Here is a 144,179-nt window from a genome sequence, read left to right as displayed (position 1 = left end):
GAAAAAGATGCAGCATTGAAAGAGAATTACAGACCAATATCCCTGATGAACATAGATGCAAAAATACGCAATAAAATTCTGGCCAATAGAATGCAACATCACATTAGAAAGATCATCCACCCAGACCAAGTGGGATTTATCCCCCGTATGCAGGGATGGTTCAATGTTTGCAAAACAATCAACGTAATACACTACATTAACAGACTGCAGAAGAAAAACCATATGATTCTCTCAATAGATGCAGAGAAAGCATTTGATAAAATACAACACCCTTTCATGATGAAAACTCTAAGCAAACTGGGTATGGAAGGAACATTCCTTAATACAATCAAAGCAATATATGAAAAACCCACGGCCAACATCCTATTGAATGGGGAAAAGTTGGAAGCATTTCCGCTGAGATCTGGTACCAGACAGGGATGCCCACTCTCACCACTGCTATTCAATATAGCTCTGGAAGTTTTGGCCAGAGCCATTAGGCAAGAAAAAGAAATTAAAAGGGATACAAATCGGGAAGGACGAACTCAAACTATCCCTCTTTGCAGATGATATGATTCTTTATTTAGGGGACCCAAAGAACTCTACTAAGAGACTACTGGAACTCATCGAAGAGTTTGGCAAAGTAGCAGGATATAAAATCAATCCACAAAAATCAACAGCCTTTGTATACACAGGCAATGCCACGGCCGAGGAAGAACTTCTAAGATCAATCCCATTCACAATAGCTACAAAAACAATCAAATACCTTGGAATAAACTTAACCAAGGACGTTAAAGATCTCTACGATGAAAACTACAAAACCTTAAAGAAAGAAATAGAAGAGGATACCAAAAAATGGAGAAATCTTCCATGCTCATGGACTGGAAGAATCAATATCATCAAAATGTCTATTCTCCCAAAAGCAATTTATACATTCAATGCAATACCAATCAAGATACAGAAGACCTTCTTCTCAGATCTGGAAAAAATGATGCTGAAATTCATATGGAGACACAGGAGACCTTGAATAGCCAAAGCAATCTTGTACAACAAAAACAAAGCCGGAGGCATCACAATACCAGATATCAGGACATACTACAGGGCAGTTGTTATCAAAACAGCATGGTACTGGTACAGAAACAGATGGATAGACCAATGGAACAGAATAGAAACACCAGAAATCAATCCAAACATCTACAGCCAACTTATATTTGATCAAAGATCCAAAACTAATCCCTGGAATAAGGACAGTCTATTCAATAAATGGTGCTGGGAAAATTGGATTTCCACGTGCAGAAGCTTGAAGCAAGACCCATACCTTTCACCTTAAACAAAAATTCACTCAACGTGGATTAAAGACTTAAATCTACGACCCGAAACCATCAAATTATTAGAGAGAATTGGACAAACCCTGCAAGATATAGGTACAGGCAAAGACTTCTTGGAAAAGACCCCAGAAGCACAGGCAGTCAAAACCAAAATTAACATTTGGGATTGCATCAGATTGAGAAGTTTCTGTACTTCAAAAGAAACAGTCAGGAAAGTGAAGAGGCAACCGACAGACTGGGAAAAAATATTTGCAAACTATACTACAGATAAAGGGTTGATAACCAGAATCTACAAAGAAATCAAGAAACTCCACAACAACAGAACAAACAACCCACTTAAGTGATGGGCCAAGGACCTAAATAGACATTTTTCAAAAGAGGAAATCCAAATGGCCAACAGACACATGAAAAAATGTTCAGGATCACTAGCAATCAGGGAAATGCAAATCAAAACCACAATGAGGTTTCACCTCATCCAACAACAGATGCTGGAGAGGATGTGGGGAAAAAGGGACACTAACCCACTGTTGGTGGGAATGCAAACTGGTTAAGCCACTATGGAAGTCAGTCTGGAGATTCCTCAGAAACCTGAACATAACCCTACCATACAACCCAGCCATCCCACTCCTTGGAACTTACCCAAAGGAAATTAATTTGGCTAATAAAAAAGCCATCTGCACATTAATGTTTATTGCAGCTCAATTCACAATAGCTAAGACCTGGAACCAACCCAAATGCCCATCAAGAGTAGACTGGATAAAGAAATTATGGGACATGTACTCCATAGAATACTATACAGCAGTAAGGAACAATGAAACCCAGTCATTTGGAACAAAATAGAGGAATCTGGAAAACATCATGCTGAGTGAATTAAGCCAGTCCCAAAGAGACAAATATCATTTGTTTTCCCTGATCGGTGACAACTGAGCGCCAAAGGGGAAACCTGATGAAGTGAAATGGACACTATAAGAAACAATGACCTGATCAGCTCTTGTCCTGACTTTAGATGTACAATGTAATACTTTATCCTTTTTAGTATTTGTTGTTGTTGTTGTTGTTGTTGTTGTTCTAGTACTAGTAGTTGAACTCTATAATTAACACACAATTATTCTTAGGTGTTTAAATTTTAACTGAAAAGTGATCCCTGTTAAATTTCAGAGTGGAAAAAGAGAGGGAGGAGATGTACAATTTGGGACATGCACAATCAGACTTGCCCCAAATGATGGAGTTAGAAATGTGCCAGGGGATTCCAATACAATCCCATCAAGGTGGCATGTACCAATGCCATCGCACTAGTCCAAGTGATCAATTTCAGTTCACATTCGATGGCTCGGATAGGTCTCAGAATTAAAGGGATCACACAAACAAGACAAGTGTCTGCTAATACTAACTGATAGAATCAAAAAGGGAGAGAAAGATCCAACATGGGAAGTGGGATACACAGCAGACTCATAGAATGGCAGATGTCCTAAACAACACTCTGGCCTCAGAATCAGCCCTTAAGGCATTCGGATCTGGCTGAAGAGCCCATGAGAGTATTTTAGGCATGGAAAGCCAAGATACCATGGAAAAGAAAAAAAGAAGAAGACCTAAATGAAAGATCTCTGTTAGTGAGATCCCAGTGGAAAGAACGGGGCCATCAAAGAAGGAGGTACCCTTCTCCGAAGGGAGGAGAGAACCTCCACTTTGACTATGACCCTATCGGAATAACATCGAAGTCGGTGAACTCTAAATGCTTCCATAGCCCTGGCAACTCATGACTAGAGCCTAGGGAGATTACTGACGCCATGAACAGGAGTGTCAAAATGTTAAGTCAGCAACAGAAGTCACTGTGTACTTACATCCCATGTGGGATCTGTCCTTAATGTGTTGTCTAATGTGCAGTGATGCTATAACTAGTACTGAAACAGTATATTTACACTTTGTGTTTCTGCGTGGGTACAAACTGATGAGATCTTTACTAATTATATACTGAATCGATCTTCTGTATATAAAGAGAATTGGAAATGAAAAAAAAAAACCTGGTGTTAAATTGGAAATGGCATAGAAAATTAATTAATTTTTAAAAAATATTATGTAGGGTCTCTGCCTTTAATGTGCTGTACACTCTTATTTAATGCTATAACTAGTACTCCAACAGTATTTTTTTTTTCACTTTGTGTTGCTATATGGGCAAACTGTTGAAATCGTTACCTAATATATACTAAACTGATCTTTTGTATATAAAGAGAATTGAAAATGAATCATGATGTGATTGGAAGGGGAGAGGGAGCGGGAAAGGGGAGGGTTGTGGGTGGGAGGGAAGTTTTGGGAGGGGGAAGCCATTGTAACCCATAAGCTGTACTTTGGAAATTTATATTCATTAAATAAAAGTTTAATTAAAAAAAAACTAGAAATAGATTTGTCATGTGATCCAGCATTCTTACTACCAGGTGTATATCCAAAAGACTTGAACACAATGAATCAAAGAGATACCTACACCACCATGTTAATAGCAGCACTGTTCACAATAGCCAAAATTTGGAATCAACCAAGGTGTCCATCATCAGATGATGTGATATATATATATATATATATATATATATGTATACATATATATATGTGTGTGTGATATATATATGTATATATATACAGAAAATATTATTTAGCTATAAAAAAGAATGAAATTCTACTGTTCGCAGCAAAATGGATGCAGCTAGAGATCTTTTTTTTTTTTTTTGTCAGGCAGAGTGGACAGTGAGAGACAGAGACAGAGAGAAAGGTCTTCCTTTTGCCATTGGTTCACCCTCCAATGGCCGCCGCTGATCCGATGGCAGGAGCCAGGTGTTTATCCTGGTCTCCCATGGGGTGCAGGGCCCAAGGGCTTGGGCCATCCTCCTCTGCACTCCCTGGCCACAGCAGAGAGCTGGCCTGGAAGAGGGGCAACCGGGATAGGATCGGTGCCCCGACCGGGACTAGAACCCGGTGTGCCGGCGCCACTAGATGGAGGATTAGCCTATTGAGCCGCGGCGCCGGCCTAGAGATCATCTTGTTGAGTGAATTAAGCCAGGCCTAGAAAGACAAATACTGCATGTTCTCCCTTATATGTGGGAGCTAAAATTTAAAAAACAAGCAAAAAAAAAAAAAAAAGAAAAGAAAAGAAATGTCTGTGTGTATCAATACTGCTGCAAATGCAGTTTTGTAAAGTTTTGTTTTATACCTTTATCAAGCCAATGGGTATACTACTATAGTTTTAGTGATCTGTGATTCTTTAAAATTTACTGTATATGGGTGAAATGGTTATTTTTTCCACTCAATTATTGTTTATAGTCATTGTCTATATACCATTAAAGGGTCCTTTTGCTTTTTACTTGCTAAACTTCTTACTTGGCAAAATATTAAACCTTTTTTGGTAATGTAAATTTAAAATATGTTATCTTAAAAACTAAAAAAAAAGAAAGGGAGAAGGAAAGAGAGGGAGAAGGAGGGAGGGAGGAATATCATTATGTTCTTAGAATTATATCTATAAATCACAATGAATCTGTTAAAAACTAATTAAAATAAAACTGTACATGAAAAAGGAAAAAAATTTAAAAAGAAAGAAAATATTAGAATCTGCTTTCTTGAGAAATTCACATGCTATTTACAAAGATAAACACATCCATTTCCAAATATGGTACAATGTGGCAGATGCTGTGACAAACGGGTATGGGCAGTGTTTTAAAACTCAGAAGAGGTAGATGGAACTTACAGTTATTTTTTGGAAGCTGGAATATCACTAGGTCTTACATAAGTAATTGTATGATCTCAATGACTTTGCATTTTCAAATATATCCTCTAAATCAATATGTTTTGGGAATTTCTACATTGTGTCTCAGTTCCTTGGGAATATGCTGGTGGGTAGAATTGGGTTTCAAATCTAGGCCAATTCCATAGCTTCCAGATGGCTAATACACTCCCACGTCCAGGAGAATGTGCAAGTGCTGGGATCATATGATGTGATGTACATGCCACAATAAGTAGTATTTCTGGCATGCTCAATTACAGCTTTTCCTGCTGATTATAGCTTTTTTGGTGGTAATGATGACTAGTTGCTTATGTTTTACATGAAATACATGGGTTCAGTTGCTGTTTTTTTTAAATGTGTAAGGAGGGTTTAAAACTCATATAAATACAAATTAAATATGTCTTAAAATATGGATAAGTTATCTACTTAATGACTTAATTCCATACATTTCAATAAATTATATAGTTCTGAAGCAGAAGACAATCAAATCTCCCAGTCATTATTAATTATTATTTCATAATTAAGACATATGCTATTTTAAGTAGCATTTCATAATATCAATCAAAGATAAATTACCTCCCTTCATATATTTAAATACCAATAAATTGAAAATAATTAAAATATTGTCGTGATGAAATTATTAGTTCCATGAATGACATAATTTACGTGCTCAGTAGACAGTACCTGTTTTCTGAAAAGGAAGATATACCCGTGAACTGAACAGCCTTGGATGCCTGCACTACGTCAAATGAACAGCTCTTATGCCAAGCTCTAGCAATTTTTCAACGTTGCAAAGAATGAGGTGGATCATCATGTTCTTCAGCCACTGGCTCCTTGACTATGGACCCTCCAAGAGGCTGACTTTGGAGGTTGAGTTAAGAGTGGATACTGCCTTTATAGTCTATACTGGAAAGGGAAAGAAATCACAAGGGGAGATGCATCTGGTTCAGCAGGAAAGATGTTGCTTGGGATGACCATATCCCACATCAAAGCATCTGGGTTTAAACACTGGCTCCACTCCCCATTCCAGTTTTCTGCTAAGACATACCCCACAAGGCAGCAGGTGATGGCTCAAGTAGTTGAGTCTCTGCCTCCCATATGGAAAATGTGGATGGAGTTCTTGGCTCTGGCCCAGCCCTGGCTATTGCAGTGTGGATTTCATTCTAAGGGCTCTGTAATTTCACTTTGCTTGCTCATCCAAGACAGAACCACTAACCCTTCATTATCTGCCCATGAATAGCCAGCTGTTGGTAGACTAAGACATTGGTACCACTGCTCCCAGCCTTTAACCTTTGGGCATTTCTCTGTCTTAACTCTGGTAAAGATCAGGAAGAAGCAGTTGAAGCAGCCATCATGAAAAGAATGTCTCTTGGTAGAAATTGCAATATTAAAAATCCTTTCTGTGCTCTGTGTTCTTTGTTGTTATGGATTCCTGGGCAGGGTTTGATTCTAAACATAGGTTTTTCTTATTTCTTAATCTTTTGGGAATTAATGCTAGCAGAGAGTATTTCTTTAAACACTTCTTTTAAAGATTTATTTTTAAAAATTTATTTTTAAGTCAAGGTGACAGAGAGAGAGATTGATCTTACGTTTGCTCATTCACTCTCCAAATGGTTTCAAGAGCCAGGGCTGCCCAGGCCAAAGCCAGCAGCCAGGAACTCCATCCAGATCTCCTATATGGGTGAAAGAGCCCTTAAAAACACTTGGGCCATCTCCCACTGCTTTCTAGGCACATTATCAGTGAGCTGGATTGGAAGTGGAGCATCCAGAACTCGAACCAGGGTCCACATGGGATATTGGCATTACATGCAGTGGCTTAACCCACTTTTGCACAACACCAGCCCCAGAAGTTGTAGTTTAGAACAGCAGATAGGATGGCAGGATCCCATATTCGCGTTCCTAGGTTTGAATTCTGGCTCCATTCCCTTTTCTCGTTTCCTGTTAATGTGCACCCAGGAAGGCAACAGTGATTACTGAAGAAGTAGGTTCCTACCACCCATGTGGGAGCTGAGTTCTTGGCTCTCTGTTTCAGCTTAGCCCAGTTTCAATTCTTCCAGGCATTTAAGGAAATAACTATTGTATAGGAGATTGCTCTCTGTCTTTCTTTCTCTGACTCTCCAATGGATAAAAGTAAGCTTTAAAATGTGATTTTGTCATATGGATTTATTTGTTATAAATTTATTTATTAATTTAGAAGGCAGAGAGAGAGAGAGAGATCTTCCATTTCCTGGTTCACTCCCCAGATGCCTGCAACAGTCAAGTTGGATTAGGCCAAAGCCAGGAGCTATGAACTCCATGTGGCTCTCCGACATGGGTGCCCAGGACCCAAGTTTTGGGGCCATCACCTGCTACCTTTCTAGGCACAGTAGCAAAAAAGTTGTATTGAAAGTAGAGCAGCTAGAACTCAACCCAACAGGAATGCCAGCATTGCAAGCAGTGGTTTAATCCACTGTGCTTTGACACTGGTTCCTTCATATGGTTTTAAATAGTATTATGGATGCTGTTTTCACAAGAGAGCCACAACAAAGGGGAAAAAAGCTTTTTTTTTTTTTTTTTTTTTTTTTTACAGGCAGAGTGGATAGTGAGAGAGAGAGACAGAGAGAAAGGTCTTCCTTTTTGCCGTTGGTTCACCCTCCAATGGCCGCTGTGGCTGGTGCATCGCGCTGATCCGAATCCAGGAGCCAGGTGCTTCTCCTGGTCTCCCATGGGGTGCAGGGCCCAAGCACTTAGAGCCATCCTCCACTGCACTTCCGGGCCATAGCAGAGAGCTGGCCTGGAAGAGGGGCAACCAGGATAGAATCCGGCGCTGGCCTGGAAGAGGGGCAACCGGGATAGAATCCGGCGCCGCAACTGGGACTAGAACCCGGTGTGCTGGTGCCGCAAGGCGGAGGATTAGCCTGTTAAGCCACAGCGCTGGCCCAATCTGTTTCTTTTCTATAGTGTTTGAGGTCAGAACAAGCTTCAGACATCCCCAGGCTCATATTTATCATGGATGAAGACTGTAATTTTGAAATTCATGGGAAAATGCCATGTTTGATAAATCTTTATTGGTGGCAGGTTTGGTCCAGTAGTTGGGGCTGTCAGGAATATTTTTTTAAAGATTTATTTATTTATTTGAAAGTCAGAGTTACACCGAGAGAGGAGGAGAGGCAGAGAGAGAGAGAAAGAGGTCTTCCATCCACTGGTTTACTCCCCAGATGGCAGCAATGGCCAGAACTGTGCCAGTCTGAAGCCAGGTGCCAGGAGCTTCTTCCAGGTCTCCCATGTGGGTGCAGGGGCCCAAGGACTTGGGCCATCTTCTACTGCTTTCTAGGCCATAGCAGAGAGCTGGATTGGAAAAGGAACAGCCAGGTTTAGAATTGGTGCCCATATGGGATGCCAGCGCTTCAGGCTAGGGCATTAACCCACTGCGCCACAGCGTCAGCCCCGGAATATTATTTAAGATTGTGCAGTGAGACATCCTTTAGCATTGCAGGAATTACAAGAGGAGAAAAGTGTGGATTGCAATAGGCAAGATCACTTTTCTTGTTCTTTCCTTCTTCTCTTGCTCACTTTTTATTTCTTCAGTGACTGAGCACATTGGACTGTCTTGAGAAAGAAAGTAACACAAAAGTCTTGCTCCAAGTTTACTAGGAGGCAAGAAAAAGGAAGAAGAAAAGAAAAGAAGAAGAAACAAAGAAATAGAAAGATGAAAAATGCTAAAACTTATTTTAAAAAAACAAAACAGGTATGAAATTAAGAGGCTGGGATATATTATTCCAGTTTATTAGTATTGTAAGAACCCATAATGATTCTGATTATTTTCAGTTATGAACAGAGCCCTGCAGGCTGACATTGCAAAGAGAGAATATTACCAGCCATCATAGTACCTTTATTTTCTGCCTGTTGCCTTTTCAGCTGTTTCAGAGCTGCCTGGCCTCCTGTACATCTCATGCAGTCATTTTCAGGCATCTCCAGATGGAGTGTGCCTGCATGAATGCCACTGTTTGCCACTCTTTGGCACATATCAGTTTTATATCCACCCTCTCCAGTCCACTGCATCTGCTGCTTCCCTGCTCTCACCGTCGAGGCCCTTGGTAAGCCTCTTGGTGAGAACTTTGTTCTTTGTGCCAGAAGAGTGTTCTCTTATGCTAGTGCTGTCCCTACTGCCACCTGAGTCTCTCCACCACTATCAGCATCCATTAGATCCTATTCCTCTGGGGTATCCTTAGGGTATGAAGACAGACCCTGCATGTGCTGGAGCCCTCAAGCTACTGAAGACCACTTGGTTCAGGGAAGAATAATGTGGTTTGTCAAAAGAGAGCTCTGTGGCAATTTCAAGACCTTGTGTTCATGGTTGCCTCTCACTGTGTCACTTGATTTGAATTGGATGCCTAGAAAGAAACTATGGACATATGCTGAGCTCAAGGCTCTGAATCAGACTCCCCTTCCAATGCACAAGCCTTTCTTATTGCTTCACATTTGACCAGATGCCCTCTTCCCTTAGGATGATGTATTCTCTAGGGTTGTCCTTGGCGTAATGCAACTAGATTCAGACCCGACCACACCACCAGTCTTCAGACGCAGATAGCTCTGTGGATGACTCCTGGCTGAAACCAAGGCCCTTTCACAGAACCAAAATTAGTATAAAATGCATTAACATCACAAATGGCTCCTTTGCTTTGCATAGAGGCTCCCTGCTTGAGGACAAGAATTTTGAAATAACCCAATCAGACAAAAATAGAAAAGAATTAAAAACAATGAAGAAAGTTTACAAGAAATATGGGATGCTATTAAATAATCAAATACTAGTATTATAGGTATTTCTCAAGGAGAAGAAAACAAAAAAAGACATCGAGACCCTGCTAAGTGAAATAATAGCTGAAAATTTCCCAGGTCTTGAAATAGATATGGACATCCAGAAATAAGAAGCTCTAAGAACCCCAAGCCTACTAAACCAACAAAGATTTTCTCCAAGGCATATTGTCAAAATTTAAAGACAAGGGCCAGCACTGTGGCATAGTGGGCTAAGCCGCCATCTGCAGTTCCAGCATCCCATATGGGTGCTGGTTTGAGTCTCAGCTGCTCCACTTCTGATTCAGCTCCCTGCTAATGTGCCTGAGAAAGAAGCAGAGGATGGCCCAGGGGCTTGGGTCCTGCGCCCATGTGGGAGACCTAGATGAAGCCCCTGGGTCCTGGACACAGTCTGGTCAAGCCCTGGCTATTATAGCCATTTTGGGAGTGAACCAGCAGATGAAGGATCGATCTCTGAGATCCAGAAGAAGCTCTTGGGTTCTGGTTTTGGATCGGCTCAGCTCCAGCTGTTGCAATCATTTGGAGAGTGAATCAGTGGATGGAAGACCTCTCTCTCTTTCTCTGCCTCTGTATCTCTGTACCTCTGCCTTTCAAATAAATAAATAAATCTTTAGCAAAAAAGAAGGAAAACACATGACACCACAAAAATTCACTAACAGAGCGAGTAGAATTATCACCCATTCAACAAAATGACAGGTCTCAGTTCTTATCTGTCAATACTAACCATGAATGTAAATGGATTAAATTCACCAACCAAAAGACTTATGTTGTCTGAATGAATAAAAAACCAAATCCCCTCTATAATCTAGCTAAAAGAAACTCGCTTCACAAAGATACACACAAACTGAAAGTGAGGAGTTGGAAAAAGATACACCAGGCAAATAGAAACCAAAAGCAAGCAGGCATAGCCGTACTGATATCAGATAAAACAGACTAACAAGTGCTGGAGAGGATGTGGAGAAAAGGGAACACTTATACTTTGCTGATGGGAATGTAAATTAGTGCAGCCACCATCAAAAACAGTGTGAAGATTTCTTTAAAAACTAGAAGCAAATTTGCCATGTGATCCAGCAATCCCACTACTGGGTATATACCCAAAAGACTTGAATACAATATATTAGAGAGATACCTGCACCACCATGTTTATAACAGCACTATTCACAGTAACCAAAATTTGAAATCAACCAAGGTGTCCAGCATCATATGAATCGATAAATAAAATGTGGTATATGTACACAATGGAATAATATTCAGCTATAAGAAAGAATGAAATCCTATTATTTGCAGAAAAATGGATGCAACTGGAGGACATTATGTGAGACATATGCCAAGCCCAGAAAGAAAAATACTGCATGTTCTCCCTTATATGTGATTGCTAAAAATTAAAAAATATAAAAATAAAAGAGAGATAAATATCTGTGTTTATCAGTATTGCTGAAAACATAGTTTTGTAAAACTGTGCTTTATACTTTTTTCAAATTAATGGTTAAGAATATTATAGCTATGGCACAGGGAAGGCAGTGGAGGATGGCCCAAGTCCTTGGGCCCTGCACCCCATGGGAGACCAGGAGAAGCACCTGGCTCCTGCCTTCGGATCAGTGCGGTGCGCGGCCACAGCAGCCATTGGAGGGTGAACCAATGGCAAAAGGAAGACCTTTCTCTCTGTCTCTCTCTCTCACTGTCCACTCTGCCTGTCAAAAAATATAAGAAAGAAAATAAATATTTTTTTAAAAAAGAATATTATAGTACTATAGTTCTATTATTATTATTATTATTATTATTATTGACAGGCAGAGTGGACAGTGAGTGAGTGAGAGAGAGAAAGGTCTTCCTTTGCCGTTGGTTCACCCTCCAATGGCCACCGTGGCCAGCGCACTGCGGCCGGCTCATCACGCTGATCCGAAGCCAGGAGCCAGGTGTTTCTCCTGGTCTCCCATGGGGTGCAGGGCCCAAGCACTTGGGCCATCCTCCACTGCACTCCCAGGCCATAGCAGAGAGCTGGCCTGGAAGAAAAGCAACCGGGACAGAATCTGGTGCCCCGACCAGGACTAGAACCTGGTGTGCCAGCGCCACAGGTGGAGGATTAGCCTATTGAGCCACGGCGCCAGCCATAGTACTATAGTTTTAATTACCTGTGATTACCTTAAAACTTACTCTATATGGGTGAAATGGTCATTTTCCATTCGATTGTTGTTTATAGCTTTTGTCTATATTCCTACTACTCTAGAGTCTTTTTGCTTATTAAACTTCTTATTTAGTGAAGTTCTAAGCCTTTTTACTGTAATGTAAATTTAAAATGTTATCTCAAAAACTAAAAAAAGAAAGAAAGGGAGATGTAAGGAGAGTGAGGGAGAGAGGAGGAGGGTGGAAGGGAATATCATTATGTTAGAATTATAAAACAAACCACATCAAATCTGTTAATAACTAATTTAAAATTTTTTAAAAAGTAAAAATAATGATCTCTTCTGGGGCACTTGAAATAAGATTGATTTACTCATTTAACTTTGTGCATAGCATTTGAGAGTTGACCTGTTGGCAACTTAAGGACATGCTTACACTCTTTATCAAACCAAGAAGCAGTCATCCCTGTGGATAATGGGAGGGTTAAATTTTCAAATGCAAATGGGGGAGGATTATATTTTCACTGCCCTTGCAGATCAAGCAGATTTAACCGCCGCTTGGCAGGGGGGTTAATGCCAACGCTCCTGGCTCCTCCATGGTGCACAGTAATAGGCCTTGTAGTGTGGGATTATTTTACCTCAAATATCGATTTTTTTGGGAAACTGTGACTCAGTAACTATGATTCAGTAAATTAAAACTTCTTGAATTTAGTGACACAGTATAACACAAAATGTTTTAAATCAGATGTAGGGGGCCCACGTTTGGTGCAGTCATTAAGATGAGACTTAGACATCACGTCTCATATTACAGTGCCTGGTTGGGGTCCCAGATCCATTTCTGATCAAGCTTTCTCCCTATGAACACCCTGAAAAGTCGTCAGATGATGGCTCAGGTATTTGGGTTCCAGGAAACCAAAGTGGGAGACCCAGACTGAGTTCATGGCTCTTAGCTTCAGCCTGAGTGGGCCTCAGATTTTACATGCCTTTGGGGAGTGAACCAACAGATGGAAGTTCGCTCACCGCCTGCCTTTGTCTGACTCTCTCCCCTTCTCTGTCACTCTGAGCTTCAAATATAATAAAAATAAGCCAAAATTTAAAAAGGATAAACAGTCTTTGCAATAAAATATTGACAGATGACATCAGAGCATACAGAGAAAACTAAACATAGATGGCTGAGAGCCTCCAACTTCGTACCAAGCAATACACAAGCCACCAGGAAATGGGTGGCTGACATTCAGCTTGCCTGCAGCTAGGTTTCAATGGGCTATACAGTGCTTCACAATATTTTAATTTGCTGATAACTTTTAAGATAAAAAATTCCAATTAAACGCCAGATCTCCAGCTTAAAAATAAGAAGACTAAATGCCTGTAATAAGCTGAAGTTCTAGGAATCAGCCCATTTTAATAAGTGTGCCCTGATCAGTTCACTGTCCCAGCCAATCTACCACTTATTACTAACATTCCTGGCCGTAGGGCATTTGTTTTTTAGTTCTCAAAGCTTTCTCATCATAGACTTGAAATTAGAGATGAAAAAGTTAATGTAGAAACTGGATGAAATAAAATAATCTTAGTATACCTATTTTTATCTTTCCATTTTTCTTTCATGCAAATGAACAAAAACAATTTGTAATTTAAAGTACATTAAGAAAGTTTAGGGGGGGTGTTAATGTTGTGGCACAGCAGATTAAGCTGCTTTCTGTGTCACTGGCATCCCACATGAACACTGCATTGAGTCCCAGCTGCTCCACTTCCAATCCAACTCCCTGTTAATGTGCCTGGGAAAGAGGCAACAGATGATGCAAGTACGTGGGTGCCTACCATCTGGATGGAATCCCTGGCTCCTGACTTCAGCCGAGGCCCAGCCCCAGCTGTTGTGGCCATTTGGGGAGTGAACCAATGGATTAAAGATCTCTTACTCTCTCTGTCTCTTCCTCTTTCTCTGTAACTCTGCCTTTCAAATAAATAAGGAAGTCTTTTTTTTAAAAAAGTTATTCTCAAATGTCTTATGAATCAGATGTCACTTTTTTTATTATTCGCAAGAAAAAGTGTAAGAAATTCATGGATCCAGAACTCATCTATTTCTTCAAAATATAACTTAAATTTAATGATAATTTTATTATGGAACTTCCTACAGATGGAAGACTTAAAATACAATTAAAAATAGTAATGCATCATTTGTTTCATTGTGTTAGAAATGAATATCCTAAGTGCTGAAATTGTTCTAAAATCTCTTCTTCCATATTCGTTGACATACTGTTGAGACAGTCTGAATGTTATTAAAGTAAAACTCAGACACAGCATAGGTATGCATTATTTCCTGTAAATGGCTTTATTAGCAAACCAATATCGATTTGTCAATTGAAAAATTTAATGCTAATAAGCATTAATCTAATGAGCACTTAGATGTAGTGACTGTGATTCCTTTTATTAAAACGTAATTTTAGGGGCTGGCACTGTGGCGCAGTGGGTTAAAGTCTCAGCCTGCAGCACCAGCATCCCATAAGAATGCTGGTTTGAGTTCTGGCTAATCCACTTCTGATCCAGTTCCCTGCTAATGCACCTGGAAAGGCAGTAGAAGATGGCTCAAGTGTTTGGGCCCCTGCATCCACATGGGAGACCTGGAAGAAGCTCCTGGTTCCTGGTTTACTAAATGACTAAAAAAGTAATTTTAGTGCTGGAAGCAAGATGGCAGCTAAGTAAGAGGCTCCAGTGACTACCTCCCGATTGCCAAACCAATTTAAATAGCTATTTATGCACCCAGTCACAGAGCTATGAGCCAATTTAGAGACCACATTGCCTCATTTTAGTTTATAAGGAAAGTCATATTGAAGAAAATCCATGATAAATTTCCACCAGCTCTAGTTAGCACAGTTTGGAGAGAGACAACTCTTGCTTGGGAGAAGGAAAGGGATTTGAATCCCAGTGCCAGGCCCACTGTGATAAAATTCAGAGTTGGACAGAGATCCATGGCTCTACATCCAGGCAGAGACCTGCTGACTATTTATTTATTTTATCTTCCATTCCTCCAAGTGACTGCAACAGCCAGAGCTGAGCTTCCTCTGGGTCTCCCACATGGATGCAGGGGCACAAGGACTCGGGCCATCTTCTACTGCTTTCCCAGGCCATAGCAGAGAGCTGGATCATAAGTGGAGCAGCCAGGACCCGAATCAGCACCCATATGGGATGCCAATGCCACAGGCTGGGGCTTTAACACGCTGTGCCAGAGTGCCAGCCCCCTGCTGACTATTTAAATGGATCCTCTTATAGAAAAGCTGCCTCTACTACCCTGCCCCAATTGCAGGCAGAAAGGAGAGCTAGACTTTAGCCATGGGGAGTAGAGCAGAGATAGAGTCAGGACCTTGCTTTGAAGCTCAGAGTCTGGCCTGCTGCCAAAAGATCCAGGATATAATAAAAACCAAAGGTCTCTGCTCCAGGCTAGGATAGTGCTCAGAGACATAGCATCTAGAGCTGTACTCCAGCAGAACTGACTGCTTGCAGCATGTGTCATAGCAGGCCTGGGGGCTCTGGTGTGTAGCCTCAAGAATTTATGAGACTTGGTAACTGTGGGACACAGGTATTAGTCTGGAGACAGTCTGGGAAACCAGGGGCTGCCTTAATTACCCTCCTCTAGTTAGATAGCAAGGACCCACATGACTGTATCTAGGGACCCAGTGCTGGACTGGTAAAGTCCAACACTAAGGAGATACTAACAGTCTCTGTCCCTAATCAAGTGCCTGTTATCAAAGTCTGAAATTGCCCCAACAACAGGCAGGAACCTGAACCTTGGTGAGACAAAACTTAATTTGGTTTGTATCACCATCAGCCTTGTACATGCCCAAGTTTAGGCCGGCACTAATGGTTGTTAGACCATCCTGGTGCTTTTTTTTGACAGCTTAAAGGCTGTATCTATCACATTTCTACCTTGGGTAGAACCTTGGGTAGACAGCAAGAAACCACAGTGCCAAGCTAGTAAAACCCAACATTGAGCAGATCCTAATGGTCCCTGTCCCCAGGCCAGTGCCTGTATAAAGAGCCTCTGCACCTGCTTCAGTACCAAGTAGAGTACTATGGCCCAAGCTTATTGATTGTAAACCCCAGCCAGCATCACTAGTGGTTGGTAGGAGAACATTGAGCCATTGAGCCATGAGTACACTTCAACAGCATATAGAGGGTGGATTCTGTCCTACCCTTAGGCTGCCTGGTCTCAGTGGACTATGGGCTCCAGGCATAATCTAGCATTGTGGCATTGGTGGGAAATAGACTGGGAGACTGAGTCCACTCCAGTTCCATAAAGGCTTACAAAGATGGACTATTCCTTTGAAGGCGCATTCCCCACTTTATTCTGACACACTAACTATGGATTTGGGACAAATTTGAGCTAGAAGAGTATTATAGGACTGAAACTAAAAGGCACTCATGGAGCAAACCTTGACTTAGGGTGCTATCTAGTGGTGAAGTCACAGAAGTGCCCATAGACTCAGAAAACAGTTTAGAATTTCCAGAAGGGCTATCACAAAGAAACATGATGATGTAATATCCCAACAAACATCAAGAACTTACAGGGAACCATGACTTCAACTAAAGATGAAAATAAGATGCTAGAAACCAACCATCTAAGAATTGAAAATTTCAAATGATCAGATGAAGATTTCAAAATAGCTGTTTAAATGAAACCCAACAAACTTCAATACAGAGAAATTACTTAATATTCTAACAAAGAGAATTGGAACCTTGATGGAAATAATTAAAACCAACAGAAACCTTTTATCTGAAAAATACTCTAAGCAAAATTAAGAATGTGATAAAGGGAATCCATAGCAAAATAGATCAAACAGAAGAAATAATCAGTGAGCTCAAGGTCAGCGCATTTGAAAATACACAGGTAGTGCTTAAAAAAGAAAAAAAGGATCAAGAGTAATGAATAAATATTATAGAAAATTTGGGACAATATGTAAAGGGCAAACATTATAGAAAGACACAATCATCTAGGTACAGGAAGATCTGGCTCACCAATCAGATCTGATCCAATCACATCAACCCCAAGGCATATTATAATCATACTCTAAAAGTTTTTTAAATGCTTACTTGCTTGTTTTCACTTTTTTGAAAAAGGAGAGAGAGAGAATCTATCAACTAGTTCATTCCCTCAGATGACTGCAAGAGCTGGCGCTTGGCAAGGCCAAAGCCAGAGGACCAGAACTCAACCCAGCTGTCCCACATGGATGGCAGAGATCCATGTACTGGAGCTGTTACCTGCTGCCTCACAGAGTGCACATTACCTGGTAGCTGAAATCAGAAGCGGAGCCACTCAACTCAAACTCAAGTACTCTTACAGGAGATGTGGGCATCTCAAGCAGCAGCTTAACTGCTGCACCAAATACCCATCCAAAGCGTAAAGATAAAAAAGAAGATTCTCAAAGCTGCAATTGAAAAGAAGAAAATAACATATAGGGGGTCCTTATTTTCCTGATTGCAGATTTCTCCGCAGAAACCTTACAAGCCAGGAGGAACTAGAATGACATGTTCATACTACTAAAGGAAAATATTGGCAGCCAAGAATACCACACCTAGAAAAACTATCCTTCAGATAGAAGGGAGAAGTAAAAAAATTCTCAAACAAAAGTTGAGACAGTATATCAATTTGTTATAATTTATCTTGAAAGAACTGTCTTACAAGAAATGCTAAAGGGAGTTCCTCAAACTGATAGAGATGCAACTAAGAAGAAAATATTATAAGGTAGAAGACACACTGGAAATTAAAAATGCTCTAATATTCTAAATGTGGCATTTAAACAATTCATTGGTGCAAAAATACAAATATAACAACTACATTAGAATATTAAAAACAGGCAAAAGAGGAGATAAAATAAAATATAAAAAATTCAAAATGTTGGGAGAAATAGAATGTAAGTATAGAGTTCTTTATTGGTATTTTTTAAAGATTTATTTATTTATTTGAGAGGTACTGTTGCAGACAGAGGTGGAGGGGGAGAGAAAGAGAGTGAGAGAGAGAGAACTTCTGTCCAAATGGCTGTAGGGCTGGAGCTGAGGTGATCTGAAGCCAGGAGACAGGAGCTTCTTCAGGGTCTCCCACACCAGCACAGGGGCCCAAGCAGTTGTGCCACTTCCCATTGCTTTTCCAGTTCATAAGCAGAGAGCTAGATTGTAAGAGGAGCAGCTGGGACACGAACCAGTGCCCATATGGGATGCTGGCACCCTAGATGGAGCCTTAGCCTACTATACCATAGTGCTGCCACCTATTAGTATTACTTATATCTTTTTTTAAAAAAATTTTTATTTTTAATTTTTATTTTTTTTGACAGGCAGAGTGGACAGTGAGAGAGAGAGAGAGAGAGAGAGAGAGAAAGGTCTTCCTTTTGCCATTGGTTCACCCTCCAATGGCCACCGCAGCCGGCGCACTGCGGCCGGCGCACCACGCTGATCCGAAGGCAGGAGCCAGGTGCTTCTCCTGGTCTCCCATGGGGTGCAGGGCCCAAGCACTTGGGCCATCCTCCACTGCACTCCCAGGCCACAGCAGAGAGCTGGCCTGGAAGAGGGGCAACCGGGACAGAATCCGGTGTGCCGGTGCTGCAAGGTGGAGGATTAGCCTATTGAGCCACAGCGCCGGCCTACTTATATCTTTATGATAAGTATTCAGTTGTTATTATTCCAAAATATCTTATAGTAATTAGAAGAATTTTTTGGAAGACTCTTAGTTAACAAAAGAAAAATATAATAGACTTACCAAGATACTAAGCAAGAAATCAAATGACACTATTAGGAAAAAATCACTTAACCATAAATGAGGATTAGAAAAAAAATGAAAGAATGGAAGCAAGGAAGGAAAGAAGATAAAAGGAAGGAAGGCAGGAAAAAAATGGAAGGAAGGAAGGAAAGAAGGAAGGAAGAAAGAAAGGAAAGAAGAGAGAGAAAAAGAGACAAGTAACAATAATATTAAAAAACAAGTATCAAAATGGTAATAGTAAGATTTTACCTATCAATAATTGCCTTATATTTAAATGGATTAAATGCCTGAATTAGAAGACATAGCGTGACAAAATGAATTTTAAAAAGGACGACTCTTTTATATACTGCTTACAAGAATCTCACCTCACCTCTAATAACACACATAGATTGAAAGTAAAACAATGCGATTGGATATTTTATACAGAAGATCAGTTTAGCACATATCAAGCAAAGATTTCAACAGTTTGCCCCCACATAGCAACACAAAGTGAAAAAATACTGTTGGAGTACTAGTTATAGCATTCAATAACAGTGTACAGCACATTAAAGACAGAGATCCTACATGATATTTTAAAAAAATTGATTAATTTTCTATGCAATTTCCAATTTAAAACCAGTTTTTTTTTCATTTTCAATTATCTTTATATTCAGAAGATCGATTCAGTATATACTAAGTAAAGATTTCATCAGTTTGCACCCACACAGAAACACAAAGTGTAAAAATACTGTTTTAGTACTAGTTATAGCATCACTTCACATTGGACAACACATTAAGGACAGATCCCACATGAGACATAAGTACACAGTGACTCCTGTTGTTGATTTAACAATTTGACACTCTTGTTTATGGCGTCAGTAATCTCCCTAGGCTCTAATCATGAGTTGCCAAGGCTATGGAAGCCTTTAGGGTTCACCAACTTTGATCTTATACTGACAGGGTCATAGTCAAAGTGGAAGTTCTCTCCTCCCTTCAGAGAAAGGTACCTCCTTCTTTGATGGCCCCGTTCTTTCCACTGGGATCTCACTCGCAGAGATCTTTCATTTAGGTTTTTTTTTTTTTTGCCAGAGTGTCTTGGCTTTCCATGCCTAAAATACTCTCATGGGCTCTTCAGCCAGATCCAAACACCTTAAGGGCTGATTCTGAGGCCAGAGTGATAAAGCAAATATTAATAGATAAAAAAGAAGTGACAGATTCTAATATAACAAAATGCAGACTTTGATATCTCACTTTCAGAAATGGACAGATCATCCTGATGCAATAGCAACAAACAATAGCATTAATTTATACTCTAGATCAATTGGAACTAAGAGACATCTACAGAATATTTTATCAAATACTTGGAGGAATTACATTCTTGTCAACAGCACATGGAGTATTCTGTGGGATATATTATGTGGTGGATCACAAGCCAAGTATCAACAGATTTAGCAATATATAAATTATATCAAGTATGTTTTCGGACCACAGTGCTATAAACCTATAAATAAATAAGAAAAAAAAGCTTTGAACTGATAAAGGATTAATAACAAAGAGATAAAGACTCCACAACAACAGAACAAACAACCCACTTAAGAGATGGGCCAAGGACCTCAATAGACATTTTTCAAAGGAGGAAATCCCAACGACCAACAGACACATGAAAAAATGTTCAGGATCGCTATCCATCAGAGAAATGCAAATCAAAACCACAATGAGGTTTCACCTCACTCCGGTTAGAATGGCTCACATTCAGAAATCTACCAACAACAGATGCTGGAGATAATGTGGGGGAAAAAGGGACACTAACTCACTGTTGGTGGGAATGCAAACTGGTTAAGCCACTATGGAAGTCAGTTTGGAGATTGCTCAGAAGACTGAATATAACCCTACCATACAACCCAGCCATCCCACTTCTTGGAATTTACCCAAAGGAAATTAAATTGGCAAATAAAAGCACTGTCTGCACCTCAATGTTTATTGCAGCTCAATTCACAATAGCTAAGACCTGGAACCAACCTAAATGCCCATCAACAGTAGACTGGATAAAGAAATTATGGGATATGTACTCTATAGAATACTGTACAGCAGTAAAAAAAAATGAAATCCGGTCATTTGCAACAAAATGGGGGAATCTGGAAAACATCATGCTGAGTGAAATAAGCCAGTCCCAAAGAGACAAATAGCATATGTTCTCCCTGATTTGTGACAACTACCTGAGCACCTAAAAGGAAACCTGTAGAAGTGAAATGGACACTATGAGAAACAGTGACTTGATCAGCCCTTGTCCTGACTTTCGAGGAAAAACTATTTTATTCCATTTAGTATTTTTTTTGTTCTGCTTGATACCATTGGTTGAACTCTTTAATTAACACACAATTATTCTTAGGCATTTAAACTTAACTGAAAAGTGATTCCTGTTAAATATAAGAGTGGGAATAAGAGAGGGAGGAGATGTACAGTTCAGCACATGCTCACTCAGACTTACCCCTAATGGTAGGCCTAAAAACGTGCCAGGGGATTCCAATTCAATCTCATCAAGGTGGCATGTACCAATGCTATCTTACTAGTCAAAGTGATCAATTTCAGTTCACAATTGATCATAAAGATAGGATTAAGTGTCAGAGGGATCACATAAACAAGACTAGTGTCTGCTAGTAATAACTGATAGAATTAAAAAGGAGAGAACGATCCAACACGGGAAGTGGGATACAGGGCAGACTCATAGAATGGAAGATATCCTAAACAGCACTCTGGCTTCAGAATCAGCCCTTAAGACATTTGGATCTGGCTAAAAAGCCCATGAGAGTTTCTTAGGCATGGAAAGCCTAAGAAAAATGACCTAAATGAAAGACCTCTGTGAGTGAGATCCCAGCAGAAAGAACAGGCCCTCAAAGAAGGAGGTACCTTTCTCTGAAGGGAGGAGAGAACTTCCACTGGGACTATGGCCTTGTCTAAATAAAATCAGAGTTTGTGACCTCAAGAAGCTTCCTTAGCCTTGGCACTCATATCAAGAGCCTCGGGTGATTACTGACATCATAAATAAGAGTGTCAATTGTTAAATCAACAACAGGAGTCACTGTGCACCTACTCCCCATGTAGGATCTCTGTTCTTAATGTGTTGTACTATAGAAATGCTTCCAACTTTTCTCCATTCAATAGGTTGCTGGCCATGGATTTTTCATAAATTGCTTTGATTGTATTGAGGAATGTTCCTTCTATACCCAAATTTGTAAAGAAAAACTGCTACTCCCAGATGAGAGGGAAATGATCAGCAAACAAATGATGAGTTGATGGCCATATTACATAGAGGGAGTCATTGGGGTTCCTAGGCCATGGCTTGAGAAAAACAGAATTGTCTCAGATATGAAGTTGGCAAGAGAAGGTGGTATCTGTGTAAAGCTGGGAGGACAATGTTGTAATTTTGTTCTTAATATTGTACCTGATGGATCCATTACTAGAGCGTTACAAAGTCTCAAAGCACTGTCTAAAGAATTAGCTCAAAATTCAGGAACTTATGATTCCTTTACAGAATGGTTGGAGGACTGGATTGGAAAAATGAGAGGGAAATTCAGCTTCAGTTCTAACCTCTGCCATCACTGTGGTGGGGAGGGTCCTAACTGCCATAGCATGTTGTATTATCCCTTGTGTAAAAGGACTTGCCAAAAGCCTAATAAAAGTGGCAATTAATAAACAAATGCCACTAATGAATTAACAGAAAAATGTAATATTACAAACAGATGAAGGAGTCTTTTTTTTCCCCAGAGAAGCCTTTTATTTAATGAGTACAAATTTCATAAGTACAACTTTAGGAATATAGTGATTCTTCCCACCATACCCACCCTGCCACCCACACACACCCCACCACTTCCTCCCTGTTTCATTCCCATCCCATTCGCCATTAAGATTCATTTTCAATTAACTTTATATACAGAAGACCAACTCTATACTAAGTAAAGATTTCACAATTTGTGTGCATGCACACACACACAAACTGAGAACAAGTTTTACAGTTAATTCTCATAATACAACTCATTGAGGACAAATGTCCTGCATGTAAGGTAAGTGCACAGTGACTCCCATTGTTAACTTAACAATTAACACTCTTATTATGATGTCCATGATCACCCAGGGCTCTTGACATGAGCTGCCAACGTTATGGAAGCTTTTTGTTGTTGTTATTGTTGAATAAATGAATGACATGTAGAATGTGCATCCTTATGATTTTTTATAGAAAGCTTTAATATAAATTTCATAAATACAACTTTTAGATTATAGTGGTTCTTCCCCCCATACCTGCCCTCCCACCTCCAGACCATCCCACCTCCTACTCCCTCTCCCATCCCATTAGTCATTAAGATTCATTCCTAATTATCTTTAGATATAGACTGTCAACTCTATACTAAGTAAAGATTTCAATAGTTTGCACCCACACAGACACACAAAGTATAAAGTACTGTTTGAAGACTAGTTTTACTGTTAATTCTCATAGTAGAACACATTAAGGACAGAGGTCCCACATGGGGAGCAAGTGTACAGTGATTCCTGTTGTTGAGTTAACAATTGACACTCTTATTTATGATGTCAGTGATCACCCAAGGCTCTTTATATGAGCTGCCAAGGCTATGGAAGCCTCTTGAGTTCACAAACTCTGATCTTATTTAGACAAGGCCATAGTCACAGTAGAAGTTCTCTCCTCCCTTCAGAGAAAGGTACCTCCTTCTTTGATGGCCTGTTCTTCCCACTGTGATCTCACTCACAGAGATCTTTCATTTAATTCATTTTTTGCCACAGTGTCTTGGATTTCCATGCCTGAAATGCTACAGAAGTTTTTGAATCTACAATCTCTGATAGTAATTAGACAAGGCCATAAGCAGAGTGGAAGTTCTCTCCTCCCTTCAGAGAAAAGTACATCCTTCTTTGATGGCCACTTCTTTCCACTGGGGTCTCACTTAAAGAGATCCTTCATGTAGGACATTATTTGCCACAGTGTCTTGGATTTCCATGCCTGAAATGCTACAGAAGTTTTTGAATCTACAATCTCTGATAGTAATTAGACAAGGCCATAAGCAGAGTGGAAGTTCTCTCCTCCCTTCAGAGAAAAGTACATCCTTCTTTGATGGCCACTTCTTTCCACTGGGGTCTCACTTAAAGAGATCCTTCATGTAGGACATTATTTGCCACAGTGCCTTGGTTTTCCATGTCTGAAATGTTCTCATGGGATTTTCAGCCATTACAAAATGACTTAAAGGATTGTTATTGAGGTCAGAGTGAAATTTAAAGTGATTGTCATTTTATGAGTTGGCTGTGTGGACTGCTTCCCATGTTGGAGCATTCTTTCCTTTTTAATTCCATTTATTAGTGCCAGACACTTGATCTTATTTATATGAGCCATTAAAAAAATTTTTTTTGACAGAGTTAGACAGTGAGAGACAGAGATAAAGGTCTTCCTCCCATTGGTTACTCCCCAAATGGCCACTACAGCAGGAGCTATGCCGATCCAAAGCCAGGAGCCAGGTGCTTCCTCCTGGTCTCCCACATGGGTGCAGGGCCCAAGCACTTGAGCCATCCTCCACTGCCTTCCCAGGCCACAGCAGAGAGCTGGACTGGAAGAGTAGCAGCCGGGACTAGAACTCAGTGCCCATATGGGATGCCAGCACCACAGGTGGAGGATCAGTCAAGGGAGCCACGGCGCCGGCCCTTATATGAGCCCTTTTTAAAAAAATGATTTATTTATTTGACTTGAAAGTCAGAGTTGCACATAGGTGAGGCAGAGAGAGAGAAGGAGAGGGAGAGGGAGAGGGAGAGGGAGAGAGGGGTCTTCCATCCAATGGTTCACTTCCCAATTGGCCGCAATGGCCACAGCTGTGCCGATATGAAGCCAGGAGTCAGGAGCCTCCTCCAGGTCTCCTATGCAGGTGCAGGGGCCCAAGGACTTGGGCCATCTTCTACTGCTTTCCCAGGCCATAGAGAATGAGATATTTAAACTGAACTAATAGGTAATGAGTTGGGATATAAGCTAATATGTGCTGGACAGGAAATGCAGCAGCTGGGTCTTGAACTGGCGCCCATATGGGATGCTGGCACTTCAGACCAGGGCATTAACCTGCTGTGCCACAGAACTGGCCTCCTATATGAGCCTTTTAACACTTAATCCTATCTATATGATCATTTTAACATGTAATATGATCACTTAAACACATAATATAATCACTTTAATACTTAAGATGGCATTTTTACCACCCAGCTTTATGGGATTTGGGGTTCCACGACAAGTTTTTAAACTGTACCTTTAGAAATAATTCTGTAGAAATGTATGCAGAACTGTACAGCTTTACAGTTACAAACTTCCTCCTCCCTCTTATTTCCACTTTTCTTTTTTACTGAGATCAATTTCAACTGACTTTATATACATATGATTAAGTCTAAGTTAAGTAAAGAGTTCAACAAATAGTACAAAAAGAAAAAACCTGTTCTTCAACAGTCAAGACAAGGGCTATTCAAATAATTGCTTCTCAAAGTACGAATTTCACTACTACAGATTTTCTTTTAGGTGCTTTATTAGTTATCACATATCAGGGAGAACATATGGTATTTGTCCCTTTGGGACTGGCTTATTTCACTAAATATGATGTTTTTGATTCTTTCATTTTGTTGCAAATGACCTGATTCCATTTTTTTTACCACTGTGCAGTGTTCCATAGTGTACATATGCAATAATTTTTTAATCCAGTCTTTGGTTGATGACATTTTGGTTGATTCCATGTCTTAGCTATTGTGAATAGAGCTGCAATAAACATGAAGGTGTAGCTAACTCTTTTTATTTGTTGATTTTATTTCCTGTGGGTAAATTCCCAGGAGTGGGATGGCTGGGTCATACAGTAGATCTATATTCAGATTTTTGAGATATCTCCATACTGTTTTCCATAGTGATTTTAGAGTTCACATTCCCACCAACAGTGAATTAGGGTACCTTTTCCCCCCCACATGCTCACCAGCTTTTGTTGTTTGTTGATTTCTATATGAGAGCCATTCTAACTGGGGTGAAGTGAAACCTCATTGTGGTTTTGATTGGCATTTCCATGATGGCTAGTGATCCTGAACACATTTCATGTGTCAGTTGGCCATTTGGATTTCTTCTTTTGAAAAATGTCTGTTTAAGTGTTTGCTCATTTCTTAACTTGGTTGCTTTGTTGATGTGGAGTTTCTTGGTCTCTTTATATATTCTGATTGTTAATCCTTCATCAGTTGCATAGTTTGCAAATAATTTCTCCCATTCTGTCAGTTGCCTCTTCACTTTCCTGTTTCTTTTGCCATACAGAAACTTCTCAGTTTGATGTCATACCATTTGTTAATTTTGGCTTTGATTGTCTGTGCCTCTGGGTCTTTTCCAAGAGCTCTTTGCCTGGGAAAATGTTTTGCAGGGTTTCCCCAATGTTATCTAATAATTTGATGGTATCAGGTAATAGATTTAGATCTTTAATACATTTTGAGTGGACTTTTGTGTGAGATGTAAGTTAGGGGTTTTGCTTCATACTTCCACATGTGCAAATCAAGTTTTCCCATCACCATTTGTTGAAGAGACTGTCCTTGCTTCAGATTGGTTTTGGCTCCTTGGTCAGATATAAGCTGGTTGTAGATGCTTGGATTGATTTCTGGTGTTTCTATTCTGTTCCATTGATCTATCCATCTGTTTTTGTACAGTACTATGTGGTTTTGATTATAACTGCCTTGTAGTAATTCTTGAAGTCTGGTATAGTGATGTCTCTGGCTTTGTTTTTGTTGTATATGATTGCTTTAGCTATTTGGGATCTGCTGTGTTTCCATATGAATTTCAACATCATTTTTTCTGTTTCTGAGAAGATTGTCTTTGTCATTTTGACCGGTATCACATTGAATCTGTAAATTGTTTTTGGAAAAATGGACAATTAGATTACAATTAGATTATAATAATTCTTCCAATCCACAAACATGGAAGATTTTCCCATGTTTTTTTCTTTTTCTTTAATGTTTTGTAATTCTCATGGTAGAGATCTTTGACATCCTTAAATTTATTACAGTGTATTTGATTTTTTTTGTAGCTATTTTGAATGAGAGTGATCATAGAATTCTTTATCATCTGTGGCACTGTGTATACAAAAGCTGTTGATTTATGTGTATTGATTTTATATCCTGCTCCTTTACCAAACCCTTCTATGAGTTCTCTTCATGGAGTCTTTTGGATCCCCTATATACAGAATCATGTAATCTGCAAATAGGGACAGTTTGACTTCCTCTTTCCAATTTGTGTGCTTTTGATTTCTTTTTCTTGCCTAATGGCTGTAGATAAAATTTCCAGGACTATACTGAATAGCAATGTTGAGAGTGGGCATCCTTCGGTGCTATGGTGCAGTGGGTAAAGCTACCGCCTATAGTTCTGATATCCAATATTGGCACTGGTTCAAGTCCCAGCTGCTCCACTTTTGATTCAGCTCCCTGTTAGGGCCTGGGAAAGCAATGGAGGATGGCCCAAATCCTTGGGCCTATGCACCCATGTGGGAGACCTGGAAGAAGCTCCTGACTCCTGCTTTCAGATCAGCGCAGCTCCAATGTTGTGGCTATCTGGGGAGTGAACCAGCCCCCACCCCACCCCGCCGCCTTTGTCTCTCTGTAACTCTGCTTTTCAAATAAATAAATAAATCCTAAAAAAGAGAGTAGGTTTCCTTGGATGGTTCCAGATCTCAGTGGGAACACTTCCAACATTTCCCCATTCAATAGGACACTGGCTCTGGGTTTGTCATAAATTGCCTTGATTTTTTTGAGGAATGGTCCTTCTATACTCAATTTGCTTAGACTTTTCATCATGAAAGTGTGTTGTATTTTATCAAACACTTTCTCTGCATCTGTTCAGGTAATCATATGGTTTTGTTCTTCAGTTTGTTAATGTTATCACATTGATTGATCTGCAAATAGTGAGCAAACCCTGCATATCAGGGGTAGTTTCCACTTGGTCTGGTGAATTATCTTCCCAATGTGTTGTTGGATTTGATTGGCTAGAGTTTTGTTGAGGATTTTTGTGTCTATGTTCATCAGGGAAACTGGTCTATAGTTCTCTTTCTCTATTGTATCTTTTTCCGGTTTAGGAATTAAGGTGATGCTGGCTTCATAGAAAGAATTTGGGAGGATTCCCTCCATTTCAATTGTTTTGAATAACTTGTGAAGAATTAGAGTTAGTTCTTTTTAAAATATCTGGTAGAATTTAGCAGTGAAGCCATCTAGTCCTGGGCCTTTCTTTTAGGAGGGTCTTTATCTGAATCAATTTCTAACTCGGTAGTGGGTCTGTTAAGGTTTTCTGTCTTCATGGCTCAATTTAGGTAGGTTGCATGTGTCCAGGAATCAATCCATTTCTTGTAGGTTTCCCAGTTTGTTAGCATACAGTCCTTTGTAGTAATTTCTGAAAATTCTTTTTATGTCTGTGGCATCCATTGTTACATTTCCCTTTTCATCTCTAATTTAATTGATTTAAGTCTTCTCTCTCCTTTTTTTTTTTTGGTTGGTTGAGGCATTGGTGTGTCAATTTGGTTTATTGTTTCAAAAAACCAGCTCTTCATTTTTCTGATCTGTATTATTTGATTCAATATTGTTGATTTATTTCTATTTTTTAAAAGACTTATTTATTTGAAAGTTGGAGTTACACAGAAAAAAGATAGGCAGAGAGAGAGAGAGAGAGAGAGAGAGAGAGAGAGAGAGAGAAGAGATCTTCCATTTGCTGGTTCACTCCCCAATTGGCCGCAACGGCCGGAACTGCACTGATCTGAAGCCAGGAGCCAGGAGCTTCTTCTGGGTCTCCCACATGGGTTTAGGGGCCCAAGGACTTGGGCCATCTTGTACTGCTTTCCCTGGCCACGGCAGAGAGCTGGATAGGAAGAGGAGCAGCTGAGACTTGAACCAGTGCCCAAATGGGATGCTGGCACTGCAAGCTGCGGCTTTAACCTGCTGCACGCCAGCCCAATTTTAATTATTTCTTTTCTCCTACTATTTTTGGGAATTGTTTACTGCTGTTTTGTTAGATCATTGAAATGCACTGATAATTCATTTATTTGATGCCTTTCCAATTTCTTGATGTAGGCACCAATTTGTATAAACTTTTCTTTTAACCCAGCTTTTTCTGTATCCCATACGTTTTGATATGTTGTATTGTCATCTTCATTTGTTTCCAGAAATTTTTTGAATTCTCTTTTGATTTTTCCAATGGCCCACTGTTCATTCAGGAGCTTGTTGTTTAGTCTATATGTTTGCATATGTTCTATTGATTCCTGAGTTGCTGATTTCCAGCTTCATTGCATTGTGATCTGAGGAGATGCATGCTATGATTTTGATCTTTTTGAATATCCTGAGACTTGCTTTATGGCGTAGCATGTGGTCAATCCTAGAAAAAGTTCCATGCACTGCTGAGAAGGATGTATATTTTGCAAACTGCTAGATGAAAATTCTGTAGGTGACTGTTAGGTCCATTTGGTCTATAGTATTGATTAACTCTGCTATTTCCTTGTTGATTTTCTATCTGGTTGATCTGTCCACTGCTGAAAGTGGAGTATTGAAATCCCCCATTACTATTGTATTTGAGTGTATGTCTCCCTTTATATCCTTTAACATTTCTTTTAAATAGCCAGGTGCTCTGTAATTATGTGTACATATGTTTATAATAGTTACATCTTTCTGTTGAATTGATCCCTTAATCATTACATAGTGCCATTCTTTGTCTCTTTTAACAGTTTTTGTGTTAAAGTCTATTTTGTCTGATATTAGAATGACTACATCATCTTTTTTTTTTTCATTTCATTTAGCATGGAATAACTTCTTCCATCCTTTCACTTTCAGTCTGCATGCATCATTGTTGATGAGATGTGTTTCTTGTAGTCAGTAAATAGGTGGGTTTTGTTTTTGAATCTATTCAGCAGTCTGTCTTTTAACCGGAGAGTTGAGGCCATTTACTTTCAAGGTGACTATTGATATAATGACTTTGCCCTGCCATCTTTCCATTATTATCCCTATTTTTTTACTTTGGATTTTCAATATACTTTTTTTTTTTTTGACAGGCAGAGTGGATAGTGAGAGAGAGACAGAGAGAAAGGTCTTCCTTTTTGCCGTTGGTTCACCCTCCAATGGCCGCTGCAGCCGGCTCATAACGCTGATCTGAAGCCAGGAGCCAGGCGCTTCTCCTGGTCTCCCATGCTGGTGCAGAGCCCAAGGACTTGGGCCATCCTCCACTGCCTTCCCGGGCCATAGCAGAGAGCTGGCCTGGAAGAGGGGCAACCGGGATAGAATCCGGTGTCCCAACTGGGACTAGAACACAGTGTGCCGGCGCTGCAAGGCGGAGGATTAGCCTGTTAAGCCATGGTGCCGGCCTCCAATATACTTTTACTAGATTTTCTTCCTTTATCTTCTCCTTCTCCCTTCTCCCTCCTCCTCCTTTTTCCTTTTTTTTTTTTTACTTATTTGACAGGTAGAGTTAGACAGTGAGAGAGACAGAGAGAAAGGTCTTCCTTCCATTGGTTCACCCCCCAAATGGCCACTATGGCTGGTGCTGTGCTGATCCAAAGCCAGGAGCCAGGTGCTTCCTCCTGGTCTCCCATGTGGGTGCAGGCACCCAATCACCTGGGCCATCCTCCACTGCCCTCCTGGGCCACAGCAGAGAGCTGGACTGGAAGAGGAGCAGCCGGGACTGGAACTCGGTGCTCATATGGGATGCTGGTGCTGAAGGTGGAGGATTAGCCAAGTAAGCCATGGTGCTGGCCACTTTATCTTCTTTTATAGTGATGACCATGTTTCTGTGTTTCTGTTTGCACCATATCTTTTAACCAAAAAGGCAGTAAAGCAGAAACAGAAGGGCGCCGGTGCTGTGGTGTAGCAGGTAAAGCCACCACCTGCAGTGCTGGCATCCCATATGGGTTCTGGTTCAAGTCCTGGCTGCTCCATTTCTGATCCAGCTCTCTGTTATGACCTGGAAAAGCAGTGGAGGATGGCCCAAGTGCTTAGGCTTCTGCACCCATGTGGGAGACCTGGAAGAAGCTCCTTGCTCCTGGCTTTGAATCGGCACAGTTCTGGCCATTGCGGCCAATTGGGGAGTGAAATAATGGATAGAAGACCTCTCTCTCTCTCTCTGCTTCTCCTCTCTCTTTGTGTAACTCTGAGTTTCACATAAATAAATATTTAAAAAATTAAAACAAGTTGGTTCAAAAAAAGATCTCAGTTTCATGGGAAATTTTCTTTCATGTCATGTTTGGATTTCACTAGTTCGTGCATTTGTTTCTGATTACTTCTAAGTAATCATATGATCAATTTTTTGAATCCGTTTCTGGAATTTCTTCAATCTCATTATCTTTACAATCTAGCATTGAAGTGTTGTGTTCTTTTGGGGGGCACCATGTTGTCTTCCTTATTCTTGTTTCTTTAATTGTTGCATTTGTTATTCAGCATTTGTGGGGATATTCATTGGTTTCTTAATTTCTTCACTGTGGTGGCTTTATATTTGGACTATGTGTGGATTAGTGGAGTAACTGCTTCAGGGATTACCTAGAAAAATATGGTGTGGCCAAGCAGCTCTGTTTAGTCCTCAAGGGTGAAGGGCATATTTGAGGTGACCCACCCAGGTTTGCATGATAATTTTTTTTTTAAATCAGAGGGGAGGTTTGCTCTTGTCTGTTGGTGCAGACTTAGCTGAACTCCTCTCCTCTAAGGAGACCAGTGCCTGGTGCTAGCCCCCAGTGGGTATATTATTCATCCACTCTGCCAAAAGAATCACACAAAGGATCTGGGCTATCCTTGGTGTCAGCTCAAATTCTCCAGCGATGTTCCTCATCAGGTAACCAGGGAGCCCTGAGCGTGTAAAGCCACCCATAGTGACTGCCCAAAGTCCCAGCCACACCCTGAGTCCTCCCACGCAGCCTCAGTATTTTCACAATCCCAGCACCCAGCCCCCTGTTAGTTCTCCCCACCAGACTCAAGAGTTTCTGCTTGGCTGGTTGCTGGGCACGGACACAAGCTGGCACAGCTCTTAAATATATCCAAAATGGCACCTGCTCTGTAGCAACTTGTTATAGGATGCTGTTGGAGGGAGGTTGGGGAGAGGAATGTGCTCCTACCCCCTTTTTTTCTTCTCTGTCAGGTACACTATCCACAAAGGGCTCCAAGCTGGGTTCCCTCTAGGCTCTTCCTGCAGCTTTTTCCTGACAGTGGCATTCAATGCTGCAGTCTGGTCTCACCTAACTCTCCAATGCTGGTGCGAAGGCTCTCAGTTGCTGGGGTCCTGTGTTGTGGGTGTTCATGCCTTCCACAGAGCTCCACTGTGTCCCTATAATTTGGTTAGAGTTCCCTCTGCTGTTTTCTCCCTAACTCTTCCCTGAGACTGCACTCTTTCCACTTTTTTAAAACTATCTTCTCCTATACTAGAGCAGTAATCTCCTTCCCTGCTCCACCATGTTAATCCAATCCTAAAGGAGTTCTTAAACCTGTGTAATGTCAGAGTATAAAATTAAAATAAAACCAGATAATATAAAGAATAAAGAGGGAATTGTGAGAAATGACCGAGTATTTTCATATAAGATTTTTCTTAGCCTTAATGCAACCATGATACTAAGGCCTCAGTAGTCCATAGGATAGAGTTGGAAAAAAAACAAAAACAAAAACAAAACAACAACAACAAAAAACCAAAGTAGGTCAATTGTTGACCATGCACTATTTGTTTTCTTTGTAATACAATGTGTTTTCACATCTTGGCTCCTAGAATTGTGTTAGTTTTGCTGATGCCAAAATGTTAACTCCCTTTCCCCTGTCTCAGCTCTGCCTAGCAACACACACCAAATACCCCTCCCTTATCCACCTTAGGTGCTGTTTAAGAGTTGAGATTGTACCTCCTGAGTTTCTCAACCAATGAGAAACTAGGGAAAGGGACCTCTGCATGGTAGGGATAAAAGAAGCTGAATTTCTGAGGGCATTGACTGCTTCCACCTCCGAGTCACAACTCTTGAGACTGGGTATCAACAAATGCCTCACTTTCTGCTTCCTTCATGCTTCTGAGTGCATCCTTTGGTGGGTAGGTGGTCTCAGGTGGGCTTATTTTCCACAAATATACCACTTTCAATAGTGAAGAAAACTAAGCAAAAGATTTACAAGGATATGGATTTGAACAACCCTATAAAACAATTTGACTTACACACACACACACACACACCATCCAACCAAACATGTTCTATCAAACTGTACCTGTAACACTGTGCAGAAAAGACCATTTGCTAGGTCATAAAATAGCTTAAATAAATCTACTAGTATTAAAATAATACAAAGTATATTCTCTGAATACATGGGTTATATCTAAAACCAGTAACAGGAAGATACTTAGAAAGTTTATGGGCTGGTGCTGTGGTGTAAGCAGGTAAAGCTGCTGCCTGCAGCACAGGCATCTGATATGGGCACTGGTGCACATTCTGGCTGCTCCCAATCCAGCTCTCTGCTATGGCATGAGAAAGCAGAAGATGGCCCAAGTCCTTGGGCTCCTGCTCCCACATGGGAGACCTGGCTCCTGGCTTTGAATTAGCCCAGCCCCGGCCATTGCAGCCATTTGTGAACTATTGGTTGGAAGACCTCTCTCTCTGGCTCTGGCTATCTGTGACTCTGCCTTTCAAATAAATAAATCTTTTTTAAAAATTCACAAATATGTGAAAAATAAGTGGCATATTCCCAAATAGTTAGGAGGTCATAGAAGAAATAAGTGAGAAATTGAGAAAAAGAGTTGAGAAGACTAATTAAAATACAATATAGAAAAACTCAAGGGAAATGAAGGACACAGTGGAATTTAAAGCTGGAAATTCTATATAATTTAAAAAGAAGAAAAGACCTAATAACAGTAAGCTTAAATTTTTAAGAAACTACAAAATGGCAAAACCAAACCCAAAACACACATTAAGACATAAAGATTGGAATGGAGAAAAAGAAATTCCAGTGCAGTGCCCCATGCCCAGTAGTAACAGACCTCAGGGTGAGATAATCCTGGGTCATGATGAGTATTCCTGTAGCTTATAATTCTTTTATTTAGTTATTTATTCAAATTTTATTTAAGCTAATAAATTAAGTTGGCTAATAGTTCCCTGGCTTGGTAAATAAAACTCAGTAAATGTCAGTAAGTGACCAACTTGCCCATCAAGACCCTACACTCTATACCCAATCACACCCTAAGGTTCTCTCCTGGACCCCATGTTACCCTACTTGCTCCTGATCATCTCTGCACACTTCTATGCTTCTGGAAAAGCAATGCTACAACCTGTTGTGTAGGAAAACCCTTCACTGAATCAAAGGAAAGCCAGCACAGTCTTCACCACCCACTTACTCTTTTTCACTTGCCTCCTACTACGACTGCTTAGTAGTCTGTGTCAGGAATTATGCAGGACGTAAATTATGCTCCACTTGCAAGCAGTGAACCTGTTTGAATCTTATGAGTGCTAGTAGGATTATACAAGACCCAGACTAGAGGCAAAGGACTGTGCTACTCAACACTCACCTCCAACACTTGTATGGAGACCATAGGGGCAGGCACATAAGGTGTACAAAATAGAAGTTGCATAAGTGGTAGGCAGAAGATAGGGCAAGGAACCCAGACCCCCAGCCCAGCAATATGAGCAATTGCACACATCAAAGTGAGCCCTACTCAGCCTATTGGTGGTCCCTGCACCAATTGGGTTGCTCAGGTTTTGAAACTGCACTGCTGCAGGAAACAGGACCATGTTTCCAAACTGTACAGAATGGTAAAGCCTGGGCAAAGTCCTTCCCACAATCCAAGCTGTCTGCATAGTGGTTTCATCCCAGGCACTCCTTTCATCTTCATTGCCTTACTTATGAGATTTGCAGACCCATCAACTCGATCCAAGATAGCAAGATGTGCAGTGATCTACCCTGTCACCATGTCTCTAGGCACACACAAATGCACACTTCCTCCTTCCCACTCAAGGCCTGTGGCTTTTTGACTGCACACAGGGAAAGAAAGGGGTTGCCACAGATGCCAAAAGGTTCTCCTGCTGGAAAGGGTTTGAATTCAGACTGCCCCAGTTCTGCAGGCTGAATGGGCCCTGCAGCTATTCTCATGGGTCTTGGAGACCCTGGGTCCTTATGAGCAGTTATATGTTCTTGCAGCTCACAATTCAACTTACTGTGTACTATGGGACGTTCACTGTGCTAATAGTTCCTTGTCTTGGAAAATAAAAATCAGTGGGAGTCAATACTGGGAGCACTGTGCTATGAATGCTACTGTTAACTAGGAGGTCTCTGTGTGCATTTATTATTTTACTTTCACTCTATTTGCTTATCCCTATTTTCAACACTTCAATCTCTGGACTCGAGTGGTGTCTCTCCTCCCACCATTTATCTACTATTATACTATAACTGAACAATACTTTGTTTAAGCTAAGGCTGAGTTGTGAGGTGACCAACATTTACATCACCTGAACAGATTGAAACTTTTATAACTATAGATTTTTTTCTTTCTTTTTGCCTTGAAGTCATCTCTGCTAGGAATAGTTATGAGTATTAGTTTTTCCATAAAATACACAAAATTTATTTTTCTTATAATCTGTATTTATCTTAATATTTGAGGTGAATGTCTCATGATTAGCATTTGAGAAATTCCCAGAGGGCATGACCAAGGCTAAAGGGGCTATGCCTAGTAGGTAGCAGTGAAGGTGACAGGGTTCACCTATGGACCCAGCTCAGGATGGGAGGTAGGAAAAGTATAGCTACAACTGCAGTATACAAACTGCATTTGTTCATCTAGGTATAGTCATGCCAACATGGTGAAGGGTATATCCTAAGTGTGTATTTGCTGAGAACTAAGTTGAGAGCAAATACAATGAGAATTTACAAAGGATTTCATCTGTGTGGAATGTAAATTCACACAGATTTTCAAAAATACTAAAGATCAACATGAGAGGTGATCATGAAACAAGATTATATTAAAAAGTATACAAAGCTTCTATAGTATTTGATGTATTTATCTACAAATATCTGCAAATAGTTCAGCAAAATAAGAAGTAAATTCAGTAATGTCAAGACTCATTTACAAACACGGGAAACCCAACATAAAAGACTGTAAGCAAAACAAAAAATAAATAAAAGAAAAAATGAACACTGACATAATATCAATCATGGGAAGAGTACACAGGCTTTATGCTACCAGGATACTCACAACCTCTCTCACAACCTATAAAGACTTTTGATGGTTTGGGCAGCTTCAGGCCCAAAGACAGATATGTCTGCGATTCCCATAAGCACAGAAATCAAGAGAGACTCACTTCTTACCCTATGCAAAGTACTCGTTGTATAGGGCTGGCTGTACAGTACTATGGACGATATGGGTCATGTAATTGTCCCATGATCACAGTCACAGAGCTGGTCTGAACTACAGCCAAACAAAAAGCAATTTCAAATAATAATTTCATAAACAATTAAGTGGGTATTTTAAATAAGTGATTCTAACAGACTGAATATTTATTCTCAAAATTTACAGGTAAAATAACAGCTCAGTTACATGATCCTACCTACAATACAGGGAGGCTCAAAATAAGGGCTTTAAGTCCAAGAGAAAAGAAGAGAGTTTAAACAACAAATAGCCAGTCTTTGGCATTCAGGGTTATTCCCTTGTGTGAGTTCTCTCTTTACTACAAAAGTGTGAATTCTGGTAAGTTTTTCTGCATAATTATACTTATAGGGTATCTCATTTGTGTGATTTCACTGACAGTCATTCAGGTTTTCCCCATTCGTTGCATTCAGAGGGTGTCCCTTATGTGTGACTTTGCTCATCTTTGCCAAGGTTTGACTTAGCAAAAACTTTTATTCACATTTATTGGGTTTTTCCTGTGTGAGTTCTATGAGGTAGGACTTACTGCAGTTGAGTTTTCTTGTATTATTTACATTCAAATGGTTTCTCAACTGTGTGAGTTCTTTGATGTGTTCGAAGGTGTGACTTCTGCCCAAAGGTTCTTCCACATTCAGTACATTCATAAGGTTTCTCACCTGTGTGAGTCCTCAAATGTGTCCTGAGGTGTGATTTCTGCCCAAAGGTTTTTCCACACTCATTGCATTCGTAAGGTTTTTCTCCTGTGTGAGTTCTCTGATGTGTGTTAAGGAATGACTTTCGACAAAAGGTTTTCCCACATTCATGACATTCATAGGGTTTTTCTCCTGTGTGAGTTCTTTGATGAATAGTGAGGCCTGACTTATGAGAGAAAGTTTTCCTACACTCAATACACTTATATGGTTTTTCCCCTGTGTGAGTTCTCTGATGCATTCTGAGGCTGGACTTCCGGGAAAAGGTTTTCCGACATTCACTACATTCAAAAGGTTTTTCCCCTGTGTGAATTCTCTGATGCTTGATGAGGTGTGACTTCTGGCAAAATATTTTTCCACATTCTTTACATTCATAAGGCTTTTCCCCTGTGTGAATTCTCTGATGTATCATGAGATCTGACTTCTGGTAAAAGGTTTTTCCACACTCATTACATTCATAAGGTTTTTCCCTTTTGTGAGTTCTCTGATGCATGCTGAGCACTGACTTATGGTAGAAGGTTTTGCCACACTGATTACATACATAGGGCTTTTCCCCTGTGTGAATTCTCTGGTGCATGCTGAGTTTTGACTTCCGGCAGAACGTTTTCCCACATTCACAACATTCATATGGTTTTTCACCTGTATGAGTTCTTAGATGTATGGTGAGAACTGACTTTTGGCAAAAGGTTTTCCTACATTCACTACATTCATAGGGCTTTTCCCCTGTGTGAGTTCTCTGATGTACAGTGAGGACTGACTTTTGGGCAAAAGTTTTCCCACACTCGTTACATTCAAATGGTTTTTCCCCTGTGTGGGTTCTCTGGTGCACACTGAGGTGTGACTTCTGGCCAAATGTTTTCCCACAGTCATTACATTCAAAGGGTTTTTCCCCTGTGTGAATTCTCTGATGTACACTAAGTACTGACTTCTGGCTAAAGATTTTCCCGCATTCATTACATTTAAAGGGTTTTTCTCTTGTATGAGTTCTTTGATGTTTGCTGAGGTGAGACCTCCGGCAGGTTTTCCCAAATTCATTACATTCACAGAGTTTTTCCCCTTTGTGAATTATCTGAAGCATGCCAGGATGAGACTTCTGGAAAAAGGTTTTTCCACATTTATTGCACCCATGGGGCTTTCCCCCTGTGTGAATTCTGTGATGGATACCAAGTTTGGCTTTACAGCTGAAAGATTTCTCATACAGGTTACATGCATAAAGCTTTTTCCCTGTGTGTGTCCTCTCACTTACTGTAAGATCTGACTTACTAATGAACAACTCCTCATATTCAGCACATTCAGAGGTTTTCTCTTCTGTGTAGGTTTGTTGTTTAATGAGGGCAGACTTCTTATAGACAGTTTTCTTTCCTGTATTAGTTGTCTCTCCAGTGACAGCTGATTTTCCATAGGCATTTCTATCTTCATTACACTTAGAGAGGGTCACTCCCATATGAGCCCTCTTACGTGTAAAGGATATTGTATCTCTGTTGAAGACTTTCCCTTCTCTACTATGTTCAAAAGTCTGCTGCAAGGTTTGAATTTTCTGATGCTGACTATGATGCTCAGGATATCCGTGCAATTTGCCAGTTACACTATAGGCATTGGGTTTCTCTCCAGCATGCATCTCATCAGGCTCACTAGGGTGAAAGGCATTCTTAAACAGATGAAATGCTTCAGGCCTCAATCCTGAATAACTGCCACTCTTTGTGTTCACTTTTGGAATGTTATTTGAGCTTAAATTTAATGCTTTTCCTAATTCAATTCTCTCCTCAGTTGATGTGTTGTTGTTTGTAGTTGCAGCTTGTGATAAATATCCGTCTTGACTTTCCTGGCTGGCCTTGATCAGGTCATCCATTTTCTGGACAGCTGAAATGAGGAAAAAGTAATCTAAACATGACTTCTAGAATGCTACCAAAGGTAAAGAAGCTTATTCCCATCCTAGTGGCATAATATTTAAAATATCGCTAAAAGTTATTCATTAAAATTATACATTTTTCCTACTTAATATAATAAATTACATTATCAGATTTTCCCAATGATAAATCATAATGCTTTTTTTATTACTTAAAGTTTTTCCATTTGAAGTGTCAGAGAAAGTTAGAGACTGAAAGAGAAATAGATCTTCCATCAGCTGTTTATCCCCAAATGGTTACAGTAGCAGGGTCTGGTCCAGGTCACAGTCAGAAGCCCAGAACTTCCTCTGAGTCTCCCACATGGTAGGCAAGGGGCCAGGCCCAAGTACTTGGGGTATCTTTCAGTGCCCTCCTAAGTGCATTAGTATGGGAGCTAGAGCAGAAGCAGAGCAGGCATTGCCAGTAGCAACTTAATCTGCTGCATGACAAGCTGTCCCATTTGAAAAAAAAAAACGTGAGGAGATACTTAATCAAAAATAGTCATCTACTGGCTAGCTATAATTATTAACCTGAGTGCTTTTCAGCTGCCATTTATCTTCTCCATTTTCTCTACTCTTCTTACAGTAATTATGTGTGTTTTGTGCTTCTCCTTTGGTAAATTTTCAGTACTGAATATGCAGTATTCTTGGATCAGCAACCTGAAGGTGCAGGAAAGAGTCATTTGTCTGTTTAGATCATTTTTCTGTTCTCTGCTTAGGAACAGGATGTGCACCTATGTTTTTCTACATTTTGTTCTCAGAAGAATGGTATAGGCATCTTTGTGGTTTTACAAATGTACAATCTCATAATCTTTCATACTAGGTGAAGGCAACTCACTCCATGTTTCTGAAAAAAAAAAAAAAAAAAAGAAAAAAACTGGTATTTTCTGCTTTCAGAATGTAACAGGCATAGGAAAGCTCCATTTACCATCTTGTAGTATATTCCCATCTCATACTGCTCTAAAAAATAGGTTCTGCAGCTCAGAACCTATTTTCACAAAAATCTGAGTCACCCATATGTATCTTATCTCTTGGTTGTTTTAGAATAATTTTGAACAAACAAAGGGAGAGTGGTAACTTCAAACTTTATTCCCAATTAAATCTAGATCCTTCAAGATAAAACCATTGACTCATTTGACCTTGCAACTCAGAATCTCCTGTTCTATTTGTAAGTCTAGGACCACATAGTTCCAGGTTTTTACATCAGTCCTCTTCAGTTTCATGGTTTCTGATGTCATGCAACACAAGACTTGCTAATACACCACTCTCAATTTCCGACCAATTTCCTAGGTAATCTCCTCAATAAGTAAAACAGGTTTAAGCTGACTTGCAAATCAATTTTTCTAATAGTGATATACAATATCTATTCTAGATTTTACATACACCTGTATTTTATATGAAAAATCTGGAAATCTGTCATTTCAGAATTGAACTAACTCAAAATAAATAAATAATACCTTTCTAAAATTGCCTTCCAGGGCAGACATTTAGCCTAGAAGTTAAGCTGCCAGTTAGGATGTCTTTATTACAATCTGGAGTACTTGGTTCAATCCCTGGCTCCAGTCCTTGATTCTGAGTTTCTGCAAAGGTAGCTATGATAATTCAAGTAGATGGTTTCTTGTAACCATGTGGGAGACATGAATTGCCTTTAGGCTAACCCTCTAAACAACTGTAGCCATCTGGGGAATAAATTTGTGGATGGGAACTCTTTCTCTCTGACTCTCAAACAAAAAAAATGAAATTAAGTAAATTCCTTCCTAAAAAAAATGCATCTCATTTTTTTTGTCATCATAGCAAAACATTCCTTGTGGCTAATATCTCACTAACATTTATATTTGTTTTCCTATTTTCTTTTTAAAAGAAGGTGTATTTGTTTCATTACTGCTATTGCACTTATACCTACAAAGATTATGAGCTGCCAATTTCCAGGCACTGAAAGAAGAAATATGTGAATAAATTCCTAAAGAAATGCAGTATATAAATGGAGAAAAGCACAACTAAGAATTTATAGGACACAGTTAAAAAGAATACCTAAGAGCCAGATGGAGGTGGGACTTCATTAAGTCTAAAAAAATCAATATGAAAAAATAAGGCAGATGTACTCATACAAGCCTTCCTTGGAAACTTACTAATGTATGTATGAGGCATGAGAGCAGCTGTCCTCAGAATTGAGAAATAGGTAAAAGATGGTAGAAATAATTCAATACAAACAATGTGCTAAGCTTTCCTTGCCCCACTATGCATTGACTGACCTGGGAGGCTTGGACTTAGGGGTCCTTCCACTATCCATGGCTCTGCTCCTCGCTCCAACTTGAAAATCACCTCAGGTTTGGTAATGCAGTATCCTGTTAATGGGAAATAATGTAGCATTTTGCCAAACTGTGACATCAGGTTTTCTGAAGAGTGACAACTTGGTTTAGGAGCTGTACAATGAAAGGGTCAATATGATCTTTTTATTAGTGTGGATGCATTCCTCATGGACTGGAATCTTACCCCTAAATAGCATTAAACCTTAAGAAGTGTTTGATTATTTGTCAAAATAGAAGAAATTGTCCACTTTGGCATTACTGGGGAGTTTCACTTACCCAAGGACAGCAGGTTGCTGTATATCTCCAGCATCACATCCCTGTACAGGGTCCTCTGAGCATTGTCCAGGTTCTGCCACTCCTCCCAGCTGAAGTCCACAGCCACATCCTCAAATGACACCAGCACCTGTAACAGCACATTTCTGCTCAACATATCAGTTCTAAGTCAGAAAACAAGAAGACCAAGAGTTCATTCTTCTGGGTCTGTCTTATATAAGATTCAAGTTACTTTGTATTACACCTACAAAAAAAGAATCTACTAAAAATTATTTCAAATAGGATGATTTAATAAATAGATGATGAAAATCACATAAAACCATCATACACAGGAGAACAGTCATGAAGTAACAAGACAACAAAAAGGAAACCTGTAGAAGTGAAACTGACACTACAAGAAGCAATGACTTGATCAGCCCTTGTCCTGACTGTTGAGGAACAGCTTAGTTATTTTATTCTTTTTAGTATTTTCTTTTTCTATTTAATACCATTGGTTGAACTCTTTACTTAACACAGAATTATTCTTAGGTGTTTAAATCCAACTGAAAGTTGATCCCTATTAAAATAAGAGTGGGAATAAGAGAGGGAGGAGATGTACAGTTTGGCACACTCTCTCTCAGACTTACCCCTAAGGGTAAAGCTAAAAATTTGCTATGGGACTCAAAAAATCCCATTAAGTTGGCAGTTACCAATGCCACCTTATAGTTTAAGTTCATAACTTATCATAAAGATAGGATTAAGTGTCAAAGGATCACATAAACAAGACCAGTGTGTGCTAATAATAATTGATAGAATTAAAAAGGAGAGAATGATCCAACATGGGAGGCGGGATACACAGCAGACTCATAGAATGACAAATGCCCTAAACAGCACTCTTGCCTCAGAATAAGCCCTTAAGGGATTTGGATCTGGCTAAAAAGTCCATGAGAGTTTCACAGGCAATGGAAAGCCAAGACACTGTGACAAAATATGACCTACATGAAAGATCTCTGTGAGTGAGATCTCGGTGGAAAGAAGGGGCCATTAAGGGAGGAGGTAACTTTCTCTGAAGGGAGGAGAGAACTTCTCCTTTGATTATGGCCTTGTCTAAATAAGGTCAGAGTTTGTGAACTCAAGAGGTTTCCAAAGCCTTGGCAGCTCATGACAAGAGTCTGGGGTGATTACTGACATCATAAATAAGAGTTCAGTTATTAATTCAACAACAGGAGTCACTGTGCACTTGCTCCCCATGTAGAACCTCTGTCCTTAATGTGTTGTACTATGAGAATTAATGGTAAAACTAACCTTATAACAGTAGTTTATATTTTTTTGTGTCTGTGTGGTTGCAAACTGTTATCTTTACTCAGTATAGAGTTGATCTTCTGTATATAAAGATAATTAAAAATGAATCTTAATGTAGAATGATGGGAGAGGGAGTAGGAGATGGGATGGTTTGTGGATGGAAGGGTGGTTATGGGGGGAAGAACCGCTATAATCCAAAAGTTGTACTTTCAAAATTTATATTTATTAAATAAAAGTTTTCTATTAAAAAAACAAGACAACAAAAAGGCAAAATTTCTTGTAGATATTTAACAAAAAAAAGCATATAACTGGAGTTGTACAATAGAAGAAAAAAAGTAAACAGGAAAGAGAACTAAGAAAAGATATACACCATGTTCACAAATGGAGATTTTACATCACAAAAATGTCATTTTTAAGTAGGTAATTGGTTTAACATTATCCTAATAGAAGGAAGACATTTTTAGATACAGACAACCTACTTTAAAAGTTCTTGTGGAAAATTAAAGAATCAGGAATAGACACTGTGCTACAGGTTATATTTCTGTTCACTCAAAATCATTGTCCTTCATAGCATTAGTCAACCTAATCTGGCAGAACAAATACTAATATACTGGGTAAACTGGACAACAGGTATTTTTATTCTTACGGTTCTAGAGCCTTAGAATTACATGATCAAGGTGCCAGATGATTCAGTTCTTGATGAGGTCTCTACTTGGCTTACAGACAGTAGCCTTCTTAATTTGTCCTCAAAAGGTGGGGATCATGTAGACAGAAAGAGTGATCTCTTTCTTGCTTTATAAGGTCATCAATATTATCAGAACTGAGCTCTGCCCTAATGATTCATTTAACTATAATTAGTTCTTAAATGTCCTATAATTAAATGTCTTTACATTTAGGGTTGAGACTAGGCTTGAATATAAAGTCTGGGGGACCCAAATCATTCACAGTATTACACCTGTGCTGCTTTTATCTGTACAGGAATTAGGTAACCTCAGGTAATGAGAGTCACATAAACAGATTTGTAGTCCTTTGTTTGCCTTGCACTGATCAGTGGCTTGTGAATGAAAACGATATAATGTTGATTCTAAATAGAAACTGGAAGAGACAAAATTAGGTCACCCTATTCTTCTGTGAGGAAGACTAGCAATCATTAGAGAAAGGAAATGCTCCTTTACCTATGGCTCTGAAGGAGGCAAAAAACAAATCTGACCCTTGATGGACAAGTACTATCAGAAATACCTGCTGCTGATTCAACTGGTAAATGAATCAGCAAAACAAAACAACACCACCAGCAATAAAGACAAGTAGTACAAGGATGGCCAAGTATGCTATTCCTTGGCTTCATACTTACTAATCGTGTTACTTATGGTAACTTTTACCCATGAGTGTATTTCAAAAAGTTTATAGAAAAAGGGAATTAAGTTTATCTCAGTGAACATTTGAAATCAGTTTTCTCATATTACACATTTTCTATTGATTTTTAATAGACCAAATTGGCTTTAACTATAATTATGTACAATAATTGTTACTTAATAAGTCAAAAAAATTACATTATAGACTTAAAGCTTTAGGAAAGAGTCTGGAAAACAGTATGTCTCTGTTGCTAATCACTGTTATTTGATAGTACTACAGGAAAATATTGAGTTCATAAATGAAGGCAGTTTTGCAAGCCAGAAAGGGTATGGAGAGATACTAGAAATTTGGGGTCATGTAGAATTGGAAAACTCCAACACACTTCTCATAGAGGATTAGAAAATTCAAAAAATATTTCTCATATTTCCTTTTATTGCTTAAGGTTGACAAAGCTGCTTCTAGTTCTTACAAAAAAATTAATGAAGAATCCTTTGGGAATCAAGAGCAACAATACGCCACAATATTTAATAAATGGCTATGATCATGACAATAATTGCTAGAAATTGTGAATGGATTAAGCTGGTTCCTGACAATTCTTTCAATTGCTCAAAATGGCTAGAGGAAAGATGAATAAAAATATATTTCTAAGGAAACAAGTAGTCTACATAGAAACATTAAAAAAAAATGAAAGTCTCAAAAAACTGGAATGACAGCTAGTTGGAATGATAAACATATCAATCTAAGTTAATTTTTTATAGTTATATAGCAAAAAAAAAAAAATAACCAAACTTGTTGGACCCTCGCCAGCGAGGGTCCAACGCAGTCACGACACGGTCACTGTTCATCAGTTCTCAAGGAACTTTTACTTGTGGGGAGAGAAGGAAAGTGGGGAGAGGAGAAAAGAAGAGGAGGGGCTGTGGCGGCGGCGGCCACGCCAGCCCGCCCAGATCCCAGTGTCCCTTTATGCTGATATCGTCCAATCAGATGAGAGGGCGCGTATAGTCTCAGGTCGAAAGTTCATCTGTTTCACCTGGTTCTTCCTAGTTGTTTACGCAGAGTCCATTCTGTTTCATCTGTTTCACCTGGTTGTTTTCATAGGCCTTGTAGTCGACCGATTGCTGCAAACTATGTAGATGAGGAGGTTCTCACAGGTGGCCAGCCTGCGGTTCCCCACACAAACTCACCTATAATGTGATGGCAGTTTATGACATAAGGAGGCTGTTACAGACTACAGACAGGAACTATGCAAAAGCAGCCCTGCTCATGAGAAGGGCATGCTATGAAGAGTCGTTGCCAGTGAGTGCAATGTGGATAACAGAAATCAAAGAACACTTCAGAAAGTGCAGAAAACAAAAAACAACCAACTTAGGGGTTACTAGGGTGCAGAACCCGATCAAAGAATGTGTCCCATTCAAAGTTTAGAGGCCACTCAAAACAGCCTGAGAATTTGAAGATGACCAAGTTACCATGAGATGAAGGATTTGCTGATTCTCCTCATTGTTTCATTTGTTTCCTTTTCCAAAAAGAAGGTTAACTGTGATTATCCTGAGATCCTAGCTGGTGCAAAGCAGTGAAAAGATGAGATCTTAGTGTTTTCTCAAGAAGTACAGGATATAGTTAAGATACTTGTGGGTAGTGGGGAGAAGAATGCCAGTATGCAGAGACCACTGCCCATTCATTTTCAATGCTACTATGCTACACTCTCATACCCACTGTAGAACACCTCAGGCAAGACCAATTAACCTTGGGTAAGCAAACACTACATCAAGGTGTCTGCATCACTTCTGAAAGGGGTGCCATTTGTTTCACTGCTCTCTCTTTCCAGCATCCACAATGACACCCAATGTTCCAATAACGGCCATTCCATCAGGCTGAGGTCAGAAGAGATTTGATGCACACCGTTAGTGTACAAGACCCTCAGAGCTTGGGTCATTTATTACCATAATCTAGGTTACTGCTCCTGATATCCTGAGAAACCCAGAATAACAGCATCAGTCAGACATCTCCTCTAACAGACTCCTGGTGTCTGTCTCTGCACGTCTTGCATCCACTGCGCTCCTCCTCTCAGAATGAATCCATAGCAACAACATAGACCCTTGCCTTTAAACTTATCTGGGACAGATCTCAATGAAAACAAACAAACAAACAAAAAAAACCAGAAGAGCCTCTGGAGTATACACAGCCAGAATGACAGAAGTGGCAATGTGAGCTGCTTCAACACATGGATACTTTATACTTCATGACATTTACCAAATTCTGATATATTTGAAGGATATGAGGTTAAAATACAAATAAAAAAGAGTAATAAATAGAATGAATGAGGTTTCATTCATTCACATCTTGTTGAAAATATACAGGCCCATCAGGGAAAGAGAGCCCCTTAATATGAAGATTCTGTGCCATGACAGGTGATAGGGCACATATGTAACTGCAGACTTCACTAGGATTGAGGGTCAGCAAAAAAATATTTTAAGAAATGAAGCTAGGGGTCAGCACTGTGGCACAGCGGGTTAAAGCCCTAGCCTGCAGCGCCAGCATTCCATATGGGCACCAGTTTGAGTCCCAGCTGCTCCACTTCTGATCTAGCTCCCTGCTAATGTGCCTGGGAAAGCAATGGAAGATGGCCCAAAACCTTGGGCCCCTGTACCCACGTGGGAGACCAGGAGGAAGCTCCTGGCTCCTAGCTTCGGAATGGCTCAGGTACAGCCATTGTGGCCATTTGGGGAGTGAGCCAGTGGGTGGAAGACCTCTCTCTCTCTACCTCGCTCTGTAACTCTTTCAAATAAATAAATCTTTAAAAAGTGAAAACATTTTCCAAATTTAGTGAGAATTTTAAATCCACAGATTCAAGAGCTGAATGATGGTGTATAGTAAAATTTTCCAAAGAAAGGTCTAGCCCTTCACCCTCAGTACCTGAAATGTCTTGCCTGCCTGCTGTAAAGGCTTTGGGCCACGGGGGTAGTCTATGTTTACAATGTGATTTAAGGTCATGTCGTATCAGTCTGATGTCTGGATATGTTGGAGACAAAGGGCAGTTACATGTGTAGTCAACATGTTTATGTGACAAAATCCCTGGAAAAGCTCCAAAAAATGACATTTGGGTGAGATTCTGTGGTTGGCAGTGTCCTGTTGTAATTGTTGGGAGATTCAGGCAAGAACAAAATGTTGCCACACAGAAAACAACTGGAAACTAAATGACTCATGAACCCTGTCCTATGAAGCTCATCCCTCAGCTGAGTTTAATGCATCCCTTGATACTAATAATATGTAATTGTAAGTAGGAGGACTTCTGAGTTCCTTAATTCTTTTGAGGAATCTCTGAGCCCACAGATCTTACAGACTTCCGAACTTGCAGATGAACCATGGCCTTGGGGACACTTATCAGCTCACACAATCATAAAACAAAGGAGGGTAACCACACTAAGGCATATCATGATCATTTTTCCAGAAATGAAAAGAAAGAAACCCAAAAACAAACAAACAAAAAATATCTGGGTAAATACAAAAGAATGCTAAAAATGATAGATATCAGAGTAAAATATATTTTATTATTTGTAAACTGTTAATAAAAGGTCGTTGAGCTTCCTCCAAGATGGCGGAATAGGGAGGGAGCATACTGATAGTCTGGGAAAAGATAGTTTAATAAAAGTGGAGATAGTGTAGTTTCAGGGAAGAGTTAGGGAAAAAACAGCAGAGGAAACTCTTGCGAAACTAGTGGGACACAGTGGAACTATGTGGAGGGCATAGGCACCCATGGTTCAGAACCCCAGCTACCGACTCTATGCACCAGCGCTGGAAAGGGAGGTGAGGCAAAACCTCAGTAGCCCAAGACACTGGCGGGGAAGCGGCAGGAAGAGCCTAGAGGGAATGAGGCTTGAAGCCCAAACGGGGAAAGTTCAGGCTAACTAGAGAAGAAAAAAAACCCAAATAAATAAATAAAAGGGACTGGTACGGACACGATTCTCTCTCTCCACTCATCTTACAAAGGTGAGCAAGACAAAGAGCAGGTGCCATTTTGGACATAAGTAAAAGCTGCACCACCTCAGGGCTGCGCCCACCCTCAGCAAAGCAGAAAAACCTGACTCTGGTGGGGAGAAAAAACAGGACGTTAGGAACTAGTGAATGTGTGGAGCTAATGAACTGAGACTGTGAAAAAAAAAGGGGGGGGGGGGAGCGGAGCCAAGATGGCGAAAGAGTGAGGGCGCACACAACAGTTTGGGAAAAGAAATTTTAACAAGGGTGGAGTTACTGTACCCTAAAGAAGAGTCTCAGAGGAAAAAACTGCAGAGGAAACTCTTCTGGATCTAGTGGATGTGACACGGAGGACCTATTGGGAGAGTAAGGTGGCCCACTGCCGTGCCGCGCCTAGCCCTGCCGAGCTGCATGGAGCCGCGCTGAGCCGCACCTAGCAGCGCCCAGCCGCGCCGCGCTGCACCGACACGACCCGACCCACACAGAGGCGCGCCATGGACACGGCCCACCCACAGAATTTGAGCCCCGGTGCTGGAAGCAAAGGTAACCCAAGATATTGGCCACAAAGGTTAGACCTTGGTTGGAGCTCACGCGGTGGGGAGGGGGAGCTACACCAGGCTGACTGGAAGAAAAAAAAAAAGGGGGAACCAGCTGGGACACTAGCCTCTCTCTGCGCTCTCCTTACAAACCCCAGAAAGACAAAGAGCAGGGACCACTTGACATAAGTAAAGAACCAGAGTTCTTTGGCCACACCTCCAAGATGCCAAACAAACGTAGAAACCAAGGCAACAAGAGCAAGGAAGACACTATAATGCCCCCAAATGAAAAAGACACCCCAATTCAAGATTATGAAGATGATGAGATAGAAGAAATGCAAGAAGCGGATCTCAAAAAATTGGTAAGATCATTAAGAAGCTCTCAAAAACAAATTCTTGAACTACAGAAATCCTTAATGGACAAGATAGAAAATCTCTCTCATGAAAATTAAATCTTAAAGGGAATCAAAATGAAATGAAACAACTTGTAGAACAAGAAACAGTGATAGTGATGAGAAATCATAATGAAATGAAGAATTCAATAGATCAAATGACAAACACATTAGAGAGCCTTAAAAACAGAAGGGGGAAGCAGAAGAGAGAATATCGGAATTAGAAGACAGAGAACAGGAAAGGAAACAGGCAAACCAAAGAAAAGATGAGGAAATTAGAAATCTAAGAAATATTGTTGGGAATCTACAGGATACTATTAGAAAAACCAACATTTGGGTTCTAGGAGTTCCTGAAGGCATGGAGAGGGAGAAAGGATTAGAAGGCCTTTTTAGTGAGATACTAGCAGAAAATTTCCCAGGTTTGGAGAAGGAGACATCTTAGTACAGGAAGCTCATAGAACCCCTAATAAACATGACCAAAAGAGATCCTCACCACGACACATTGTAATCAAACTCACCACAGTGAAACATAAAGAAAAGATCCTAAAATGTGCAAGAGAGAAACCTCAGATTACTCTCAGAGGATCTCCAATTAGAATCACAGCAGACTTCTCATCAGAAACCCTACAAGCTAGAAGGGAATGGCGAGATATAGCCCAGGTACTAAGAGAGAAAAACTGCCAGCCCAGAATATTATATCCTGCAAAGCTCTCATTTGTGAATGAAGGTGAAAGAAAGAACTTTCACAGTAAACAGAAATTGAAAGAATTTGTCGCCATTCGTCCAGCCCTACAAAAGATGCTTAAAGATGTGATACACGCAGAAACACAAAAACATGGCCATCAATATGAAAGAAGGTAAAGGAAGGAAACCTCACAGCAAAAGATCACAGGAAACCCAAAAATGATAGGGCAAAGTTACTACTTATCGATAGTCACATTAAACGTTAAAGGCCTGAACAATCCAGTTAAAAGACACCGATTGGCTGATTGGGTTAAAGAACAAAACCCATCTATCTGCTGCTTACAAGAAACACATCTTTCTAACAAAGATGCACACAGACTGAAAGTGAAAGGCTGGAAAAAGATATACCATGCCAACAGAAATGAAAAAAGAGCGGGAGTAGCCATCTTAATATCAGATAACATAAATTTTACCACAAAAACTATTAGGAGAGACAAAGAGGGGCACTATATAATGATTAAGGGATCCATTCAACAGGAAGATATAATGATTATCAATGTATATGCACCTAATTACAGGGCACCAGCTTATTTAAAAGACTTGTTAAGGGACTTAAAGGGAGACTTAGACCCCAATACAATAGTTCTGGGGGACTTCAATACTCCACTCTCAGAGATAGACAGATCAACAGGACAGAAGATCAACAAGGAGACAGTAGATTTAAATGACACTACAGCTCAAATGGACCTAACAGATATCTACAGAACTTTTTATCCTACACATAAAGACTTTACATTCTTCTCAGCAGTATATGGATTGACCACATGCTAGGCTATAAAGCAAGTCTCAGCAAATTCAAAAGAATTAGAATCATACCATGCAGCTTCTCAGACCATAAAGGAATGAAGTTGGTAATTAGCAACTCGGGAATCCCTAGAGCATGTACAAACACATGGAGACTGAACAACATGCTCCTGAATGAACAATGGGTCATAGAAGAAATTAAAAGAGCAATCAAAAACTTTCTGGAAGTAAATGAGGATAACAGCAAATCATACAAAAAACTATGGGATACAGCAAAAGCAGTGTTAAGAGGAAAATTTATATCAATAGGTGCCTACATCAAGAAATTGGAAAGGCACCAAATAGATGAACTTTCAAGTCATCTCAAGGATCTAGAAAATCAGCAGCAAACCAACCCAAAACTAGTTTGAGAAGAGAAATAATTAAAATCAGAGAAGAAATCAATAGGATTGAATCCAAAAAAACACTTCAAAAAATCAGCCAAACGAGGAGCTGGTTTTTTGAAAAAATAAACAAAATTGACACCCCATTGGCCCAACTAACTAAAAAAAGAAGAGAAAAGACCCAAATCAATACAATTAGAGATGAAAAAGGAAACGTAACAACAGACACCACAGAAATAAAAAGAGTCATCAGAAATTACTACAAGGACTTGTATGCCAGCAAACTGGGAAATCTATCAGAAATGGATAGATTCCTGGACACATACAACCTACCTAAATTGAACCAGGAAGACATAGAAAACCTAAACAGACCCATAAATGACACAGAAATTGAAACAGTAATAAAGGCCCTCCCAACAAAGAAAAGCCCAGGACCAGATGGATTCACGGCTGAATTCTACCAGACATTTAAAGAAGAACTAACCCCAATTCTCCTCAAACTACTCAGAACAATCGAAAAAGAGGGAATCCTCCCAAACTCTTTCTATGAAGCCACCATCACCTTAATTCCTAAGCCAGAAAAAGATGCAGCATTGAAAGAGAATTACAGACCAATATCCCTGATGAACATAGATGCAAAAATACTCAATAAAATTCTGGCCAATAGAATGCAACATCACATTAGAAAGATCATCCACCCAGACCAAGTGGGATTTATCCCTGGTATGCAAGGATGGTTCAACGTTCGCAAAACAATCAACGTAATACACTACATTAACAGACTGCAGAAGAAAAACCATATGATTCTTTCAATAGATGCAGAGAAAACATTTGATAAAATACAACACCCTTTCATGATGAAAACCCTAAGCAAACTGGGTATGGAAGGAATATTCCTCAATACAATCAAAGCAATTTATGAAAAACCCACGGCCAGTATCCTATTGAACGGGGAAAAGTTGGAAGCATTTCCACTGAGATCTGGTACCAGACAGGGATGCCCACTCTCACCAGTGCTATTCAATATAGTTCTGGAAGTCTTAGCGAGAGCTATTAGGCAAGAAAGAGAAATTAAAGGGATACAAATTGGGAAGGAAGAACTCAAACTATCCCTCTTTGCAGATGATATGATTCTTTATTTAGGGGACCCAAAGAACTCTACTAAGAGACTATTGGAACTCATAGAAGAGTTTGGCAAAGTAGCAAGATATAAAATCAATACACAAAAATCAACAGCCTTTGTATACACAGACAATGCCACGGCTGAGAAAGAACTTCTAAATTCAATCCCATTCACAATAGCTACAAAAATAATCAAATACCTTGGAATAAACTTAACCAAGGACATTAGAGATCTCTACGATGAAAATTACAAAACCTTAAAGAAAGAAATAGAAGAGGATACCAAAAAATGGAGGAATCTTCCATGCTCATGGATTGGAAGAATCAATATCATCAAAATGTCCATTCTCCCAAAAGCAATTTATACATTCAATGCAATACCAATCAAAATATCAAAGACATTCTTCTCAGATCTGGAAAAAATGATGCTGAAATTCACATGGAGGCACAGGAGAACTCAAATAGCTAAAGCATTCTTGTACAACAAAAACAAAGCCGGAGGCATCACAATACCAGATTTCAGGACATACTACAGGGCAGTAGTTATCAATACAGCATGGTACTGGTACAGAAACAGATGGCTAGACCAATGGAACAGAATAGAAACACCAGAAATGAACCCAAACATCTATAGACAACTTATATTTGATCAAGGATCCAAAACCAATCCCTGGAGTAAGGACAGTCTATTCAATAAATGGTGCTAGGAAAATTGCATTTCCACGTGCAGAATCATGAAGCAAGATCCCTACCTTTCACCTTACACAAAAATTCACTCAACATGGATCAAAAACTTTAATCTATGACCAGACACCATCAAATTATTAGAGAGCATTGGAGAAACCCTGCAAGATATAGGCACAGCCAAAGACTTCTTGGAAAAGACCCCAGGAGCACAGGCAGTCAAAGCCAAAATTAACTATTGGGATTGCATCAAACTGAGAAGTTTCTTTACTGCAAAAGAAACAGTCAGGAAAGTGAATAGGAAACTGACATAATGGGAAAAAATATTTGCAAACTATGCAACAGATAAAGGGTTGATAACCAGAATCTACAAAGAAATCAAGAAACTCCACAACATCAAAACAAACAATCCACTTAAGAGATGGGCCAAAGACCTCAACAGACATTTTTCAAAAGAGGAAATCCAAATGGCCAACAGACACATGAAAAAATGTTCAGGATCACTAGCCATCAGGGAAATGCAAATCAAAACCACAATGAGGTTTCACCTCACCCCGGTTAGAATGGCCCACATTCAGAAATCAACCAACAATAGATGCTGGAGAGGATGTGGGGAAACAGGGACACTACCCCACTGTTGGTGGGAATGCAAACTGGTTAAGCCACTATGGAAGTCAGTCTGGAGATTCCTCAGAAACATGAATATAACCCTACCATACAACCCAGTCATCCCACTCCTTGGAACTTACCCAAAGGAAATTAAATTGGCAAATAAAAAAGCGGTCTGTACCTTAATGTTTATTGCAGCTCAATTCACAATAGCTAAGACCTGGAACCAACCCAAATGCCCATCAACAGTAGACTGGATAAAGAAACTATGGGACATGTACTCTATGGAATACTATACAGCAGTGAAAAACAATGAAACCCAGTCATTTGCAACAAAATGGAGCAATCTGGAAAGCATCATGCTAAGTGAATTAAGCCAGTCCCAAATAACAAATATCATTTGTTTTCCCTGATTGGCGACAACTAACTGAGTACCAAAGTGTAACCTGTGGAAGTGTAATTGACACTATGAGAAATAGTGACTTGATCAGCTATGGTGCTGTTGATGTACAATGTAACACCTTGTCCATTTTAGTATTTTTTTTGTAAACTCTGTAATTAACACACAATTATTCTGAGGTGCCTAAATCTTAACTGAAAAGTGATCCCGATTAAATATAAGAATGAGAAAAGGAGAGGGAGGAGATGTATAATAGGGGACATGTTCAATTGGATTTGCCCTAAATGATGAAGTTAGAAAAGTTCCAGGGGATTCCAATACAATCCCATCAAGGTAGCATGTACCAATGCCATCTCACCAGCCCAGGTGATCAATTTCAGTTCACAACTGATCACACTGATAGGCCTAAGAGTCAAAGGAATCACACAAACAAGATTAATGTCTGCTAATACTAACTGATAAAAAAAAAAGGGAGAGAAGGATCCAACATGGGAAGCAGGATACACAGCAGACTCATAGAATGACAGATCTCCTAAATAGCACTCTGGCCTCAGAATCAGCCCTTAAGGCAATTGAATCTTGCTGAAGAGCCTATGAGAGTATTTTAGGCATGGAAAGCCAAGACACGCTGGGAAAAAAAAAAGAAGAAGAAGAAGAAGAGGAAGAAGGAGGAGGAAGGAGGAGGAAGAAGAAGGAGGAGGAGGAGGAGGAGGAGGGAGAAGAGGGAGGAGGAGGAGGAAGAAGAAGAGGAGGAGGAGGAGGGGGAGGAGGAGGAGGAGGAGGAGGAAGAAGAAGAGGAGGAGGAGGAGGGGGAGGAGGAGGAGGAGGAGGAGGAGGAAGAGGAAGAGGACGAGGAAGAAGACATAAATGAAGGATCTCAGCGAGTGTGATCCCAGTGGAAAGAACGGGGCCATCAAAGTAGGAGGTAACTTTCTCTGAAGGGAGGAGAGAATTTCCACTTTGACTATGGCCTTGTCGGAATAGGATCAAAGTCGGCGAAACCTAAAGGCTTCCATAGCCTCAGCAACTCATGGCTAGAGCCTAGGGAGATTACTGATGCCATAAACAAGAGTGTCAAATTGTTAAATCAACTTCAGGAGTCACTGTGTACTTACGTCCCATGTGGGATCTGTCCTTAATAGGTTGTCAAAGGTGAAGTAATGATATAGCTAGTACTGAAACAGTATTTTTGCACTTTGTGGTTATGTATGGGTGCAAACTGATGAAATCTTTACTTAGTATATACTGAAGCGATCTTCTGTATATAAAGATAATTGAAAATGAAAAAAAAAACCCTTGGTTTTAAATTGGAAATTACATAGAAAAATAATCAATCTCTTTTTAAAAAAAATATCTTGCAGAACCTCGGTCATTAATGTGATGTACACTGTTATTTAATGCTATAACTAGTACTCCAACAGTATTTTTTCACTTTGTGTTGCTATGGGAGGACAAACTTTTGAAATCTATATATATACTAAACTGATCTTCTATATATAAAGAGAATTGAAAATGAATCTTGATGGGAATGGAAGGGGAGAGTGAGTGGGAAAGGGGAGGGTTGCGGGTGGGGGGGAAGTTGTGTGTGGGGGAAGCCTTTGTAATCCATAAGCTGTATTTTGGAAATTTATATTCACTAAATAAAAAAAAATTAAAAAAAAAACTGAGGGTGTGTAGAGAACTCACGGAGTGCCTGCATGAATACTCTTGGAAGACGCCACAAACTCAGTAACCTTGGCAACCTGGTGGGAGATTGCAGGGGAATCTGAGCTTACACTGAGGACTGCACAGATCCTGTGTGTGTGGTCCTTGGCACAGAGCAGACGAATATTATACCCACAGGGGTTAGAGCTCAGACACTGACTGCCTTCAATTCTGCTCAGCTGTGCGGAATTACTTCCCTTCTGAATATGAGAGAGAGAGAGAGAGAGAGAGAGAGGGGGAGAGAGAGAGAGATATTGATTGATTGATTTACTATGTCTAACCTGGGTGTGTCATTTGTGGCACAGCCTTAACCCTGAAGAACCAAACAGAGCTCTCTGGCCACACCCATCACAAGCCTCTAAGGCTCCACCAAAAGCAGACAATCCACTTAATCTAGAGTCATAGTATAACAAGAAAAACCACTACAGTGAGGAAAAAAAAGAAAAGAAACCAAAGAATATCTCCACAATGCCAAGCAACAAACACAGAAACTGAGGAAACAAGAACAAGGAAGATATTGTGATGCCCCCAAATGAACAAGACACACCAATTCAAGATTATGAAGATGATGAGATAGAAGAAATGCAAGATATGGATTTCAAAAAATTTATGATAATAACATTTAGAAATTCTCAAAAACAAATTCTTGAACTACAGAAATCCTTAATGGACAAGACAGAAAATCTCTCTCATGAAAATTAAATCTTAAAGGGAATCAAAATGAAATGAAACAACTAGTAGAACATGAAATTGTGATAGTGAAGAGAAATCATAATGAAATGAAGAATTCAATAGATAAAATGACAAATGCATTAGAGAGCCTTAAATACAGAATCACTGAAGCAGAAGAGAGAATATCAGACTTAGAAGACAGAGCACAGGAAAGTATACAGTCAAACCAAAGAAAAGAGGAAATTAGAAATCTAAAAAATATTGTTGGGAATCTTCAGGATACTATTAGAAAAACCAACATTTGGGTTCTAGGAGTTCCTGAAGGCATGGAGAGGGAGAAAGGATTAGAAGGCCTTTTTAGTGAGATAGTAGCAGAAAACTTCCCGGGTTTGGAGAAGGTCAGAGATATCCTAGTACAGGAAGCTCATAGAACCCCTAATAAACATGACCAAAAGAGATCCTCACCACGACACATTGTAATCAAACTCACCACAGTGAAACATAAAGAAAAGATCTTAAAATGTGCAAGAGAGAAACCTCAGATTACTCTCAGAGGATCTCCAATTAGACTCACAGCAGACTTCTCATCAGAAACCCTACAAGCTAGAAGGGAATGGCGAGATATAGCCCAGGTACTAAGAGAGAAAAACTGCCAGCCCAGAATATTATATCCTGCAAAGCTCTCATTTGTGAATGAAGGTGAAAGAAAGAACTTTCACAGCAAACAGAAATTGAAAGAATTTGTCGCCATTCGTCCAGCCCTACAAAAGATGCTTAAAGATGTGATACACGCAGAAACACAGAAACATGGCCATCAATATGAAAGAAGGTAAAGGAAGAAAACCTACCAGTAAAAGATCACAGGAAGTTCAAAGCATATGTTAGAAAATATCTTTGGGAAAATGGCAGGGCAAAGTTACTACTCATCAATAGTCACACTGAACGTCAATGGCCTCAACTCTCCAATTAAAAGACACAGACTGGCAGAACGGATTAAGGAACAAAACCCATCTATTTGCTGCCTACAAGAAACACATCTTTCCAACAAAGATGCACACAGACTGAAAGTGAAAGGCTGGAAAAAGATATTCCATGCCAACAGAAACCAAAAAAGAGCTGGTGTAGCCATCTTAATATCAGACAAAATAAACTTTAACACAAAAACTGTTAAGAGAGACAAAGAGGGGCACTATATAATGATTAAGGGATCAATTCAACAGGAAGATGTAACTATTATAAGTGTATATGTACCTAATTACAGGGCACTGGTTTATTTAAAAGATATGTTAAGGGACTTAAAGGGAGACTTAGACTCCAATACAATAGTACTGGCGGACTTCAATACTCCACTTTCAGAAATAGACAGCTCGACTGGACAGAAGATCAACAAGGAAACAGCAGATTTAATCGACACTATAGCCCAAATGGAACTAACAGATATCTACAGAACTTTCAATCCTACACTAAAGAATTTACATTCTTCTCAGCAGTACATGGAACCTACTTTAGGACTGACCACATACTAGGCCATAAAGCAAGTCTCAGCAAATTCAAAAGAATTAGAATCACACGATGCAGCTTCTCAGACCACAGCAGAATGAAGTTGGAAATTAGCAGCTCAGGAATCCCTAGAGCATATGCAAACACATGGAGACTGAACAACATGCTCTTGAATGAACACTGGGTCATAGAAAAAAATCAAAAGAGAAATCAAAATCTTTCTGGAAGTAAATGAGGATAACAACACAATATATCAAAACTTATGGGTTACAGCAAAAGCAGTGTTAAGAGGAGAGTTTATAACAATAGGTGCCTACATCAAGAAACTGGAAAGGCACCAAATAAATGAGCTTTCAATGCATTTCAAGGGTCTAGAAAAACTGTAGCAAACCAACCCAAAACTAGTTTGAGAAGAGAAATAATTAAAATCAGAGAAGAAATCAATAGGATTGAATCCAAAAAACATTACAAAAAATCAGCCAAGGAAAGAGCTGGTTTTTTGAAAAAATAAACCAAATTGATATACCATTGGCCCAACTAACTAAAAAAAGGAGAGAAAAGACAATCAATAAAAACAGAGATGAAAAAGAGAATGTAACAACAGACACCACAGAAATAAAAAGAGTCATCAGAAATTACTACAAGGACTTGTATGCCAGCAAACAGGGAAATCTATCAGAAATGCATAGATTCCTGGACACATGTAACCTATCTAAATTGAACCAGGAAGACATAGAAAACCTGAACAGACCCATAAATGACACAGAAATTGAAACAGTAATAAAGGCCCTCCCAACAAAGAAAAGCCCAGGACCAGATGGATTCACTGCTGAATTCTACCAGACATTTAAAGAACTTCAATTCTTCTCAAACTATTCAGAACACTTGAAAGAGGGAATCCTCCCAAATTCTTTCTATGAAGTTGGAAATTAGCAACTCAGGAATCCCTAGAGCATATGCAAACACATGGAGACTGAACAACATGCTCTTATTGAATACTGGGTCATAGAAAAAAATCAAAAGAGAAATCAAAATCTTTCTGGAAGTAAATGAGGATAACAACACAACATATCAAAACTTATCAGCTTAATTCCTAAGCCTGAAAAAGATGCAGCATTGAAAGAAAATTACAGACCAATAACCCTGATGAACATAGATGCAAAAATACTCAATAAAATTCTGGCCAACAGAATGCAACAACATATCAGAAAGATCATCCACCCAGACCAAGTGGGATTTATCCCTGCTATGCAGGGATGGTTTGATGTTCACAAATCAATCAATGTGATACACCACATTAACAAACTGCAGAAGAAAAAACATATGATTATCTCAATAGATGCAGAGAAAGCATTTGATAAAATACAACACCCTTTCATGATGAAAACTCTAAGCCAATTGGGTATAGAAGGAACATTCCTCAATACAATCAAAGCAATTTATGAAAAACCCGGGCCAGCATCCTATTGAATGGGTAAAAGTTGGAAGCATTTCCACTGAGATCTGGTACCAGACAGGGATGCCCACTATCACCACTGCTATTCAATATAATTCTGGAAGTTTTAGCCAGAGCCATCTGGCAAGAAAAAGAAATTAAAGGTTTACAAATTGGGAAAGAAGAAATCAAACTATCCCTCTTTGCAGATGATATGATTCTTTCTTTAGCGGATCCAAAGAACTCTAATAAGAGACTATTGGAACTCGATGGGGTACTGGAAGAGACATCATAAGGGAGGTGTATACTTCCTTAGGGAAGGCACCCTATTGACTTCCATTACCAAGCTGGCCTGGGAGGAGAGCTGGCCTGAATAGAAGTCATTGATGTACCCCAAATAAAGTTGAAGAGAAATAAAGAAAATGAATGTATCAAGAGTGACCAAAAGAAGAAGAGGAAAAAAAAGCAGAAAGATTATCAACCCAACTATTTCCTATCCATTCCCATCACCAACAAAGAGATTACAAAAGGAATTAAGATTCTGCAAAATGAGATAATACAGCAAGATAAGTGATTGGCTAAAGCCATGGTCAGTGATGGTTCTTTTCACATTACCCTATTAGTGATGTAATTATTAAATGAAGATGAAATAAACATTGGTATTGATGCTCTCTTAGAATTAAAACCACTCATAGAAGAAATCCTCCAAGGAAAACATCTGCCTTTGACTTTTCAAGGGATTGGAACTTTTGGTGACCAGGTTGGATTAGTGAAGCTGGCAGAAGGGGATCACATAAATCTACTTTTAGAGATAGCAGGGAGTGAAAAAAAATAGAACCTGAATTGTATGAAAAATTTATCAGTCATAGATTTGGAGAAGAAATGTTATATCGTATAGATCTTTGCTCCATGCTGAAGAAAAAACAGAGTAATGGCTATTATCACTGTGAGTCTTCAATTATGATTGGCAAGAAACCTACTGAAATCCAAGACTTTATTAACGAAGCTTTCCATCGAGAAAGAATGAAATTGAAGTCTAAAGTGAAACAGATAAAGGAACTTTTATTAAAGCTGGAGACTCAGGCTAAAATTAGGAGGGAGCTTTCTGAAGAAAGACTTATTCACAATAATCAAGGAAATGATGTTGATTTCAGTATGACTTTGACGTAAGCACTGCGTGATAAAATAGTTTATGATATATTTTCAGATTACTAAATAGTTCTTTGGTGAATGCCAAAGAATTGTTCTGGTAGTGTTTGCATAACAGCAAACCAATACTTGGTAAGGAATTAACAATTTCTTGCCAAACAATACTGACTTTGTCCCCCCTCTCCTTTTTTTTTAAGCTAAACTTGTGTTTTTTTTTTAACTTTTATTTAATGAATATAAATCTCCAGTGTACAGCTTATGGATTACAATGGCTTCCCCCTCCCATAACTTCTCTCCCACCAGCAACCCTCCCCTCTCCCGCTCCCTCTCCCCTTCCATTTACATCAAGATTCATTTTCAATTCTCTTTATATACAGAAGATCAATTTAGTATAAAGATTTCAACAGTTTGCACCCACATAGAAACACAAAGTGAAACATACTGTTTGAGTACTAGTTATAGCATTAAATCAAAATGTACAGCACATTAAGGACAGAATCCCACATGAGGAGCAAGTGCACAGTGGCTCCTGTTGTTGACCCAACAAATTGACACTCTAGTTTATGGCGCCAGTAACCACCCTAGGCTGTCATCATGAGTTGCCAAGGCTATGGAAGCCTTCCAAGTTTGCCGACTCTGATCATATTTAGACAAGGTCATAAAAGTGAGGATAGTAACCAATGATCCTAAGAGTGGCATTTACCAGGTTTGAACAATTATACAGCATTAAGTGGGGAAGAGGACCATCAGTACACACAGGTTGGGAGTAGAGCCATTGGTGGTAGAGTAGAGGTTATGATTACAAAGGAATGAGGCCCAAGTACGCTAGACAGGGTCTAGAAAAAAGGACAGAGTCATTATTAGAGGAGCTAAGAAAGGTGCTGTCTAAGCTACAATTAAGTTTTCTGATTGAGAGGCAAATAGAACCTGATAGAAGGGGCTTGATAATAATCTGGTGGGCTTTAGGCCTTGTAAGTTAAGAGGCCCAGACCTATCTATCTCTTCACGTGGGGTACATTCTAAGGGAGGTGTGAACCTCCTAGGGGAAGGCACTCTGTTGACTTTCATTACTTGGCTGGCCTAGGAGGAGAGCTGGCCAGGTAAAGGCAGGTGGCATCTCTAACAAGAAATTTACAGTTCTGCCTGCAATGTTGCTGACCCTACTTGACCATACCCTCAGCTGCAGTGGTCACTTTGGAAGTTGGGCTGAGTGAAGGGCTTTTCAGCTTAGAGCCAATAAGATCTGTGGCTCTGACCTGGGCATCCATCGACTCCAGGGCAGGTCCATTTCCAGTGATCCAACTCTTGGCAGAGCTGCCAGGGCTCTTCACAAGCTGACTTCTGCTGAAGCCCAGGCTTACCACATTGAAAGCCACTGCAGTGGACTGGCCTGTTGGGTCTCCTTGAGGGCAGATCACTGTACAGATCAGCCATTAATAGGCCTGCCACCCATTGCTTCTGATGCCTAGCTTTCTTTTCCTCCTGGTTTGTGTTAAAGCAGACCAGAGGATGCAAGTCAAGGGAGTGCCCGTGTCCCATCTCTAATCTTTGGTGGCCTGAACTGCAAGTCTATAGTCACAGGCATGTTCTGTAGTAGTTTTTCTAAGGTAGACAATGCCCATGAGGAAAATTATATTCTCACTTTAAAACTTTCTTTCCCTTTGGTCTGAAAGGGAGGTTTTTTCTACTTACTGTATACTTGGCTGATGGCGAAGTGAATCTAGCTATGAGATTATTATTTAAGTTCTTATTTTGGCTATGCTATTACAGTAAAATGTTAGCCGTCTCTTTTATAAGGTCTAAAGATTAAATTGTGTGTCCTACAGATTCCTTCATAATAGAATTAGTTTCCTACCTTGAAGAGAATAGAGAAATGAGAGAACAAGTTGGGCTTAGAATAGAGAAATGAGGGAGCAAGTCCTAGATCGCTTGCTGACATTAGCAATATCACACGAATACTTAGCAAACAGTTTCAACCATTAGATAACAAATTAAGAAAACATTTACCAGAAAGTCCAATGCCTTCTATAAATTTTAAGAATCATGTATTTGAAAACACCTCTTAAATATCTAACATGGTGTACTTTGTTTAACCAGTAAACTTAAGCACAACCATATAAAATGTTTTTAGTTTCTTTCTACCAACAAGTTTAAAACATATGATACACAGATTCAGGTCACACAAATCAAAATGTATCTTTGATTGATTTTAGCAGCTTAAATTTATGGACAATCTTATCCATAAGCCATTTATAATAAAACTCTTAATAAAATTTCCCCATGTGGACATAGAATATGTACACACATATAACATAGCATAGTAGACCAATATAGCAATGTTAATAATAGCTTTTAAAATCTTTAACTCTTTTTGTAGATTGCCAATTGATTTGAATTGCTTTTTCTTTTTAGTAACCTCAGTTAACCATACTTTCTCTCAGTTGGTACTGTTAATACATTATTGGCTTCATCTGTTTACAGAGCCGTCCCAAAGTACTGAATACAATAGAAGTGGCTGGGAAAAGTCCATAGGAACCTATAGGAGGACAGCTAAACACAGAACCAACAACGCTTTAGTTTTATGAGCAGCAAATCATATATAACTGTGGGTGACAAAAGACTTTAAGTCGCCATGTTTAAAATTATAAACTCATCGACCAACAAGAGGCAATTGCTTACTTCACAGTATTTTTGAAAGCACCTGTAGGATTTTACAATTATTTAACCCTTTAGGCCTCTGGGACTTTCTCATTAATATAACTATCATGTCTAGTAACACAAGATCATTAGACTTTTTAATTCTCAAACATTTGTATTAATAGCATTTTCCATTATAGAAACTTAAAGTTTGGTACCACATCACATCTTGACAGTACTTCTAATATAATCCAAATAGCCTGATTAGTTGGTGTCTCTATAAGATGAGAGACACAGGTCTTTCGATTTTTTCAGTTGGGCCCAAACTGGAAAAACCAAAGTCCAGGATTTACTGGAAATTTTAGAGACCAGATTGTTTGAAACTTTGATTTTTTGAATGCCTGTCAAGAATGCCAAGAAGGCTCAAAATCCAAAATACCTGGTTGAAATAAGATTCCTTAAAATCATGACATAGTATAGACCAAATTTGATCATTGTTACAGGTGATTATTCAAATCTTTGAAAATAAACACATATTTAAATAACCCATAGCTCTTAATAAAAATTCAGCTGTTTTTGAACAATTAGAATTTAACAGACATCAAGAGAACATAATAGATTACTTTAACACATTGCTTTAACAGAGCATCAGAGTTTAATTCTATGTCAAAGAGAAATTGAGCTTCCTGTGATCTTTTGCTGTGAGGTTTCCTTCCTTTACCTTCTTTCATATTGGTGACCATGTTTCTGTGTTTCTGTGTGTAACACATCTTTAAGCATCTTTTGCAGGGAAGGATGAGTGGCAACAAATTCTTTCAGTTTCTGTTTGCTATGAAAAGTCTTAATTTCACCTTCATTCACAAATGAGAGCTTTGCAGGATATAATATTCTGGGCTGGCAGTTTTTCTCTCTTAGTACCTGGGCTATGTCTCGCCATTCCCTTCTAGCTTGTAGGGTTTCTGATGAGAAGTCTGCTGTGAGTCTAATTGGAGATCCTCTAAGAGTAATATGACGTTTCTCTCTTGCACATTTTAGGATCTTTTCTTTATGTTTCACTGTGGTGAGTTTGATTACGACGTGTCGTGGTGAGGATCTCTTTTGGTCATGTTTATTAGGGGTTCTATGAGCTTCCTGTACTAAGATGCCTCTGTCCTTCTCCAAACCTGGGAAATTTTCTGCTAGTATCTCACTGAAAATGCCTTCTAATCCTTTCTCCCTCTCCATGCCTTCAGGAACTCCTAGAACCCGAATGTTGGGTTTTTTAATAGTATCCTGTAGATTCCCAACAATATTTTTTAGATTTCTAATTTCCTCTTCTTTTCTTTGGTTTGACTGTATACTTTCCTGTGCTCTGTCTTCTAAGTCTGATATTCTCTCTTCCGTTTCACTGACTCTGTTTTTAAGGCTCTCTAATGTGTTTGTCATTTGATCTATTGAGTTCTTCATTTCATTATGATTTCTCATTACTATCACAGTTTCTTGTTCTACAAGTTGTTTCATTTCATTTTGATTCCTCCTTAATATTTCATTTTCATGAGAGAGATTTTCTATCTTGTCCATTAAGGATTTCTGTAGTTCAAGAATTTGTTTTTGAGAACTTCTTAATGTTCTTATCAATTTTTTGAGATCTGCTTCTTGTATTTCTTCTATCTCATCATCTTCATAATCTTGAATTGGGGTGTCTTTTTCATTTGGGGGTGTCATAGTATCTTCTTTGTTCTTGTTACCTCGGTTTTTGCGTTTGTTGTTTGGCATGTTGGAGATATTTGGTTTCTTCACTGTGGTGTTTTTTCTTGTTACACTATGGCTCTATATTAAGTGGACTGTCTGCTTTTGGTGGAGCCTTAGAGGCTTGAGATGAGTGTGGACTGAGAGCTGTGTTTGGTTCCTCAGGGTTGAGGGTGTGTCAAAGATGACACTCCCAGGTTAGGTTGGTAAATCTCTCTCTCTATTTCTTTCTTTTTTTTTTGATTCAAAAGGGAAGTAATTCCGCACAGCTGAACATAATTGGAGCTAGTTTGCAGGCAAATGATATACCCACAGAAGCCAGAGATTGGAAGCTCTTTCCCAAGGACCACACAGGGAATCTGTGCTGCCCTCAGTGTGGGCTCCAATTCTCCTGCAGTCTCCCACTGGGTTGTCAAGTTAGATGCTAATCTCCTGTTATTTTACCCCTCCCCCCAGAGTCAGGTTTTTCTGCTAGGCTCAGGGCCGGTGCAGACCTTGCTTATGACATATGACCAAAATGGCGCCTGCTCTTTGTCTTGCTTGCCTTTGAGGGGTGAGCGGAGAGAGAGAAACTCGTGTCCGTATCGGTCACTTTTTTTTTTTCCTCTCTCTCTTCTAGTTAGCCTGGTGGACTTTTCCCCACGGAGTTTCAAGCCTCATTCCCTCTAGTCTCCTCTTTCCGCTTGCCCGCTGGTGTCTTGGGCTATTGAGGTTCGGCTCACCTCGCGTTCCAGCACTGGTGTGTTGAGTCTGCCGCTGGTGTCCCGAACTTGGGCTCCCACACTCTCCACGCAGGTCCACTGTGAATCACTAGTTCCAGAAGAGTTTCCTCTGCTGTTTCTTCCCCTACTCTTCCTTGACCCTGCAGTATCTCCACTTTTATTAACCTGTCTCTTGGCCGGACTAATAGTGTGCTCCCTTCCTATTCCGCCATTTTGCCGCTCTTCTAAACTTGTGTTTTAAAATGTTTTTTTCTGTAATGTTATTTCATAGAGATTACTTCTTATTTAGCTGTTGTGAGATGTTCCTTGGGTCCTTGCAGGTAAAAACAGACTGTGAAAAATTATTTACAGACAAACAACAACAGTACAACTCAAAACCAACACTGCTTTAGGGTCCCATGCCCTCTCTTAACCTGATTGCTGCTGTTAAATCAAGATAAACATTGTCTCCATGTTTTTATATCTAGTGTAACATTTTTGAATGTTTACTGAACATTAGTACTTGAAAGAAGATTTATAAATGTAATAATTGCAATTACTGATTAAGTGTGTTTTATAATATCCATATGTGTTATTTTTCACTGATCAAAATGAAGTTTGCTTTTTCATTTCTTTAAGAATGAATGTTTTGGACTTTTTTTTTTATACTTCTTTGACGTAAAGGCCCAGGTCTTATCATATCCCTGGTAATCTGAATTTGTTTGCACTGATTCATTTTTAAAGAGTGTTCTTGAAAAATGTTCTCCTATAATGGTGGTTATTGGTAATGGCTTTTTCAAGTCATTGTGAAATTGCTGCTACTAATAAATCATGACAGAAGGGGAAATGACTGGACATCAAATATGTAATCATTTCAAATATAGACTCCACTTTACTCATGGATTTTTAGCTATTTTTCACAGGGTATATTATACCGCGTTTATTTATAAATGAGTTTATGCATTTTCATGTCTCTTAATAAATGCATTGTTTTCCCTTGTAAAAAAAAAGAGAGAGACTATTGGAACTCATCGAAGAGTTTGGCAAAGTAGCAGGATATAGAATCAATGCACAAAAATCAACAGGCAATGCCACGGCTGAGAAAGAACTTCTAAATTCAATCCCATTCACAATAGCTACAAGAACAAATACCTTGGAATAAACTTAACCAAGGATGTTAAATATCTCTACAATGAGAATTACAAAATCTTAAAGAAAGAAATAGAAGAGGATACCAAAAAATGGAAAAATCTTCCATGCTCATGGATTGGAAGAATCAATATCATCAAAATGTCCATTCTCCCAAAAGCAATTTATACATTCAATGCAATACCAATCAAAATATCAAAGACATTCTTCTCAGATCTGGAAAAAATGATGCTGAAATTCACATGGAGGCACAGGAGAACTCAAATAGCTAAAGCATTCTTGTACAACAAAAACAAAGCTGGAGGCATCACAATACCAGATTTCAGGACATACTACAGGGCAGTTGTAATCAAAACAGCCTGGTACTGGTACAGAAACAGATGGCTAGACCAATGGAACAGAATAGAAACACCAGAAATCAATCCAAACATCTATAGACAACTTATATTTGATCAAGGATCCAAAACCAATTCCTGGAGTAAGGACAGTCTATTCAACAAATGGTGCTAGGAAAACTGGATTTCCATGTGCAGAAGCATGAAGCAAGACCCCTACCTTACACCTTACACAAAAATTCACTCAACATGGATTAAAGATCTAAATCTATGACCCGAAACCATCAAATTATTAGAGAACATAGGAGAAACCCTGCAAGATATTGGCACAGGCAAAGACTTCTTGGAAAAGACCCCAGAGTCACAGGCAGTCCAAGCCAAAATTAACATTTGGGATCGCATCAAATTGAGAAGTTTCTGTACTTCAAAAGAAACAGTCAGGAAAGTGAAGAGGCAACCAAGAGAATGGGAAAAAATATTTGCAAACTATGCAATCGATAAAGGTTTAATAACCAAATCTACAAAGAGATCAAGAAACTCCACAACAACAAAATAAACAACCCACTTAAGAGATGGGCCAAGGAACTCAATAGACATTTTTCAAAAGAGGAAATCCAAATGGCCAACAGACACATGAAAAAATGTTCAGGATCACTAACCATCAGGGAAATGCAAATCAAAACCACAATGAGGTTTCACCTCACCCCAGTTAGAATGGCTCACATTCAGAAATCTACCAACAACAGATGCTGGAGAGGATGTGGGGAAAAAGGGACACTAACCCACTGTTGGTGAGAATGCAAACTGGTTAAGCCACTATGGAAGTCAGTCTGGAGATTCCTCAGAAACATGAATATAACCCTACCATACAACCCAGTCATCCCACTCCTTGGAACTTACCCAAAGGAAATTAAATTGGCAAATAAAAAAGCGGTCTGTACCTTAATGTTTATTGCAGCTCAATTCACAATAGCTAAGACCTGGAATCAACCTAAATGCCCACCAATAGTAGACTGGATAAAGAAATTATGGGACATGTACTATACAGAATACTATACAGCAGAAAAAAAAATGAAATGCGGACATTTGCAACAAAATAGAGGAATCTGGAAAACATCATGCTGAGTGAAATAAGCCAGTCCCAAAGAGACAAGTATCTTATGTTCTCCCTGATTGATGATAACTCACCGAGCACCAAAAAAGAAACCTGTTGAAGTGAAATGGACACTATGAGTAACAGTGACTTGATCAGCCCTTGTCCTGACTGTTGATGAACAACTTAATACTTTATCCCTTTTAGTATTTTTTTTTGTTCTAGTACTATTGGTTGAACTCTTTAATTAATACAGTTATTCTTAGGTGGTGTTTAAATTTAACTGAAAAGTGATCCTTGTTAAATATAAGAGTGGGAATAAGAGAGGGAGGGGATGTACAATTTGGGACATGCTCAAGCTGACCTGCCCCATACAGAGAGTTAGAAACATGCCAGGGGATTCCAATTCAATCCCCTCAAGGAGGCATGTACCAATGCCATCTTACTAGTCAAAGGGATCAATTTCAGTTCACAATTGATCATAATGATAGGACTAAGAGTCAAAGGGATCACATAAACAAGACTAATGTCTGCCTATACTAACTGATAAAATTAAAAAGGAGAGAATGATCCAACATGGGAAGCGGGATACACAGCAGACTCATAGAATGGCAGATGTCCTAAACAGCACTCTGACCTCAGAATCAGCCCTTAAGTCCCTCGGATCTAGCTGAAGAGCCCATGAGAGTATTTTAGGCATGGAGAGCCAAGACACTTTGGGAAAAAACAAACAAACAACAACAACAACAAAAAAACAACCCACAAACAAACCTAAATGAGGGATTTCTGCAAGTGAGATCCCAGCAGAAAGAAAAGAACGGGCCATCAAAGGAGGAGGTACCTTTCTCTGAAGGGAGGAGAGAACTTCCACTTTGACTATGACCTTGTCTAAATAAGACTGGAGTCGGCGAACTCAAGAGGCTTCCATAGCCTTGAGGTTCTTCATGACTTAACAACTGACACTCTTATTTGTGACGTCAGTAATGACCCAAGGTTCTTGTCATGAAGAACCTCAAACAGTATTTTTCACTTTGTGTTTCTGTGTGGGTGCAAACTGTTGAAATCTTTACTTAATATATACTAAATTGATCTTCTGTATATAAAGATAATTGAAAATGAATTTTGATGTGAATGGAATGGGAGAGGGAGTGGGAGGTAGGAGGGTTGCAGGTGGGAGGGAAGTTATGTGGGGGATATCCACTGTAATACATAAGCTGTACTTCAGAAATTTATATTTATTAAATAAAAGTTAAAAAAATAAAAAGTCATTGATCATTTGAAGCAAGATAGTAATTATATATTATGATACTAAAACATATAGGAGTAAAATGGATGACTAGCAGAGTACTGAAGATGGGAAGAGAAAAATGGAAGTACACAACAAAGTTTATATACAAAGGATGTATAAAATTATTTACAGGTAGACCACAGTCAAAGATAAACACCAGGAAGCACAAACAACCATTATGATGTTACAAATAGTAATCTTGAGGAAGGAGATAGCTAAAGGTTAACTGGGAAAGTAAAAAGTAAAAAGTAAATTACAGTTATAAAAGTTAAATATCTGCTTACTTCTCTGCCTGTTTGAGAAGCTTATAACCCAACAAAGAAAAAGAAAAAAAAATACACAATTAGGTTACAACCTAAGAAACATCAATTCCCAAGAGTCACAAAAATTAAAAATTACTTGTTTTTTCAACATAGGTTTAATCTTGAAAAACCTCTGTACAAAGGCATTCTCCAAGAATCAATGTATGGCACAAAGATTGCTTACAGGAGATAATATTCCTTAGGAAATGACTAATTTAGGTTTAATCTTGGGGAATAGCTGTTTAAACAAAAAGTTTCCGGAAGAATCAACAGATTCCAAAGGACAAAAAAGTAAAAGACAAACAGGAATGGCCCAAATGAGATTAAGAGACAGTTAATACATTTCCTCTACAATCCCAGCCTCCTGGCAGGAGTTTCCACAGTAGCTTCCTCCACCCCCTCACCAAAACCAACCTTGTAGAAAATCTCAGCTCTGACAGCATGTGCTGCCAGAGTCCTCACTGTCTTATCTAGTGCCTTGTTTATAATTCTCAGGGGTGTACTGACTCTTTAAATAAACTTTGTTTGTGTGTCTTTTCAGTTCTTTGCTAGAGGCTCCAGAACCCTACCTTCCCTGTCAACAATCCAACAAAGGAACTCACAGGTCATACAAAACAGGAAGTGGACTAAGTCCAGCATGTAGGCCATATTTTGTCCATTTCTATTGTGTATAAATTACTCCTACTGAAGAAAAATGATTTGCATAGTAAAAACAAGTCATAAGAAATCTGCAGGAATAGTACAGTTTAGAGAAAATGAAACAAATGTAGGAGATTAAGATAGATTGTATAAGTTAAAAGTATCATGATAATAGCAAAATGTCAAGGTAAACCTTCTGAAGAAGAAATTATGAAATTTGAATAAGATGACCATCTTAGAAACTGGAGAGTGATCCAAATAAAAGGCAGAAAATGGATTCAGGAACCCTTGAAAGGACAAACATATAAGTTTTTGGGATTTTACCATAGGCCACTCTCTAGTCTGCACAGATTAATGAAGTAAAAGGTGCAGCTTTTTTGTTTTTCAAATGCACATTATCTTTCCATTCCATTTTCCATGAACTTTTTTGGCATTTTTTAAAAAATTTGAGAGGCAGAGTTACAGACAAAAGGAGAGACAGAGAGAAGGGTCTTCCATTCAATGGTTCACTCCCCAGATAGTCAATCTGAAGCCAGGAGCCAGGAGCTTCTTCCGGTTCTTCCATGATGGTGCAAGGGCCCAAGTGCTTGTGCCATCTTTGACTGCTTTCCCAGGCCATAGATAGGAGCTAGCTTGGAAGAGGAGCAGTCAGCACACCAACTGGTGCCTCTGGGATGCTGGCACCACAGGTGGAGGCTTAGGCTACTACGCCACAGAGGCGGCCCCAAAAGCTGCAGCTTTTACTGGCTCAGTAAAAGTAAAAGGTTAAAGCTCAGGGCTGAGAAGACAACCAGAAACTGGGTAAAAGGGAAAGTCCTGGAAGAAAGAAAGGGAAAGAATTTAAGCTTCTAAATTTATATACAAAATCGACCAACATTGTTGGCTGACTGCTGAACTATGTACATGTGGGAGATTACAGACGGGCCATTAGAACAGCAGTGGAAGCTGAAAGAAATAATCAGCTACTGATCATTGGAAGGAATACAGAGCAGTTAACTATCTGGTAGAAGAAAAACTGTTCCTCTGAGGAACACGACAGTATCCACAATTTCTGCAACTGTGATTTAAAACATCCAGGATAGAATTCAGTATCATTACAGATGTAAAGAAAGAGGAAAACGTGACTCACAATCATGGGCTAGAAGAAAATCCAGATTAATTCAGATGCTGCAAACAGCTGACAAGATGGTTAAACTATCTTCAAATATTTTTAAGTACTGAGAAGATGATATAAGGGGCCAGTGCTATAGTGGGTAGAGATGCGGCATGCAGTGCCAGCAATCCCATATGGGCACCGGTTTGAGTCCTGGTTGCTCCAATTTCGATCCAGCTCTATACTATGGCATTGGGAAAGCAGAAGAAAATGGCCCAAGTGCTTGGGCCCCTGCACCCATGTGGGAGACCTGGAAGAATCTCCTGGCTCCTGGCTTTGGATAGGCCCAGCTTCGGCTGTTGCCGAATGACTCACCAGATGGAAGCTTGCTCTCCTTCTCTCTCTGCCTCCACCTCTCTGTTTTTCAAATAAATAAATCTTAGAAAAAAAGTGACGTAATAGTGGCCAGTGCTGTGGTATAGAGGGTAGAGCCGCTGTCTGCAGTGCCGGTATCCCATATGGGCACTGGTTTGAGTCCTGGCTGCTCCACTTCTGTGCTAGCTCTCTGGTAATGTGCCTGGGAAAGCAGTAGAAGATTGGGCCCCTGCACCCTCGTGGGAGACCCAGAAGCTCCTGGCTCCTGGGTTGTGGCCATTTGGGGAGTGAACCAATGGATGGGAAGACTTCTGTTACTCTGTCTCTGCCTCTCTATAACTCTGCTTTTCAAATAAATGAATAAATCTTTTATTTATTTTTTTAAAGATTTTATTTATTTATTTGACAGGTAGAGTTACTAGACAGTGAGAAAAGGAGACAGAGAAAAAGGTCTTCCTTCCACTGGTTCACTCCCCATATCCAATATGAGCATTGGTTCAAGTTCTAGATGCTCCACTTCTGATTCAGTTCCCTGCAATATGGCTGAAAGAATAGTACAAGATGGGACCCTGTATCCATGTGGGAGAACTGGATGCGGGTCTCGGCTCCTGGTATTAGCCTTGTGCAGCCCTGGTCATTGTGGCCTTTTGTGGAGTGAACCAGAGGGTGGGATTTCAATCTCTTCTTCTTTCTTTGCTTCTTTGTTTCTCTCTCTCCATCTCTCCCTTCCTCTGTAACCCTGATTTTAAAACAAATGAATCCTTTAAAAAAAAGAATGTGTTATAGATGAGGCTTATCAGTATAAAAATAAACTCGAAAATAAAACACCATGGAAGTTCTAGAGCTAAAGTAGCTAAACTGAAATTGTATTTATTTAACAGTAGGTGGGAAAAGGCCAAAAAAAATGCAACTTGGAAATTGTTATGGTTTTAATATTTCCTCAGAAAAGCATAAGTTGGAAACAATCCCTAAGGCAAGAGTTTCTGTCCTTATGAACAGATTAATGCCAATTTTAAAAGGACGTGAGGCTATGAGTTCCATCTCTTGCTCTCTCTTTCATGTAATGCCTTCTGCCATGTCATGACACAGTAAGATGGCACTCCCCAGATGTGGCTGCTTGGCTTTGGGCTTCCTAGCCTGCAGACTGTAAGAGATATGCTTCTTTTCTTCATTAATTATCCAGTATGTGGTACTTACATTGGCAAAGCAAAACAAGCTGACAGAAAATAGGCATTTTCTAATTTTTATGAAAGAAAAGTGGCAGAGGTTCAGAAACCATTGCAGCAATTTAGAAAGTAAACTAATACATGAGGATACTTCAAAAAGTTTGTGGTGAATGGAATTAAAATATCTTGAAAGCAATGAGAAAATAAAAGAGAACAGGGTGTACTAGGGTACAGCCATATATGAATGATGGCTGACTTCTCACCAGAAACAATGGAAGGACATCTTTAATGTGTTGAAAGAAAAGATTCTTCAACCAATGACTCTTCAGAAACTGTAGAACTGACAAAAAAATGGTGAAACAGAGACATTGTCAGATAAATTAACAATTAATTATCAATAGACCTATACTATAAGGAGACCTATACTAAAAGGAAGATTACCAGACTTAAAGGAAATGATACCAGAGGCTAGCTTGGATATAAAGGAAAGAATCAGAATTATCAGGATAAATATAAACAACCTATACCTTATTATTCTCTTCATTTCATTAAAAAAGATATAACTATTAAAAGTAGAATTATCACAGCATGTGAGATGATTATAATATATTAATTCAATATGTAGGCTGGTGCTGTGGCTTAATAGGCTAATCCTCCGCCTTGTGGTGTTGGCACACCGGGTTCTAGTCCCGGTCGGGGTGCCGGATTCTGTCCTGGTTGCCCCTCTTCCAGGCCAGCTCTCTGCTGTGGCCCGGGAGTGCAGTGGAGGATAGCCCAAGTGCTTGGGCCCTGCACCCCATGGGAGGCCAGGAGAAGCACCTGGCTCCTGCCTTCGGATCAGTGCGGTGCGCTGGCCGCAGCACGCCATCCGCAGCGGCCATTGGAGGGTGAACCAATGGCAAAAGGAAGACCTTTCTCTGTCTCTCTCTCTCACTGTCCACTCTGCCTGTCAAAAAAAAAATTCAATATGTAAACTCATAAGTACAAAAACATGTACAAAGGATAGAGGTAAAAAAATGGAGCTATTATATTGAAAGGTCTCTATATTATACATGACACAATACAATATTACTTGATTCCTATTATAAATCTTTAGAATAATTAACTAAAAACTAAAGCTTATGATTTGTGTCAACAAAAATTATTATAACAAAAAAGTGGATTTGTGTTCTAGATCTGCCATAACAAAGTTACTAGAGACTGGATAGTTAAACAACAGTTCATTTTCTCAAAGTTCTCAAGAATACAAATCCAAGAATAGACTGCCTGCAGGGTTGGTTTTTCTTAAAACCTTTCTCTTTGGTTTGAAGATGGCCAATCTCTCACCATGTCCTCACATGACCTTTCCTATGTGAGCTCCCATTCCTGGTGTCTCTCATATAGGGACACAAGTCAGACTGGTTCAGAACCCACCCATATGGCCTAAACTTTGACAGATCTATTTGAAGGTCTGTCCCAAAACAGTCACATGGAGTTTAGAGTTTTCACTTACATATTTTTGTGGAACAAATTTCACGCTAAAATATAGAGATAATAAGACAACAGAAGTACCAAAAAGGTATTAAAAATATTGGATTAGCCAAAAAGGCAGTAAAGAAGAAACAGAAGGGGAACGGCACTGTGGCACAGCAGATTAAAGCCTTGGTCTGCAGTGCCGGCGTCCCATATGGGTGCCGGTTCGAGTTCCAGCTGCTCCACTTATGATCCAGCTCTCTGCTGTGGCCTGGGAAAGCAGTGGAAGATGGCCCAAGTCCTTGGCCCCTGCACCCTCGTGGGAGACCCAGAAGAAGCTCCTGGCTCCTGGGTTCGGATCAGTGAAGCTCTGGCCATTGCGACCAATTGGGGAGTGAACCAGCAGATGGACGACCTCTCTCTTGCTCTCTCTCTGCCTCTCCCTCTCTCTGTGTAACTCTTTCAAATAAATAAATAAATCTTTAAAAAAGAAAAGAAGAAACAGAGGAACAAACCAGATGAGACAAACAGAAAATAAGAAGCCAAATGTAGACATAATTTCAACTACATTATTAGTTTAAATGTAAACAACCTAAACAATTAAGGCAGAGATTATCCTATTTGATTAAAAAATTAACACCCTTCAACATGATACATGGGGGTCAAACTTTACAAATAAAACACAACAGACTGAAAAGAAAAGGATCAGAAAAGGGTATACTTGCAAACATTAATGAAAAAGCTCAAAAGGATAGCTTACTAGCAGACAAAATCAACACACACATAAAACATCACAAACAGAAACTTCTGATAATAATAAATGGATTGGCTGGCGCCGCGACTCACTTGGCTAATCCTCTGCCTGTGGCGTTGGCACCATGGGTTCTAGTCCTGGTTGCTGCTCTTCCAGTCCAGCTCTCTGCAGTGGCCTGGGAAGGCAGTGGAGGATGGCCCAAGTGGTTGGGCCCTGCACCCGCATGGGAGACCAGGAGGAAGCACCTGGCTCCTGGCTTCGGATCGGCGCAGTGTGCTGGCCGCAGTGTGCCGGCCATAGCGGCCATTTGGGGGGTGAACCAACAGAAAAGGAAGACCTTTCTCTCTGTCTCTCTCTCTCTAACTCTGACTGTCAAAGAAAATAATAATAATAAATGGATTGCACATCAGGATAATGTAACAATTATAAATGTGCATGTGCCTCCAAACAAAACCTCAAAGGATAGGACTTAAAAACCATAGAATGATTTTTAATAAATATAATTTTAAAATAAATATAATTTTTAATAAATACAATAATAATATAATAATAAATATAATGCTATAACTAGTACTAAAACAGTATTTTTACACTTTGTGTTTCTGTGTGGGTGCAAACTGATGAAATCTTTACTTTGTATATACTGAATCGATCTTCCATATATAAAGATAATTGAAAATGAAAAAAAAAACCTAGGTGTTAAATTGGAAATTGCATAGAATATTAATCAATTTTTAAAAAATATCATGTAGGATCTCTGTCCTTAATGTGCTGTACATTGTGATTTAATGCTATAATTAGTACTCCAACAGTATTTTTTACTTGGTGTTGCTATGTGAGGGCAAACTGTTGAAATCTTTACTTAATATATACTAAACTGATCTTCTGTATATAAAGAGAATTGAAAATGAATCTTGATGTGAATGGAAGGGGAGAGGGAGCGGGAAAGGGGAGGGTTGCGGGTGGGAGGGAAGTTATGGGGGGGCGGGAGCCATTGTAATCCGTAAGCTGTACTTTGGAAATTTATATTCATGAAATAAAAGTTAAAAAAAACCATAGAATGATTTTTAATAAATATATTATTAATTATATATAATAAAGTAATAATATATAATAAAATTATTATTGTTATTGTTATCTATTATAAATAATAAATGGGAAACTAAAAAAGAAAAAAGAAAAACACAGTATTGAATCTGTGGCATAGTAGGTTTAGCCTCTGTCTGCAGCACCACTATCCCATAGGGGCACCAGTTCAAATCCTAGCTACTCCACTTCTAATCCAGCTCCCTGCTAACGGCCTGGGAAAGCAGCGGAAGATTGCCCAAGTGCTTGGGCCCTTGAACCCATATGGGAGACCTGGAATAAGCTCCTGGCTCCTTGCTTCGGATCAACCCAGCTCCAGTCATTGTAGCCACTTGGGGAGTGAACCAGCTGATGCAAGACCTCTTTCTGTCTCTCCCTCTCTCTGTCTGTAACTCTGCCTCTCAAATAAATAAATCTTAAAAGAAAAAAAAAATAAAAAAAAATCTACAATTAAAGTTGGACAACTAACATACCTCTTTTAGTAACTGACAGATAACCCGATCAAAAGTCAGTTAAAATATAGACATGAATGACCACATATCTACCAGATTGATATCTACAAAGCATGGTATGGAACATCAGCAAGACAAAACATGCTGTGTCATAAAACTGAAATACTGTGTTCTCTGAACACATGGAATTAAATTATGAATTTTAAATGTTAAGAAAAAGTAAGAGGAACTTCATAACATTTTGGTTGTCAATGATTTACTTGATATGACTCTGATGTTTGAAAAGCAATAAAAGAAAAAAAAAGATAAGATGAATGCCATAAAATTAGAACCTGTTGTGCATCCAGAGGAACTATCAACAGAGTGAGAAGACAAGCCCTGAGATGGGAGAAAACATTTGCAAATCACATCTCATAAGAGAATAATGTCCAGAGTGCATAGCATATAAGAACATCTTACAACTCAACAACAACAAAAATATTTAAAAGTGCAGAAAAAGAATTAAGTAGTCATTTTTACAAGGAAGATACAGAAATGGCAGGTGAACACATGAAAAGATGTTCAAGATCACTAGTCGATACAGAAATATAAATGAAAATCACAATGAAATATCACTTTACACCTTTTGCAATATTCACTATCAAAAAAAAAAAAAAAAGGGCTGGTGCTGTGGCGTAGTGGGTAAAGCCACTGCCTGCACTGCCAGCATCCCTTATGGGCACCGGTTCAAGTCCTGGTTGCTCCACTTCCAATCTAGCTCTCTGCTGGAGAGCTTGGAAAGCAATTAAGATAGCCCAAGTCCTTGGGCCCCTGCACCCGCATTGGAAACCCGGAAGAAGCTCCTGGCTCCTGGCTCCTGGCTCCTGGCTCTCCTGGCTTCGGATTGGTGCAGCTCTGGACGTTGCAGCCATCTGGGGAGTAAGCCAGCAGATGGAAAATCTCTCTCTTTCTCTCTCTCTGCTTCTGCCTCTGCCTCTGCCTCTCTGTAACTCTGCCTTTCACACAAATAAATTAAAAAATAATAACAAGTATTGGTGAGGATGTGGAGAAACCAAAATGTAAAATGGTAGAACTGATATTGAAGACAATATGGAGATTTCTGAACAAACTAAACACAGAATTATCATATGGTCCAGTGACTGCACTTCTGGAGATAAACCCAAAATAAATGAAAGCAGGGATTAAAAAAGATTTGTGGCTTGCGCCGCAGCTCACTAGGCTAATCCTCCGCCTGCGGCACCGGCACTCCAGGTTCTAGTCTCGGTTGGGGTGCCGAATTCTGTCCCAGTTGCTCCTCTTACAGTCCAGCTCTCTGCTGTGGCCTGGGAGGGCAGTGGAGGATGGCCCAAGTGGTTGGGCCCTGCACCTACATGGGAAAACAGGAGGAAGCACCTGGCTCCTGGCTTCGGATCAGCGCAGTGCACCAGCTGTAGTGGCCATTTAGGGGGTGAAGCAATGGAAGGAAGACCTTTCTCTCTGTCTCTCTCTCTCTCTCACTGTCTAACTCTGCCTGTCAAAAAAAAAAAGATATTTGTACACATATGTTCATAGCAGTATTATTCACAATGGACAAAAGCTGGAAGCTACCAAGGCTTCCGTGGAATGACAAATGGCTAAACCAAATGTGTTACATACATATATATTTTATTTTATACATATATTACATACATATATGTTTTCTATTGTTATTAACACAATACCACAGGCTGAGCAAGTTAGAAAGAAAATAAATTTATATTGGCTGATTGTTCTATTCAGTGACAGGGTGCATCTGGTGAAGATCTCCTTGCTGGCAGTAGTAAGGCAATGCAGGGCAACACATAGTAAGAGACAGGAAGGATGAATGTGTCTCCTTGGTATCTCTGTCTCTCTCTCCTTTTAAAGCCACCAGCACTCCATCATGAGAGTTCTACCCTGATAACTTTATCTAATTTGAATAACCGCCCAAGGGCTACACCTCTGAACATCACAGTCAGATGAGGTTTCCACCCTCTTAGTACCTCTCGATTAGAATTAAATCTCAGTATTAGTTTGAGGGGACATATCAGGTTCAAACCACAGCAACATACTCTGGTCTCAGAATCAGCCCTTAAGGCATTTGGATCTGGCTGAAAAGCCCATGAGAGTATTTTAGGCATGGAAAGCCAAGACACTCTGGCAAAAAAAAAAAAAAAAAAAAGAAGACCTAAATGAAAGATCTCAGCGAGTGAGATCCCAGTGGAAAGAACGGGGCCATCAAAGAAGGAGGTACCTTTTTCTGAAGGGAGGAGAGAACTTCCACTTTGACTATGACCCTATCGGAATAAGATCAAAGTTGGCGAACCCTAAAGGCTTCCATAGCCTTGGCAACTCATGACTAGAGCCTAGGGACATTACTGACGCCATAAACAAGAGTGTCAAATTGTTAAGTCAACAACAGGAGTCACTGTGTACTTACGTCTCATGTGGGATCTGTCCTTAATGTGTTGTCCAATGTGAAGTGATGCTATAACTAGTACTGAAACAGTATTTTTACACTTTGTGTTTCTGTGTGGGTGCAAACTGATGATATCTTTACTTTGTATATACTGAATCGATCTTCTGTATATAAAGATAATTGAAAATGAAAAAAAAAACCTGGTGTTAAATTGGAAATTGCATAGAAAATTAATTAATTTTTAAAAAATATATCATGTGGGATCTCTGTCTTTAATGTGCTGTACACTGTTATTTAATGCTATAACTAGTACTCCAACAGTGTTTTTTCACTTTGTGTTGCTATGTGAGGGCAAACTGTTGAAATCTTTACTTAATATATACTAAACTGATCTTCTGTATATAAAGAGAATTGAAAATGAATCTTGATGTGAATGGAAGGGGAGAGGGAGCGGGAAAGGGGAGGGTTGCGGGTGGGAGGGAAGTTGTGTGGAGGGGAAGCCACTGTAATCCATAAGCTGTACTTTGGAAATTCATTAAATAAAATAAATTCATTAAATAAAAGTTAAAAAAAAAAGAAATATCATTGAACTTTAAAAAACAGGAAAATTTCGACAAATAATGCAACATGTATGAACTCTGAAGAAATTATGCTACATGAAATTAGCATGTAACAAGAGGACAATTACTGAATGATTCCATTATATAAGCTTCTTACAGTAAAGCCAGAAAGATTACTGAGGGAAGATGTTTGGTACAGAGGTTAAGACACTGGTGGGGACAATCAGCCTAGACTGGAGTGTCGGCATTTGAGTCTGACTCTACTCCTGATTCCAACTTCTTCCTAATGTGCACCCTCAGAAAAAGTTTTGGCTGAAGTGGTTGGTTCTCTGATAGTAACTTGGGAGACCTGGACAGAGTACCCAGTTTCCAAGCATTTGCAGTGTAAGCTAGCTAACAGAGTAAGTAACTAATGGAGTGCTTCCTTGCTCTCTCTCTCTCTCTTTCTCTCTCTCTGTGAGTGTGTGTGTATCTCTGCCTTCCAAATGAGTAACATAAATAACTAAAGAAATTTAAATTGAAGCAGACTACTGATTACCAGGGACTACTAAGCAGAGGGATAAGGAATTAGTGTTCACTGCATACACAATTTTACCTGGGGAAGATAAAAATATTCTGGTAGTGATGGTTGTAAGGTAGTGTAAGTAAATTTCATGCCAATGAATTGTATAGGCAAAAATGGTTAAAGTGTCAATTTTAGGATAAAATATTTTATAACAGTAAAAAATTGGTTTTCATCTAATTATTAACCAGAGCTGGTATCTACAAATATGGTTATGAATGATGTATAAATCTATTTTCATTACTCATCTTTTTTTAATTTTTAAATTTATTTGAGAAGCAGAAAGATGGAAGAGTGAGACAGAGGCACAGAGACAGAAAGAGAAAGTAGAGCTCCGATCTTCTAGTTCACTTTGCAAATTCCCACAATCGTTGGGAACAGAAACTGAGAGTCTGGAATTTAACCCAGGTCTCACACATGCGTGGTATGACCCCAGCTACTTCAGTCATCATTGTTGCTTCCCAAGTCTTCATTAGCAGGAATCTGAAGTCAGGAGCAAGAGCCAAGAGTTGGAATTGGACCCAGGAACTCCAATTTAGATGTGGGTGTGCACCCTAATGGGATTTTAAGTGCTAGGACAGATGCCCACCCCTTGCCTACTCATTTTAAATAATTAGCTGAAGTAAGAGAAAACAACTTTTGAAAGAATTTGAAACATGACAAGTCATATCTGAGTTACAAACATAATCTTGTATTAGAAAAAATAAAGATAAAATCACATACATATGTAAGCAAAGTGTATAAATTATTAACTTCTGTGCTGGGGCCAGCACTGTGGAATAGTGGGTTAAGCTGCCATCTGCAGTGCTGGCATCCCATATGGGCACCAGTTCGAGTCCCAGCTGCTCCACTTCTGATGCAGCTCCCTGCTAATGCACCTAGGAAAGCAGTGGAAGACAGTCCACGTGCTGGGGCCCCTGCATCCACGTGGAGACCCGTAAGAAACTCCTGGCTCCTGGCTTCAGCCTGGCCCAACTCCAACTAATGCAGCCATCTGGGGACTGAACCAGTGTATGGAAGAGCTCTATCACTCTCTCTCTCCGTAACTCTGCCTTTCAAATAAATAAATCTGTAGGACGCACAATTTAATCTTTAGACCTTATAAAAGAGATGGCTAACATTTTTCTGTAATAGCATAGCCAAAATAAGAACTTAAATCATAATCTCATAGCTAGATTCACTTCGCCATCAGCCAAGTATACAGTAAGTAGAAAAAACCTCCCTTTCAGACCAAAGGGAAAGAAAGTTTTAAAGTGAGAATATAATTTTCCTCATGGGCATTGTCTACCTTAGAAAAACTACTACAGAACATGCCTGTGACTATAGACTTGTAGTTCAGGCCACCAAAGATTGGAGATGGGACACGGGCACTCCCTTGACTTGCATCCTCTGGTCTGCTTTAACACAAACCAGGAGGAAAAGAAAGCTAGACATCAGAAGCAATGGGTGGCAAGCCTATTAATGGCTGATCTGTACAGTGATCTGCCCTCAAGGAGACCCAACAGGCCAGTCCACTGCAGTGGCTTTCAATGTGGTAAGCCTGGGCTTCAGCAGAAGTCAGCTTGTGAAGAGCCCTGGCAGCTCTGCCAAGAGTTGGATCACTGGAAATGGACCTGCCCTGGAGTCGAAGGATGCCCAGGTCAGAGCCACAGATCTTATTGGCTCTAAGCTGAAAAGCCCTTCACTCAGCCCAACTTCCAAAATGACCACTGCAGTTGAGGGGATGGCCAAGCAGGATCAGCAACATTGCAGGCAGAACTGTAAATTTCTTGTTAGAGATGCCACCTGCCTTTACCTGGCCAGCTCTCCTCCCAGGCCAGCCAAGTAATGAAAGTCAACAGAGTGCCTTCCCCTAGGAGGTTCACACCTCCCTTAGGATATACCCCATGTGAAGAGATAGATAGGCCTGGGCCTCTTAACTTACAAGGCCTAAAGCCCAACAGATTATTATCAAGCCCCTTCTATCAGGTTCTATTTGCCTCTCAATCAGAAAACTTAATTGTAGCTTAGACAGCACCTTTCTTAGCTCCTCTAATAATGACTCTGTCCTTTTTTCTAGACCCTGTCTAGCGTACTTGGGCCTCATTCCTTTGTAATCATAACCTCTACTCTACCACCAATGGCTCTACTCCCAACCTGTGTGTACTGATGGTCCTCTTCCCCACTTAATGCTGTATAATTGTTCAAACCTGGTAAATGCCACTCTTAGGATCATTGGTTACTATCCTCACTCTGTCTTTTATGACCTTGTCTAAATATGATCAGAGTCGGGGAACTTGGAAGGCTTCCATAGCCTTGGCAACTCATGACGACAGCCTAGGGTGGTTACTGGCGCCATAAACTAGAGTGTCAATTTGTTGGGTCAACAACAGGAGCCACTGTGCACTTGCTCCTCATGTGGGATCTCTGTCCTTAATGTGATGTACATTTTGATTTGATGCTATAACTAGTACTCAAACAGTATGTTTCACTTTGTGTTTCTATGTGGGTGCAAACTGTTGAAATCTTTATACTAAATTGATCTTCTGTATATAAAGAGAATTGAAAATGAATCTTGATGCAAATGGAAGGGGAGAGGGAGCGGGAGAGGGGAGGGTTGCGGGTGGGAGGGAAGTTATGGGAGGGGGAAGCCATTGTAATCCATAAGCTGTACACTGGAAATTTATATTCATTAAATAAAAGTTAAAAAAAACCAAATAAATAAATACATCTTTAAAAATAATATAAAATATGTGCTGTCTTTAATCTTTGTGTATCTTTGTCTTGACTTGCACATGTGTTCATCCACTAACTTCTGAATGCTTTCTCCCACTGACTCCAAAGCCAGTCACCATAACTACCGGGTACTAGCACAGCTCAGAAAGGATCAAAACTCATCACTGAACATATGTACAGGGTTTTGCCAACAGTGACATTTCCAATATAAAAAAGAAAGTTACTATATTTGATCTGAAGTGCCAACAGCTTTTCCTCCTTAGACACATTAAATGTAGCTGAAAATAAAAATTTAAAAACAAAGGAACTGGGGCCAGTGCTGTGACGCAGCAGGTTAAAATGCTGGCCTGTAGCGCCAGCATCCCATGTGAGCACCAGTTCTAGTCCTGGCTGCTCCTCTTCTGATCCAGCTTTCTGCTATGGCCTGGGAAAGCAATAGAAGATGGTCCAAGTACTTGAGCCCCTGCACCCACTTGGGAGATCCAGAAGAAGCTCCTGGCTCCTGGCTTCAGATTGGCATAGCTCTGGCCATTGTGGCCATTTGAGAAGTAAACCAGCAGATGGAAGACCTCTCTCTCTGTCTCTACCTCTCTCTCTAATTCTGTCTTTCAAATAAATTAAAAAAATAGCATACTAATTAAAAAAAATTAAAAAATATTTTAAAAAAAGGAACAAAAGTAGCAGGATGTGGCTCCAGTTGAGATTAGACTGGAGAAGAAGGACTTCAGCAAAAATTACATTTGGTCATTTGGATCAAGGCTAATAGGTAATAATACCAAATATAAGCAAAGGAAAGAAAAGGGTGAGGTTTTCATTGCGGATTTGTTGAGCCTGGGGTGGTTTGGACACCTACAGAAACGTTCAACATGGAGTGGAACCAACGGCCTAAAGCTTGGGAAAGAGGTCCGAGCTACAGAGACTTAGGAATGTTGGGCCAGAGGGCCAAATCTGTCAAGAATTGCAGAGAGGAATGAATGCAGAGCAGATGGAACACTTGGTGAGCTACATTATGGAGAAGGAAGTATATGAATTCATGAAAAAGAGATGAAACCATAAATGAGATTATAATAGAGATGAGCACAGCAAACAAAAATTTATAGGAGAAGATCATGGATTGAAACATGGCGGAAAACTCAAGGCAAAGAATAGAAGGTAGTCTTTGGATTAGCTAGAATTTAAGTTACTCATAAACTTTTGAATAATAAAACTATGATTACACTGAGTGGCTTAAAAGTAAAAATGACCAGAGGAAAGGCTTGCCTGAAAATTAACTATGACTAGTCCATTTAACAGCCTGTATATATTGACTAGCTTAAAGAAACGTATAAAGAGTTATTTAAGGACCTGTAGTATATCATATCTACACATTCCTGGTTCTATCTATGAATTAAGTACAACCTTCCAAGAGCTACTGAGGACACTATTTAACAACTCCAGTAAAATCTTATAAACTAATTTGTGTTTTAGCACAAGGTAACCATTACCAGTTCAGAATGCTGAGTAAAATTTACTTCCATATTTGTACTAAAACACTGTCTACTATGTTATCTATGTGATCAATAAACTAAACTTCAAGTCCCACAATAATTTAGCACATCCTCTTCTAAATTTCAATTTGAATCATGTAACAAATATATCTTTTTGCTATAGCATCAGAAAGACCAGAGACCAATTTGCATTCAACTTAGATGGCTCTAATATCAATGTTATCTTATTTATCTATGTTTCTCTGATATTAACTTTTACTTATTTTTGTTTTTTGATTTTAGTTAAAGAACCCTCATAAAGCTCATAAAATACAATGTAAGGGACAGGTGTCATGGTAGAGTGTGTTATGCTGCCACCTGTGATGCCAGCACCCCATACTGGAGTGCCAGTGGGTGTTTCTGATCCAGTTCCCTGCTAATGTGCTTGAGAAGGCAATAGAACATAGCCCAAGTACCTGGATTCCTGCCATATATGTGAGAGACCTGGATAGAATTCCTGGCTCGTGAACTTGGCTTAGTCCAGCCTCAGATGTTGTAGTCATTTGGGGAGTGAATCAGTGAACGGAAGATGTCTCTCCTCTCTTTCTGTAACTGTCTTTTAAATAAATAATTAATTAAAAAGATAATGTAAAAGAAGTTGAGAATTAAATAAGTAAATAACTTACTTGAGATGTATTCATTTTCTTCGCCCCTGGAAAGATGAAGAAGATTCTAGAATTACACTTGGAGGAGAAGATAAATGGAGGGAATCATGAGAAATGACCTGGCTTGCTCCCAGATTCTAGGAAGATCATCCTAGAAGCAAATAGAGAATACACACATTAGCTGGAAAAACAGAAACAATCAGCCTTCTTGTGGGGGAACAGTCCTTTACACATAGGAAAGAGCAGGAAAGACCTCCTTGAAAGAACACCCACAGTCTGTTAACTGATAAAGATTGAACACAAGTTACCATTAGCTTAATGATGATTTATTCGCTACTGATTTTGTATAAAAGTAATATTACTACAATATGGCATTTATAATTTTAAGTATGATTGTTCAAATAAATTACAGTATACCAAAGATAAAAATACCATGGTTTCACATGAAGGAAAAGGTTTTGAGCAAAGGATTATGAGTTTACATTTGGAGAACAGATCCTGAAAACTGGTATCCTCTTAAAACCATGGAAACAAGAACTTTCATGACAGCAGCAACCATGCAACTCACCCTTTGAAAGGCAGCTGGTTGGATGCTCACTGGATAGAAGATCAAACATCTTCCAATACCAATAAATTTCTGCAAACCAAAATAAAAATGCTGTCACTAAACTTTACACTGTAGAGAAATACTTGGATGGAATTAATACTTTTCCCATTAATAAAGATGTTTTTATATACCTTAAATTTCATACAAAGTGTGAATGTTACAACCTAACAATTTTGCCCAAAATTATGTAGAAAAACTATAGTTATTGCATACTACATACTGAATTTCCAGTAATGGTTCAAAGTTACACACCCCTTCACGCATTGTCCCTCCCCACAATAACCCTTGTTTTTGCCATTTCAGTTGCTTTAGTCAATAGGACATTGGTGTGTTACAAACAACTTTGAAGTTACTTACCTACTGGAGTTTGCCTTCTTAAAATACTGTCATCTTATGCAAAAGCCTAGGGTTTGCCTATTGGAGATATAGGACCTAGCCAAGTGAGTACAAACCACCAGACTTGAGGGAAGCCATCCTGAAGGAACCAGCCTCAGTTAAGACACCAGGTGGACTAAACCCTCATTTGTGGTCCCAAGCAACACCAGCATAGGAACTGTCTACCTGACCTCGCTCACCCACAAAATGCTTACTCAGAATTACAAATGCAACTAGTTGAATCTTGGCAAATTGCTTGCACTTAGAGAGGTCATGTGAATCACATGAATAAATTATCTGGCTATCATGACCATTTTAAAATTTCACTCATATGGATATTAGCATTTATTTATACTTTTGATTAATAGTAAAAATGTGACTCAGTTTAACTTCCCTATTTTTTAAAAAAATGGAAAATAGGTCGGCGCCGTGGCTTAACAGGCTAATCCTCCGCCTTGCGGCGCCAGCACACTTGGATTCTAGTCCCGGTTCGGGTGCCGGATTCTATTCCGGTTGCCCCTCTTCCAGGCCAGCTCTCTGCTATGGCCCAGGAAGGCAGTGGAGGATGGCCCAAGTGTTTGGGCCCTTCACCCGCAAGGGAGACCAGGAGAAGCACCTGGCTCCTGCCTTCGGATCAGTGAGATGCGCCGTCCGCAGCAGCCATTGGAGGGTGAACCAACGGCAAAAAGGAAGACCTTTCTGTCTTTCTCTCACTATCCACTCTGCCTGTCAAAAAAAAATTAAAAAAAAAAAAGGAAAATAGGCTGACTTATTTGCATATATACTGCACGTTATATGTATGATTATCAAGAACAGGTTATGCACATCAAGTGTGAAAATTTGTATTATAGGCATTTTGAGCTCACACAACTGATAGAAGGTGATGCAGGGAAAATGAAAGGCATGCTTAAGGCAATGTCTTCTAAAGCAGTGTTTCCTCTAATTGATTGCAGTTCCTAAAATTGATCATGTGACCCTGGTTAACTCACTTAATTCCTCAAACACAATTTGCTTCATCTGTATTATGAGTAAGAGACCCTAACAAATTCTTCCTGTGCTACCAGGAAAAACTACCAGGATAGAGAGAATATCAGCATATCTGTAGATACCGAATGTTTTGACAGACTAGATTTGAGAAAGTTCCAATTTTGGAAATAATGAGAGTAAAATGAATAATCAGAGGGTGTTAGGATCCCTCCACTGCAGGTGACACCCAACCTCTCTAATATGCATTATTTCCTAGACCACTGCCTATTCTTCTCAGCCCATTCACATCTCCCTTCTGTTTGGCCCAAACCTTCCAATATCAGGCAATATTTGACAGTTTATGGGTGAGATAAGGTAGTATGACAACAAATTTTGTTCACTCTGGACAATAGAATCAATAATTGTTTGAGTCAAGCAAAGCTAGGATTTTAACTTTTCAGGGACTCTTTACTCTGAAGCACTAGGTAGAGGGTGCAAGCCAGAGAGATAGTCTCCCAGGTGGAATTCTTATTTATGAATCTCTTCATAAAAACAACTTTATTTCAGAAGAATTGGGATTATTATCCAGTATTCCAGTCTCCTTTGTTGAACTCCCAATTCCTGGAAACAGTTTTATATAAACTATCAACTCAAAACAGGAGTGCTAGGCGGGAAACACAGTGAGGAGGTGGGGGCGGGAAGTAAACCACACTTACTAAAGAGACATAATGAAATCATGGTTCAACCTGCACACCTTTCACAATTACTTCTCTGGCAATTTGAGGAAATTCACTGGCATTGTTAATATGCTCATCTTACAGATGGATAAACACTTGCAGATTCAGGTTACAGGCCTCCCAGCTCATGAGGTCTGCATATCTGTCCTTATTCTGCCACAGCCATCCTGTTCACAGAACTACCAGCTTTTACACACCTGAAAGCACACAGCGGTCTTCTGACAATGCACATCTGCTGACAAAGCAATCACCCCTTTTCCAGTCCCACGCCTCCCCACCTAAATCAGTCCTGATTCGCAGGGTACACCTGCATGTCAGGTCTATCTGAGTTCTATGGATGTTTCTGTTCTCACCAAACAGGGGCATTGTCCTACTCCCAAGGATTCCCTGAGGCCAAGGGCTCTAATTGCATGCTTACACCAACCTTCCAGGAGACAGAATCCAAACCAAGTAATGAAGCAGCATCAGGAAATGCACAGGGGCTGTAATTTCTGGGAAGATGGAGTGGGTGGAATAGCACATGCTCAGAAGGACCCTGCTGATGTCATAGGAGCTTGAGACTACATTTCCCATAAGACATTGCAATCCTCCATCAGGAAATAAGGGGGATGATTTATGTACTTCCTAAGTAGTCAGCCCTGCTTTCTGGTGAACAAATATAATACTTCAGAATTAGTTTCTATCCATATGCCAACCACATGAAATTCTGATTATTACTTCTTGGTTTGACAAATTCTCATTTGAAAGCAATGAGCTACAAACGGAGGAACTCAAATGTGGGAAGGGCATTTGCTAACTGTCACAACCTATATTTTTAGTTCTGATAATTATATTATGGCTAGAGAACCCACTCTACTTATTAGTTATTTAAGCAGGAAAAAGCCCACAAGGATCTTTTTACATTAAAATACTTAAATATTCCTTTTATGTTAAAATACTTAAATATTCATTTCTAATCCTTTAAACATATGCTTGATCTCATCTATTAAAATACATTGTGAGCCATCAATGGATCATATTTTACAGTTGGAAGAAATATTCTCATGTATTTATTGGAATAATATATTGCGGTAATAGGGTGAGCACAATCCAAAATCATTTTAAAAACCTAAAATTCCTCCAATTACTTATCTAGGAATTCCTGAAATCAATCTGACCATCTGTCCATATATCTAATAAAAATCTACTTATTTTTATGAGCTGAATTCAAACTACATCCTTCCTTTGATTATATCCTTTGCCTCAAACTAAGCAAAGAAGTGAATACAAAGGTTTTGTGGAGAGCCTGCTACTATTACTACTCCTTTCCAAATGAGGATGGGCATGGTTCCTGTGACCAGGATTGATGTGAGTTTGAGTGGGGATGTGATGGGAGTACTGACTCTGCTCATGACTATCCCTCATTTTCTGTGTGCCTAAGGTAGGATTTGTGTTGTTCAACCCCTATGTTATCTCTGATCCTGCAACTGCCCTTCATTACTTTAGTTTAAAAATCAAGAGATCTCAGTCTTGAGTGTCACAGCCTGAGATCCTGCATCTCAGACCAGAGAAGGAATTGTGATCTAAATAATCAGGTCTCAGGGTCATATGTTTCAAAATAGAAAATGAACTTATAGGGACCAAAGAACCAGAATGACACCATGGAATTGTGGATTTTCATGGCCTCTCCCAAGAGCCGTTGCTCCTGCACTGGCAGTCATGTGCTTTTAATCAGCAGGATCTGCTCATTTTGAACTGGAAATGAGGATTCCATGAGGAGGCCTAAGAGAGAAAATTGGAAGACCATACTCAGTTGTTATGGACTAACAGTCAACTCACCTCTCTCAGGGTCTTAACTATAACTTCTATTTAATGAATAGAATTCATAATTTCAAGCACCTAGTCATAGGAATTCTAACACTAAATTTGTATTGAATGAAGAGCAAACAGTATATAGTAAAGATAAAGGAGGTCATGAGCAAAGAGTGGAACTGACTAATTGAAAACCTGACAAGGATGGCAGCTTTAGGTCATTCTTCTTCTAAATAGCAGCTTATAATACTGCAGACGTTACTCATGTATTTACATACATATGCCCACACAAACATAAAATGATCATACAGAAGGAAGTCACATTTTATGTGGATTTGAATTTGGAATATTACTGTATAAAATAGAACAAAATTTTTGGACATTACAATGGGTGATGGGGTCCAAGTGTTCTCAGCAGTACTAGGCCCAGGAGGAGTCTGTGCCCTACCTCCAACTTGCAGATATCCAGAACAGTGCTCACAACAAGTACCTGGGGGCGAGAGAAATGATGTGTTGCCACACCAAGTAATTTAGACTACCAATTGGCAGTTGGCAGCAGACTGAGCCCTGTGTTCTTAGTTGCACTAGTCTGGAATTTTCATTCCAATGAGTTAAGACAGGGAAGGGAAGGAGCAAGTCTGTATTCAAATATGACTGCATCTTCCTGTTCTTACTGAATCTTAGATTTTCTTTAGTAAATATTTCTTTATTCGCTGTATATACTTGGGACCATTTCAGCAATTTTAAAAGGTTGGCTTTTTGTTTTTTAAATATCTTTCACCAACTTTAATGGAATGAGAGTCCACAGAAATCATACCAGAATTCTCTCCAGGAAACATACAGTTTTAATACTTATATGCTAGGTGGCTTATGAATTATGTTTGTAATTGCTACATAGTAGACACACTAGCTAGTAAAATAATTAAATTCAATCTTTTGTCAATATCCTGTAAATGAGTCACATTATTATTTATGTGCTTTGGAGACAGTAGATACTAAAATGGTAATAATAATTTTTAATTTAAAATTCTTATTTTACATCCTATGATACTCATTCCCATTTTCATTACACTGATGAAACTGGTGCATGTGCTGAAAATAAGAAACCTTACAGTAAATTAGAAAAACCATTAAGAGATTAGGAAAGACTGCCAAGGCATTGGAAAATCCATAATGATTTGCTATGCACTCAATTTAGTAGATAATGCTAAGATAAAAGGAAGGATAATAAAAATGTTTTCCTACATCAGATGTTTTCTGAGATGTTATCTGTCCTATATGTTTTATAATCCTAACTGCTAATTCTGAGTAACATTAATTTGAAATTTATCAGGTCTTCAGGGAAAAAATCCTTTACATATATTTTTGCTTTGTTCCTAATAATTCATAATTTATCTTTTAGAAACTATAAATATTGTGGCCGGCACTGTGGAATAGTGGGTAAAGCCGCTGTCTGTAGTGCCGGCAACCAGTTCGAGTCCCAGCTGCTCCACTTTCAATCTAGCTCTCTACTAGGGTCTGGGAAAGCAGTAGAAGATGGTCCAAGTACTTGGGCTCCTACATCTGCGTGGGAGACCTGGAAGAAGCTCCTGGCTCCTGACTTTGGATCGGCACAGCTCCAGCCAGTGTGGCCAACTGGAGAGTGAACCAGAGGATGGAAGACCTTTCTCTCTCTGCTTCTCTTTCTCTCTCTGTGTAACTCTTTCAAGTAAATAAATAAAAAAAAATTATAAATATTGTACATTATACATACTCATGTAACTGCAGATTTTGTTGTTATTTTTTCTACTTGTCCCTCATTTTCTAATATTTTCCCTTATGTATTACTGTATGGGGTTTTCCTGTATATTATTGTCAGACATTTCCTTTCTAGTTCATATATGTATATACAGCTGTGTATGTGTGTGTTTATGCATATGTTCATACTGAACAGAGATAGCATTGAAAACAATATTATGAGGAACCCAAACTCCTATTCAAAAAACAGACATATTCAAAGATGGCTGCCTATGAAGCAGATCACTCAGCTCCTTCCCACTGTTAAGGGTTGAATTTTCTGTCTCTGTAAAACTTGTATCTTAAGCCCATAACCCCTAGTAGGAATCTATTTGGAGATAAGGCCTTTAAAGAGGTAACTAAGGACAAATGACAAAAGTGTGAGGAACTAATAGAAACAGTCTTTGCAAAAAAGGAGAGGTCCCAGGGATGCATATGGACAAAGAAAATATAATGTTTGGTCAAGACAGTGTCTAAGAGCCAGGGACAGAGGCCATGGGAGAAACCAAACTTACTAACACCTTGATCTTGGACTTCTAACTACAGAACTATGAGAAATAAATTTCTATGTTTTTTAAAAAAGATTTGTTTATTCATTTTGAAAGTCAGAGTTATAGAGAAGGAGAATTAAAAAGAGAGACCTTCCATTTGCTGGTTCACTGCCTAAAGGGCTGCAATGGCCAGCATTGGGCCAGGCCAAAGCCAGGAGCTTCATCTTGGTCTCCCACCAAAGTGGCAGGGGCCCAAGCACTTGGGCCAGCTCCCACTGCCTTTCCCAAGCTATTAGCAGGGAGCTGGATCAGAAGTGGAGCAGCTGGGCTGTGCACCCATACTGATAAGGGCTGCATTGCAGACTGCAGCTTTACCTGTTCCACACAATACTGGCCCCACATTTCTGTGATTTAAATCACTCCTATCTGTGGTATTGTATGTGGTAACAGTAGCAAACTAAAACACCCCCATTTTTGCCTGCTTTTCTTGTAGATACCTAGGAAGTCCACACTATGAGTTAGCAAATATAGAAACTGTAGATTCAGGTAGCTAAAAACCTAAAACAGAAAAAAGATAAGAAAAAAAAAACAGAAAACTTGTCACAAAGAAAACTAAATATGGGGTAAGAAAGTGGGAAAATGAATAAATTATATGTGTGTATATGACTGTATTTTTTTTTTTTGACAGGCAGAGTGGATAGTGAGAGAGAGAGAGACACAAAGGTCTTCCTTTTGCCGTTGGTTCACCCTCCAATGTCCGCTGCGGACGGCGCATCTCGCTGATCTGAAGCCAGGAGCCAGGTGCTTCTCCTGGTCTCCCATGGGGTGCAGGGCCCAAACACTTGGGCCATCCTCCACTGCACTCCCGGGCCATAGCAGAGAGCTGGCCTGGAAGAGGGGCAACCGGGATAGAATCCGGCGTCCCAACCGGGACTATAACCCGGTGTGCTGGCGCCACAAGGCGGAGGATTAGCCTGTTAAGCCACGGCACCGGCCCAATGACTGTATTTTTGAAATGCCCTTAATTTGATCCAATTGGAAATCTAAAATTTACTTTAAATATTATAAAATAAAAAGATGAAAAAGATGCTGATAAGCTTTTGTGCATCTACAGCATAAGCCCTAAATTAACTTTAACATCTGTTAAAATGCATGTATTTACAAAGCTCATGGGTATAACTAATAATGCGGTTCAACTGACAAACACACCTAGGGATCCCTCATTTGGAGGTGGTTACCTGCAAGACAGGAAGAGAACCCTCACTAGGAATCCAAGGAGCTAGCACTTTGCTGCTGGTATTCCCAGCCTCCAGAACTGTGAGAAATAAATTTCTGTTAAGCTACCCACTGCAGAATAAGACAACTGGTTATATACAAAAACTACTAATCTTTAAATATATTTATCATCCTAGAGTTACCACTTTAACAGGGGATATACAACAATCACACTTTTTTGATTGATTTTGAAAGTCAGAGTTACACAGAGAGGGAGACACAGAGAGATCTTCCATCTGCTGATTTACTCCCCAGATGGTTGCAGTGGCCAGTACTGGGCCAGGCCAGGAGCTTCATCTGGGTCTCCCATGTGGGTAGCAGGGACCCAAACACCTGGACCATCTTCTACTGCTTTTCACAGGCCACCAGCAGGGAAGAGGCATTATCGTCATGGGAAATGTTCATTTCAGGTCTCAGGGAGGCCCTCAAGACACAAGGAGTTCAGGTTAAAAATAAGGATCTAAAGGCATTTTTTTAGTATGTAGAAAAATTGTGTCCCTGGTTCCCCAAGGAAGGAACAATTGATGAGGTCAAGTGGCAAAGAGTTGGAAATTGTTTAAAGGATTTTCATGATTTCAGTTAAAGTAAATATTATCTTTGTAAAGTTAATATTACTATGTGAAATAAGGAATTGTGGTGACAAAGTGTCTGGACTACTCATTCTGTTTTTGTATTATGTACTAACTCTACTCTTATTATTGATAGGAATGCTCAGATTATGCTTGGTTTGCTTTAAAAAAAATGTTAAATCCAAATATGCCACAAATGGTTAAGATTCCACAAACCTACAAGAATGTAACAATTACAGTACTGTTTTTTATGTCCCTGACATGGGTGCCCAAGAAGCTAATTCCCCCTCAGATATGTTTCAATTTATCCTTAAAACACCTTAAATATTATTGTGTTTGATTTCTGAATGTATACTTGTATGAGAAATTTGTATTGTATTCTTATGATAATGTGTTAAGTACTGATACACCTCAATGCAACCTTAGGGCCAAATGTAAGGACAGATTTTTAAAATGAAGAGGCTTGTATCTAGGTTTGGCTCTGATAAACAAACAACTTGTCTGCTGGATAACCTTCTCCTGCTCTTTGGGAGCCTGGCCAGTTCCCGGGGAGGAGGATAAAGGAATTTTTCTGATAACAGGTAGGCATGCTTCGTGTCTCGGCTCTCTGGCCAAGATTCGGGATGGGACGCACTGCTTGCCTAAAATCTTGGCAATGAGCCACCCTTGTCCTTGGGGGCTTTAAGAGGGAGACAAAACAAGCCTCTGCTACTGCTGTTTCATCCCGGGGGAACACCCAGTCAAGCTAAATGTTAAACATGCCGGTGATGATTACTGATAATGTTTAATTCTCAGTTTGGATTAAAGATTGCCTAGTGATGCCCACAGTACTGTAAATTCTACCAAACATAAGTACAACACGGGCATGGATCAATTGGCTACTGTGGCTGAGGTGTTCTGTGACAGTCCCTTTCATGAGAGATTAACAAAATGAATTCACTTAAAAACAGGACATTTAGGACCTGCCGCTTTGCATGGTATGTCATTACAAAAATCAACAAGGAGGGTTATGCCCAACAAAACGAGGGTGGTATAAATGTGGACAGCAGGGACATGTGCAAAATCGTCCAAAAGCTAAAAATCAAAATAAAACTCCTCCTGGGACTTGCCCCCAGTGCAAAAGGAAAAGGAATTAGGCCAATAAATGTGGCTCCAAAACTGATAAAAAAAAAAAAGGTAATTCATTAAAGAACAAAGTTCAGGAAACTGGAAGAGGGGCCAGCCCCTGGCCCGGGAATCTCAAAGGACCAACCCTGGGGCACAACGGTTTGTCCCCTCCCAGCCTCAGGCTCAGCAAATACCTCAACAATTGCCTCCCTCCAAGAGCAAGCCCAGGTAGCTCAGGACTGGACCTTTGTGCCGCCTCCCATACAATATTAGACTCCACCCACGGCCCACAAATTATCCCTACAGGGGTGTGGGGTCCCTTGCCTTCAGGTACCTGTGCTTTTATTCTCGGCCAAGCATCAGCCACCCTTAAAGGCATTCAAGTTTTTCCGGTATTATTGACTGTGACTTTACCGGGGAGATAAAAATCCTAGCAGCCACTATTAATGGAGTAGCTGTCGTTCCACAGGGCACCCATCTAGCACAACTGGTTCTTCTGCCTTTAATTACTGGAAATACATCCTCAATTTCTTCCAGGCCCCAAGGCATTACCCCTTTGGGCTCCTTGGATACTTATTGGGTCCAGCCAATTACAAAAAATAGGCCTGTGTTAACCCTTACTATTAAAGGAAAGGATTTCAATGACATTTTGGATACAGGGACGGATGCCACAGTCATATCTCAAGATCACTGGCCTGCCCATTGGCCGCTGACTGCATCTCTCACCAATTTGTGAGGTATAGGCCAGTCCAACAACCTCCAAGTCAGTTCAAGGGTATTACATTAAAAAGATAAGGAAGGCAATCAGGGCACTGTGACTCCTTTTGTATTACCAGGCCTCCCTGTTAACCTGTGGGGACGTGACATTCTCTCCCAAATGGAAGTTATCCTGTGCAGCCCTAATGCTGTGGTCACACAACAAATGCTGCGCATGGATTATGTGCCTGACACAGGACTTAAAAAAATGAGACAGGACATACCGCAACCTATTACAGCCCCCTCTAAAACAGATAGACATGGGCTTGGACATTCGGATTTTTAGTAATGGCCACTGAAGTTTTTTGGCAAAAATCCCTCATGCCCAATAAAAAAGGTCAACCTCTTTTCTGGGTCCATCTCCCCATTTCCTCATCTAAAGTAATTACAGTATATTTGTCTCAGGTTGCTTCAATAATCATCAAGGCTTGTTTCCTTTCCCACCAATATTTCTGAAAAGACCCTGATATTGTAGTAGTGCCATATACCAAAGAACAGACTCAGTTCCTTCTTGAAACTTCTGATGACTGGGGGATAGCCATGTCAGGATTTATGGGAACCATTGACAATCACCTCCCTGATGATCCCGTGTTACAGTTTGCCCAATCCAATTCCTTTATTTTTCCAAACAATATAAAAAACAATCCCATTCCAAAGGCTGTTACAGTATTTACAGATGGGTCGTCCAGTGGGATGGCTGCCTTTGTGGCAGACAACCGTTCCCATGTTTTTAAAACATCTTATCAGTCGGCCCAGTTGGTTGAGCTGTATGCCATACTTCAAGTCTTTCTTTACACAGTTTTCCAGTCAAGCTGTATATATTTATACTGATAGTGCACATGTAGCTCACTCCATTCCGTTGCTTGAAACTTCTTTTCTTAAAACAACTTCCAACTCTATGCCCTTGTTTATACAAATTCAAAAGCTAATACGAGAAAGACAACAGCCCTTCTATTTGGGACATATTAGGGCACACACAAGCCTACCAGGATCACTCTCAGAAGGCAATGCCCAGGCAGATGCTGCTACAAGGCTTGCCTTCCCCACAGTTGTGGGAACAGTGCAGGAAGCTCAAAACTCAGAAGGTAATGCCCAGGTAGATGCTGCTACAAGGCTTGCCTTCCCCACAGTTGTGGGAACAGTGCAGGAAGCTCGAAACTCAGAAAGTAATGCCCAGGTAGATGCTGCTACAAGGCTTGCCTTCCCCACAGTTGTGGGAACAGTGCAGGAAGCTCAAAACTCAGAAGGTAATGCCCAGGTAGATGCTGCTACAAGGCTTGCCTTCCTCACAGTTGTGGGAACAGCGCAGAAAGCTCAAAACTCAGAAGGTAATGCCCAGGCAGATGCTGCTACAAGGCTTGCCTTCCCCACAGTTGTGAGAACAGTGCCGGAAGCTCAAAACTCAGAAGGTAATACCCAGGTAGATGCTGCTACAAGGCTCACCTTCCCCGTAATTGTGGGATCAGTGCAGGAAGCTCGAAACTTGCATAGGTTGCATCACTTAAATGCTCAATCTCTCCGTTTGTTTTGTAAAATTTCACGAGAACAGGCTCCTGAAATAGTCAAAGAATGCCCCTCATGCATTACAAGCCAACTTGTACCACATTTGGGAGTCAATCCGCGTGGTCTTCTCCCTAATCAACTGTGGCAAATGGATGTCACACACTTCCCAAAATTTGGCAAGCTAAAGTATCTTCATGTCTCCATAGACACCTACAGTGGCTTTGTCTTTGCCTCCCCCCATACAGGAGAAGCTGCTAAGGATGCTATCTCGCACCTTATCACGGCTCTTTCTGTACTGGGAAAACCTGTTAAAATTAAGACAGATAATGGTCCTGCTTATGTCAGCACTAAGTTTAAACAGTTTTGTGAGGCTCTCCATATTAATCACATTACAGGAATCCCCTACAATCCACAGGGTCAGGGGATTATCGAAAGAGCCCATCAAATGCTGAAAACCTGGCTCACTCAGCTTGAAGCCACTTCCTTATCCTTTGTCTCTCCCAGAAACCGATTGAATCATGCGCTCCTTGTACTAAATTTCTTAACCTTGGATAATAATAGTCATTCAGCTGCAGATTGCCACTGGCATCCTTCCCCTGAAATGGCCCCACCTATGGTGATGTGGCGAGACCCCCTCACTAGTGGCTGGCACGGCCCCGATCCTGTGCTTATTTGGGGACGGGGGTCAGCCTGTGTTCTGGATCAAAAACAATCAATGCCAAGATGGCTGCCTGAAAGATTAATTAAACAAGTTAATTCATCAAACTCTTCTAATATTAACCCTACACCAGAGCCTACATCTGGCCCTGAGCATATTTTCCCCTTGTGTTTACAGGAATGCAAAGACCGGGCTGGACTCTACTGGAACTCATTACAGGACTCCTTGTTATTGTCGGCATTGTTGCCATTGTTGCTATTTGTGTATCTTATCTTCTCTCTATTCTCTCTTCCCCTGCCACATTTCCTGAGGGCTCACTGATTAACCCCTCTGAAGGGCCCTAATAAAATGGCCCTCTTCCTTGCTCTCCTGATAATGGCAATCTACACCATCCATTGGGCTCCACCAGTCTTTGCAGGGTTGGACAACCCTCAGGCCATTCAAAAACTCCTTCAACAGCATGACCCTTGTATCTTCTCCAGGGGCATAATAAAATCCCTCCCACAAACATCAACCTCCTATGGATCCCGAGTCCTCAATGGTAAGCCGCATTTTACACATGACTGTGGAGATAAAACTGCATATCAGGCTGCCACAGATTCCAAATGGCACTGTATTCTGAAACTAAACTAGACTCTTCCCGCTCTGGGGATCAATGCCCGTCAGAGTGCAATAGTACTATCCATTACTCCGTGCACTCCTCCTGTTATACTCAGTATCAACCCTGTAATGAGGGGAATGAACATTTATTGTTTGCCACTATAACAGGGGATTATGGGGGAACATTCGGAGGAGACTTGTCTTCTTCATGCCTCAGCTCTCCTCCCTGCCCCCCTAAGGGACAAGTGGCCTGCTGGAACCCTATAGCCCCTGTGGGAGTGTCTGATGGTGGAGGCCCTCAGGATACCCTTACACAATTAAAAACACAAAAAACACTCAAAACCCTATTTGAGAGCCTTTACCCTTCCCTTCATTACCACCCCCTGGCTAAAGTTCATTCCAGAGGAAATGAAGACTTGGATGTCAATACCATGGATATCCTTACCAACACCCATAAACTGCTTAATCTCTCTGCCCCAGACCTTGCAAAAGGCTGCTGGCTCTGTTTACGCCAGGGACCCCCCCCCCCCTTGCCATTTTTCTGCCGCTTAATGATACCCTTGGGTTTAATATCCCCTTTGGTTGCCCCCCCTATACAGCTTTTTCCTGTTCTTCCTGTCCCAATGGAAAATATCACTTGCCTTTATAAATCTCCTAACAATAATTCCTTCAATATCGATGTAGGCCTTGCTCCTTTCTGCACAAATAGTATAACAGTAGATTACCCTCTTTATGCCCCTAATTCCACCGTTTTTGTATGTAGGGATAATTTAGCTTATACCATTTTACCAACAAATTGGACTGGTAATTGCATGCATGCTATGCTTCTTCCCAATGTAGAAATTATTGATGGAAATACCCCTGTCCCTATTCCCTCCTTTGATTATATTGCAGGAAGACAAAGGCGAGCTGTTCAATTTATTCCTTTATTGGCCATATTGGGAATTTCCACAGCTGTGGTTACAGGATCCACAGGACTGGGAATCGCGGTCCAAAAATATAGAGAATTGTCCCAACAACTCATTAATGATGTACAAACCCTATCCACCACCATTCAGGACCTTCAAGATCAAATTGATTCCCTAGCGGAAGTGGTTTTTACAAAATCGTAGAGGCTTAGACTTGCTTACCACCGAACAGGGAGGTATTTGCTTGGCTTTACAGGAAAAATGCTGTTTTTATGCTACAAGTCCAGCATTGTTCACGATAAAATCAAGACACTTCAAAAAGATCTGGAGCGTCATCGACGTGCCATTGCTGAAAATCCCTTTTGGACGGGATGGAATGGACTGCTTCCCTATTTGCTACCACTTTTAGGCCCCATTGCTGGTCTGCTTGTTACACTATCTGTAGGTCCTTGTCTTTTCAATAAGTTGATGACCTTTATCAAACAGCAAGTAGATGATTTAGCAGCCAGACCGATTCAAATACATTGCCAAAGTCTGGCCATGAAACATCCACTGGAAAACGTTGTCTCTCTCTCCGGCCGGTGAGGTGTGGCTGGTGAAGTCACAGTCCCTCCAACAACCGACTCTCCCCTTCAGTCTGCCGCTACCCCAGTCGGGAGCCCAGAAAGGGCCCCAGGCTTATCAATTAAACGAGCAGTAAGCCAATGACGGGCACCTTCCTGGAACCTCACCCACCTAAGACAGGAGTCCTTGGGGACTGGCAAGGATATCCAATGACGGGTAAGAGGTGCTGGAGCTCCGGGTCGATTCCTAAGACAGGCACTGCTCGTTCATCACACTTGGCCTAACCGGTAGCCATTTCTGTTTAATTGATAAGAAAGGGGGAGATGTCGGGGACCGCGCAACATGTGGCCTCTTAGCGGTAAACTACTGAAGTAGAGCTAAGCAGCCCAGGCCGGAAAGTACTGATAACGTCACCCTGTGTCTTAAGAGTTTATGACCATTCCCCCACCTGCACAAGCATTGCAGTTGCAAGATAACCTTGTGACCTCCCTCTGCTTGCACAGGCATTGCAGCTGCAAGGTAAATTACCCTCTTCCCCCCGCCCGACATCCTGCCTTCTCGATATATAAGTGAGTGGTTAAAAAAATAAAGACACAGCTTGAACAGCCATGTTGTCTTGCTGTCATCTTTGTGTCTCCTGTCCCTTTCATTCCCCATTCTAGGTACTTGGCCCTAGTTGACGTCCCATGGGACAGGACAAACCGGGACTAGAACCCGGGATGCTGGTGCTGCAGGCAGAGGATTAGCCTAGTCACAGTGCTGGCCTTTTTTTTTTTTTTTTTTTTTTTTTAAAGATTTATTTATTTGAAAGTCAAAGTTACACACAGAGAGAAGGAGAGACAGAGAGAGAGGTCTTCCATCTGCTGGTTCACTCCCCACTTGGCCGGAGCTGTGCCAATCAGAAGCCAAGAGCCAGGAGCCTCTTCCAGGTCTACCACACAGGTGCAGAGGCCCAATCTTCCACTGCTTTCTCAGGCCATAGCAGAGAGCTGGATCACAAGTGGAGCAGCCAGGACACCAGCCGGTGCCCATATGGCATGCTAGCACTGCAGGCTGGGGCTTTAACCCACTGTGCCACTGTGCCACAGTGCCAGCCCCTTGAACAGGATTTCTTAAAAAAACTTTATTTGAAAGGCAGAGTTACTGAGAAATAGAGAAGGAGACACAGATCTTCCATCTGCTGGTTCACTCCCCAAATGCCTGCAATATTTGGGGCTGAGCCAGGCTGAAGCCAGGAGCCTGGATCTCCATCCAAGTTTCCCACATGGATGGCAGGGGAGCTAGATCAGAAGCCAAGCAGTCATGACTCAAATCAGTGCTCATTTGGGATGTCAGCACCGCAGCTTACTTGAGTGCAGCACAACACTGGCCTCTTGAGTAGGATGCTCATATGAATCATTGTTTTTGGCACTACCTGCAAGGTGGTTTCCTTTAGTTCCCAAAGTCTAGTTCTGCATGGCCTGGAACTTTCAGAATGATCACAGCAGCTGGTAACCGTGTTGCATCTAGTGGAACTTTTATTTCCTCTGGACATGAGGAAACCTCTCTCCTTCCATAACATTGTAAACTCAGAGCCATTCACTTAACAGTTTTTCCTTTAGCAAAGGGACAGGCTTGAGTGAAGATAAACAGCTCCACCTGCTGGACTTACAGGCCAAATGCAAAGGGATTGCTTTTAAAACCCGAAAGGAAATGGTAACCTAACCTGCACAAAATTGACCATTGTTATTTTCAAAACATGAGCCATCTCTGAACCAGTAGAACTCCGCATTGTCCAGGGAAGTCTCCTGAAGATCCTCTGAAGGGGGCAAAGGGTGAGATGTCACAGTGAAGCATTCAAGTAGAGTCTCATCTGAAAGAAGGGGGGCGGGGAGAATTGCAAGTTTAGGGTTTATTACAGCATCAAAGAATGATATGAGGAGTGCCTCATAGGAGCAGCTCATAGGAAGTAGGCTGATTGGCAAAAAGGAGCTGAATGTTGTGTGACTTTAAGAGAGTTTCTAAAGAGTGAAGACACTTGGTGCAGTGGTAAATATGCCATTTGGAAGTCCTGCATCCCTTATCAGGGTGTCAGGGTTTAAAGTCCCAGCTCCGCTAATTTCAGTTTTCTGCCAATAGATAATAACCCAATTGACTGGAGACCCAGACTGAGTGCCAGGCTCCTGCTCCTGGTTTCATCCTGGCCCAGCCCCAGTTATTGCTTGCCTTTGAGGAGTAAACTAGCATATGGAGGATTTCTCATTCTCATTCTCATCTCTTTCTCTCTTAAATAGCTAAAAAATAATATTTTTTTCAAAATTAAAAACAATGAGAGCTTCTAAAGCCAGAGACAGAAATACAACTGGGAGGGCACCATGAGTACCTCCTTAGTCACCCTGACTAACAGGGACGCAGCAAGGACTACTCTGGGGCAAACAGGGAGTGAAAAGGCGGTAGAATCCAATGTTTTACTATAATATCCTGGAGGATGGTATAGGTTAAGGTTAAAGCCCCTAAGGCATTACCTTCCTTCTCATCTAAAAAAGCGGAGTCTATAATTTGGACAGCCAAAGGAATGAAGACTAACCAGTTTTTCCTTTAGCTTGCTAAAATTTAGATTTTTAGATTCTGCTGACCTAAAATAAAAAGGGATATTTTTTTTTTTTTTGCAAGTCTGGAGTATGTGGGTTATATTGGATCACAGGCCTATCTGGGGAAGTTAACAGAAGGTAAAATTTACAAAGGTGAAAGGAGTAAAAGTTACTGTGAAACTATGATCCTTGACTAGGTAGGAGTGAGTCCTTGTAGAAGTATTTTTTAGTGTGTGTAAGGCTGCAGCAGCCTTTATGCAAGGTTGTGATTTTGGGAAAGTCTTTATAATAGTTTTTATCACAGGCATATATGTATGAGACCCCACCTTTATGCTTCCTGACTGCATTTTACTACAGTCTGATGTTTTGGTGCTGACAACTTTCATGTTTTTATTTCTCTCTTCTGTTTAATATATTTATCCAAAAGCAGTGCTATTCAATAAACCTGTGATAAGGCTTTGATTGTGCCCCTGTGCTGGGGTATGGATGGACCTGTCATTGATCACTAGAAGTCAGTGTCGAAACTCTTTAATTTGTGCAAAAAGAGGTTTGGAAGGATTGGCTCTCAAGCTAAGTCTGCCTGGAGTTTACTGTAGTTAAGATCAATTTTGTTAGTTCCACAGGTATTCAAAGCATTCTTCCTGAAATGCTAGGCCAGGACATTCTTTTAAGGGCTCCATTTGTGAAGAAATTGGTCATGCAGGATGTACAAAAGCTAAAGGAAATAACACAAAACAAAGCTAAGAGTATAGCAGTCTGGTGCTGTGGCAAAGCGAGTTAAGCTGATGTCTGCAGTGTCAGCATTCCATATTGGGTGCAGGCTCGAATGCAGGCTGCTCTTCTTCCCATTCAGCTCCCTGCTAATGTGCCTGGGAAAGCAGGGAAGATGGCCCAAGTGCTCAGGCCTCTGCACCCATGTGGGAAACCTGGAAGAAGCTCCTCGCTCCTGGTTTCAGCCTGGCCCAGTCCTGGCTGTTGTGGCCATTTGGGGAGTCAACCAGTGGATGAAAGATCTCTCTAATTTCTGACTTTCAAATAAATAAAATCCTTTAAAAAAGAAACAAAACTAAGAGTATTAAAAAAAATCAAGTTTGCACAATAGACTTGAATCAAGAGCCCAAGCCTAAAAGCTTACCAACTACCTATGGGAAATTGGGTGAGATTTGTTCCTTAAAATTTACATCAGGTTCTCAACTTCAGTTCATCAGAAAATAGCAGTTTTTGTTCTTAATAATTTCAGATCAGAATTGTGGAAAAAATTAGATTGGAGGAACCTACAATAATAATAATAAATGATCTAGTCTAGGTTGCAAGTAGATAATAAAAACTCAAAAACAATGCATAAGACTACAATCCAATAACAGGTATATTATCATTTTTCTTTGAAGACAACTTTTCTCTCTACAATTATCTCAATTTCTACCAACCACAATCACAGTAAGATTCATCTGATTATAAAATAAGCTTAGCATAATGAAATTTGGTCTGATCATTTATTTAAAGCAGCAAGAACAATAATTGGCTATGTAGAATATCAAATTATAAAACAAACCAAAAAACTGGTGTTGCAGCAGTGGGTTAAGGATGCCTGCAATGACTACGTGCCATATTGGAGCACTAGTTCGAGTCCCATATCTTCTGCTTTCAATCTAGCTCCACCTAATGTGCCTGGGAAGGCAGCAGTACGTGGTTCCCTATCACCTATATGGGAAATCCAGATGGAATGTCTGGCTCCTGGCTTCATTCTGGAATGGCCGAACCCTGGATGTTGTAGCCATTTGGAGAATAAACTAGAAGATCTCTTCCTCTTTCTCTTTCCATCTGTGTCACTCTATGAAGAATAAATAAGTATTAAACAAAAACAACAACAAAAAAACTGCTCAAGGTTAGGAAGCCAAACCAAGGCTGCCATCAGACTGTACCTGTGAGATGTATAAAGAAATTTTAAATACTAAGACAGCCCAGTCATGCTGGTTAATGTCCTGGCTGTTCTACTTCCCATCCAGCTCCCTTCTAATGGCCTGGGAAAAGCAGTGAAAGATGGTCCAAGTGCTTGGGCCCTGTCACCCATGTGGGAGACCTGGACAGAGTTCTAGGCTCCTGGCCCCTGATTTCAGACTGGTCCAGTCCTGGTAATTTGGGAAATGAAACAGTGGATGGAAGATCTCTTTTTCTGTCTCTCCCTCTCTCTCTGTAACTCTGACTTTCAAATAAAATAAATCTTTTTTTAAGAGGCTACAAAAATCCTATAATTTTCTATCAGTTCATTGTGCTTCATGTAATTAATCTTTGGTTAATAATTTTATGAATTCAGACATTTCTTTGTTAAGAGTCCTGAAAATTCTTACCTAGTCTACTTACATGAAATGTCAAGAACTTGCATTTACGAATACTTGTTGGGGCCAGCGCTGTGGCATAGTTGGTAAAGCTGCTTCCAACAGTGCCACATTCCATAGGGGCGCCCTTCTGAGTCCTGGCTGCTCCACCTCCAATCCAGCTCTCTGCTATGCCTGGAAAAGCAGTAGAAGATGGCCCAAGTCCTTGGGCCCCTGCACCCGTGTGGGAGGCATGGAAGAAGCTCATGGCTCCTGCTTTTGGATTGGTGCAGCTCCGGCTATGGCAGCCAATGGGGAGTGAACCAGTGGATGCTTCTCTCTCTGTGTAACTCTGACTTTCAAATAAATAAATAAATCTTTAAAAATTTTAAAATAAAAAATAAAAATCTAGAGAGAGTTAATTATAATAACGATATACCAATAAGGAAACTGGGTTGTTTTTTGCGTTGTAAAATAATAATCAGAATTATGACTAACAGCATCACACCAGGACTGAGCATCTACAAACTTTACATATTTTTTAGATCACATTGATAACAAAACCCAACATCACTTTAATATTCAACAAAGTTTCCCATACATTTCAATACGTGGAGCAAGCCTAATTAGTTTACTATCTCTACAAGATGAGAGATAGATCCTTTGAAGCTCTCTAAGGACTCAACTAAAAAATTCCAAAGTCAATTCTTGGTCAAAAAGATGCAATTTAAAATTTGAGGCAAATTCATGAAAAATTCAAAAGTTTTAAAACAGGTCATTGTGGAGGACAGCACTGCACCAAAGCAAGTAAAGTTGCAGCCTGCGACACCGGCATCCCATATGGGTATCAGTTCGAGTCCCACCTGTTCCACTTCCTATCCAAGTCCCCACTAATGGTCTGGGAAAAGCAGCAGAAGATGGCCAAAGTGTTTTGGCCCCTGCCACTCACATGAGAGATCCCAATGAAGCTGGTGGCTCCTGGCTTCAGCCTGGCCCAGCACTGGCTGTGGTGGCCATCTAGGCAGTGAACCAGCAGATGGGAGATCTCTGTCTCTCTCTCTCTATCTGTCTCTCCCCTTCTCTCTTAACTCTGAGTTTCAAAATAAATAAATCTTTAAAAACAATAAAACAGGTCACTGTGTAAACAATACTTAGTAAACCATTAACCCAAAGTGACAAAAGATTTTTAGACAAATAGAGGTTACACAGTTGAAGAAGTCTTAAATCTTACTAACAGATATGACTCAGTTTGTTTAGGCAAAGATCTTGATAATGACAAGATGAAGCACCAGAAATTATTTTGATAAAAATATAACCTTGGTCTAAAGATAAATAAAAATCTTTCATAGTTTCTTATTAAGAGGCCAATATTCAAAGCATTTCATTGTTTATACAGCAAAAGACCAAATGCTAATTTTTATCAGCTGTATACCTGCAATATCAAGTTTAAGTTTTAAAAACACTCACATACATTGCCCTTTCAATTTTAGCCAGCTTGGCCACACACAAAATTCCATTTATAAGATTCATTTTCCAAAAACTTTAACAACTTGCTCAGATTTTCTACAACTCATTTAGATCTTTATTTTTAACCTTCTTTTTCTATTAGAATAACCAATCATTGTGCCTTACTATAAAAACTTACTTTCCCCCTTCTCTTTTTTACAACACAAACTTCTCTCTCACAAACAGAAGAATTACTCTCTCCCATCAACTTTCCTTACCAAAAGTATATACTTATTATTTCTTTATACCTCATTCCTACATACTGATTATTTCTTGCCTTACTTTTATTTCCATCATAGATCATTATTTTAAAATAGCCTTTGAATCACCTCTGAATTAAACAAAATAAATGTTTTTCTAAAACAAACCTTCATGTTTCCCTTACATTTTTTCACTAAAAACACATCCACTTTCCTTTTTCCTTCCTATACAGAATTCTATATTAGAATTTTCAACCCCCCATATCTAAGAAGCCAGAGTACTTTACAATGAAAAATTGGGGAAGGAAGTACAAATTAATTACACTGAATCTACTCTAGATAGGAGGGGCAGGATTACCCAAAGTGGGGAAGGCTCTGGGATAAATGGGCAGTCCACAAGCAGTAGCTTTTGCCTCTGAATTGGTTGGGGCTACAAGCAGGATACTGTGGTCCCTAGGAGATTGCAATAATAGTTGACATAAGCTTTTAACATTCACGTAAGGATACAAAATAGTGTTTTGTATTTTATTTATTATTGATTAACCTCATCCATCTCTTTCTTTCCATCCCTGGTCCTTGGTCTAATTAAATTTAAAGACATCTCAGACTTTTTTCCATATCAAGCCAAACTCTCAAGCAAGGTGAAAAACAGAAACTTATAATAATTTTTTACCTTGTAACAAAATCATGCAAGACAGAAAAGGGAAAACAAGGACCACTTCTGGGAAGCTGTGGATCAACAACTTACTAAAGTAGAACCAAAACCAAGTACAAAAGATTCACAATTCAAAAAATCAGCTCTTACAAATGTTTTCTTCCACCAATACAGATTTAGAGAACAATGTCTCAGATCCCCCAAACCTGGGTCCTGCCGCCTGATGCAAAGCAAGCCAATCACTGACACTGTGGGGATGGAAGAAAGCAGATGTTTAGTTTCCCAAGTGCAGGGCAAGGACTATGGACAGCTATCACTTAATTTCCAAACTCCCCTGGGAGAGTAGGGTAAGGAAACAGTAAAGCTTGAAGTTGGGGTTGCAAGGTATGTGTTCAACTTGTGGCAAGTCTTTGGATGGTTCAGGGTGTTCATTGTCTTCCTTTGATTGGCCAGTGATAGGACAGCCATTGTGTTCTTTTGGAGATTTTGATGATAGCAAAAGTGGGTTGCAGTTTGGGGTTATAAGTAGATAGCTGCCACAATATTTGTCCTGGCCTGGGGTTCCTGTTAAAACAAGCAAAAACGAAAAACAAAAACTCTTGACAAAATCTAACATCAAGAAGTTACCTATCTATATCAAAAGACTTGAGTCCTGGCTGGTCCTAATGTCCTTATTCTCTCAATCTAGTGAGTTAGTCGTTAGTAAGAAGTTGATCTGCAATCATCAAAACAGGGCAAAGAACTTTAAGCTATGGGAAAGACATTGAGATACTAAGGCCTGAGAATATAACATCAAAGATGATGTAAAGTGTACAGGGAAACCTTTTCTCTCAACTAGACACTGCTGATCAGAAAGAGGTGGCTTTTGTAAGAATTCCTAACTTTTCCTCTATTTTGTCAGATCTCTTAAGATCCCATCTGTAGGAGTTGGCATTGTAGTGCAGTGAGTTAAGTCATTGCTTGAGATGCTGGCATCCTATATCAGAGTGCCAGTTCTAGTGTGCCAGCTGCTCTTTCTGACCCAGCTTCTCGCTAATGTGCCTGGGAAAGTATGGATGATGGTCCAAGTACTTGGGCCCCTGCCACCCATGATAGAGACCAGGATGGAATTCCTGGCTCCTGGCTTTGGTCTAGCCAAGCATTCGCTTTTGTGGCCATTTGGGAGAGTGAATGAGCAGATGGAAGATACACTACCACCATCTCTCTCTCTCTTGCTCTCTCTCTCTCTCTCTGTGTGTGTGTGCTGCTCTTTCAAATAAATAAATGAACAAAAATAATTTTTAAAAGAGTATTTCTTAAAAATTCCAATGACATTAAAAAATAATTCCATCTGGAAGCTTTGGAGTGAGTGGGATGCCTCAGCCCAATTCAGGCCCCAGTCATGTCCAACAAATAAAATTAACATACTATAAACAGGAGAATAGCTTAACAGAAGTTTTATGTAATGTGGGAGCCTTCATAAAGGAAATGAAAGCCTCCAAAGAAGCAGTTGAGAGTCCATCACCAATCTACTATATTTTATAAGCAATACTAAATTGAAAATGTGACTTAAATTACCTGGGGAGGCTTAAAAGATAAGAGTGGAGTAACATGGTTGTTGAGTAAGATGTGACAATCCCCTTTCTAGAGACACTAATTTGAACAGCTATCCACACACCAAGTCATCTTCAGAAGAGCTACAGGACTCAGGCAAAAAGGCCTTAGTACTTGGTATTAGCCTAATAATATTGAAAGTGACATTGAAGAAATCAGGAGAGAAACAGTTGTCTGTATTACCCCTTCCCAAACTCCATGTAGGACAGGGTGGAAAGAGGCATCTCCTGCATGAAAGAGGGAGGGAATTAAATTCTGCCCACACACTTGAATCTCAGGCCCACAGTGAAAAAATTCAGAATTAGACAATCTCATAGCCCTTGTCCACAGGCCCATACTTGTAGGCATGAATATTTGCACCCTCCATAGCCAGATGACTTGGGCAGTGCTTCTGCCCCAACTTAAACATCAAGACTATAGCCACTGGGGAATAGGGCAAGAAAAGGAGATTAGGCCATTGCCCAGTGCTGGGCCCAATGCCATGAGACCTAACAGAAGAAAAGGCCCAAAGACCTTTATCCCATAGCTTATAGACAGAGGCTCTAGACTTGCCCCCAGCAACAGGGGGAGACTCACACTCCAGAAGGATGAATTCACTTCATTGTGTACCACCACCAGCTTCAAGTGGGCCTGGCATGAATCTCTGAGATGTCACATGGCCTGGTGACGGTAAGACCCAGGGATGACCCAGCTTAGTGCCAGCTGGATGATCAAGGGGAACACCCATGAAACTTACACAGACAGCAGGCAATCACATGAATATGTCTTGGGACTCACTGTTGTGCTGGTGAAGCCCAAAGTTAGACAGATCCTACTCATTCCCATTGCCTAGGTCAATGTCTGTGGAGGAAGCCTCTAGACTTGCCCCAGGATCAGGTAGACAACCTGTGCCTTGGAGGGCACAGGTGGTTTGGTGTCTATCACCACTAGCCTTACATATGACTGGCATGCATCTCCAAGATTGCACAGGGTCTGATAACCATGAGACCCAGGAAAGACTGACCTAGATTTACCCTCTCTATCATCCCTTCTCCAACCTTGGGAAACAGCAATGAATCACAGGAACTCACTTTTGGAACTCACTGCCAAGCTGGTAAAATCCTTTTTTTTTTTTTAAAACTTTTATTTAATGAATATAAATTTCCAAAGTACAGCTTATGGGTTACAATGGCTTCCCCCCTCCCATAACTTCCTGCGACCCTCCCCCCTCCCGCTCCCTTTCCCCTTCCATTCACATAAAGATTCATTTTCAATTCTCTTTATATACAGAAGATCAGTTTAGTACATATTAGGTAAAGATTTCAACAGTTTGCCCATATAGCAACACAAAGTGAAAAAACTACCATTGGAGTACTAATTATAGCATTAAATAACAATGTACAGCACATTAAAGACAGAGATACTACATAATAGTTTTTTTTTTTAAAAAAATTAATTAATTTTCTATGCCATTTCCAATTTAACACCAGGTTGTTTTTTTCATTTCCAATTCTCTTTATATACAGAAGATCAATTCAGTATATAATCAGTGAAGACCTCATCAGTTTGTACCCACACAGAAACACAAAGTATAAAAATACTGTTTCAGTACTAGTTATAGCATCACTTCACATTAGACAACACATTAAGGACAGATCCCACATGGGGTGTAAGTACACAGTGACTCCTGTTGCTGACTTAACAATTTGACACTCCTGTTCATGGCGTCAGTAATCTCCCTAGGCTCTAGTCATGAGTTGCCATGGCTATGGAAGCCTTTAGAGTTCGCTGACTTTAATCTTATTCCGATAGGGTCATAGTCAAAGTGGAAGTTCTCTCCTCCCTTCGGAGAAAGGTGATGGCCCCGTTCTTTCCACTGGGATCTCACTCACAGAGATCTTTCATTTAGGTCTTTTTTTTTTTTTTTCCATGATATCTTGGCTTTCCATGCCTACTATACTCTCATGGGCTCTTCAGCCAGCTCCGAATGCCTTGAGGGTTGATTCTGAGGCCAGAGTGTTGCTTAGGACATCTGCCATTCTACGAGTCTGCTGTGTATCCCGCTTCCCATGTTGGATCTTTCTCTCCCTTTTTGATTGTATCAGTTAGTGTTAGCAGACACTTGTCTTGTTTGTGTGATCCCTTTGACTCTTAGACCTATCAGAGCCATCAATTGTGAACTGAAATTGATCACTTGGACTAGTGAGATGGCATTGGTACATGCCACCTTGACGGGATTGTGTTGGAATCCCCTGGCACATTTCTAACTCCACCATTTGCGGCAAGTCAGATTGAGCATCTTCCAAATTGTACATCTCCTCCCTCTCTTTTTCCACTCTTAAATTTAACAGGGATCACTTTTCAGTTAAAATTTAAACACCTAAGAATAATTGTGTGTTAATTACAGAGTTCAACCACTAGTACTAGAACAACAACAACAACAACAAATACTAAAAAGGATAAAGTATTACATTGTACATCTAAAGTCAGGACACGAGCTGATCAGTTCATTGTTGCTTATAGTGTCCATTTCACTTAACAGGTTTCCCCTTTGGCGCTCAGTTGTCACCGATCAGGGAAAACAAATGATATTTTTCTCTTTGGGACTGGCTTAATTCACTCAGCATGATGTTTTCCAGATTGCTACATCTTGTTGCAAATGACCGGGTTTCGTTGTTTCTTACTCAAGCTGGTAAAATCTAACATTGAGCGGACACAAATGGTTAGTGTCTGCAGACAGGTGCTTACTGACAGTTTCTCGATGTGCTTCAGTGCCAAGTAGAGTTCCACAGTTCATCACTCTAGCCAACATCAGCAGTGGCCGGTGGGCATGACATCAATCAATGAGTTTAGCTTATGCAGCAAATAGACTCTGTACTGTGCTGATGGTGGTAGGTTCTCAGCTCTGGGTGTGATCTAGCATCATGATATTGGTGGCCACAGGGCTAGGCATCTGGGCCTATCCTATCCCTAGGGAGAAGTTTATTATAGGATTGGACTTCCCCTGTTTAGGTACTTCCCCAGTTCATTCTGAAAAACACACCAATTGTAGATTTTGGAAAAACCTGAGATAGGGGAGTATTTTGGGAATTTAATAGTGAAAACATACCAACTCAGGGCACCATGTAGAGCTGAACTAGCATAAATGTTCACAGGCTCAGAGACTGTAAACGGACTGCTTAAAATGTACCAAAGGACAGCTCCAAACAAAGTCAGATTATTATAACTTCAATGTGCAAATGACATCATACCCAAACCAGCATCAGGAATTTCCAGGGAACCATGACCTCACCTAGCAAATAGAATAAGGTGTCAGAAACTAGCCATCTAGGAACTGAAATTTTCAAGTGTTCAGATAAAGATTTAAGGATAGGTGTTTTAAGGAAATTCAAGAAATGTCAAGAGAAGCAAATAAATACTCTAACAAAGAGATCCGACAGAGAGATGCAAGTAACTAAATAACTTAAAATCAAACAGCAATCCTTCAACAGAGAAGTACAATTTGTGAAATTAAACAAAACAGAAGCTATCAACAGCAGAATAATCACTGAGTTCAAATTAGGTTCCCTGAAAATACATATGTAGGGGAGGCAACAAAAGGCAAGAGGAATGAAGAAAGCTTACAGATCTTTGGGACACATTTACAGGGAAAATATCTGAGTTACTTGGGTTTAAGAAGAACTTGAGAATGCCAACAAGGTAGAAAGCACATTTATTTTTTTTTAAACTTTTATTTAATGAATATAAATTTCCGAAGTACAGCTTATGGATTACAATGGCTCCCCCCCCCCCATAACTTCCCTCCCACCCGCAACCCTCCCCTTTCCCACTCCCTCTCCCCTTCCATTCACATCAAGATTCATTTTCAATTCTCTTTATATACAGAAGATCAGTTTAGCACATATCAAGCAAAGATTTCAACAGTTTGCCCTCACATAGCAACACCAAGTGAAAAATACTGTTGGAGTACTAGTTATAGCATTAAATCACAATGTACAGCACATTAAGGACAGAGATCCTACATGATATTTTTTTAAAAATTGATTAATATTCTATGCAATTTCCAATTTTACACCAGGTTGTTTTTTTCATTTTCAATTATCTTTATATACAGAAGATCGATTCAGTATATACTAAGTAAAGATTTTATCAGTTTGTACCCACACAGAAACACAAAGTGTAAAAATACTGTTTCAGTACTAGTTATAGCATTACTTCACACTGGACAACACATTAAGGACAGATCCCACATGAGACGTAAGTACACAGTGACTCCTGTTGTTGATTTAACAATTTGACACTCTTGTTTATGGCGTCAGTAATCTCCCTAGGCTCTAGTCATGAGTTGCCAAGGCTATGGAAGCCTTTAGAGTTCGCTGACTTTACTCTTATTCCGATAGGGTCATAGTCAAAGTGGAAGTTCTCTCCTCCCTTCGGAGAAAGGTACCTCCTTCTTTGATGGCCCCGTTCTTTCCACTGGGATCTCACTCGCTGAGATCTTTCATTTAGGTCTTCTTTTTAGAAAGCACATTTAAAGAGATAACACAAAACTTGCCAAACCTACACAAACATACATCTAGGTTCAGGAAGGTCAAAGGTCACTAGTTGTATCCAATGCAACTAAGTGTACCCAAGATGATGTAGGCAGGCAGACAGGATAAAATTGATCTGAAAGCTGGAAGACCACGCCTTCACCACGACCTTGTGTGATCTCATGCCCCTACTTGACCATACCTGAATGTCCACCTGCCCATCAGGCTACCTAACCATGCCCCTTTGGAAGTGGGTAAAAGGCCTGAAAAATGGTGGGCCCAGCCTTTTTTCCCCTTTTTCACCATTATGGACCTTTGCTGTCCTTGTTGTCCCATGCCTTCGGGCCATCCATGCTCTCTGCCTTCGCTTCACTGCCCTTGATAAGCTGCTTGTAACTGCTTTTAACCAAATACTTGCTGCACGTGGCTTTTGGCCTACTCTTGGCTCAGTATGGATCTAGATTTTCCTTTTCTCTTTGATAAAGCCCTCACTCTCCTATGCAATTCTCTCACTGAATAAAAAGCTTAAAAACTGGGGCCAGCACTGTGGCACAGTAAGTAAATTCTATGCCTGCGGCCGGCATCCCATATGCTGCCGGTTCTAGTCCCGGCTGCTCCTCTTCCCATCCAGCTCTCTGCTATGGCCTGGGAAAGCATTAGAAGATGGCCCAAGTCCTTGGGCCTCTGCACCTGCGTGGGAGACCCAGAAGAATCTCCTGGCTCCTGGCTTGCATTGGCGCGGCTTCGGCCATTGCAGCCATTTGGGGAGTGAACCAGCGGGCGGAAGACCTTTCTCTCTGTCTCTCCTCACTGTCTGTAACTCTACCTCTCAAATAAATAAATACAATCAAAAAAAAAAAAAAAAAAGCTTAAAAACTTACCATGTCATCTGGTCTATTTGAGCCAGTATTCAGAATTCTTCTCTAAATTTATGGCAAGAACCCACATAGCTTATTAATATGGGAAATATTAATAAGCAAATCAGTATCAAATACATATAATAAAGTTCTCCAAGGTTAAAGATAAAGAGAGGATCCTCAAAACTGCAAGCAAAAAGAAACAGCATACAAGGGAGTCCCAGTTTGCCTGACTATAGCAATCTTACAGGTCAGGAGGGAGTTGGATGGGACTTTGACAGTATTAAAAGAAAAATACTGCCAGCTCCAAAGACTGTACTCAGAAAATCTAACCTTCAGATATGAGGGAAACAGGAAGACATTGCCAAGCAAACAAAAACTGACAGAGTTCATCACCACTAGACCTGTTTAGCAAGAAATGCTGAAGGGAGTTCATCAAACTAAAACAGAGACACTAATGAGTAAGAAGAAAAGATCAAGGGCCAGAGCTGTGGTGCAGCAGGTTAAAGCTCCGGCCTGCAAGGCCAGCATCCCATATGGGTGCCAGTTCAAGTCCAAGTTGCTCCACTTCTGATCCAGCTCTCTGGTATGGCTTGGGAAAGCAGTGGAAGATGGCCCAAGACCTTGAGCCCCTGCACCCACATGGGAAAACGGGAAGAAACTCCTGGCTCTTGGCTTCAGAATGGCACAGCTCTACCATTATGGCCAACTGCGGAGTGAACCATCAGAAGAAAGACCTTTCTCTCTCTCTCTGCCTCTTTTTCGCTCTGTGTAACTCTTTCAAATGAATAAATAAATCTTTAAAAAAAGTAACTATATAGACAAATTCAGGGTCTTCTACTATTGTAAACATGGTATACAAACTATTCATATTTTTAGTATGAAGACTAAAAAATAAAAACAATATTGAGACAAGCAATATAGAAATGGGTAAAACACAATACCAAAAATTCAAAATATGTGCAAATGGTATTTGGCCTAGTGGTTAAGAAACCAGTTGGGAAGCCTGCATTCCATATCAGAATATCCGAGTTTGAGACATAGCTCTGGCTCCCTATTCTAGCTTGTTGCTCATGTAAACCCAGGAGGCAGCAAGGGATGGCTCCAGTGGTTAGGCGGCTTGCTACCAATGTGGGAGAACTGGAATGCATCTCATTCCTGGCTTTGCCATGGCTGAACCTCAGCTATTGCAGGCATTTGGGGAGTAAAATGGTGGATGGGAGCTTTCTCTATCTGATTCCCTCTGTCTTTCAACTAATGAAAAATAATTTAAAATGTAGGAAAGAATGGAGTATAAGTGTAGGGTTGTTGATTACTATTTCTTATCTGGGGTTTTTGTTGGTTTGTTTTCATATATTTATAATCAATGTCAAGTTGCCATCATTTAAAAATTGCTTATTTTAACCAAACATTTTTTTTGTAAGCCTCATGATAATCAAAAAGCAAAAATCTGTAAGCCTCATGATAAGGACAAAGCAAAAGTCTGTAATACATTTGCCTAAAACAGATAAGCAAAGAATCAAAGTACACTAATGCAGACAATAATTTAACTACAAAGGATGATTGTAACAGAAGTTGAAATAAAGAAAGGAACTATAATAAAATTAAATAAGTATCAAATGGCAGTAATAAGACTGCATTTGCCAATGGTTAAATACTCCAGATAAAAAGACATGGAATTAAAAAGGAAAAAAGATCCAAGTATATCACGCTTATCAGTGAATCTGAGGATATTCAGTAACTCTGAGGATACACATAGACTGAAACTGACAGGACGGACTAGGGCTGGCATTGTTGTATAGCGGGTGGAGCCACTGCCTGTGGCATTGGTGTCCCATGTGGGCACTGGTTTTATTTCTGGCTGCTCTGCTTCTGATCCAGCTCCCTGCTAGTGCACCTGGGAGGGCAGTGGAGAAGGGCCCAAGTGCTTGAGCCCCTGCAAGCATGTGGGAGACCTGTACAAGGCTCCTAGTTTTGGACTTGCCCAGCTCCAGTCATTGCAGCCATCAGGGGAATGAACCAGCTGATAAAGATCTCTCTGTCTCTTCCTCACTCTCCATCTCTGCTTTTCAAAAAAAATGAATAAAGCTTAAAAAAAAAAGAAAAAAAGGATGGAATAATATATTCCATACAAATGAAGCCAAAAGAAATCAGGAGCAGCCCTACTTATAGAGGATAAAATAGATTTGAAATCTACAGCATTAAAAAGACACAAACAAGGTTGTTATACAATATGTTCAATCTAGCAAGAGGACATAACAATTGTGAATGTATATGCATTCAATATTGGAGTACCTAACTACATAAAGCAAATAATAATAATATTAAATGGAGAGGCTGGTGCTGTGGCTCACTTGGCTAATCCTCTGCCTGCGGCGCCAGTACCCAGGGTTCTAGTCCCAGTTGGGGCACCAGGTTCTGTCCTGGTTGCTCCTCTTCCAGTCCAGCTCTCTGCTGTGGCCCAGGAGGGCAGTGGAGGATGGCCCAAATGCTTGGGCCCTGCACCCGCATGGGAGAACAGGAGGAAGCACCTGGCTCCTGGCTTCAGATCAGCACAGCGTGCCAGCCATAGCGGCCATTTGGGGAGTGAACCAACGGAAAAGGAAGACCTTTCTCTCTGTCTCTTTCTCTCTCTCACTGTCTAACTCTGCTTGTAAAAAAAAAAAAAATACTAAATGGAGAGACAGACTCCAACATTAATAGTAGTGTCCTTAAACTTCCCACTTTTAGATATGGACAGATCCTCCAGGCAGAAAATCAGAAAATCAACAAAGAAACAGCAGAGTATAATTGTATCCTAGGTCATTTGGACCTCACAGAACTTTCTGTCCAACAGCTACAGAATATATAATCTTTTCCAAAGCATGTGAAACATCCTCCAGAATAGATCCTGTGGCAGGTCACAAAACAAACCTTAACAAATTAGAAAAAAAAAAAAAAAAAAGAAGTCATACAAAGTATCTTTGTTTACTATAATGCAAGAAAACTGAAATCCATAACAAGAAAAACTTTGAAAACTACATAGAAACAGAAATTAAACTTATTACACAGAAATTAAACTTATTACTCAGCAACCAATTTATTAAATTGCTTGAAATGAATGCAAATGAAAATACAACATAACAAAACCAATGGCACAAAGCAAAAGCAGTACTAAGGCAAGTTTATAGCCATTAACATTTACATTAGGGGCCGGTGCCGTGGCTCATTTGGTTAATCCTCCATCTGCGGTGCCGGCATCCCAAATTGGCACCGGGTTCTAGTCCCAGTTGCTCCTCTTCCAGTCCAGCTCTTTGCTGTGGCCCGGGAGGACAGTGGAGGATGGCCCAAGTGCTTGGGTGCCTGCACTCCCATGGGTGACCAGGAAGAAGCACCTGGCTCCGGGCCGTAGCGGCCATTTGGGGAGTGAATCAACGGAAGGAAGACCTTTCTCTATGTCTCTTTCTCTCACTATCTATAACTCTGTCAAATAATAATAATAAAAAAATTTACATTAAAAAAGTAGAATATTCTCAAACAATTATGGCTCTATCAAAGGATTTAGATAAATAAGAATAAATTAAATTAAAATTTATTAGAAGGAAAAGAGAAAACAGCACAAATGACATAGAAACTAAGAAAAAAACTACATAAAAATGAAATAAAAAAGGTAACAGATAAAATTGACAAATTCTTAGTAGACTAAGAAAAAAGAAGATTCAAATTCATAAAATTCATGAAATCAAAAATGGAAACAGAAACATTGCAAGTGACATCATACATATACAAAAGATTAGCAGTTACTATAAACAATTATATGGCAACAAGCTTTATAACCTATAAGAAATGGAAGATCTGCTGGGCACATATACTTTACCATGGCTGAATCATTAAAAAATATGATTATCTAAAAAACCAACAAACAAGGAGCAAGACTGACTCTGCAATTAAAATCTCCAACCAAAACAAACAAAACTAGGAACGGATGGTTTCACTATTTAATTGTACAAAACATTTAAAGAAGAACTAACAATTAACATCAATTTTTCTTCTTAAATGATTCCAAAAAACAGAAGGGAAAAGAATTACTCCAAACTCCTTCTATAAGGCCAGCATTACCTTATCAGAATGAGAGAAAGACACAAGAAAAGAAAGCTACAGCCCAATATCCCTGATGAATACACAGGCAGGGCGGCGCCGTGGCTTAATAGGCTAATCCTCCGCCTTTCGGCGCCGGCACACCGGGTTCTAGTCCCAGTCGGGGTGCCGGATTCTGTCCCGGTTGCCCCTCTTCCAGGCCAGCTCTCTGCTCTGGCCCGGGAAGGCAGTGGAGGATGGCCCAAGTCCTTGGGCCCTGCACCTGCATGGGAGACTAGGAGAAGCGCCTGGCTCCTGGCTTTGGATCAGCACGATGAGCCGGCTGCAGCGGCCATTGGAGGGTGAACCAACAGCAAAAAGGAAGACCTTTCTCTCTGTCTCTCTCTCTCACTATCCACTCTGCCTGTCAAAAAAAAAAAAAAAAAAAAAAAAAAAAAGAAAAGAAAAAAAAAGAATACACAGGCAAATATATTCAATAAAAAACTAGCAAATGAATACATTTACACATTAAAAAATTATTCATCATGCAAAGATGATTCAACATATGCAAATCAATAAATGTTCTACATCATAGAAACAGAATGAATGACAAAAATCATATAATTATCTTAATAGATACAGAAAAGGCAATTGATAAAACTCAACATTCCTTCCTGATTAAAAAACTCTGACCGAATTATTTATAGAAGGAACATACCACAACATAATAAAGACGATTTATAGCAAGCCAACAACTATCATCAAATGGATGGGGAAAAGCTGAAGGCTTTCTTTTCTAAGATATGGAACAAAAGAAGGATACCTACTGTACTTCTACTCAAAATTGTACTAGAAGACCCATCAAGAGGAATTAGGCAAGAGGAAGAAATAAAGGCCATTCAAACTGGAAGGAAGGAAGTCAAATTGTCACAGTTTGCAGATGACATTACCCTACATATAGAAAAATCCCAAAGACTTCATCAAAAAGATGTTAGAACCAATAAACAAACTGATCAAAGTTGCAGAGTACAAAGTCAATATATAAAAAAATAGCATTTTTGCACACAAATAATGAATCACCTGAAAACGAAATCAAGAAACCAATCCTACAAAAATAAGTTGAGAAAGATTTTTAAAAATATCTAAGATTAAAATTCAACCAAAGTGAAAGATCCCTACAAAGAAAACTATAAACTGAAGAGGACACAAAGAAATGGAAAGACATTATGTGTTTATAGATTGGAAGCACCAACAATTTAAAAATGTGCATATCACTCAAAGTGATTTATAGATTCAATGCAATTTCTATCAAAATCCCAATGACGTTTTCCACAGAACTTGAAAAACACCACTAAAATTTCTATGGAACTACAAAAGATTCCAAATAGCCAAAGTGATCTTGAGGAAAAAAAAAAAAAACAGGAATAAATAGGAAGCATTTTTATTACCTGGCTTTAAGATATATCATAAAGATAACAGTAATTAAAACAGCATGATATTGGCATTAAAAACAGATGCATAGGCTAATGAAACAGAACAGAGATCCCAGAATTAAACCTACACATCTACAGCAAACCAACCTTGACAAAGGTTCGATGAACATGCACTGCAAACAGGATGTTTTTAATAAATTGTGCCAGGAAAACTGGATATCCACACGCATAAGAATGAAACTAGACACTTCTTACCATGTACAAGAATCCACCTCAAAATGTTTAAAGACTATATTTAAGCCTTGAAACTTTGGAACTAGTAGGAGAAAACACAGGGGAAGTACTTTAGGACATTAGAATAGCCAATTTTGTTTGTTTGTTTGTTTTGTATCAGACCCCTAAAGATCAGTACACAAAATCAAAATTAGATATATGGGAGGCCAGTGTTATGGAGCACCAGGTTAAGCAACCACCTGTAACACTAACATCTCTTAAGGGCACAAGTTCCAATCCAGCCCCCTCTTAATATACCTGGGAAGACAGCAGAAGACAGGCCAAGTGCTTGGGCCCATCACCCAGATGGAGTGAGATGGAATGGAGACCCTGATGGAGTTCCAAGCTCCTGGATTTGATATGGCCCAGCCTCTGGCCCTTATGGCAATTTGGGGAGTGAATCAGTGGATGGAAGATCTGTCTGTCTTTCTCTCTCTCCCTCTTTCTCTCTGTAATTCTGCCTTTCAAATAAATAAAATAACAAATAAAATAAATCTATAAAAAACACTGGACATATTGGATTTCATCAAACTAAAGAGTTTCTGAATAGCAAAGGAAACAACTGAGTAAAGAGACAACTTACAGAAAGGGAGAAAGTATTGCAAGTTATGTATCTTGCAAAGGGTTAATAACCAGAATAACTCAATAACAACAACAACAACAAAAAAACCATTAGTCTAATTTAAAAATGGACAGTAGTTCTAAACAGGCAATACGAATTGCCAACAGGCATATGAAAAAATGCTCAACATCATTAATCATCATGGAAATGCACATCAAAACCAAGATGAAATATTAACTCATCCATTTAGAATGGGTATTATCAAAAAGACAAAACATAGCAAGTGTTAGTGAGAACTGGAGGGAAGGGAATTCTTGTATACTATTGGTGGGAATGTAAATTAGTAGTCATTATGGAAAGCAGTATAGAGCTTTCTCAACAAACTACAAAAGGAAATACCATACGATCCAGCAACTGGACAACTTAATATACATCCAAGGGAAATGAAACCATTCTGATGAAGAAGTATCTACACCTCTGTGTTTATCACAATACTATTTACAACAGCCAAGAAACGACAAGAACCAAAGTGTTCATCTACTGATGTAGATAAAGAAAATGTGGTACAGATGTACAATAGAAAACTACTCAGCCATAAAAAAGATGAAATCTTACTACCCAAAACAACATGGATGGAACTGATGTCATTACGTTAAGTAAAAATAAACTAAGCACAGAGAGATAAATACAATATGATCTCTTAGGTGTGGTATCTAAAAAATAAAAAAATAAATAAAATGGTGATCTCATAGAAGTTAAAAGTAGAACAGTGGTTACTAGACACCAAGGAAGCAAGGAGGAAAGGGAGATGGGGAAAAGTTTATTCACAGGTACTAATTTATAGCTAGACAGGCATGAGAAGTTCTGTGGTTCTATTATACAGTGGCTATAATTTTAATGTATTGTATATTTCATTGTAAAAAACTAAAAGGATTTTGAATGTTTATACCATAAAGAAAAGCTAAATGTGTAAGGAGATATACTTACTAGTAATGGACATTACACAATGTATACATGTATCGAAACAACATGTGGTACCCCTTAAGAATATATAATTTTAAGCATTTTTTTTTTGACAGGTAGAGTTATAGATAGTGAGAGACAGACAGAGAGAAAGGTCTTCCTTCTGTTGGTTCACCCTCCAATGGCCGATGCGGCCGGCGCATCGCGCTGATCCGAAGCCAGGAGCCAGGTGCTTCTTCCTGGTCTCCCATGCGGGTGCAGGGACCCAAGCACTTGGGCCATCCTTCACTGCCCTCCTGGGCCATAGCAGAGAGCTGGACTGGAAGAGGAGCAACCGGGACTAGAACCCGGCACCCATATGTGATGCTGGTGGTGCAGGCAGAGGATTAACCAAGTGAGCCACGGCGCCAGCCCCTTAAGCATTCTTAAAAATAAATTATTCTATGAGCACAAAGTTTATAATCTCTCAGTCTCAACTTTTGTCCTTGACAAATACTTTCTTATTTAAGGAGTGTCTTTTTTTTTTTTTTTAAATCAGCAGGATGGTCAATGTGATCTTTTTTTGCATCTGCTATCTTAAAAAAACAAAACAATAAAATTTTTATTTATTTGAAAGGCAGAGTTACAGAGAGGCAGAGGCAGAAAGAGAGAGGTCTGCTGGTTCACTCCCCAGATGGCCCCAACAGCTGGAACTGTGCTGATCCAAAGCCAGGAGCCAGGAGCTTCTTCTGGGTCTCCCACAAGGGTGCAGGGGCCCAAGGACTTGGACCATCTTCTACTGCTTTCCCAGACCACAGCAGAGAGCAGGATTGAAGGTGGAGCAGGTGGGACTCTAACGGACACCCATATAGGATGCTGGCACTGCGGATGGTGGCTTTACCCACTAGGGTGCAGCACCGACCCTGCATCTACTATTCTTTTTTTTTTTTTTTTTCTTTTCTGTAACTTGTATTTAATAAATTTCGAAAGTACAACTTTTAGATTATAGCGGCTTTTCCCCCCATAACTTCCCTCCCACCAGCAACCATCCCATCTCCCACTCCCTCTCCCATCCCATTCTTTATCACGATTCATTTTCAATTATCTTCTTATACAGAAGATCAACTTAGTATATACTAAGTAAAGATTTCAACAGTTTGCACCCACACAGACACACAAAGTATAAAGTATATCTCATCTCTGGAAGCCTATACTGTCTCTTTCATAAATGTGAATGCTTACAAAATAGTTCCAAAATAGCTTGCTAACTACCATATTTTGGAGACATTTGATTCAGTAAGCAGTCATTTCAATTTATCTTGTTTCTTAATTAGATTACTGACTTCAGATTAGAGCCTATTAGCGAATAGAGCAAAGACAGCATTTTTAAATGTCTGGATTCCACATCAATAGCACTGAAAAAGAACCAAACCAAAGGACCTAACTTTTATAATTACTTATTGAATTCTTTGGGATATTTACATTTTAGATAGGGTTGGCTTGAATGGTTAGAGGGAGAGAAAAAGAAACCTCCAAGAGAGCTTTGAAATCAGCAACAATACATCCCTGCTTTTGTTTCAATTTATAGCATAAGGACAACTGTAACTGGGGGTTTTAGCTAAGTAAAAAGGTAAGCCGTTTCCGAATAGGCAGAGGAAAAGAGAGTGTTCAGAAACTTCTATTTTCAGGCTATTTACACCTGTATTTGCAATATTTTCCATTACCTCTACAAAAACAAGCAATGGCCATGTGAACTTTGAATTATCCTTGGGGTAAATTCCCCATCAGTGTAAAAACGTGCACAAGAATGTGATACTTCTGCTCTGAAGTGCTATTCAGAGCATTTAAACCAAAGGGGTGATTTTAATGCTGCAATTCCTATTCACAGGGCGCCCTACTTCAAATTTCCTAACAAGCCATAACCTCAAAGAAAAGGAGGCCATCACCCAGTACTCCAATCTCTCTCATAAATCTTATTTCTCTGGAAACTAGATTTTTTAAAACTTCTGTGAACTCAAACCAGGAGTGCTGGGTAGGCAACAAAGCAAAAACAGGAGACCCGAGAGTTCACTTGCTGAAGAGATGCCACAAAATACCAAAAAGACAACTAACATGGAAAGATTCTCTCAGCATACATTTCACAACTATTTCTCTGGGAATTGGGGGGAGAGTTCACTGTTACACTGCGATATGCGGATATCACACTAGCATAGGTTTAAACCCTTGCTCAGATCCCTCCGCGATAGAGCTGAACATAAACTCGTACGCAGACCTCCCGTGCACAAGCTGTCTCCCGCCGACTGCCATCGTGGCTCAACCACGTTTATAGCGCTTCTGGAACCAGCTTTTGTACACCGGGAAGTCGACACCAGGCCTCCCAGCAGCTGTTTACCGACAAAGCCATCGCGAAAAGCAGTTACCGCTTCCCCAACCCGGGACCCGATGATCGGATGCTTGTGTCGCTCTCCCAGCCCCACTCCAGGTCGTGGCCACCACAGAACCACTGTTGTTTCCGCTCCCAAGTGCTGCTACTCCATACTCACTTCCCAGAGTCGTCAAGGCTGGGAGCTTTTCTTCTGCCCTGCACCAACCTTCAGGAATACAGAATCCAACCATGCAACCTGCACTCACAACTTCCAGGTGGAACGCGGAAGCTGCGGGAAGGGCAGCACAGGCGCAGAACCAAACAGGAAAAGCCTTCCCGTGGTCCAGTGCTAGCGACATCTTTGGAAACGGGGACTACATTTCCCACAAGGCCCTGCGCCAGCCTCTTAGGAACCAAATGAGGACATTTTGTTGGTTTCCAGGGCGGTGAACTGATGGCTTAGGACTGGCCTCTATTTACATGATAGCGATGTGTAATTCTAGTTCTTTATTCAATACTTATTTGAAAACCTGGGGAAATTGTGGAACGGATGGAGAAATTCCAATGTGAGCAAAGCACTAGTGGCGTACACTCGCAATTTTTAAAATGCGATTAAAATTAAAGAACACCTGTCTTTATGTGTAAGGCAGAGAGAAAGATTATGTGCATGAAAGATGGGGGTGGGGTAGACACAGAGCTCCCATTCACTGGTTCACAGACCAAATGCTTCTGTAAGAAATAGCTGGGAGCTGAAGCGGGGAGCCTGTTTCTTATCTAAGTCTCCCATGCAGATGACAGAAACCCAAAAGCTTCAGCCATCACACTCCCTCCCAGGGCCGTACACTAGCAGAAGGATGAAATCACGAGCCAGAGCCAGGGACTGTGACATGGGATACAGATGTCCTAATAGGTATCTTAAGTGTGAGGCCAAATGCCTGCCTCCACTTGTCTGTTTTTTACAGAGGCATTATGAAGTATGAAATCATCTATTTTTTAGAGAAGGCTTCCATCCACTGCTTCACTCCCCAAATGGCCACAATGGCTAGGGCTCAGCCAGGCCAAAGATAGGAGCCAGGAGTTTCATCTGGGCCTCCCATGTGGGTGCAGGGGCCCAAGTAGTTGGACCATCTTCCACTGCTTTCCCAGGTGCTTTAGCAGGGAGCCAGATCGAAGTGGAGGAGCTGAAACTGGTACCCATATGGGATGCCAAGGCCTGCAAGCCAAGGCCTAAACAGCTATCCCATAGCCCCAGCCCCTATTTTCATTTTTTTACAAACAAGAAGTTTATATATTATAGTGATTATATTCCCACCCCTTAAAATGTTAATTGTTCTTAGAGAACTTAGTGTACTTTCCCTTACAAAATTCACTCTCTGCTAGAGGCAGTGGTGGATGTTTTCAATATATATGTAAAAGAGTTATCAATCTTTACATGCATTAAATACAGAGAAAAGGTACCTGTGATACCTGCTCTCCATCATTTCTGAAAAGACTAAATATGTTCCACTTCCTTTTTTTTCATTCTCAAAACTTGATCAAAGAGTTGCTAAGACTTCTTGCTACCTTCATGTATTCCTCTCACCTCCTCCATGCCACTGAACTTGCTCTGGCAATGGGCATCAGTTTCCACCATACTGCTAAAGCAGTATTGTCTTGTCCTCATTAACTTGATTTCTCTGTGGAAGCTATTTTCATCAGTATACTTTTATTAGGCCAAGCTTCTGCTTGTGATGCCAGCATCCCATATTGGAGTGCCAGTTCAAGTCCCTGCTTCTCCACTTCCTATGCAGTTCCCTGCTAATGCATCTGGGAAGGCAACAGAGGATGGCCCAAGTGCATGGCTCCCTGCCACTCAGGTGGGAGACTAGATGAAGTTCCTGCCTCTTGGCTTTGGCCTGGTCCAACACTGGCTGTTGTAGCCATTTGGGGAGTGAATCAGTGGATGGAAAATATTCTCTCTCTCTCTCTCTCTCTCTGTCTGTCTCTCCTCCCCTCTCTATGTCTATTATTCTGCTTTTAAATAAAATAAATCTTAAAATAAAATTTATTCTTGGCTATATTTTTTGCCTCCCACCTTTGAAAAGATGACTTGATTGTTTTTGCTGATAATCTTAATTCTGCTGAATCCTTTTTTAAATTTAATGAATGTATTTTTTCATAGATACAACTTTAAGAATACACTGGTTCTTTTGCCCATACCCACCCCCTCAACTTATATCACACTTCCTCTCCCTCTCCCATCTCCTTCTTCATTATGGTTCATTTTTAGTAGTTTGACTTTATATACTGAGGACCAACTTCATGCTAAGCATAGTCTTCAACAATTTGTACCCCCCCACACACAAAACATATAGAGTACAGTTTGGAACAAAATTTGCAGTCGGTTCTCATAATACAACTTATTATGGACAGAGGTCTTATATAGGGAGTAAATGCACTGTGACTTCTGTTGTTCCTTTAACAATTAACACTCTTATCTGTGATGTCAGTGATCACCTGAGGCTCTTGCCATGGGCCGGGCAAGGCTATGGAAGCCTTCTGTGACCATAGACTCCATTGGTATTTGGACATGGCCATAAGCAAAGTGGATGTTCTCTCCTCCCTTCAGAGAAGAGTACATCCTTCTTTGATGACCCTTTTTTTCTACGGAGGTCTCACAGAGGTCCTCTGTGCAGGATATTTTTTTTTGCCAAAGATTTTTGGCTTTCCATGCCTGAAATGCTCTTACAGGCCTTTCAGCCAGGCCAACAAGCCTCAAGGGTTGATTCTGAGGTCAGAGTGTTATTTACAGCGAATGTCATTCTAGGAGTCTGCTGTGTGGACTGCTTCCCATACTGGACTTTCCTTCCTTTTTAATTCTATTATTATTATCAGGCACTTGATGTTATTTATATAATCACTTTTACACTTAAACCCATCTATATGTTGACTTTGACATTTAATATGATCATTTTCACAGTTAAGATGGCATTTAAACCATCGATTTTTATGGGTTTGGAGTCCCGTGACAGGTTTTTAGGCTGTTCCCTTAGAAGTAAGTCTGGGGGCTGGCGCTGTGGTGCAGCAGGTTAATGCCCTGGCCTGAAGCACTGGCATCCTATGTGGGCACCGGTTCTAGTCCCAGCTGCTCCACTTCTGATCCAGCTCTCGGCTGTGAAATCAGTACAAGATGGCCCAAGTCCTTGGGCCCCTGCACCCACGTGGGAGACCCGGAGGAGGCTCCTGGCTTCCAAATAAATAAATAAATCTTAAAAAAAAAAAAAAAAGAAGTGAGTCTGTAGGACTGTATGCAGAACTATACTGCTTTACAGTTATAAACTACCTCCTTCATCTCTTATTCCCTCTCTTACTTTTAACAGGGATCTTTTTTTCAATTTACTTAAAATACATATGGTTAACTCTATGTTACATGAGGAGTTCTCTGCTGAATCCTTAAATGACACATTTCATTCTCTTGATATCATAGGTGAAGCGAACACTTTTTTCATGTGTGAGAGACACTAGAATAGAGCAGGAAACAAGGACAGCACAAACCATGCATCACATCTTTGCCTGTTCCTGTCTTGAGTTTTGTTTGGGTCCCAGAGGAACTATAAACCAGAATCGGCTATTTCCATTTCAGAACCTGAGCAGTGTTGCCCCAGATGTGGGTAGGGAAGGCTGACACAGAGGGGGTGCATCCCAGTGCTCCGCTGAAATGTCCCTGGGCTCTTGGGTGTTGGATACCAATTCCACTAAATAGTCTCCCCTAACCTGTGGAAGACATGATCCAAGGGCTGCAGCAGATGCTTAAAGCTGCAGATAGTACTGCGTCACATATGTGATGTTGCTTCCTATACATACTACCTATGACAAAATGTAATTTATAGATCAGGCACAGTAAGTTAACAAGTGCAAGCTTTTGTTAAATATAGTTATAATTGTTTTATGATTAGCTTATTGTACAATTAAATTGAACAATGATAACAATATTCTGTAATAAAATTTGTGCTTTGAGGTTATAAGTAAGGATTACTTGAAGACAAGTAATGTGATGACATGACATTCAATTTGATAACCAAGATAAGCAGCATGGATATACTGGAGAAAGGAGTTGTTCATGCCTTGAGTGAGATACATTAGTTTCCATCACATTCCTCAGAAGGATATGAAATAAAAGCATGAATTTTTTATTTCTGAAATTTTCCATTTAGTATTTTTAGATCACCAGTTGACCATAGGTAACTGAAATTGCAGAAAGTGAACCTGTGAGTCACAGGGGAATGCCTATATTTGATCTCTATCCCTGGCTAAACAAAAAATAAAAAATAAATCATCTCAGTGGACTGAAATACATGCTGCTTGTTTGCTCATTACCAACTCCTGAGTGATATCTGATGGCCTAGCATGATCAGGCAGGAGGGCAATGAAACCCTAGCCTATCAAACTATCAAAACAGATGGACATTTGAGGCACAGCCCTATGGAAATCACTATGGGAATATGAGGGTTTTTGTGTCATTGCCCATCGCAAGACCATTAATCAAGGTTCAAAAGCTGAATGGAATTGACAATCAAATCCCCATGTGCTTGCTTACGTTTTATACTTTGGGTCAGTGAAATGGGGATATTGCAGCAGTGCAGAGATGGGCTGAATCCAGACACACGCTTTATGTACTAACTGTATATTATGTACTTGTTCCACTATTGCATATTGGAATTTGATAACTTAGTTTTGATTTTACAAAGGTCCATAGCCTTGAGTCTCAGAGGAGATTTAGCACATGGACTTTTGAATTAAAGCTTAACTTAGTTTAGATTTTGGAACTCTTGGGGATAGAGTGAATGCATCTTATATGATGAGATAGCCAAGAGTATTTGGAGGCAAGGGGAAGAACACTATGATTCAGATATAGTTTAGAAACTGAATATCCCCCAAAGGGCCGTGTGTTAAAGGGTTGGTCGCCAGGGTAGTGCTATTGGGAGATGGTGGAACCTTCAGAAGGTGGAGCCTAGGGGAGGTCCTTAGGTCATTAAGCATACTGCCCAGAAGGTAATTATCATGACAAGGAAAGGTCACAAAGCATAAATGGTACCCAGCCTCTCTCTCTCTCTCTCTCTCTCTCTCTCTCTCTCTCTCTCTCTCTCCTTCATCTTCTCTATCTACATCATGTGGTCCTTCCTCTGTGTGCACCCTGCCATTATGTTCCACCATTCTCACTAGATGCTAAACCAACTAAATAATCTGATCTTGGAAATCAATCTCCCAAACTGTGAGCCAAAATATTTTTCTTTCATAACAGCTGTGTCAGGAATTCCATTATAGTAATGAAAAGTTGACAAATGCACTGTGCCATGTCATTTGGATTTTCAGCCTTCAAAACTGTAAGATAAATAAAACTCTCCCTATCAAGAGATTGCCCCTCCCAAGAAATTATTATTTAATATTACAATAATTTACCAGAACAATAACAAAAAATGAAAAGTGGAAAATATCATGCCCTGGCAAGAATGTGGAGCAAGGAAACTCTTGCAGGCTGCTGGGGCAATATAGATTGGAACCAATTTTTTTGTAAAAGTGCTTATCAAAGTATTTATTGAGCTGAATATGTACCTTTCATATGATTCAGAAATGTCACTCTTAGGTACATGTTCAAGAGAAATTAAAATAAATTTCTGTTAGAACATATGAAAAATTCATGGCATTATTGTTCATAAGTGAAACATTAGAAAATATCCAGGTTTCCATCATAGATTACTATATTATGAAATACTGAAACAATATAATAATTCATATCAGTGAGAATACATCACCTAAAACTGTGGGCAATGATAAATGCTAATCTCACAAGCATTATGTGGGTGGCAGGAAGCCAAGCATGAAAAAGAACAAGCTATATGATTCCAGGAGTTTTTCTTCTAGCCTCTCAATACAGTTTGAGGCAGGAGAAGAATATTGACAATCCATTTACTTTTGTTTAAGGTACTTGGTGGTGTCCTCTCACATTATCTTAACCTCAAAAGCAAAGCAGGTTTCCTCTGAGTCCTTGAAAAGTTAGCAACTAAATATAAGATCAAAGACAAATACTATATCTGATGGACAGGCAATTGGGTTTGAGTGATTCAAGCAAGAATTCTAAATGGCTCAATCTGTTGTAAATTCCAAAAAAGTCATTAAATCATCTTGGTAATCAACATGGCCAATGTGAGAAAAAAAAAACTGTCACTTTGACTGGCTTCCTAAAATGTGCTAGAAACTGAAATGACCACATTAATACAACTCAAATATTCCTCATAATTTATTCTGGAAAATTCAGAAATATAAACATATACATTTATACACATCCCCATATGGCTCTGCAAGGTTCCTCTTTCTCATCAACAAAGAACCCAGTAATCAGCAAAGTGGATTTAGTAGAGTGTAAGTGGGAAAGATACCACAAATCAATTGATATAATTCTAACCACAAGGAGAAACTTGCAAGCCTTTTAGTGATTTATTTTTCTGAATTAACATGTCTAAGTACTTCTGAACTATTTCTTTCTCCTCTTCGGTGGGAAGGCTCAATTTTGTTAATATGTCAGTTCTCTACACAGTAGTTGACATGTTCAATGCAATGCTGGTCAAAGCCCAGGCAAGATTTTAAAAAGAAATAGTCACAGATTCATATAGAAATGCAAAACCTAGACTATCAAAAACAACTCTGTAAAGGAAGAGCAAAGTTGGAGGACCAACAGTGCCTCTTGCTCAGATCCATTACCAATGTATGGTATGAAGAGACTGTGCTACCAGTGACAAGTTAGACAATATCACAGGAATAGGAGAAAGAATCCAGTAATAGGGGCCAGCTCTTTGGTGCAGTGGGTTAAAGCCCTGACCTGAAGCGCCGGCATGCACTGGTTCTAGTCCTGGCTGCCCACTTCCGATCCAGCTCTCTGCTATGACCTGGGAAAGCAGTACAAGATGGCCCAAGTGCTTGGGCCCCTGCACCCATGTGGGAGACCAAGAGGAAGCTCCTGGCTCCTGGCTTCAGATCGGCGCAGCTCCAGCCATCTGAGGAGTGAACCAGCAGATGGAAGACCTCTCTCTCTCTCTCTACCTCTCTCCGTAATTCTTTCAAATAAATAATTAAATCTTTAAAAAAAAGAGAATCCAGTAATAGATCTAAGCTTACATGAATAACTGATTTTCAACACAAGCGTAAAAGTAATTCAATGGAGAAAGTACAGTGTGCTTAAATAATGTTAATGGACAAATGAACATCGTATGCACAAATATAGTCTGTGTTCCATATGTGGCATCAACTCATAAAACTATTACAAGACACATGTTAGTATCCTGAAATTGTGTCATTTTGTTTATGCTTTTGTCTTAAGTATTAGCTAAGGACAAAGCATTCTGAATAAAATACAAAGCAAAAGACATGATTTAACTTTGTGTTTTAACAAATGCTTTACCAGTTGATCCAGCCTGAATTCTTAAACAATGCATAGGTGTGGAAACATCAAATCTATAGCACATTAAATTATGCAATATTTCTGGGTCTACTTTCCTTTCATCTATATGTTAGACATTCTATCCAGCTATAAAGTTTATGGGACTTCATTAACACCTGCCAGCAGGTATTATTAATCCTGTGTCTCTAACCACTGTTTTTACATTGAGTGTCCTTTTGTTTTAGGGTTGAGACCCTCAACAGGAAAGAGATTCTCAAAGGAAAGAGATTCACCTCAGGACCCAAGGTCAGATGATGGGTCTATAAGGGTCTTACAGATCTGATGGTTCCAATTCTTTATCTAGCTTACCCATTGCTCTTCTATTTCTTCTTCTTGAGGCACAATAAGGAAATTTTTACCCATGTTATAGTAGGATGAAGAGACCACAAACCATTTGGAACCAAGACAATGATAAGGTTGTGTTCCAAATCTTCTCTTAGAGAGCCGAAGTTTTTCTCTGGGAACCAACAATTTCTCTGATAAGAATCTGTTTTAAAGCTACAATGCAAAAAGTCAAAAAGAGAAAGACACAAGGCTTTTCCTAGTACAATAATTTATAAGAGATTAGAGATGGGAAACGGGCACTCCCTTGACTTGCATCCTCTGGTATGCTTTAACACAAACCAGGAGGAAAAGAAAGCTCGGCATCAGAAGCAATGGGTGGCAGGCCTATTAATGGCTGATCTGTACAGTGATCTGCCCTCAAGGAGACCCAACAGGCCAGTCCACTGCAGTGCTTTCAATGTGGTAAGCCTGGGCTTCAGCAGAAGTCAGCTTGTGAAGAGCCCTGGCAGCTCTGCCAAGAGTTGGATCACTGGAAATGGACCTGCCCTGGAGTCGAAGGATGCCCAGGTCAGAGCCACAGATCTTATTGGCTCTAAGCTGAAAAGCCCTTCACTCAGCCCAACTTCCAAAGTGACCACTGCAGCTGAGGGTATGGTCAAGTAGGGTCAGCAACATTGCAGGCAGAACTGTAAATTTCTTGTTAGAGATGCCACCTGCCTTTACCTGGCCAGCTCTCCTCCCAGGCCAGCCAAGTAATGAAAGTCAACAGAGTGCCTTCCCCTAGGAGGTTCACACCTCCCTTAGGATATACCCCATGTGAAGAGATAGATAGGTCTGGGCCTCTGAATTTACAAGGCCTAAAGCCCACCAGATTATTATCAAACCCCTTCTATCAGGTTCTATTTGCCTCTCAATCAGAAAACTTAATTGTAGCTTAGACAGCACCTTTCTTAGCCCCTCTAATAATGACTCTGTCCTTTATTCTAGGCCCTGTCTAGTGCACTTGGGCCTCATTCCTTTGTAATCATAACCTCTACTCTACCACCAATGGCTCTACTCCCAACATGTGTGTACTGATGGTCCTCTTCCCCACTTAATGCTGTATAATTGTTCAAACCTGGTAAATGCCACTCTTAGGATCATTGGTTACTATCCTCACTCTGTCTTTTATGACCTTGTCTAAATATGATCAGAGTCGGCAAACTTGTAAGGCTTCCATAGCCTTGGCAACACATGACGACAGCCTAGGATGGTTACTGGCGCCATAAACTAGAGTGTCAATTTGTTGGGTCAACAACAGGAGCCACTGTGCACTTGCTCCTCATGTGGGATCTCTGTCCTTAATGTGCTGTACATTGTGATTTAATGCTATAACTAGTACTCAAACAGTATGTTTCACTTTGTGTTTCTATGTGGGTGCAAACTGTTGAAATCTTTATACTAAATTGATCTTCTGTATAGAAAGAGAATTGAAAATGAATCTTGATGCAAATGGAAGGGGAGAGGGAGCGGGAGAGGGGAGGGTTGTGGGTGGGAGGGAAGTTATGGGGGGGGGAAGCCATTGTAATCCATAAGCTGTACACTGGAAATTTATATTCATTAAATAAAAGAATAAAAAAAAATAATTTATAAGAGCACAAGACTACAAATAAGTAATCCGTTACATAATCTAAGGTATATCAAATCCTTAAAGCAAAAATAGAACCTTAGTTATGTTGTAAGCTTCGGGCTATATGGCAAGGCAAAGAAATCAAGCTGCAGAAAGATGTGTTGCCTTGTTGCTGTTCAGTATGGTACACTAGCCACACGTGACTATTTAAATTTAAGTAGATTACATTTAGACGAAATGAGAAATTCAGTCCCCTTATGACACACAGCACATTTCAACTGCCATGGGGAGCTAGCGACTACTGTCTTGGACAACGTAGATAATTTCTTTTGGACTCCACTCGTGTATAATAAGCCAACTTTTAGCTATGAAACTGGAGAGAACCAATACGATTATTTACACTTATATTTTAAAAATTTAAAAGTTAAAACAATTTTCATAAACATGATCACCGATATGGTGATGGAGTAGTGAGTAAGAAAAAAAGGCAATCAGGTATATACTCTGAAAAACAAAATACATTTTGGCTGGATTCATATATAGAAAAGCAGAATAAAAACAACCAACTCAGTAGTAATCATCAACTCTAGACTCCACTTTGAAGACTAAAACATTCCCTACTAAAAGGAACCAGCCTCTCTCAGAGGAATGGTTGATTCCAGGTATGGGGTAGAAATTTTACCAAATGGTTATGGACCAAAGTATCATACCAGAAAGCATTCCAAAAATACCCAAAGCCAAGGTAAAAGGGCTCCTAATACACAAAGCCAGAACAATTGAAATGGCAGATAACATAGCCACACTAGATTAAAACAGAACAGGTATAGAAATACCTAGAACTAAAGAAGACATAAGAAAAACAAATATAAGATAAGATTAATTCATTGCTCTCCTTTGGAGGATCCTAGGAGAACAGCTCATCATTCTGAAAACTGGAAAGATAGAATCCATCCTAACCTTCCTCTGCATAACATAGTATGAAAAGGTTGATGAGGGGAAGTTTATTTTATAAAAGAAGTTCAGCTAACAAATGAAAAATAAATTATAAAATTAGAACATCAAACATGATGAATTTTTCCTTACTTTTTTTTTCTGTAGTTACTTATCCAGTTCTCAGAGCATAAAAGAAAAATGAGCTTTTTCTTTTTTCACAGAGGGCACTCACTTCAGCACAGGGACAGGCTGTCCTTGCTGTCTGGAGTCTATCCCTATCCTTGCCCAGAGAATGATCCCCTTTCCACCCAGACTGAGGGGTGGACCACAGCCACTGCCTCCCACCTTCCTGCTCTGTGACGAGCAAGCCACAGTCCTGTTTCTATCAGAGGTGGCACCAATGTACCATCATTACTAATGGAGTGGGGGTGAGTGCAAGGAGGAAAAAGTACACAGCTTCACTTAAAACTCAGTTTGTGAACTTACGTACTGAATGATTCTAATTCTGTCTGAGGGGGAAAAAAAAAAAAACAAAGGTTCAGAAGATGATAAAAACATGCTTTGAAACATCCACACAACAAAACACCAGGTAGTCCTAGTGCCATTGGCAGTCACTGGTGGACAGGTATTGGGTAGAACAGGGAAGGCAGGGGGCAAGAGAGAGGATGGGAGTGCTGAAGTGGGATTTGGGCAGCTGTGTCCACAGAGCTCTAAAGAGAGGATGACTGAACAAAAAACAAAACAAAAACAAACCACAAAAAATAAAACAAACAAAACAAAAAAGTAAACAAAATAAAGAATAACAGAGAGGGTGGGGTTAGATCTGAGAAGCCCATACAGGCCTGGGGTAATAAAAGGTGATTGCCCTGGTCTCTGAAAGGAACCTCCATACAATTTGAACACGTCAAACTGCACTGATGAGGGAAGAGACAAATCAATGACTGAGATGTAGATATGAAGTCAACAGCAGAGAGAACTGTTTAATATACATGTAGATTTTCCAAACAGAATTGGTATCATAGTAAGCAAATCACTTTGTAATATTTCTAATTTCTTCCAGAATATAGTCCAACATGGGGTGGGCATTTGGCCTAACAGTTAAGATGTCCTTGCACCACATTCAAATACCTGGGTCCAATACCTGGCTTCAATTCCTGACTCCAGCTTCCTGCTAATACAGACTTTGAGAAGCAGGGGTGATAGACCAAGTAATTGAGTTCCTATCTATATGGACACATAGATTGCATTCCAAATTCCCAGCTTCAGCCTTCCCTAACCTGGCTGTTGTGGCATTTGAGGAGTGAATCAGCTGATGAGTTCTATATCACCCTCTCCCTCTCATAAATTTTTAACAAAGAAGACAAAAAATTTGGGTGGGCATGAGACCAAGCATTTAAAGACACCACTTGGGATTTCTGCATCACGTATCAGAGTACCAGATTTCAAGTCCCAGTTTTGCTCGTGATTCCAGTTTCCTGATAATGTGCTTGAGTAGTTGAGTCCTGCCACTTATGTGGGAGGCCTGGCTTGAGTTTCAGGCTCCTGGCTTTGAGCGGGACCAGCCCTGACTGTTTCCAGGCATTAAAGAGAGTGAATGAGCAGATTGAAGATTTCTGACTGCCTATCCGTCTCCCCCACCACCGACTTTCAAACAAATAAGTAAAAGCTTAAAAGTCAAAAAAGAAAGATAGTTGTGATGCTTTATGGCAGCCATATTCAAGACTGTAACTCTGAGAGTACAGGGGACAGAGCCAGGGAAGGCAGGAATGGAGGTTGGGACCCTGACTTAATGGGATCAGTCAGAGCTTTCTGCAACAACCACTCTGTTCCCATCAGTTTTCTGTGTTCTAACAAATTTACATTTTAGGGGACTTCTAAACCAGAGCTCGGAATTCCAGGCATGGCCCAAACTGACAACAAGGCTGCAACTATGTATTTGAGGTGGTAGAGCAGGAAACATGTACACAGGTGTAATCAATTATTTTTTTAATCCAATTTTGTTTGCCACAGCAAATTGAGTATAATTAGTGTTTTCCCAAATTAAGGAATATATGAGTATCTTTTGTCAATCAGTTCTCAATAATTTTGTTCCAGATATTTTATCAAGATAGTTTTTCTATATATATAATTACAAATACACAAAAGCACATTTATACATGGAAATTAATCTGCTTCTCTCAATGGTCTGACTCCTAGCCCTGAGACAGACTGATCTGCTGTGAACAGAATGGTGCATACTCTCCAGATGTGTTTCCATAAGGGAAGTATAAATGAACACGTAGACCTCTGCACACGCATAATCTTTTCTAAAACTGCAACCACAGGACTCATCTTCTGTTGCCATTTGTGTTTTCCACTTAATACAAACCCTCAGAATTGAAAAATACTTGCATTGTACAAATTGAGTGGATTTGTCAATTTTTATAAAGATTTATCTATTTAAAAGGCAAAATGACAGATGAGGGTGGAAAGAGAGAAAAAGAGAGATTTTCCATCTCCTGATTCTCTCCCAAAATGGCCACAACAGCCAGTGCCAGGCCAGGCCAAACTAGGAGTCTGGAACTCCACGTGGGTCTTCCACATATATGGAAGAGGCCTGAACACATTGGTAATACTCCACTGATTTCCCAGGTGCATTAGCAGGGAGCTGGATCAGAAGCAGAGCAGCCAGGACTTGAAATAGAGCTCTGACATGGATGCCAGCATCACAGGCAGTTACCTAACCCACCACAACACTGGCCCTGGTTTTGTCAAATTCTAACATGTTGATTTACTGTGTTTTTAAATAAATTCTCTGGTGAAAGCTCTCTTTAATTTGTCTTCCCCTTATTATGTTCTACAAAATGCAAATGTTAGCAAAATAAGACTATCTACATGTAGTTTTCAAGTATTTTCTTTAAAGTGCTCCTCTCTTAAGAAACAGAGACAGAGGTCTCTCTTATTCTGCTTCCCCACACAACATGCACAAAGCTACTGATTAAGGTCAGAAAAGACATAGGGAGACTACACTGCAGCAAACCAAAGACAGTACAACTTAACCAAACTTACACTCCGTGACATGTCTTCAAGACAAAGTTATGTACTACAAAAGTTACCTTATAAGAGTGGTAGAGGGACTGGCACTGAGGTGTAGTGGGTGAAGCCTCTGTCTGCAGTGCTGGAATCCCATATGGGTACCGGTTCAAGTCTTGGCTGCACCACTTCTGATCCAGCTCTCTGCTATGGCCTGGGAAAGCAAAGGAAGATGACCTAAGTCCTTAAGCTCCTGCTCCCTCATGGGAGACCCAGAAGAAGCTCCTGGCGCCTGGCTTCAGATTGGCCCAGCTCCAGCCTTTGCTGCCACTTGGAGAGTGAACCAGCAGATGGAAGACCCTCCACCCCCCCTGCCCCGTGTAACTCTGCCTTTCAAATAAATAAATAATTTTTTTAAAAAAATGTGGTAGAAAAAAATGTGGTAGAGACACTAATCCACCAGATGTGCACATCTCAATGTAGGGATCTGCAAGTATGAGATACAAAGTAATATGGAGACTACAAAGGAAGCAGCAGATCCCAAGGGAAAATATTAACAACTTGATATGACAAATTCACAAGAATGATTATAAGGTAAAATAATGAAACTCAAGACCATACAAAAAGATAATTAAAGAAATTAGGAAACCAAGTCATTACATGAGTAAGAAATTCAGCAAAGTGAGAGAAATCAGAAAAAAAAAATCAAATGGAAACGTTGGATATGAGCTACACAGTAAGTCAAATAAAATACAAAGTTGAAAACCTCAACAGACTGAAGAAGGGTCTTTTGAAATATCCTAGTCAAATAAACAAATAAAAAAGGAATAAAGGTAGTCTCAGATATTTATACCAGTCAGTGAACAAATTAGCTCATTCCAGGGGTTCCAGAAGTCACATAGAAGGAAAAAACCATAAAAGCACTCTCAATTAAGTAACAGAAGAAAACATTCCAAATTTGGAGAAAGATATTGACATCTAGATACAGAAGCTCCAAAGGACCTCAAAATAGACAATAATGGAAAAAATTCTCAATGTGATATATTGTAGACAACCTGTCAAAATTATAAGGAGAGAATTCTAAACACTACAAGAGAAAAGTGACAAGTCATGTTTAAGTGAACCTTTACCAGGCTAACAACAGATTTCTCAGGAGCAACCTTATAGTCCAGAAGGTAATGGAAGGATGTATTCCAATTTCTGAAGGAAAAAAAAAAATTCAGCAAAGAATCCTATAACCAGCAAAGCTATTATTCAGAAATAAAAGTGAAATAGAAACTTTTCAGGACAAACAAAAACTGAGGGAATTAATCACTACCAGAACAGCCTTACAAAAGGTGCCTAAGGAAAGTTTGTATCTACAAGCAAAAGAAAAATAATGACCACCAAGAAAACCTGAAGGTATAAAGCTGAAAAGCATAGGGCCATTGCAGTGGCCTAACGGGTAAAGGCACTGCCTGCTGTGCCAGCATCCCCTACGGGTGCCGGTTCGAGTCCCAGTTGTAGAAGATGGCCCAAGTCTTTGGGCCCCTGCACCTGAATGGGAGACCTGGAAGAAGCTCCTGGCTCTGGATCAGCCCAGCTCTGGCCATTGTAGCCATTTGGGGACTGAAAGCTCTGGCCATTGTGGCCATTTGGGGAGTGAACCAGTGGATGGAAGACCCCTCTCTCTGCCTCTGGCTCTCTATAACTCTGCCTAAATAAATAATCTTTTCTTCTAAAAAATGGAAAAATAGAAAACAATCAAATCTTATCAATAAAGCAAAGCATCAAACCACAAAGATGAACAATAAGAGAAAGAATAGAAAAGGGATATTCAAAGCAAACAGAAGAAAGTTAACAAAATACGAAAGTGTTTACTCATCAAGACTAACTTTCAATGTAAGTGGACGACTCATTTCCCCTAATGAAAAGATATAAATTGGATAAAAAAAATCAAGACCTTACAGCGTTCTGCCTATAAGCAAATAACTTCACCAGTAAAGACATACATGGAGAAAAAGTGACAGGATGGAAAAAGATGCTCTGTGCAGGTGAAAACCAAAAGCAAGTATGAGGAATCACGTTCATACCAGACAGACATTTGGACAAAAAGGGTAAAAGGTGAATAAGAATACCACTAAATAGTACCCAAGGATCAATTCAAGAAGAAGGTATGATTGGAAATGGTTATGCACTTAATGCTGGAGTGCCCAATTATATAAAACAATCATGCGATCTAAAGGGCGAGATAGGCTCAAGAACAGTAATAATGGAGATTTCATCATCCACTTTTTTTTTAAAAGATTCATTTATATATTTGAAAGAGTCATGGAGAGAGAGAGAGAGAGTGAGAGAGGGAGAGAGGGAGAGAGGGAGAAAGGGAGAGAGGGAGAGGGAGGGAGGGAGAAAGAAAGAGAGAGAGAGAGAGAGAGAGGTCTCCCATCTGCTGGTTCACTCCCCAGTTGGCTGCAACAGGTGGAGCTGTGCAGATCGGAGCCAGGAGCCAGGAGCCAGGAGCTTCTTCTGGGTCTCCCATGCGGGTGCAGGGGCCCAAGGACTTGGGCCATCTTCTACTGCTTTCCCAGGCCACAGCAGAGAGCTGGATTGGAAGTAGAACAGCTGGGACTTGAACCAGCACCCATATGGGATGCTGGCACTGCAGGCGGTGGCTTTACTCATCATCCACTTTCATCAATGGGCAGATCATCCAGACAGAAGATCAACACAGAAATATTCGAGTTAAACTATACTATATACAGACCCAAAGAACCTGAAGGACGTATACAGAACATCTCATCCAACAGCTGCAGAATGCACTTTCATCAGTACATGAAATTATGTAGTCAACTATATATGAAGCCACAAGAAACTCAACAAATTCTTTAAAAATCAAAATCATGTATCTTTTAGATAATGAAAATAGAAATCAACAACACATTTTGAGAACTATACAAATAAATGAAGATGAAACAACATACTACTGAACAAACAAATGTAAATGAATATGCTTTATGATGTATATGTATGTGTTTATCATACATATTAGATATACACACATACACATATATATGGTAGATTCCCATATTCTGGCATCTATTTTGTGACACTGTGATAGTGACCCTTTGTGAGACTTACAAAGCTCAATATAATCATTATATATGTTCTCTGGTTGCAATGTGATATTTAAACACATGTACATTGCATGTACTGATCAAATCAGGATCTTTGACATTTTTATCTTCTTATCATTTCTGTTTAGCTCTTTCAAGCTCTTCACTACCTCTTTTTAAAAAGAATCCATAAACAGGCCGGCGCTGCAGCTCACTTGGCTAATCCTCTGCCTGTGGCACCAGCACCCTGGGTTCTAGTCCTGGTTGGGGTGCCAGATTTGTATCCCAGTTGCTCCTCTTCCAGTCCAGCTCTCTGCTGTGGCCCGGGAAGGCAGTGGAGGATGGCCCAAGTGCTTGGGCCTTGCACCTGCATGGGAGACCAGGAGGAAGTACCTGGTTCCTGGCTTCGGGTTGGTGCAGCATGCCAGCTGTAGCGGCCATTTGGGGGCGTGAACCAACAGCAAAAAGGAAGACCTTTCTCTCTGTCTCTCTCTCTCACTATCCACTCTGCCTGTCAAAAAAAAAAAAAAAAAAAAAAAAAAAAAAAAAAAAAAAAGGACCCATAAACAAAAAAAATTGAGTGATGTTAAATTTTTAAATAAGCAAGCTATCTTAGGATACTGCAAATAAAAAATTGTTGGTTACAGAACTGAGAAAAATAAAGACAAAAAAGCACATTTGATCATACTAAAGGTTAAAATTCTCTACAAAGATGTTAGTACTTAATATCTTTTATATTGAGTCACCAGCAAAAATATAGTTTTGCAGAATAAAAACTATAGGAGGGATAAGCAGAAATAAAAATCACACTAATTATCTAGGCTATCAAATCTTGGGCTGAAATGCAAATACAGATTAAAATCAGGAAAGCTGAATAACAAACTGTGTTGAGACAAGTGAATATCCATATTTATGAAAGTAAGCTGTGATCCATATCATGTACTATATATATATATGTACTTCAAAATGTTCTGGAAATGCACTATATAAAATTTATACATAAATTTCAAAAATGTTTGAACAAAAATAAATTCACCTTTGAATTATATTTTTCAATAGGCATTTAAAATTATTTTTAATTTTTATGTTTTTATTTTCACTTTACTTGAAAGACATAGAAACAGAGATCTTCCATCTCACATCATTTGCTGGGTTCACTCCCCAAACTGGGTGAACTTGAAGCCAGGATCTAGAAACCCAATCCAGGTCTCCCACATGGGTGGAAGAGATCTAAATATTGAGGCATCATCTGCAGCCTTGCCAGGGTGTGCATTTGCAGGAAGATGAACAGTAAGTTGAGCCAGGACTTGAATCAGATACTCCAATATGGTTGTGGGCATCTCACATGGCATCTGAGCCACTGCTGAGCTAAACACTAACCCTTCAATAAGCATTTTGAACTACCTCACACAAAACTCATTTAAAATAAATCATAAATCTAAACATTAAACATTTAGCAGAAAACAAGGAGGAAATCCTGTGACCTTGATGTTGGTGAAAATTTCATAGATCAGAAACCAAAATTTATCCATAAATGAAGAAATTAATAAATTGAACTTCCTCAAAATTTAAAGTGCTGACTCTTCCAAATATATGGTTGGAAAAATTAAAGGTAAGCCCCTGACTAGGAGAGAAATGCTTAAAACCAAGTATACAATGAAGGATTTGTATTCAGATTAAAAAACCTTGCAAAACTTATTAAGAAAGCAAAAAACTCAAGTAAATGGTCATACTATTTGAAAAGATTACTCAAGGAAAGTACAAATGTGAAAGAACATGAAAAGATAATCGGTATCATTAAGAAAGGTTAAATGGAAACTTTACAGAAATGCCATTACTTCCAGGACAGTGACCAAAATTAAAAAGATTGACTCCCCAAGCAGTGGCCAGTTTGTGGAGAATAAAACACTTTTACACCGTTGGTGGCAGTAGAAAATGGTTCAGCCACTTCGGAAACAGTTTGGAGCTTTCTTATAATATTGCACATCTACCATATAATCCATCCATTGAACTCCTAAGTATTTACACATAAGAAAGTATACTTGTATGGAAAGACTTACTTGCAAATGTTCTTAGCAGCTTTGTTTACAAGAAGCTCAGACTGGAAACAACCCAAATGTCCATCAACAAGAGGGTGGACACTACAATGTGTAGCTTAGCCAGTGCAGGTAATATTATTCAGCAATCAAAAAAGAGAGTTCTCAGCTCCTGGCTTCTGCCCCAGCCCAGTCCACCCCAAGCTGTTGTGAACCAGTGGATGGGTGCTTTCTCTGTCTCTATGTCTACATCTTTATCTATGTCTATCTCTCTCTCGTCAATCAATAATTTTTTAAATAATTAAATGCTCGCATATATTTTAAAATAGGATGAATGAAACCAGATCTGGCAAAAATAAAACATAAAAAAAGAAAAAGCAAAACTCCAGTATGCTGAAACCTATAGTGACAGAACTGCTCTGTTTCCTTAGCGGTAGGGCCGCGGCAGGGGGCGGGGGACAGGACAGTACAACACGCAGAATCCTTACCTGCCTTGTCCTCCGAGTCCCGCCTTTCCGTGAAGGTAGCTCCGGGAGACCAGCCAGCAGGTCGCCTCACCCGCGGGGGCGGCGGCCCGCAGGGTCCCACTTCTCTCTCCCTCAGGGGGCAGCCAGTGCGGAACCAGCTGTCCTGGCTCTCGGTCCCTTCTCTTCTCCACACCCACAGCAGGTTCTGCCTCCTCCGCGAGGCACTCGCACCCTTAGTTAAGTCCAAACACCTGAAGGAGAGGCTCCGCGAGTTTAAGCCAGTCTCTACCAAAACGTCGTCACAGTAGCCACGTGACGTCAGGTTTCTATGACAACCGCATTGTGAGGGTGTACTGCCCCACACGTGATGCGCTTGCGCACAACTTCTGCCCTGATTGGTGAGTTTGGAAGGAGCTACTCCTTGCGCATCCAAGTCCTCAGTGTCAAAACGCTTGGTAGCAGCTGCCCATCAGGAGGGCGTGCTGTGCTCTGAGCTCAATGTAGGTCTCACCTTAGGATCTCAAACCTTCCTTTTTTCTGTCTAATTCCCAAACTACTCTCTCTCTCTCTCTCTCTCTCTCTCTCTCTCTCTCTTTGACAGGCAGAGTGGACAGTGAGAGAGAGAGAGAGAGAAAGGTCTTCCTTTTTGCTGTTGGTTCACTCTCCAATGGCCGCTGAGGCCGGCGCATCGTGTTGATCTGAAGCCAGGAGCCAGGTGCTTCTCCTGGTCTCCCATGTGGGTGCAGGGCCCAAGCACTTGGGCCATCCTCCACTGCTTTCCGGGGCCACAGCAGAGAGCTGGACTGGAAGAGGGGCAACCGGGACAGAATCCGGCGCCCCGACGGGGACTAGAACCTGGTGTGCCGGTGCTGTAGGTGGAGGATTAGCCTATTGAGCTGCGGCGCCGGCCCCCAACTACTCTTATGGTCTGTCTTGAAAATGTTTGGATTTTAATACAACCCCCAAATACCCATCTGCTCCTAGTTTTGAGCTCTAAACCAACTACGAAATAAAGCAAAAAGATAAGAATAGTCCACTTTCTTCGCTATGAAGTGTGTAATGTGGAATGTAGTTTAGGTTTGCTGGCAAAGAGCTTCCTGTTAATGAATCTTGGAAATGGAAGGAATACTCGCTCAGCACTGCTACACTGGGACAGTCCAAAGACTAAGAACTGCAGTGTGCATGTATCTGCTGCCTGCTTGAAGGAACCCTGTGTGTCTTAGGAAAGGGAATTCCTTGGCACAGGCTCCCCTATGTCACCAAATATGACAGGATTTCACCTTTATGAATAACTAGTATACTATTGTGTATATATACACCTCATTTCCTTTTATAAAATACTTTTTAAAACTTATTAGTGATAATTGTACATATTTATGGGTTACATTGTACTAAGTTCTTGCATGCTTGGAAGTACTGACAAGACATATCCAATGTGTAATTTACTTTTTGTTTTGGGTCAATATGCACTTTTAAAAAAAGATTTATTTTATTTGAAAGTCAGAGTTACACAGAGAGAAAAGCAGAGAGAGAGAGAGAGAGAGAGGTCTTTCATCCTCTGGTTCATTCTCCAATTGGCTGCAACAGCCAGAGCTGCGCTAATCCAAAGCCAGGAGCCAGGAGCTTTTTCCAGGTCTCCCATGCAGGTGTAGGGGCCCAGGGACTTGGGCCATCTTCTGCTGCTTTCCCAGGCCATAGCAGAGAGCTGGATCAGAAGTAGAGCAGCCTGGACAGGAACCAGCACCCACAAGGGGTGCTGGCACTGCAGGTGGCGGCTTAACCCACTACACCACAGCACCGGCCCCCAATTATACACTTCCATGTGAAACAATGGATATGAATATTAGTCTCTCCTCTTCCTCCATTTTTTTTAGCAATTTATATTGTTGATGTAAGAATTAAACAACACAAAGTGGGAAGTCATGGATCCCCCCTCATGTGATAAGAGCAGGAACAAGTTTTAAAATTGCAGAGACCTTAGCCTCAGATCTTGGTTTTACTGTTTTTAGCCCTGTGTCCTTGTGCATGTTACTATGCTTTTCTGAGTCTCCATTTCTTTATTGCTGAAATATGTAAAGCCTACCATTTGAAACTGCTATGAGGATGAAATGAAATAATGAACACAAAGTGGCACATCCCAAGTGCTCCATAAGCTAGTTACCATTTAAGGAATTTGAGACAGGTAC

The 144,179-nt window shown here is 40.0% G+C and overlaps 1 protein-coding gene and 2 pseudogenes across 7 annotated transcripts; 2 read left to right on the top strand and 1 right to left on the bottom strand.

Annotated features, from left to right (window-relative positions):
* Positions 1 to 35,869: 35,869 nt before the first annotated feature.
* LOC133767103 (zinc finger protein 883-like) lies at positions 35,870 to 136,557 on the bottom strand. Of its 7 annotated transcripts, XM_062201280.1 has the most exons (7): positions 123,264 to 123,355; positions 100,953 to 101,099; positions 85,133 to 85,201; positions 84,586 to 84,715; positions 41,254 to 41,380; positions 40,921 to 41,013; positions 35,870 to 38,643 (listed from the first exon to the last, which is right to left on the bottom strand). In XM_062201280.1, the coding sequence occupies exons 4-7, from the start codon at positions 84,598 to 84,600 to the stop codon at positions 36,641 to 36,643; spliced, it is 2,238 nt and encodes a 745-aa protein (XP_062057264.1). In that variant the 5' UTR covers positions 84,601 to 84,715; positions 85,133 to 85,201; positions 100,953 to 101,099; positions 123,264 to 123,355; the 3' UTR covers positions 35,870 to 36,640. The 7 variants fall into 7 exon arrangements, with proteins under 7 accessions (XP_062057264.1, XP_062057265.1, XP_062057269.1 ...); XM_062201281.1 differs by lacking the exons at positions 100,953 to 101,099; positions 123,264 to 123,355 and adding an exon at positions 136,482 to 136,557; XM_062201285.1 differs by lacking the exon at positions 100,953 to 101,099 and having other exon boundaries at positions 41,254 to 41,396.
* Positions 48,351 to 59,951, top strand: LOC133766680 (A-kinase anchor protein 7-like; annotated as a pseudogene).
* Positions 97,377 to 99,268, top strand: LOC133766533 (syncytin-1-like; annotated as a pseudogene).
* Positions 136,558 to 144,179: the final 7,622 nt, after the last annotated feature.

The sequence above is a fragment of the Lepus europaeus genome, chromosome 9 (genome assembly GCF_033115175.1).
Source record: "Lepus europaeus isolate LE1 chromosome 9, mLepTim1.pri, whole genome shotgun sequence".
Taxonomy (NCBI): domain Eukaryota; kingdom Metazoa; phylum Chordata; class Mammalia; order Lagomorpha; family Leporidae; genus Lepus; species Lepus europaeus.
This window is presented reverse-complemented; position numbering and strand designations above follow the sequence as displayed.

Excerpts from the sequence above, each read along its gene's own strand:
- LOC133767103 (XM_062201281.1), bottom strand. Across the intron at positions 41,014-41,253 it reads CAGCAACCTGCTGTCCTTGG|GATACTGCATTACCAAACCT; the intron begins GTAAGTGAAACT and ends TCCCATTAACAG. Across the intron at positions 38,644-40,920 it reads CCTAAGTCCAAGCCTCCCAG|CTGTCCAGAAAATGGATGAC; the intron begins GTCAGTCAATGC and ends TCCTCATTTCAG.